This window comes from Colias eurytheme, chromosome 3 (genome assembly GCF_061535395.1).
Source record: "Colias eurytheme isolate Ceu_HAF_F1 chromosome 3, ilColEury1 Martin Lab GWU primary, whole genome shotgun sequence".
NCBI classification, from domain to species: domain Eukaryota; kingdom Metazoa; phylum Arthropoda; class Insecta; order Lepidoptera; family Pieridae; genus Colias; species Colias eurytheme.
In genome coordinates, this window is record NC_142982.1 from 11,822,795 (window position 1) to 11,966,973 (window position 144,179).

The 144,179-nt window shown below is 33.9% G+C and overlaps 1 protein-coding gene across 1 annotated transcript; it reads left to right on the forward strand.

Moving 5' to 3' along the window:
• The first annotated feature begins 21,670 nt into the window (after nt 1-21,670).
• LOC149910001 (neuroligin-4, Y-linked-like) lies at nt 21,671-81,138 on the forward strand. Its single transcript, XM_090120104.1, has 11 exons — nt 21,671-21,875; nt 59,398-59,991; nt 62,885-63,102; nt 64,339-64,488; nt 69,080-69,280; nt 70,493-70,982; nt 71,464-71,548; nt 73,136-73,330; nt 77,441-77,592; nt 77,915-78,033; nt 80,165-81,138. Exons 2-11 carry the CDS (start codon nt 59,477-59,479, stop codon nt 81,055-81,057), a joined length of 3,018 nt encoding a protein of 1,005 aa, XP_089976230.1. The 5' UTR covers nt 21,671-21,875; nt 59,398-59,476; the 3' UTR covers nt 81,058-81,138.
• The last annotated feature ends 63,041 nt before the right edge of the window (nt 81,139-144,179 follow it).

The following is a 144,179-nucleotide window of genomic DNA, read 5'->3' on the forward strand; positions in this document are numbered from 1 at the left end:
AGAAGAAAGTGATATGCTATCTGGCATGAGGTCCAGGATAAAACATGTGTGTTCTGACCGGTCAGTAGGATCGGGGCAGTGTAGGCTGAGGCAGGATGGATGTTATTTTGACAAAAAAAACAAAAAAAATGAAAATGAATTATCGTAGTAATGTAGTGTGAGATATTATGGCGTACGAGGACGCAAGTATGACTGTATCGGAGATAACTTGTGTAAAGTAAAAGTTTGTAACGTGGATTATTGTAACGGTAATGATTTAATTGCAGGAATTGTGCGTGCTATCTGGGTTGCAGTCCACGGTAGTTGAGCCTTCATTTGTGGTGAGCGAGCGTCGTGTCTATGTTATGTGGATGTTGTTGGTGTTCTGTAAGGTCAGTATGGCCGAGCGGTATAGTTGTCTAATCCCGGGATGAAATACCGTAGTGCTGTAAAACAAGAAGGGACGTACGAGGACGTACGATTGTCAGTATGGCCGAGGAGTGGAGAGAGTCGTGAGTTTGGATTTAATATTGTTGTGTAAAAAAAAAGAAAAGGGAAAAAAATAATCCTTAAAAAAAATTATGCAAAAAAAATTATTCAAAAAAAATGATGCAAAAAAATGATGCAAAAAAAATGATGCAAAAAGAATGATGCAAAAAGAATGATGCAAAAAGAATGATGCAAAAAGAATGATGCAAAAAAAATGAGAGCAAAAAGAATGGTGCAAAAAAAAAGAGAGAGCGAGTTATTGAAGGGAGTCCGGTCCAATAATTCGGCTATAGGGATTGCAGATCCGGTCTAGCACGCTATAGGGAAATCTGGTCTAGCGCAGTAAGCTAAAGAGATTTCCGGACTGGCACGCTAGAGGGAAATCTGGAGAGATTTCCGGACTGGCACGCTAGAGGGAAATCTGGAGAGATTTCCGGACTAGCACGGTTGCTGAAGGGCTTGCCGGACCAGCACATTGTTTTAATTGTCTTGTTCCCAGGTGTTCAGAAGTCGCTCGAGGACGAGCGTATGTCAGAATGGCCGTGACGGCGCCACCGTCGAAGCTTTAAAAAATAACGAACGGCGAACCGATAAAAAGCAGCGCGCGCGCACGACTCGGGTCATTCGTTCGCCGACCGTTGCCGAGTGCACATCTATTACGTAGTAGCTTACTATAACTTATTTGTGATATTTGTTTTATTAGTGGTCATAATTGTAATACCAAGTAATTGTATTAGAAATGACTGTATTGTAAAACTGACATGATTTAAAAGAGCAACTATGGAGTTTCTTGCCGGTTCTTCTCTGTAGATACTGCTTTCCGAATCGGTGGTAAATAAAGAAATGTTTGAGTTAGAGGTGTTTCTTTGCTCGATTACCCAACGCAACGCCCACAGCTTGAAAATAGATCCACATTCTACACCTTTCGCCGACATACGTATATATTATTAAGATTAGCTTTAGTTCCTTATAAGAATAAGAAAAAGTAAAGTATTAGTTGCTCCCGGAATACACTTTATTTCCCATTAGAAAACTATGTAGTCAGTTGTAGTAAATGAGTTATGATATAAAATGATTTAAATTTGCTTACAGAAAATATTTTATATTGCACGCCTCTTAAGCGAAGCGTTGAGGTGGGTACTACTGTCACTTCGCGCAAAACATCTGATTTTTCAAACTTAAAATGTCTTTATGTATCATACATTGCACTTGTAAGATAATACATACACACACATATTAAGAAAAAACACTATTTTTAACGTTCATGATATTTTTGATGTCATTTTTGTTATTTAAACTAGTTAAAAAACAGTTTAAAAAAGTTCTGTCTTGGACGTCCGTGTGTCTGTATGTGCGGATCCTTTTTCTTGTTAACACGATAGCGACCGAAATACTTTACTAATCGAGTCTTTTTTTTTCTCTTACGCTTGAGTATGCTCAGGAATAGAACCCTTTCATTTTTCAGGGTCTGATTCGATGTGGTTTAATTGTTATTAAATAAACAAAAATAATAATTAATAAATATTTATTAAAAAAAAATTATGAGGCGTGCACTTTTGGATTTTCCAAATTATTTTAAAATAGTATAGAAATTGGTAGACGAATATTGTTGTAATGTGATACTCATATTTAAAAGCGATTTACCCAGGAACTAATGGTATTAAATTAGAAATATACAATATTAAAATGTAGAGACGTTATTTTTAAAAACTTTAGGTAAATAAGATACGACCAATAAGAAAATTTTTCAAATTAGCTAGCAAAAGCTGCGCTTTGACTCCACGGAACGGACGAAGTCACGGGCACACTGCAATATGCAATCTTAGTCATAAGCTAGAAACAATTATTATGCATTAATTATTAAATTAATAGAAATTGTACAATAAAAATAAATATGATAGCAAAATTATTTTTTTTTATTTAACTTCCCTTACCTACTATGGAGTTTATTGAATAGCAAAACCGAATAAACAAGCATTCATTGTTACCTTTTAATTAATAAAACTATTATTACATTGCGTACATAAAATACATTAAAATTTAAAACCTTTATCCCTATTAACAACAGCAATTCCAAATGACCATAACTTTACAAGTTAAATTGTAGTATAAAATTTTATTGGCACCGATCTTGTTATGGCCACTGGCAATTAGGCATTGTACTAGCACAGAGTAATTGAGCGATAGAGACTGTGAGGAACGTTCTGGAACATTCTAGTGTTTATCGTTTGGCTGAAATGTGTCTGAATATTGTTATACTGTTTTCGATTTTCGTGTCAATTAAAATATACATAAATTGAATTGGAGTGTTGTTATGAAAATGTTATGGCAGCTTTTTAATGAATTGTGGAATCCATGCAATTGATACCGAAAAAAAAGTAAAAACATTACATTCCGTTTGCAGCTTCGCCCACTTTGTAGGAAACTTAACAAATCGTATATTAAAAGCTTCCTCAAGAAACACTCTATCTTTTAAAAAAAATGTCATCAAAATCGACTATGTAGCTGTTGTATGCGTTTTAACTTTTAAGCATTAAGCAGGGACTGACATTATTTAATTTTATTCATCGACTAGCTGTGCCCGCGACTTCGTCCGCGTGGAATAGTGACTGCATAGTAGGTAGTTACTACTTAACTTTTATTGAATAAACACGTACTACCATAAATAATTAAACGAACTGTTAGTAAAATTTATTACTAAACTGAGCTAAAAAATAAAAATAAATACCTAGTTAATTTTCTACGTAAAATTTATTTTAAATTATGTCATATTATTTTTAAGCACCAGGAGGGAAGGGAGCAAATTTATTTTTCTTCCTTCCTTGTATGGATGTTTTTGACAATATATATAACCGTTTCTACGAAAAATATATTTTTTCATTCGTTGATCTCAAAAATAAAAATTCCAATCACCAGAACGACAGGAAATTTTAATAATTTATTTTTAATTGTGTTTTGCACAATTTTGTTAAATTACGACTGGATGAAAATTTTGTTCGTGGTCGTCGTCGTCGTTGGTAAGGTGAACAAATCCTTATCAAAACATCATACGCTTAAGACAATAATTAGTATCGATAGCGGATTCTATTCCTTTGCGTTTTGACGTTTGTCTCAGCGCTCAGATCTTTCCTGTCTCACGCCGTAGTAACTAAACCGTTTAGACCGTGCAATAAAAATTAAATAAAAAAAAAAAACTCAACGCAACGAAGAAAAGTGCATAGAAAAAGGAAAAAATGTTGTGTGGTTTTATGAAACCACGGTAAAAGTGAAACTTAGGCACAAAATTATCGTATTTGTACGATAATGACTCCGAACACTGCTTAATACCTACTCGGCAGCCGACCGTCACGCGACATGCGCTACACAGACCAAAAAGTTTGAGACGATGTAATAAAAGTTTCACTAATTTTACAAACTTCCCGAAGATCTTTAAAAATAAATACCATTTTAAATATTTATAAAAATAAAAAAACAAAGTCATCGGGGCTGCCATACCATCATTATCATATCATATACAATTATATTTTTTTTATAATGGTACTTAATTTTAAAGATCGTCGGGAAGTTTGTAAAATTATTATTTATTCCTTTTCCTTCGTTGCGTTGGGTTTTTCTTTTTAATTTTTAAATTTTTAACTTCGGTTTCTTATTTTCATGTGATATTTTCAAGTGAGCGAGACCTACCTCTACCTCCATATTACATTCCTACATCATATTGATATCTATAAGTTTGTTGCTCCTTGACATCTTTTAAGTTGGGCCGTAACCGTGCACAAATTGTAATGGATCACAGTGGCAAAAGAAGTGGTATCTTTAGGAAAAAAAATTGCCAAGAGCCAGGCCTATGTGGCTTTGAGTAGAGTTCAAAATTTCCAGGGTGTGGCTTTCCTCTCGCTCCCATATCCCCCTCTTCTTTCACAGACTTTCAACCCTTCTCTTTCCACACCTAGTAAATGGCAGAACCGATTTTGATGTAAACCATATTATCTAATTATACCTATATGTACACGTCATATCCTGTCATTTGATGCTCCATTTGGTTTATTTATCTAACCACTGTCACCCCTAAATGTAATAAACGGATGAACCGATTTCGATAAAACACGTTGCTCTTTTATATTTTGATATGCCGCTTGAGTATATTATTTGACCACATTCGATTATTGTTCATTCCCACTTTCACCGCTGTAATCTAATAAATGGATAAACCGAATTGGATAAAAATATAACTAATATTTTTTCCCACATTCCCACTTTTACCTCTATATACCTAGGTATAATAAATGGATGAACCGATTTTGATACACTTTATCTAAGAACCAGCGTCGGAAAATATGCTGCCTAACACGCATCTAATTCGTATTACCTGTTAGCGAGCTACGGTGGCACAAACAGACAAACATAGCGGTCAAACACTTATCACCCATCTTTTTGATGGTTAAAAATGGTTAAAAGGGGTTAAAAATATAATACGACATAATTTAAAGGACATTTTATGTATAAAATTTACCTAGAAGTAAGCATAATTCTAATTTGTTTTCTTCCCCCCCTACTACCTCAGCTTACCCCCCCACCCTTGGGGACTTTCGATATGATCACCTGGACATTTATAAGGAATAATTACTGTAGCGTATAACAGATAACTTACGTTTTATCGTACACTGTATAGTGTACAATAGAATGCCTTTTCAAATGTTCGCCGTGAATACTTAAATGGTCATAACTTTTTTATTTTCAAACCGATTAACATGAAATAAACACTTAATATTAAATAAAGATTACCACAATATATTAGTGAAAACCGCATCTAAATCGGATAAGCCGTTTCTGAGATTAGCGTGCACAAACATACAGACAAACAGACAAAAAAAATATAACTACAGTTTTGGGTTTGAGATCGATTTAATAATTACCCCTGCTATTTTTTGATGTGAAACATCTATAGGCTCACTTGTAAACCGAATTGTTGACGTGGCGACGCTTGCCATGGGTCTTGCGACGACGGGTCGCCACGCTATACACATCTATAGGCTCACTTGTAAACCGAACGATGTTTCACATCTGCCAGGCGTCCCATGACGGCTCACATTTTTTTTACATATTTTCATTGTACAGACATCACTTTTCTAGAATTTTATTATAATATGTATTGAATATTGATTGACCACGCGCAAGGTTACTAATTTCCACTACATCCTCACGCAAATCGTCAATTTTTATGAACATTGAATCTGTAAATAAAAAAAAATCAAAAGATAAGTGTACCTAATTTTAATAAAAAGCTACTAACAAATAAAGTTTTATCAAGAACTAAAGTGACCTTCTTTGGGCGTATAATATAGTCTTGTAAAAGTTATACATGATAAAAATAAAATTTCATCATTTTCTTATTTTGTCATAACTTTAACTAATTAAAAACATGAGTCTAACTATATAATTATAATAAACAATAAATATAAAATCTACAACTTAACTTTTGTGGGAACGCAAGAAGGCGAAAATTAAAAAAAAAGCCGAAGATTTTTAAAAATGTAACCAATGAACACAATCACTGTTATCTACTATTACCCAAAGAGAATACAAATACTACGCCTATTATCTATATAACTGTAACTAACATCAAATAATAAACATCTACCCTCACTTATAAAAATTTAGTATATTCACATGAAATATAAGCGCACCTGAAATTTACTCTGGGAAGATATGAATTATTTATTTAACTTTAAAAAAAAAAACAAACTCACCAACATCATAATATTATTTAAATTATGAATTTCCAAGGAGCGTTAATATTATGTAAATTGATTTAATTTTAATGAAATCTCATAGATGGCGCTGTTTTAAATTTGTCTTTATACTACTAAGATTCATTATACTGTTTCTCTGCCAAAATTACTTAAATGATGTATTTTTTATAGTGTAAAGGTAGACAATAGCATGGCTTACTCAAAAACAACATTTAAACATGAGTCTTTATATTGTACGCTGTCGTAGTACACGGAATACGTAAGAAAAATAAAGGTTCACAGCTCCTCCCCCGAAGGTGATAGCATGATAATATGTATGTAACAGCCTGACCCGACCTGTTAGTAATATTCATGCAAAATTTGAAGTAAATCCGTGCAGTACTTTCTGAGATTAGCCTGGACAAACATACAGACAAACAGACAAACAGACAAACAGACAAACAGACAAAAATTCTAAAAACTATGTTTTTGGCTTCTATATCGATTATAGATCATGGATTATGTATTCTTTTAAAAAAATATTCAATGTACAGTTTTGACTTTCCTACGATTTTATTATATGTATAGATTTTTATATCATGAAGTGTTTTAGCATCAGACTTTCCCTATAGAAGTAATTAAGCTATCAAAATAACACTTATATATTATAAGGATGGTGTAATCTATCTGGATAGTAAAATCCATCAAAACCGGTTCAGCATTTTTGGTGTTTAATATAAAAATACTACACTTTTGTAGAGTAAAAATGTAATTGCTCGTCTTATACTGAAGACTCATTTACATTTAGATTATTGCATTTAGAAGAATGAAAATTCACTTTAAAGTGAAGTTCCTTGAGAAAACCCTTTTTTCAGCTTTACTAAAAAATTTTAAGTAAGGAAATGCTACCTTAGTTTTCAATTTTTATTACATCTATGAATATATCCTCGCAGTTTAATTTTTAAAATGTTCACGATAGTCCAGGATACGAAAATTTTGTTAGTCCTGAAATAAAAGGTTTACAAATTACATATTTCGTCTCCATATGCCTTAAATATAAAATTATGTTAGTATGTTCTGTGGTTCTAGTGTTTGATTTTACGCAAGTATTATACAAATTAAAGATTATAACAGAATTTAAACGCGATTTATTCAGTCTCCTGTGACCACGTTTGCTGCAGTGTGCGAAATATCGGGAAAATAATATAATGAATAAATTGCGTTTAAAATCCGTTTAAATCTTTAATTTCTTATGTTAGAACTAAGGGCGCGTTCCCACTATGTCGTAACGACTAATTTATCGTTCGACGACTGTCGTCTCTACCTGTTCCCATTATAACGATTGTTTGTCGTCAACATTTTTTATCGTTTAGCGAATGTCGTATCTAGCTGTTCCCATTGGATCACGACGACATTTTATCGTTTCCTAGTAGTCGCTTTGTCGTTTACACATCATCAGCAAGTTACAAATCTAATCGCCTCTGCGTTCGCTTGGTGATTACTAGTTCGTTTACTCTCCTGAGTTCAATGGACGTCATAGAGTTGCCGTCCACGATTTTTTTATCGTTTTACGACTGTCGTGCTTGCCGTTCCCACTGTCACGACAAAGTGTCGTCACTGCAAAAACTGTCGTAGACGACAGTAAATTGTGTCGTTCTAAATGTGAACACCTCCATTTAAACATATAAGCCACGACACTTAAAACTACACGATTATCTGTCGTCACGACACGGTGGGAACGCGCCCTTAGAAGTACTGTATTTGAGTTTCACAAAAGCCTACATTTTATACCACAATTTTTCCTTGTTTCTAAAAGAAACCATACTAAAAATGTCCATATTTTTTTTTTAACAAAACCACCTTCTAGACAATGAACTGATATCTACCAACTTTAAAAAAAAATATCAAAATCGGTTTACCGAGTCGAAAGTTCGTACCTAACAAACACAAAAAAACAGTCGAATTAAGAATCTCTTATTTTTATTGTCGGTTGAAAACAAATCCACACCATCTGTTTCACTATAATCTGCGCATCCGAATTCCGTGGTTGACAGCACTTGCGATGCTGATTTACAGCGTCCCATTGTTCACAGTATTTGTGCTGACACGCTGACACTCTGCTGAAACTAATCATTGATCCTGATTCCTGCGACTGACAGATTTGGATGGGCTATATGTGATGTAAAAATAGTGAAGTAATTAAAGGGTAAACAAATTCATTATAGGGACTCTAAGTAATTCGTGTTAATTTGAAATGGATTTCATTTTTTTCTTATAAGTAATTCACGTATGTAGGAGGAAATTTTAAAAACGGTATAAACCCATTTTTTGTATGCTTAAACTTACACTATTTAAACTTTAGATTGCATCAAAATCGTATTCTATTAGATAACTAGCGGTCCGCCCCGGCTTCGCCCGTGGTACATGTTTACGTTTTCTCTACATAAGAACCATCCTCGTACTTCAAGGAATATAAAAAAAAGGAATTATCGAAATCGGTTCAGCCGTTCTCGAGTTATGCGCTTACCAACACATTTTGCGATTCATTTTTATATATAAGAAGATATTATTAATAGACTGGGGTAGAAGCCTTTAAAAATAATGAAAAGATAAAAAAAATCGCAGTCGGATGAAACCCATTAGAAAAGGAGGGGAATATGATAAAAATGTAAGGAAAAATAAATTACGGTCAATCCGAGTTCGGGAAGTGGGAGGGGGGAGCTTTTAAGAGAAAAAAATGGTCTCTCTCGATTTCCGACAAAACTACAAGTCCTACGGAAAAAAGTTCAATGGCAAAGTTGTAGGTAATAAAAGGATCTACAACTTTTGTATTCACAATTTTTTCACATAACCTCAAAATTTAGGTGAAAAATTCAAAAAACCAAGTTTTTGGTTTTTTATTTTTATCTACTTCAAAATTTATTGTTTTTCTACGAAATTTGGTGAAAACTTACTTTATTATGTCCCAAATACACTGTAATTTATTTGATTGAAAATATTTATTTTTTCGCCTTATTTTGAATTAATACCAAAAAAACAACCTAATTTTCAATCGAAAAGTCACCCGTCAAAATATCAGTTTTTTTCAAAAACTTGGGGTGCCTTTTATTCATTGAAATCTCTACTTTCATATGGTGTAAAAAAAAATAAACACCACCATAGTAAATGTTCTCAGGAAATGCATGCAAACAGTGTGATAATGAGCTTTTACTAAATCAGGCACACTTCTCGAACTCTATATCTTCTCTTGTATCTGCTTTTCGGTAATATTTCAAAAGAAAAATAATTATCTGTTCTAAGTTTAATATTTTACAGCATATTCAAAAGCAAAATGATGTCGATATAAACATTTCAGGTAGTTCGAGAAGAAAATTTTTACGGGTGACTTTTCGATTGAAAATTAGGTTGTTTTTTTGGTATTAATTCAAAATAATTCGAAAAAATAAATATTTTCAATCAAATAAATTACAGTGTATTTGGGATATAATAAAGTAAGTTTTCACCAAATTTCGTAGAAAAACAATAAATTTTGAAGTAGATAAAAATAAAAAACCAAAAACTTGGTTTTTTGAATTTTTCACCTAAATTTTGAGGTTATGTGAAAAAATTGTGAATACAAAAGTTGTAGATCCTTTTATTACCTACAACTTTGCCATTGAACTTTTTTCCGTAGGACTTGTAGTTTTGTCGGAAATCGAGAGAGACCATTTTTTTCTCTTAAAAGCTCCCCCCTCCCACTTCCCGAACTCGGATTGACCGTAATTTATTTTTCCTTACATTTTTATCATATTCCCCTCCTTTTCTAATGGGTTTCATCCGACTGCGATTTTTTTTTGTTTCAAAAATTATCTACTCTAGTCTATAATAATTTAATGTAAGAAAAAAATTATAAATTATTAATTTACATTCTTATAATACGCGTTTGTTAGGATAAGTGAAAAGACATTTGTCAAGAATTGAAGCATGTAAAACTACAACTACAAAAAATGTTGTACAATAAAATTCGAATGAATCGTTGTCCCGGGTATTACAGCATTTTAGAATGTAACTACGAAAACTACCAAAATATCTACTTCAATTTCATAAAACAAAACCATCCAAAACGTGAACGGAATCTCACACGATCTTTTTACATTTAAAAAACATCCAATCCACAGCCAATTCGTTGCAGAATGTCGCAAAAATTCCAAAAACATTTACGCCCTTGCCTCTTGCGTGAAGTTTTTCCCAAATTGCCGTTGGTCAGTACGCCAGAATACACCCAAGTGTCGATTGAATTCCCAAAAAGCCTCCAGCTTTTGCGGTCTCATATTTTTCACGGAATCCCGGGTGTGTTTAGTTCTTTGTTTTATTTCTGACAATGCTGTCGGTTGATCGCTGTTATTAAACCGTTGGATGATTTGTTCGTGACCGTATTTTTGGGGTTGTTAAAATTATCCATTACTGCCTATTGCCTATTGTGTACAGTTAAATGAATCTAAGTTCCAGTACTTATTTAATAAATACGAGCGTGAGTTTAGTTGTCTTTATCACACGTCGCAACGGAGTAATTTTATCCTACAATTTAGGTCTGGAGATAGTCTGGAGGCTAAAGACTTAGAGAGGACTGATATATAGGCCACTTTTTACAACGAGCCCTAGGACTATGACTATAGGCTACTTCCCGATTAGAACTTAACTAAGTATATTACGGGCGAAGCCCGAAGGACTTATAACTAAATCCCTACTTCCTCAATAATAATATTGTAAATGCGAAAGTAACTCTGTCTATCTGTCTCTTCTTTACGCCTCAACAACAGAACCGATTTTAATGAAGTTAGGTATGGATATTATAGCTTGAAACATTAGAAAGGAACTATGGTGGGTTCCTTGACTACAAGCGAAGCCGCGAGCATATAGTTAATAAATAAACACGGTTCTAAAGCTCTAAATCAGAAGCGTACCGTCATCATACATCAATTACAGAAAGTTGGAGGCCGCGGAGTGCGAACAGCATCGGAACTTTGGCAATTACATTAGTCAGGATTTTAGTTCACAACGGATGGCTTGCTGTTTCATTGTTCTAGTTATTGTGTTAGTGGCTTTTTTGAATTTGTTTTATTATCTGCAGCTTAGGTTTAGATGGAATCGATTGGTGAGCGATTTATTTTCGTGAACAATAGGATATGTGATGTGATAAAGAGTATATAAATAGAAAATGCATAAAACATTTTAATAACTGCGTTTGTGTGTAAGCAAAAATATAATGTTACGTCAACTACATTATCATAAACAAATCATGGGTGTTTAAATCAACAGAAAAGGAAACTCAAGATAGTAATAATAAACTAAACATCGTACTGTGAAGATTAGCATTAGGTACTTAGAATGTAGAATAGGTAGGTATAGCTGTAAATTTTGTGCATTTTAACTGGTGCCTGGTGGTAATCTTTATTTAATACACCTATCGTTGATTTTATTTATTGAACAATATAATCTATGTTAAAACCTATAATTTCTAGCTAACAAAGTATTTTCCAATTAATTCAGCCCTATTTGATCCGGTCAATATATACCATTATGTATGGCCATCAAACCATTGAATAATGTATCCGCCATATATCTTTGTCTTATCTATGTACAGAGATAGAGACAGATCAGTAAAAATAAGCTGAATTATAATGTATACAGCTAATGAAGTAGTTTATGTTGTTTTGAAATTGCATAATATTTCGGCTTTCGTTTTATTAAGTATTGTTGAATAGCTTTTATAAGAAATCTCACTTGTATCAAAAGCAAAGAACCTACACATTCACATACATTCATTAAAATCTGCCTTGTTGGTAATGAAAATAAATATGTACCTAATTAATTATTGAATTCTATATACTATACTATACCTGTAATAAAAAAGTAGAAGAGATGAATTCTGAACAATTAATTAAAACTAAAAAAATAGATTCAATTTAATCCAAGGCAAAATAATACTATAGTTCTTGCTGGGCGTTTTTTTACAAAATTTTGTAGTGTGAATGTTATTTTGGTTATAGCGCCATCTATGGTATATTTAAGAAAGCGTATAGCGCCAACAGCAAATCTAAACTGTAGAAGTTACTTTACAATCTACTAGATGGCGCTGAAATATAATTCAATACATTAATTGTTACTTGTTTTAGTGCCATCTATGTAATAATAGCTGAACTAAAACAACAATGTTTTTTAATTTGTGAAAATAAATAATTCTAAATATTACCGCCATCTTTGTTATCATAGTTAAAATAAAATAGCAAATGTTTATAATTGAAAATAAATAATTCATTTACTTACTTAATAATTAAATAGAACAATTTTTTTATAAAAATAAAAATTAGGTATGTATATGAAATGACACTTACATACTAGACAGAGAAACCAATTTGCTGAACTTCGTAGACAGAGAAGTGGTTCCTCTGTCTACGCTGAACTTGGATGGGTTTTTGTTTTTATTATTATTATTTAATTTGGTTAATACTTAACATTGACCGTATTTTTCATTTAAACCGATGTTCCTAAAAAGACGAATGTTCTCAATTCGTAAATAGTAATATTTTTATTTTTATTTCAATACAATACAATAATCATTTTATTATTGACCTTTGTTTGAGTTCATGTTTTAAAAAATGTAGGTGGTGTGAGCAGCAGACGGGAAAATCTAGAATTAAGATTCTTAATTAATATTTTCTACGTCTTTGATCTTATTGGCAAAACAACATTTTCAGAATTAATTGTTAAATATTATTTTCTTTGAAAAATATGTTTTTCGACATCACAGTATACGTCTTGTGTTTCGCTTTGTTTTTATTTTTCTATCTACATTCTACCTACACTAATATTATAAAGAGGAAAACTTTGTTTGTTTGTTTGATTGTAATGAATAGGCTCATAAACTACTGGACCGATTTTAAAAATTCTTTCACCATTCGAAAGCTACAATATCCACGAGTCATATAGGCTATAAAACATGTAGGTACCACGGGCGAAGCCAGGGCGGACCGCTAGTCGGTAATAACCGAATTTCATCAAAATAGATGTAAGTAAGTACTTTTCGAATTTACTTAATCTCAAAAAATCCTATATACCATCAAACTTTATCTTCTAAATAAACAATATCGTGACGTAGTGAGAAAAAAACTATTAATCAACAAATTGATACGAAAATTCTCGAATAAATCGAAGTCTAGAACAAACGGGCGTTGAACTGTGTCTAAATGAATTGAAAAGTTCAACTGAATGCGCCCGTTATTGCTTTGTGGTTTTTTAATATTAATTTTGAATTTTGGCGGTCGGAAAATGTATCGGTTTTGTTATTCGTATAACTTTAAAATTATTATTATATTTAATTCTGTGGATGAGGTAATGTTTGCGAGAACTGCAGCGTAAATCTTTACGAAATTTTTGATTTATTTATTTCAAAATCTATAAACAATGCCGTTTATATGATGCGAAATTAGTTGGTGAATTTTTTTTCATAGATAAGTTTACTGTTAAGTTGCTTTTTACGTGTTTGAACATAATTATTTTAAAGTATGCATATCAATTTGTAACTCTAAACTCGAGCATCGGATCAATTGATTTAAAACTCTGTAAACGTACAGTAAAGTTGAAATTAACTATTCATCTTATATTGCAACTTTTTCAAACGCAACGCAAATTGAACTTTATTACTTAGTATTAAAATTCAATTTAGTTGATAAGCAAAGTGCACAGAGTAGCTAACTGACAGAGCGTGATGGGTATTACCGTATGAAAGTTTGTAAAATGATTTATCAGTGTTGGATAGTCTGTGCCTTCGGGAGTTTGGCAGCGAAGTTTTATCTTTATGACTCGAGAAAAATGGATGCACCGACGGAAGATACAGTATCTTTGGATCTGTTCTTATGCCTTTAATCATGTAAATGAGGAATTTAATCACGTTTGGTGTTTATGTAATATAATATATCCCTTTTTATTTTGTACTAGCTTCCGCCCGCGACTCCGTCCGCACGGATGTCGGTCTTCGCGTGGATGGTTTATTTCTCCATTTTGAGTAACTCTGACACTAACATCTTATAAATATCTATTGGACCCAAATACGGCTAGGCCTATAATAATACCCAACGTGTGTTCGCGGTTCTACAGAACGTCTATGGATAAAACTGAAAAATTAAGATTATTTTTTTTCTACGTATTTTTCCAGGATAAAAAGTATCCTATTTTACGCCCAGGATAATAAGGTATAATTATACCAAGTTTCATCGAAATCGAACCGTTAGTTTTCACGTGATGCCTGAACATACAGACAGACAGACAGACAGACAGACAGACAGACAGACAAAAATTTTTTTAATCACATATTTGGGTTTGGTATCGATCCAGTAACACCCCCTGCTATTTATTTTTTCAATATTTTCAATGTACAGAATTGACCCTTCTACAGATTTATTATATGTATAGATTTTTTTAGTAGGCCAATATCGGTGTACTATTTAACAATGATTAATACAGATTTTAAAACTTTAAAATAATTATTTTTATACCTAGACATCTGAGTTCTGACAATATTCTGTATCTTTCACTCAAAAGTTATTTTACATTACAATAAAATGAACAAATGATAAGCGTATCTAAGCCTAAGTAATAACGTTTATTAATATATTATTTAGTAATTCATTTTAGACCCTACATACATATCGGTTCGTAATTAAGACATTTAGCATTCTGTTCGTAGCCTGTGCGACATGAATTTTGAGTGTCTAATAAATCAACAAATATAGAACGAGAAAATGTCCGCAGACTTAGAACTGCCTAGACTAAAACATCAGCAATAAAAGCACGCAATGAACTTAAATGTAATTTCAATCAACCGTAGCTGTGGACAAAAGCATTCCCTAATTATTGCCTTGAACAAAATTTATCGACGTTCCAAGTTAATAAATTTCCATCTACAGGACAGTTAAGACTTCCAGCTGAGGAATTAATGTAAATCGAAATAGACATCGGGGGTTATCATGATGTCTCAAAGCAGTATTTTATCCAGTGTGGGAAAGTGATGGCGCTAGACGACCGATATAGCGCTGTCATTTTTCCACACTGGAAATAATACTGCTTTAAGATATCATGGTACGGGGGCAGTTCAAAAGACAAACTGCAACTCGTCTAAATTACAGCTTGCTGAGTCCAAATCGTGCCATCTAATTTGTCTTTTAGTTAGACTCGTGACTGTGAAGTTTGAATTGTATTTGAGAGCTTGAATTAGCTTTTTAGACTCAGTCCATGACGGAAAGGGTCAGTTTGCAGTTGGTATACCGTTTTTTAAATTATTTGTTAAGATGTTTTAACAAAAATATGCTGTGAAATCATTATACATAATATGTAATGGAGTTCTGTAAGCAAACCTATGAACTATCCTTTTTTCGAACTATTTACATTACCTATTTACCCTGGTACGATTTAACCATTATTCTGGGCTCTAAACATAGCTAAAGGCGTATAAGATAATAATCCGAAACAAAAAACAGATACCCTTGAACAAGCGATACACAATTTCATTGAATTTTAACGCCAATTTGCTTCTAATCCCACAAATTAGGCGCATAAAGGCAAACCGAAGTGCAAAATCTAAAATAGACGTTAATGGTCTGATCGCGTCTTAATCTATGCCAATTAACCTACAAAATTATTAAACACCGATATTTGAAAAACAATTGTATCGCAATCACGATAGGGTTCAAAATAGTGTTGTCACAAATATGCGACATTTGTTGCAACAGTATGATGCGATTTATGAGAATTTCGACCTTGTGCCAACGTCATACGACTGAAAATATATACTGAACGTGACACAGATTAAGCATCGGAGTGCATGCGACTTCGTGAAACAAAATGATGGATATAGAGTTGTTACTGGATAAATCTCCGCAATATTTAACTTTCAAATGAAAGAAATACGATGAACTTAAATAATAAATATCCTTAGTTCTAACATCTGGATTATAAAATCTTATTATTTAGCGTAATGTATTTTTGAAACAATATTTGGTTGGTTACTTAAATTTTTATGGATGTACTTTAAACGTTAATTTACGATTTCATTATTTCATACACGACAAACTAAGGGACTACGGCGACAATCATACTAATATTATAAATGCAAAAGTTTGTGATTTGGTGAGTATGTATTTATTATGGATGTTTCTTGCTCTTTTAGGAAAATAATACTGAACTGATTACAATGAAATTTGGCACACACATAGAGGGTATTTTGGATTAACACATAGGATAGGTTTTATCCCGGACATTCCACAGTAACGGGAACTATGTCTGATTTTTTCTTTGAAAACCGCGGGCGGAAAGCTAGTATAATAAATATAATAATAAAGTCCCGTATCGTTTTTTTATCACTATGCGAGATGCTTTCTGTCATACTGATAATTTTAGTCTTTTGGAATATCATTCAGGATCTCTCCTTTGTAACGCGTCCATATGAAAGACACTGTAGTATAAATAATAATTCCTTCTTGTTCCTTCTAGTTATTTATGTCCAGATATAGAGATTAGGAAACAGTCTCGCAATAGTGTTTAATGTAGATAAGCTTTGAGACAGACTGAATCCGTGCAGTTTGGTTGAAACGATGACAGCTAATATTACGTGATAGTCTCTGTTTAATTATTACTCTGCTTTTTATAGTCTGAATCTATATTTTTTGGAAATGGTATAGACAATTATTAGAAGTATTAAAAAAAGAATTAGCACAGTTTATAAGTATTTTAGTTCAATTGTTAGTTTCAAAACAAAATGGTGTTATAATTCTAAACTTAATTAAAATATTATGTAATCCATGAGTGAAAATAGACACAATTGCATTGATTTTGCAATAGAAAATGAAAATGTTGTTCCTGAAATCAATAATATGTTTTTTTTTTTAATTATTCTTTGGACCTAAGCCTTTCCTTTTCTCGTCAAGTAATCCATCGACTACTGAATTTACAACCTACATTGTCAGTTTGTAATTTCTGGTACCTAACCCCAAATTCAGCGCCAAATAATTTCAGAACCTCCCATCTCCAACACAATGTAAACATCCCGTATTGTGGAAACGTCTGAGCTTAAAATAATTCTACATTTTCACTATTCATATATCTAATACCTTACCCAGGAATGTCTGTCTGAAGGATAACAGCTGCTGTACAAATTTTGAATCTTAATACCAGCATCATAGAATCTAGTTTTCGCTGACATTTGAAACTGTTTGGATATCGCGTGTGTGGTACATGTGAAAAAATGTGATTTATTTTTTCGTAGAGATAAATGGTTATGATCGAAAGGTTATGATCTAGTTTTTTGTTGGTACTATTTTTATTTTTCTAACCTTGAACTGAGATAACCTGCATGATATTTCTTGTACCTATATCTTATCTTAATGTTTAGCACACAAACAACTAAAATATAAGTTTTCAGCAGAACTGAATATTGAATCATAAAATCAGAATTTGATTAGTTTCATAGTGTACCTATACTTAAAAACATAGTAGTTACATCATTATATTATAGAAGAAGATACTACAACGCTAATTTTCATGGAAGAAAATTCTACCTGTCCTACACATACAGACCTTACACTTATAGAAAATAATTGCTATTTGAACTTTAGCTAAATTTAGATCAAATGCTCATGATATTATACTTAATGTAACAGTGATATTTATTCATAACAATACACACAAAGAACAGACCCACGTATCTAGGTTGTAATAATCAATATCGTATACTTAATACAATTGAGAGCCTATTGAAAATGTAACGCTTATGAAAATAGGACATGTTAAAATTCAATCAACCCGCAACAAATTTATAAAGGCTGTTAAAGAAATTCTATACTTCTTTCTGTTCTTGAAAGAAATTCTTAATTAAAAAATGGAACATTCCCCTATCAAACCTATAGAATATTCTAGAAAAATCTATCTGGAACATTCTATCGAGTACCATAAACTGAGTGGATAAAACGCTTTTCTATGTGTTGTATAAAATGGCTTGAAAATTTGAATATATCTTGTCCAATCCATAGAATGTTGAATGGTGCCAGTACCACCATCGCTTACCGCTCACACCATAGTACTATTTCAGGATCGCGTCCGCTTTGTCCCGGCGAGACTTGTATCTTATTGTTGAACTTTGATTTACGCTGGAACTCCAGAGATTATTCTAGCCTTCAATGGGACAAAGGGTGAAAGTAACTTCAATTATCTCTGGTCTTGATTTAATTTGACTGAAATGATTTCACGAGGATAAGTGTTGGAGTGTTCGTTCTTTATCCTGGAAATCCTAGCGTTTCTGTGAAGCTTCTGAAATTAAAAAATATTAGATAGACTATAGATTTAGCATATACATTTGTAGCAATTAGCATAGTACCTATGTATTTACATTGTATTATTCCTAAGTGACGTAGACAATAATTTCTGCCGTTTCAACCCATGACCACACTAAATAATATTTAGTGTGGTATGGTTACTATTATTATAATATGAAGGAACTTTTTATATTCTTAAAAATCTGACACAAACGCATCTACCCTAACCGCGGCCATTATATATTTACAATACGATACAGCACCCACAATGCCTTTCCATTGAAGTATACAATGAAAATGAATCGCCCTATCGCCATTATCCACTGCAAGTAGGTGTCCGCGCTCTCGCCATGGACACTTTATCTTCACTAGTTCTCTATTTGCTGTCTTCTGAGTGAAAAGTTCTATTGTAACGAGTACATGCTTACCGTCTAGTCACTGCAAAGTGTATCGACGTTCGTTCGAATGGTTTATGATTGTGAAGGCTTAGACCATCGCTACGTTCGTCGCTTGCTAGTAATATGCTTTTGATATGAAGAAAAGTTCTATAGTAATGAGTACATGCTTAGTGACCGTCTATGTCATAGTCAATGTTGTATCGATGTTTTGTTGGAGTGGTTTATGATTGTGGCTTGTGTGTCGCTATGTTGCTAGTAGTATTAGGGGTTTGAAGGGAAAAAATGTTTAATCCTCATTTCCAATACTTATAAATGTGCCTTTACTTTTATCTATAAAATATGACCATTTACGAACCATTTTAATTTTTATGTAGGTATATTAGAATTTTACAATCGGAATTTTAGTATCTACGAACAATGTATTTATACATATTATTATGAGTTCAATTAATATAAAATTTGATTAAATTATAATTAGTTTTATCTCAAATTATTTGAGATAAAACTAATTAAAATTTCAAGTAAGAAAATTGTAATAATTAATTTTGTCTCTGTTTCATATTACTCTACATTCAGTGGTTGTAACCTACCTGTTTACTTTTCGGTAAAAATGTATGTAAACGATACCTGATGATGCTGTTTCTAAAACGGTTGTAGATTTTTTTTATTTAAGCCAGTTAATAACAAATATATAACCCTTACTAGAGTGAATGGTGAATGATAAAATAAGAAATTTTACATACATAGGTAGTTTCTACCGATAAAAAATGTACAGTTTATTAAGTACCACAAAGATTGCAAAAAAGTAAATTTTCTTAGAGTGAAAATACAATTCCCCGTAAAATCAGTGCATAAACTCAAAAAATGATCCCCAAATAGATATCGAGTGATAAAATTTGACGTTCAATTTCCTTAAATTAAATAACCAGAGAGAGGAATTTTATGTTAATACCCAGACTTCATTTAGAAGACGGAGGCTAAATCAATAATGGAGTTTTCATATATTTCACGCTGAAAAGGGCAACATTAATTTTTACAAATTCGTCCCGTCCCTTTATCGCCATTCTGTATGCAATTTAATTAAAGATTAGACGAATATTTTGCAGATAAAGTAATTTTTTTTTCCAAAAGGTGAAGGACCTGAAGAATTCTGAGTAAGTATTTAGTATTTAAGTTAGTGTGTTTTATATAAGAATTATTGTGTATTGCTGTCACATTGGGCGTGTCCTGTAATGGCAAGTGATGTTTATAAAAAATGTGTGCGTGTACCTACTAGTGTACACACGTAAGAAGTGAAACTTCTTTATAACCTTATTTTTCAAAAAATAATATACTATAATATGCAACTTTACAGAGATACGTCGAATCAGGCGTGGTAGGGATAAAAAAAAGATGGCGCGTAACGGAAAAATGTCACGCGTAACGAAAAAATGTTACACTAAATTTTTTTCCAACCCCGATAAAGAAGTTTCACTTCAATAAATTAATAAATAAAAATTTTACTTATAAATGTTACTACGAGTAAGTACGGAAAATACCTGTAATAATTTCTTCAAAAAATTTGAAACGAACACCCTTTTCCACCCCATTCAAGCTAAACTGAGTAATAAATTAATAATATTTTTCACTGCGGATTAGTTAATTTTCTCCAAAGGGCCTAATCAAAGTCTTTAAACACTACCGGAGAAGGCAATTCCCGAACAAAATGTGAAAAATGATCCCAATTTACACGGAAAGTAGATCGTTTGAACAACAAAGGTGTCTAATTTTTATTTATAATTGCTGAAGGTGTAGGTACCTAGCGATAAAAAGTAATGAGTGAGGAAATTAACTTATAACTTTAAGGAAGTGAAAATGCTTCGGTTATAATTAGTAAAACAAAGAACGCCTTTTTACAGTCACGTTCGCGAAATACAATTACCGGTATTTACAAGAGGATCTTTCTATCTTTACTCATAAATTACTATTTTTAACATTTTGTAAGTGGTATCAAAAAGTAAATAGTTGTTTTATTCTTATTCATGTGTCATCAAAATAATGGATAATAATTTGTAAATGTTTCAATATTCTTCATTATTTATATTTATTTTCTATTAATAAACTACACAACAAATTAAAAACTAGGCTATCCGGAGTCCCAACAGACAAATTGTCCTGACTCGATGAAAATTGTAACTGTAAAACAATAGACGGTAAGTAAATAATTTTTATGCCCAATTTTCATAATTTCATCAGAGAAAATACATTGGTAAGTATATAATTAATGACATCTTTCTCATTTTAAATGAGTAAAAAATTAAATGACTAAGTAATGGATTAATTACGATAGAAATATACTGACATAAAACTTATACCTACAAATTGTAAACTGTGGCTATCTAAAATAACTATAATATACCTAGGTAGATTAATAAAACTTCTCTGTATCTTTTAATCTCTGACTAAAATAAATAAGCCGTATTAGAATTATTATAGACCTGCTACCTGTGGGTGCTACGAACATGAAACATCACAAGTTTCACAACTACGCTACAAGTACGCTACGTTAAAATGATTTATCATGAAATGCACAACACGCATTAGATTAGTGTGAAAAGCGCCATCTCTTATCAAGGAATGGTATTAACATCGAAGGGAGCAATTCAGTCACCAATAACCCCCACAGTGAAATTAGGTTCATGTTACGTATCGCGAAACGTAACACGTTTATGACTTCAGTCGCGCTCTACCCTCCACCGGGGAAGGTTGTGTCAACGCTTCCGGAACGGCTAATTCCGAAATTGAATTTCGCGTATGAATTTGTAAAAACCGACGCTCACCAACCGCCAACGGTTCGCAAATAACAGTTAAATTAAAAACCAGTGTTCTAGTGATTTTGGTGTTATTTAGTGAAATGATAGCTGTCGGATACTTGACTGAAACAAAATGTTTGCAAGGTAATAATTATGCATTGTGAGAAGAGAGGTCGTTTAGTAAATTGCAAGTATGTTTAACAGTGCCCTTTGAAATCGCTTGTAGACTTTTTGTGAAGGCCTTTTGATCCTATCTAGGAAAGCCTTTGTGAAATTTTAATTAGAAAGTTTGCGGAGTCGACAGCTATTATTGTTTAGAAAGGATTTTTTAATTTTATTTAATTAACGGTAACTAACTACCAGTCTTCTCCGTGAATACTTGAACTTAATTTAATTCTATTCACTTGGTGAGATTGCTAGCTGTTTGATACTGTTTTATCGTAAAACATTCTTGTTAAATTAGGATTTTATGAATATTTCGTTACCTAAGTATTGGATTAGGATCACTTACGATTGAGAGTTGTTTTCAACACTTACATGCCTACCTACTGCAAATACTCATTTATTTATACTGTGCTAGGTATAATTTTGTAGTTAGGCAACGTTTTTGTGTACCTAAATTATAAATAGGTACTAATTATTAATCCTTCAGCAATCAGCTAGGCTCACTGCTCAGTATTTCAAATTATCTTTGCCCTGCTTCTCAGATTATCCTTCACTGTTTGCAAGTAATTTATATATTATTTAAACTAAATCATAATAATCTATTCTATGAAAAGATGTCAACAAGAAAATGTATCAAAAACTGGGTAGGTAGGTAGGTACGTAGGTATTAGATCCTAATTCCAGATGCAGGTATTGAATGAATATGAATGATATTAATTTTCAGCATGAAATCTATACCTATGTATAAATTACATACCTATTTACCTACGTATACATACCTAAATACCCATACTTAAAATTGGATGATGGATCAACGCGTAAACCGTCATGGAGATGAAAATGCCTGCAGTGGGATATCAAAACTAGATAGGTAGGTAGGTACCAATATTCGTATAAATAAACATTATTATTGATTCGATACAATAATGTCGAACCTTTCAGGAATTTGTAGAAACCTTTCAAACAAGTGGAAAAGGTACACAATTGTTACGGTCCAATAATTTGACAATTTAAAAGTGCTTTTGAAAGAACCGAACTGAATAAATGATTGTTTTGGTGGTTTTGAGTTTGAGTTTGTTAGAAAACGGTTAGAAACTCGATACATTTTTAAGTTTATCCCGACAGAAGGTCCTCGGTAGATAATTATTTAGTAAAATGTACATATCAATAAATTCTTAGAGATAAACTACGATAACATGGCGCGCCCCTCCAAATTACTGTTTCAATGTGTGTAGTGAAATACAAATATTTAAATATTATATTATTATAATTTATAATAATAATATAATAATTAAATTATTAATTTTTATTATTATATTATTTATTATGAATTTCACAAATACTTTCAAACGTTTTGAATTTTGGAGGGGCGCGCCATGTTATCGTAGTTTATCTCTACCTATTTGAGTTTTTCGCCTAGGTAGGTACCTACCTAAATCCTAAAAGATAATCTTATTACTTATCTGGTTTTTGCGTGTTTAGTTCTTGCTAGGTAGGAAGGTATATAAACCGTATTGAAGGCTGTATAATTAAAATATTCACTATTTAACACTAGTATCCTTCTATTAATTATATTTTCAATAATTAATAATTATTGTGATACCTGCTCGTCGAAACGAGATAGGTATATAATTAACGTCATTACACAAATAATCGTAATTGTTCTATCAACCATGCATCAATGCTTACAACATTACAATAATATGAAACGCTCTCGTGAAGATTTTACGACGAAAATATATATATATATTAAGTTACCTAAATGTCGACGAATTTTAACATAGACATAGAAACGATGGAAATACCTATACTTATACCGAAATGAACAAATAATTGTCTATATACTTACCTACCTAAAATGTACACAGTTATCATAATATAGTAGGTATATATGTATATTTCCATCTACTAGATATGTCATGTCCTGTTTAAATCCATACTAATATTATAAATGCGAAAGTAACTCTCTGAAAGTCTGTCTGTCTGTTACTCAATCACGCCTAAACTACTGAACCAATTTGCATGAAATTTGGTATGTAGATATTTTGATACCCGAGAAAGGACATAGGCTACCTTTTATTGCGAAATATGTACCACGGGCGAAGCCGGGGCGGACCTCTAGTTAAATATAAATCCATAATACCTACCTAGTATCTAATCTGTGATAATACACAAGTCGTAAATATTTTAAGCTTATATTTCGGAAGTCACAATCTGGACTTTACCTTACAAGAAAAGGGTCGGTTTAATGGTCAGAAAACCAGGGAAATGTATGAAATGTCAACTTATTTTAATCTCAGTCCTCAGGTGAGTTATGGCTCGGCTGCGGTGTTACGTTTGTTTTATGCGAAATATATTTTGCAAGAAAATGATTATTATTTTTTAAATCGTTTGAATTTCTAAATAAATAAACGTAAACTGTATAAATGCATATTCCCACAAATCGTTATTTGATTATTGAAATGTTCCTGAAATTATTGAAACCTTAGCTAAAACCTTAAACAAAAAAAAAAAAACAAAAACATTGCCAGTTTTAAGTGATCGTTCTCAAATTCTAGTTCAATCAATAATCTAGTTTCTTTTGTGACTTCCATCCATTTTAAATTACTGATGTCTGCAATTTCATCGCCGTAAAAATATAAAATTCTTGCGATCTATAGGTATTAGGTACCTATTTAAATATAAAAATAGGCAACTTATTTTAACCAAAATAAAACCTTAACATAAACTATTAGACACTGAAAAAACTTAAAATCTACTCTATCCTTTCGAACAGCAATGATAAAAGTTAAAACCTTCCTTTCCAATGAAGGAACTAACCAACGAAAAATTGTGGACACTTGCAATGCAAGTTTCTACGAGCCATTCAATCCAAAGGTTAAAATTAACTTCTAACTCGGCAGTGTAATGATCCGTTGAATTTCAAACGGGTTAACTCCTTCACTTTGAAGTAAATAGCACTACCTTTGAAATACTCTGTAAATGAAAGCACCTTGAGATTTATAAATTAAAACGCTAATGAATAAAATGCGATTTATTTAACTAGACGTTTTGAAGTCGTCTATGATCGGGTTTTTAAATGGTTTAAAGTTTTCGTTTGTTAAACATATTAATTACTAGCTGTACGCGCGGTTTTACCTGCATTGCTCCTGTTGGTTTTAGCGTGATGACATACAAATAGCGTATAGCCTTTTTTCCCACCGAAGCCCTTGAAAGAATTTTTCAAATCGGACCAGTAGTTCCTGAAATTAGCGTGTTCAAACAAACAAACTCATATAATAATAATGTGTATTACTACTTATATTCGTATTACTGTTATGCTAATAAAATGACAATAGGTTCTCATTATTTATTAGATCAAAATTTGATTGGTTAAAACTTAAATTCTATTTGCTAAAAATAAGGACTCGAATAGACAATTAGTTTCAAACGCAAAAATTAATGACCTGATAATCGTCGAAACATAACGTATAAAACCGATTTGGGTTTAGAAAATATGAAATTAATACTTTTAAAATTTATGAATGTCCTTTTAACATAATGTTTCACGCCTAAAACATTGCCTGTGGTAATGAAAACGAATAAATTTTAATTTATAATTTCGCGGAAAATACGTCGGTATTTATGAGAATTTTTTGACTCGTTCAAAGAAAAAAGTATTACACGATTTTCAGGAAAGGACAATTGAAAAAGTTGGGAAAAATTGTGAATTCGGCAAAACTAAAAGGGTTTTTTGTGTTCAAGAAAGCATAACCAGCTGGATTGGTAAAAATAAAAACTAAGTAAGATTTTTTGTTCTTTTCTTTACAATCTCGTAAAATTTTTTATAACAAGATTTTAAAATAGTGAGGTATTTTTAAGCTCGGAAAAAATCGGGGTGGTTTTAATTTTTGCATGATATCTAATACTATAAACTATAAAGTATTCATATTAAAGAATCGGTGTGAGATTTCTTTACATCGAATAAAGTGTCAGGATCATATTATATAACGTTGATTAATATATGATATAGAGGTATTTTTTGATAGTGTTCTCCACCTCTACGTAAAATATATCTTCAGTAACAAACTACGAAAAAAAAACACAACTAACGATTCAAATAACCCAGTAGACCGCAGATATTAAGGCTAAGGACAGTTCAGTCGGAAGCAAGCCGGAGATGAACAGCTCTACAGACTTAACACTTACAAAGTTACAATGATCAAAGCGGCATAAATATCTAAATACATCTAGAACTTTAGAATACACTTATATTACTATACAATATTATTATAGAATATTGTAAGGGAAAAACTTAACTAAGCGAAATTGAAAATATTTTCAACTGTACAAAAGTTAGATTTTGATGTCACGTATTTGTAACACAGACGGAGTAGGGTAAAGCGTTAGTATGTATGTTAATGTAAGTTTAGTAATATTATAGACTATAGTATAATAATATGTAGTGATATTTATTTTCCAGAAAACTCGTTCACTCTGTTAACATTTGGCATAATATAATCGAAGTAATTCGATCGTTGTAGCGTTTTCTAGACCCATGATATAAGAAGATTATAAACAATTAAACAAATAATAAAGACTTCTAAAAAAATACAACATTTAACCGCGGTTTCAGTCGTAATGTAATTAACAATCGTTCTATACAATTTTCCATCCCCTGTTTGACAGAGAAGCCTAAACAATGAATTCCCATTTACCCTCGTAAAAACAACAAAAAAATATTCAAATTAATTAAAAATAAAAGCATTCATCAAAAAATCACACAGAAATAACTGTAAACATAATAAACCACAATACATTTGCTAGTATCATTATTACGCTTTAAAATTTGCAGTATTTTATTAACAATAAGGCGGTCTTTGTTTTCAATTCATTGTCTGTTATATTTCGCTTCGCAATATTTCAAAAGCGAATAAAATGTAACTACCTACCTACGGAAAAGTTTTCTAATAAATATTACGGGTAATTCCATGCTTTTATCGCTAAAGGGGAAACGAGGATAAAATCAACCCTTCGGACGTAGATGGAATAGATTTTAACATTTGTTTCTGTCATGTTTTATGTTCAACACCATTTTGTTAATACGGCAACATTATTAGTATCCTGTAAAAGATACATGACTTATTAAGGGGAGATATATCTTATATGTGTTTCGATTTTTACCTCCCTATGTGTTTAGGACAATCTGGAAGAATGGTAATAAATTTAATAAGGTTTCAGAAGGGATTTAAATAATACAGTGCTTGAATTTATCTTTGTAATAAGGACGTCGTAGAATAATCAAACATCAAACAATTTGTCAAGAGGAATTTCAGTGAGATAATCGTCACGATAAAAGTATAGTAAATAAAAGATAATAAACATAAGTTCTATCTAATTAAATTGCAAGTGCATTTTCTAATTTAAATACCTAATACTGTTTACAAACATTTGTTCACAGGTAGACCCGAACAAATATAAACCGAACATATTCCATAAGCCGTAGACAAAACATAATCCTACAAAAACAGTGTCATAATCACACCGACCTTTGCACTCCGGTTCATACGTTTGAATGTTCCCCAAAAACTAGGTGAATTGCCTGTAAAGTTGGAAAAAACTTTAAAACGTCTGCACTATCAAGCCACGGTAAGTGTCGTTGACATTTCGCTCACGGCAATTTTCTTCTCGACTTGGGTCGACGGTCGCGATGCTATCAAAACTGATTTGAAACCTAGCTCAGGTCGTTGGCCTTGTCAGTTTTGCTGTGATTATAAAGTGGATACGATACCTTTAGTTTTCTTTCTTTATGAATTAGGTAATATGTAACTAATGAACGAGGTAATATTTTCTTGTGGGAAACCGTATTTCTTCTTCAATGACAAACTTTATGGGTAAAGTTTATCATGTAACTATCATTGAAAGTACTGAAAAAATTCGATAAAAATTCGCTGAATTAAGTAAATGATGTTTTCCTATAGGTACATTTTGTACTACATTTACTAACACATCCAATAATTCCATTAAGGGCTTGGTCTAGTAGTGCAAACAAATGCATCCTGTCATCCTATATGTAAATAATACAAATGTACTAAGGGAAAGTTGCTCCACTTAATTTTTAAAAATTAAATCATTCGTATAATTTAATATTCGTAATAAGTACCAAAAATGACAATTTGAAACAATTTTCGTGAAAATTACACCGGGTGATTTTTTTATCAGTACACAAAATTTGCGAATACTTTCTATTGATATCTTCAACTTCATGTTTATATAACTGATCAACTTTTACAAAGAAATTTGGACGAAATATAAAAAAAAATAAGCTTTCCATACAAAATGCATAACTCTATACATTTTTTTCGACCTAAGTTTCTTAGTGAAAGTTGTTCAGTTTAACTAATAAAACGGATAAACAAATTTTGTATATAATAAAAAAAATGTAATGTTTGTGTTAAAAAATTATAAAATAGAAAAATACGCAAATGAAAACAAAAGATATTTATTTCTGACTAGCTTCCGCCCGCGACTCCGTCCGCGTGGATGTCAGTCTTCGCGTCTTCTACAGATTTATTATATTATGTATAATATATAGATTTATATTTATAAACCTAATAAATCTTTTGCTAGCATTCTGATGCTTTATCGGTTGCACTGGATTTATCTCTTTTTTTTCAATCGCTTGAATGATATAGGATGGGTCCTTGATGGGCATCGAATGCTGAAGTCTCGAATCAATCAATTCTGACAGTAGGCAATTTATATAAAATCTTGATAATGGTCCATCATGTTATTTTGCCTAAACGTTACATACTTTTTTATATATTCTATTTTTAACGAATGATTCACTCCAGTCCAAACAGCAAATAAGCAGACTTCTGCTTCTGCAACGTTTAGTTGTCCCTGAATTTGGAAAAAATAGTCATGATTCTTATCTATGACAAAAGTGTTATTTTTTGCATTGTATTTCAAATATTAATTAATTTTTTTTAACCGCATCTTCCGCATTCATGTCTTTTGCCGGAATTAGACATTTAACTTCTACTAGTCCCATTTTCCCTTTTTGATATGGGAGTGTATAAAGTAAATTTTTTAGATATTTCTCGTTATACTTTTAAAAAGTTATTATTGTCATTTTGCTCATTAGGTAAAGTAATTTCGATATCAGTTTTAAGTTTTTTGATACCTGCAATAATAACGTCATAATCGCCTGCACATACTTATCGATTACACCCTGTATACAATCCACCAACCACATTCATAATGTTTTCCTGTCCTCCTCTCCTTTACGCTGTTCACCGATACATTTTAAATGAGTAAATCTGCTACCACTGAAGGATGTTTCATTGTGATCAGCATATTTTCACCACTGTTGTTGATTATTTGTTTTTCATTTTTAATCAGCAATTGGGAATCATCAGTTTTGTTTTTTGCAGATTGGTGATGTACCCTAACAATACGTCGAAAAGGGAAAGCATCAACGAATTATCGTTTTCGTCCTCTTTTTTTATTCTTCGCGTCTCTGTTACTTCTGTTTGTTTAGTTCTCAACACCCACTGAATTTTCTATGTTATTGTGATCTTCCATTACATCTGAGTTTTGATGATGTGATGATAATCCATTCGTTTTAATATTGGTACTTAGAGTTGGTAGACTAAACTAGAAATGGCGGACTAAATTTGTCAGCGCGTCTGTAAGATCAGAATATAAAACCAACATCCTGTATTTAAGTTACAAAATTAATAATCAAACAACATGCCGCTACGTTGAAAATGACTAGAAGAAAAAATTAAAACACCTCGGATCAATTTTGGAGTAAACAAATCATTTTCCCCGTATGGGGATTTCCCCGGATGAACTTGGGAAGTTCAAGTTCTCAATACAAGTTTATATTATATTTCGTATTTCTCAAACGAAAAATAAACATTTTTGGAACTTCAAAAAAATTATATTATAAGAAAATTTATGAGCTTACTTACTTTAGTTTTAAAGAAATATACATCCCTTTACTGACACCCCGTAAAATAAAGAAATTATTGCCAATCACCTTTGCAATCTATTTGGTTTCATTAACTTTATGTTCGAAGATAATTTTTTTTCTAGTAGTTACACGCGTATTTTTTTCGTTTACTTTCCATATCGAAATCAAATGTTTAAAAATACGAATATTTGCACAAAACTAAGATAAAAATAATCAATTAACAAAAATATTAAATTTAATGAAGTAGAGCAACTTTCACTTCGGTATGAAGGAAAATCGAGCGTAGAGCACACGTCAGAACGCTCCGGCCCAAGGAGCGCGACTAAAGAAATTCGCTAGGATTTTTCCTAATTATTTTAAATATTTTTTTAATATTTAAAGAATTATCAAAATTCAAAAAAAAATATTTTTAAATGATAAATACTCATTGGTCTTCAACCAACTCGAATAAATTAATGGAAAAAATAACTTTTAGCAGTATTTATCAATAGATTTTGTAAGGCAAAAAATGGGAAATTTAATGAATTTATAACGTTCTAATTAAGAAAATCATAAGTTTTTCGCAAATTGTATTCAGCAGTTTTTAATAACGACTATATAAGGATAATAATGCGCTGATCAGATTGTGTAAATTGTAATCGGTTGCAACGTAGTGAGTGCACAAACTTAGCTCGAAATGTCTTTGGGGGAAAGAGACTTATCTTGAAGGCCTGATTAAGGTAACATAAAGTAACTTTACAAATGTGAAAAAATTCACGCGCATTGCGTATATAACACTAATTGATAAACAAGAAAAAAAAAATCAGTTTATCATTTCATTAGCCGGGAAAAAATTGTCAAATAACTTGTTGAAAACGCAATTTTGCTAGACTGCAGCCTTAATCTTCTTATATATAAAAATGAATCGCAAAATGTGTTGGTAAGCGCATAACTCGAGAACGGCTGAACCGATTTCGATAATTCTTTTTTATTATATTCCTTGAAGTACGAGGATGGTTCTTATGTAGAGAAAACGTAAACATGTACCACGGGCGAAGCCGGGGCGGACCGCTAGTTTGTAATAGAATTAAAAACTGAAACCCTATAGGTACATATTATTTAAGCGGCTTTGTGATCAAATGTCACAACGTCGTCATCAAACAAGCGCATATTTCAACTGTATTCATTATTTTAACTTTTTCACAAAAAACAACCAGGAGTTACAGAAGTCCTAACTACCTTCTATTACATTATAACAGTTCTGTTTCAGTTCTTGCTTAGTTTCACAATCTCAGTATTGTGCAAGTTCTGAACTCTATTATGAACTAAGTTCTTAGGAATAAATGTAAATAGGACAGATAAGTTAGGAGAAGTTCTCTAATAGAAATGTGTTAGCTTCAATTGTGTTTGATTGTGTTTTAAATGGTGGCAGTGTTGAAGCTAAACCACTTAGGGCCGATTTTTAAATGCTTGGATAAAACTTATTCGTCGAATAATGTATAAAACTACCATTTTAAAAACGTATTCTAATTGCCCGTATTTGACAGCTTACGTGACATTTTAATATTATCGTGTAATACTTTATTGGACGGATAAGTTTTATCCAAGCATTGAAAAATCGGCACTTAAAGTAAATAAAAGAGAAATGTCCACCTTTCAAGTTATTAAAATTGTTAGAAAAAAGGGATGGCTGATCAAAGGTAAACCAACTGCCCGGAAGAAAAATCGATCAGTAAGACAGATGTGACTTTCTCAGACTAGGAAGAACGAGAGTGGAATACGCTGACCACATATTGACTTAGGAAAATCGATCAGAAAAAACACGTATGTTTTTTTCTGGCGGGGCGCAATAGCATTCGATTCGAGCAACTCGATCACTAAAATAGATCTTACTAGTTTCCGTTGATTGTGGCTTTGTTATAGACTACTAGTCTGTAAAGAAACATGATAAGTGTAATCTATGTCCTTAGAAGCTGTTTTCTTTGAAGTATCTCTCGTGAAAGAGAGATCTTGTTACCTGGTGTTATGTGTACGAAACATATCATTTATCTCCACTATTCTCTTGCATTCCTACGACTAACCTCACTAAATATAGCTACGGAATATTTACATAGAATGAGAATATTTCCCTTTGGCTGTAGTTTCATTTCAGCTACAGCACATAATTAGATATCTCAGTCCAATTGCATGGAAGATGTAGCGTACAGACACGGTTTCTTGAAGTGTATATTTTGTTTTCTAGCGTCTAGCTGCGAATTTGTCTGTAACGTAGAAAAAAAACTTACTTTGTCGTAGTAGATTTTGTAAGATGTGTGAATTAATACAGAGAGGGCAGTCTTAAAATAATAATTTTTCTGGCTGACATTGTTCTCATAAAGAATTTTCCAAAGAATTCTTCAGCACCTGATATGTACAGGTCGAAGACTAGTAACTACTATATCTGAATGTTTAGCTTTTGGATAAATAAGTTTACATAATGGACTAGTTTATCTATCTACCTTCGAGCAAGCCAGTAACAATTAATGCTGCACTATGCAGTTTCAAGGCTTGTACAATCACAAGGTAACGAGATGGACGCCTTGGCAAATTGGAGTGCTTCTACAAACTCATAATATACTTTACAGTACAAGCCGGAGAATGTTTTCCTAATTATTCTGTTTCCTTTATTGTACACTAGCGGTCCGCCCCGGCTTCGCCCGTGGTACATATTTCGCAATAAAAGGTAGCCTATGTTCTTTCTCAGGGTCTAAAGATTATCTGTGCCAAATTTCATCAAAATCGGTCCAGTAGTTTATGCGTGAAAACCATACATACATACATAGATACAAACCTTTCCTCTTTATAATATTAGTATAGATATATCTACGATTTATCAACATACATTTCTTAAGTCTTAGAAGAGCATAGAATTATAGCTTGCTTTCTAGCTAAATACTACGTAAATTATACGTTATACGTAGGTAATAAATTAATAATCAATATATAAAACAGCCTTCAATATTTTCCAAAACCTGAACAAATATAGCATCAAATTTCAAAAGCAATCAACACGCTTATTTTTCTACGCATTACCCGTCTGTAATAATTACTTCTTAATCCAAGACCAAGCCTATCACTTCTGAAAACATAGCCCTTATATTATTACATGAACCGAGTAAATACTTCATTGTTATATAACTTGTTAACTAAATCAACAAGCCATATTGCGAACCCAGTTGAATTGTTTGAATAGTTTTATGTAAACTGCCGTTCGGTATATATAGATAGATATTGAAGTGAAATAGTTTCTAGTTTGTTGACGAAATGGTTTATTGTTACCGTATACGTTGTGACATGTTCTTACTTCTTGTAATTGGGAATGTTAAAAAGTACTAATAGTCTGTTTATTAGTTTCTATTTGTATATTATAAGGTGTAGATAATGAAGAGCGTGTGCCGAGCAAACGTGTCAGAAGTGAAACTTCTTCTCAAGATCCAAAGATACCAAAATCGTCGCCTTATTCCATGACGTGGCGGTATTGCCATGAAGCCTTGAAATTTTACTTCAAACATAAACTTTACTAAGAATAAAATAACATTCCAATAGAATAGATAGGAGGTAAGAAACATGTTGATTTTATTTTGGGATCCAATTATCTTGTTCAATTTAATTAGGGGTTACGTGCACCCTTTAGCAGCCGTTGTTACGGTCTTATATCTATATTTAAACAATATTATTAAATTAGTTACCTATCAGAATATTAACCTTGTTTTACATACAATAATATTATATTGAGACACTTTTCAATTCATTATTGGTGGACTAAAAATTTCTCAACTCAATTATCTTCAAGACAAGTTTGTCCCTTTGTCTGCCAGAGGGCACGCCAGCTGAGGGTTCAGAATGTAATTAACACCCACATTTGAATATATAACTAGTAGATCGTCCCTGTTTCGCACGACGACCTTGCAGAAAAAAAAAAAACACAGGCTATGTTTTTGACGATTGAAGCTTTATATTTGGTAATTACCTATGCTTATAATTATTATCTTATAATGTAATCTATACTAATATTATAAAGCTGAAGAGTTTGTTTGTTTGAACGCGCTAATCTCAGGAACTACTGGTTCGATTTGAAAAATTCTTTCGGTGTAAAGATAGCCCATTTATCGAGGAAGGTTATTGGCTATATATTACGGGTGAAACCGCGGAGCACAGCTAGTATTATATAAGAGCAGTTCTTTATTATTTTCCATAATAAATTATCATTACAAAAGGAAAGGGTACGTTTTTAAAGAAAGATCAGAAGTAGGTCTCAACCCTCACTCCCGAGTCCCCACACGTCATACTGTTACAGATATCATCTTTGTTACTATGTTAGTGTCCTATATCCCTTTAGTATTGTGACCCAGTTCAAAGCAAAGGAGTAACTATAGGAAAATTTGCTCTGTTTCTATAAATCTATCGAAAACCAAAACCTAATTTGGGAACTAGAATCTGTACGCTCGTGTGCTTCAAATAAACACGGTATTTACTGTGGTATTTACTCTACACAAAATACAGCGAGACCAAGAAGCTTATATCTTATACACCAATTATAGTGTATTAGATATATAAGCTTCTTGAGCTAGACCTAGCTGGTTTCTATGTCATTACCAATTCGGTTTTCCTAAAAAGATAGCATGCTATGGCCTTCTCGAACTTTCTTTATAATCACTATACATAGGTAGTAGGTATAAAATAAAGTCTGTCCCTGTGTTTACTTGATCTTAAAAACTATCTTACGGATTTTGAACCAATTTTCAATTGATAAAGTGGTCCCTAAGGAAAATTTTAGTGTACATGATTTGTTACGTTTTAGATAAAGCAGGCGAAGCCGCATGCGAAAAGCCAGTAAAACATAATTATTTCAAATCCAGCATTTATGTTAAAACGAATCAAACAATACATAAATTCAGATTAAAATTATTAAAAGTGTCGACTAGGCAAAAACCTTTCCAAACAATTTATTTCAAACCGTTATATTTTTCAAACGTTTCAAAAATATATAATGAACATAATAAACAGTATACAAATTGCTCCATCGCTTACGATAGTAGGGTAAGCTTTCGAGCAATTAGAGTGAAACCTCAATTTTAGCGGCATGATTGTTTTCAATTAAAAATAACGCAAACAACCTGATTGGCTGGAACCGATGATAAGCGGTTGGAACCGGTTTTTACCGGATTGGAAAAGCGCTTAATAGCATTTTGTACATGATTGTGTTAACTGCGAATTAAGCGTAAATCAGGGATCTCTGTTTTGCGAATGGGGCATTCTTATGTTATTGTGGCTAGTGTGTTTGTGTGTGTAGCAGTGTAGGATGATGAGGTATCTGTGTACGTGTGTATGTATGGGGTGAGTTCTTCTGTGTGCATGTAAATGTTTATCTACGTGTGTATCTAGAGGTTTGTAAGTTTATGTGCGTGTGTGTGTGTGTGTGTGACTAAGTGGTTGTGAATGTGCGTGTGTCCGTCAACATCCATATATCTGTTTTAAGGTTAATATCAAGTGTTTACTTATAGTGCTCATAAGATAGGTTTATTGTATTAAATTATAAAAGTAATCAGTAATTATAATAATTATATCCCTGTATCATTTTGCGGTGCTTACTTAAGCATAGCCAAGTTACAGTTAAGTTGCGTCATATGTCGAATATCTTATAATAAATTCCGTGGAACAGGTGCGAGAAAGGGCCTTATGATTTTCCGGGAAAATTCTTATGAAAATTCAAATAATATCTGATATTATTTTCCTTGTTACCCAATCTTCTGTACTTTATCTGGTGGATTATTCTTTAATTACACTTTCTGTTACAATTCGAAATATATTATGTACTATATGTATATGTACCTATTTTTTTTGTGTTCTATGAATAAACGAGTTATCTATCTATATATCTATCTAAATAATATCGCGTATTTTTTTGTGAAGTGAGTTCGATAATAGATTACCTACTAAATTTTATTTTGATAAAAATCCATGAAGAAAAACAACGTAAATAGGTAAAAAATGTGTACCTATGTCTTATTATGATGTCTGACAGGCTAAACCACTAACAATAATACTTTTTAATCTCGTTACAAAATGTGAATGAAATAAGGGCTAGAAAATTGTATTGTAACCTAACTTATTCATTTATGCATCAATTTAATCTCATTAACAGCTGTATCGATATCATAGGATTTTCATTGACAGACAACTATAATCAGGATTCTTTTAGGGCCGATTTTTCAATGCTTGGTTAAAACTTATCCGTCCAATAAAGTACTTATTACACGATAATATTAAAATGTCACGTAAACTGTCAAATACGGGCAATTAGAATACGTTTATAAAATAGTAGTTTTATACATTATTTGACGAATAAGTTTTATCCAAGCATTGAAAAATCGGCCCTTAATAGAGTAAAAACAGTATTATTAATGGTTAGCAATATTAATTTATTTTCCCATCTCGATAGCTTTCAAACTATAAGCTAACTTCCAACTTTGCCTAATTATCCTAACTGAATATGGCTTCATCAATTTCCCCGCCAATTACTTAATATTGTTACTTTCCCAATTGTTCATCAAGGTCGTTAAATTTGAGTGTTTACGTTGAAAATTGTGATATTAATTTTAATATACATATAACGGTTTTCGTTAACCGCGGGAACACGTCGAGTCTTGGATTTGACTTCAAACGGTTTTCGGCTATCTTTTTGTTTGTTTTGAAGATGAGAGAAACACAATTCTTTTGTTGTTTCTGTTTGTTATGTGATTATTGTGTACATATTATGATTTTTTTATTGTAAGCTTGATTCGAGATGCTTTGATTGACATTGGAAATAGTTATTTTGAAGTTTCTTGATAAAAATAAGAAAAAGACCAAATACCTACGTAGTTAATTTTTTGTCTTTTTGTGCTTAGAAATTATATAGATAGATATTTTGAGTGGATTTTAAAATAAAAATAACTTCAGCTGCTTGCTTGCTTTTGAAGTTATTTTTATTTTAATCCCATAGGTACCACTTAGAGGTCTCGAATGTACTTCCTATTTTCAGACCTACCAAATAAACACAAAAAATCGTAAAAAAATCTATCCGTTTCGTATATGTACCTACCTAGTATGTACCTATATACTATAGGTACACGTACGTTTCGTAGCAAGAGTTTGTTTACAGATGTGACACGACTAGCTAATACAATATATAATAAGTATATATAATATACTTTACGCACATATTTTAATCGAAGCCAACATGAAAGCCAGCTGTTTACGTAATACTCCGCCAAAATTGTCAATTATTATAACAAGCCGCGCAATCCCTGAGAGAATGTCTTTGTCAGACGTCGCTTTTAACAAACAACGTATAGAATAAATAACGCTATATAATATGTTACAGTAAGATTGTAAAAACTGTAAGATTATTAACTCGCGAGGTAAACTATGTAAATTGTGATTCGTAATATTTACTTGCAATTTAAGCGTTATTTTTCGATTGTATAATAACGAATTAATAATTTGTTGTAATACAATCACGGTTCATGAGATACAGCCTGGTGACAGACGGACAGATAGACATCTCAGTAATAGGATCCCGTTTTACCCTTTCCATATGGAACCCTAAAAAGACAGACAGACGACATAAATTGATAGCACGAACGTATGTTTATCAAAGGTTTAATTTAACTAGAGTACAAACTTTGTTTAGTTTGAAAATTAATGGCTTTTCGGGAATTGTTTGTGAACATATTTCACAACATATTTGCGTTATTTGTGTATTAGTTGTTTTAATCAACGAGATTTGATGATGGCTCACTTTTTTAGTTGTTTTAATAGGTAAACATGTTGTTTATTTGTCTTGGTTTATTTAGGAATTTTTATTACTACGTTCAAACATTATATATCTGTCTAAATATGATGATTTTCTTTTAATTTAAATGATACAATATATTCTGCTCTTCATAGTTAATACTTTTTTCAAAATAATATTTTATAGAAGTACTAAAGCATTAATTTTTGTAATGTACAATTTCCATTGTATAAAAAAAACGTGTTAAGTTATGTAATGTAATTTAAGCTACTGAACAAACTTTGCTCAATCTCAATTTGGGATTTCATCCGCCGCTTCAGAACTAACACTTAAAAATAACCACAAAATTTTATTCTAAAACGTAGGTAATCAAATCTGGCCGTCAATCACACCGTTTAATATTAAAAAAAATGATAAGAGATAGTCATGTCAAGTGCACCTGTGGCCTGAATATTAAATCGCAAATAATTTGAGCCGCTTCGGTGACATGGGTAGACGAGGGTACCTTATTGTTTCATGCGTTTGGATGTTTTGAAAACGAATATTTTAATGACAAAACGGTTATTTCTATACGTTTTATGTTTGGATTGTATGTGTGGTTCTGGAGCTTTCAAGCGTGTACGAAATGCTTGTTCGTATATTTTTGACCAGCACGAGGCTTCACTGGCGTGGTGCCTGCGTAAAAGTAGCCTATGTGCTACGTGCTATGAGCTATGTGGTATCTATATACCATTATTATAAAGCTGAAGAGTTTTTTGTTTGGTTGGAAACGCTAATTTTATCGGTTTTACAGGATCTGCTTTGAAAAATTCTTTCAGTGATAGATAGACTATTTAGCGAGGAAGGCTATAAGCTAGCTAGCAGCTGATTTTTCGAGAAAGGGCACCCAGACAGAGTCAGTATAACTATTAGTATATTCTACTACTACGTGGAACTGGCTTATCTTTTTGAATCAAACGTACAATTTTATGTATTAGTAGGATAGTTACCTATGGTAAGATATTTGACATTTGTCTTTTATTATACCTATGGAGGTACAATATTTCTCTTCAAAAAACATGCCAGAAAAAGTCGCCCAGTAACATTTTTGTTTACGATAAAATTCGTCGTCGTAAAGCCTGTTGGTGTTTTATATATGTCACGGATTTCCCATAAATCTTTGATTTTACGCCCTGCCCCGGCCTTCAATAAAAACTTCACGGTTCGATGCTTTTTGCTTTATGATTGTTTAGCTTTTAGCGTGTTTGAGGATTCTGTTAGGACACAGACGAAAAATGGTAAATATTGGTTTATGCTTAACTTGTCTTTTACAATCTACTAAAAATTTAATTGCGATAGAACTTATTTTATTTCTATCTATACTAATATTATAAAGAGGAAAAGTTTGTAAGTATGTATGTATGTATGTATGTATGGTTTTCACGCAAAAACTACTGGACCGATTTCAAAAATTCTTTCACCATTAGAAAGCTGCATCTTTACTGAGCAACATAGGCTATATTGCATTTTCAAAAAAATTAGAGATCCTTACCAAAAATGCAATAATGTAACCCAAGGTGTAAAAAAATCCTCAATAAAACTTCTGTCATCGCGTGCGCTGCGGAATCTATTGAAGATAGAACAAAAAAATGTTCTACTGTATTATAGAATGGATCAATATCTACAAGAAAGTCCGCGATACCATATGTCCATCTTCAGTAGTTATGTTACTACAACAACTTTTTTACGTTTTCAAAGTAAATAGAAGCGCCGACAGTAATCAAACCATGTTATCCATACACATATATTAATCCTTATCCCATTAAATGATGTTTTATTATAGACTGTTTCAATACCAGCAAAATACTTTTTAAATGAAAAGAATTGGATATTCCATTCAAAAGATATAACGAATTTTTAAAAGTGTCAATCTACAGAAAATAGTAGGTATACTGTTCGAGCAGGCCGTAGTGCGGGGGTCACGGAGGAATTCTACCAATATGCGTCTTGTGACTGTGTTCCGTGGGGTTTTGGTCGGTAGGAATCCGACATAACCCCCTCCCCCGGAGGCCGTGGGTATCTATGAAAGATTTCCCCACTAAAACAAAAAAAAAAGGCCGTAGTGCGGGACGGGGTAAAGGTGATTTTCATGTGATTAAAAATTAAACCTATAGTCCGACCTATAGTAGACTTTTCACTGTAACGATATCGCTATCTATGCGGGTGAAACCGCAGGGCATTGCTAGTATATTATATTTAGCATTATTGCACGCCTCATAAGCGAAGCGTTGAGGTGGGTACTACTGTCGCTTCGCGCAAAACATCTGATTTTTCAAACTTAAAATGTCTTTATGTATCATACATTGCACTTGTAAGATAATACATACACACACATATTAAGAAAAAACACTATTTTTAACGTTCATGATATTTTTGATGTCATTTTTGTTATTTAAACTAGTTAAAAAACAGTTTAAAAAAGTTCTGTCTTGGACGTCCGTGTGTCTGTATGTGCGGATCCTTTTTAGGGTTCCGTAGCCAAAATGGCAAAAACGGAACCCTTATAGTTTCGTCATGTCCGTCTGTCCGTCTGTCCGTCTGTCCGTCTGTCACAGCCGATTTACTCGGAAACTATAAGTACTACAGTGATGAAATTTGATGGGAATATGTGTTGTATGAACCGCTACAAAAATATGACACTAAATAGTAAAAAAAAGAATTGGGGGTGGGGCCCCCCATACATGTAACTGAGGGATGAAATTTTTTTTTTCGATGTACATACCCGTGTGGGGTATCAATGGAAAGGTCTTTTAAAATGATATAAAGTTTTCTAAAAAACATTTTTCTTAAAGTGAACGGTTTTTGAGATATCAGCTCTCAAAGTCGTAAAAAGTATGTCCCCCCCCCTCTATTTTTATAACTACGGGGTATAAAATTCTAAAAAAAATAGAGGTGATGCATGCTAATTAACTCTTTCAACGATTTTTGGTTTGATCAAAGTATCTCTTATAGTTTTTGAGATAGGTTGATTTAACTGTAATTTATTATATTTGCTGCTACGGAACCCTTTGTGCGCGAGCCCGACTCGCACTTGGCCGGTTTTTTCTTGTTAACACGATAGCGACCGAAATACTTTACTAATCGAGTCTTTTTTTTTCTCTTACGCTTGAGTATGCTCAGGAATAGAACCCTTTCATTTTTCAGGGTCTGATTCGATGTGGTTTAATTGTTATTAAATAAACAAAAATAATAATTAAAAATATTTATTAAAAAAAAATTATGAGGCGTGCACTTTTGGATTTTCCAAATTATTTTTTATTTATAAATTTATGAAGTTTCTAGCCCATTTATTCGTAATTCGTTTGATAGATGAAAACTTATTAATGTCAATCATAGAAACTCAAAGAAAAGCGATAAATCAATTCATTACATTTATTTGAATTCTTTACAAATAAAGTTCCAAACCACATTAAATGAAAAGTAATTTTTCTTTTATTTTCTAGGTTGGAAGCTAACTATGGATTTTCAGCATTACTTTGGATATTGCGCAGTCAGCATTTGCTTATTAAATTACTAGACGACTTGGCAAGCTCGATGAATTCGAATTCAATTTGAGAGCCGAGATACGCCTAAATCTTTTGTTTCCGTAGAATATGTGCCATAATTGCAAAGGTATTGTTAGAATAGGCAAGTTGTTGTAAAATGTAGGTAATATTAATTATTGGATCTTTAAAGTATTCATTATAAATTATAATATACATTAATATTATTAATTATTTCTAAATCACTTGAAACTTCTGTAAAAAGTTGATCATTTTTTTATCGATTGTGTGCGTGATCTTTGTCGCAGTGTTAGTACAAAATATTGTGTCTGTGTGATTGTAACTGAATTCGTTCACGGGTGAGGATTAAAGCCAACGTTTGGCTCATAATTTTTACGACACACATAAATCTACTAGTTAAATATGGTAATTACATAATGTATAAAAAAAAATAATTAAAATTTTGATTGTTTGTGAAACTATTTTTAAAATCGCTTCTAGGTGTTTATCCGTTACAAATAAAACAAACAATCTAATCATACCTCCTTATAAAATACATATTTCCAATATCTGTACTCTAGCTTTTTAATAGCAAAGATTTATTGAGCTGACGCAGAGCAGTAAAGCCACGGTTAATACTAGATTTGTTCTAGACTTCAGTTGAATCCGTGGGATATAACGGCTTAGTGCAGCGTTGTTAGGTATTCTTTGCGCTTGTTCAATTATTTTTTTTTTATACATTCTTTCTCTCTGATTTGTTGGTGTAATTGAAAGGTTCTGATACGTTTTTCATTAAGTCGATTTAGTAAAGGTTTGAGTAAGGCGAGAAAACAATTGATTTGTATCTACTTTGTTGGTTTTATGTTTAAAACGTCTCATAGAACACCGTAGAAATAAAACTAAAGAAAATATAATATATACCCTTATACCTACCTAAGCATAGCCGATATATTCATAAAATATATTATGTACATAACAGTGTGTCTAATAATGAGATGAACAAATTGAATTTTTGGCATGTATAAGGGGTGGGTTAGGTTATGTTCGCTTTATTTTTAAACTACACTGAAACTTCATCCGTACTACTGAAGGCTAATCGTTGACCTATTGCAATATAAAATGGCCCTGTTGTTTGATACGACAAGCCGTAATTTAATACCACGATTTACACAAATGTACTGCGATATATTTTCAATTATCTAACATTCATCAAATAACATTACCACAACAAAAACACATCTAATCTAATCCAAACCAAGCAACAATTACAAGGTCTGACATAAACTGGAAAACGTATTAGCGCCAAGGTACGTATCGGTCCCTAGGGCCCTTTGCGAATTGCCCAACGTCCGTCCTTCTCGCACTTTAATTATATAATCGTATATCTTCGTTTACCTTTTTTATTGTTCATCTTCATTTAGACGGCTCGAGGGACCTTTGTTTTCTTTTAAATGTGGTCAAAGGTCTCGTTAAATTGTGTTGGCACAGCTGTTTGAAATACGCAATTTGATGAATGTTTTAAAACCATTTGTGAATGGTTGTGAAGTTTGTATGGGTATGAAAATTAAAATTTTTGCGCGTTCTACGATAAGCTCATACCTAATTATGAATGACTTGTACGGTGTACCTATATCAATATGCCTATGCCCTATAATATACAATTACCTACCTAAGTACCTATACCTAAATCATGTTCAACTAGTTTTGTAGATTACGTAATTATTTTTTACTAGGTTCGCCCGCGCAGCCAAAGAAAAACCCGCATAGTTCCCGTTCCCGCGGGATTTCCGGGATCGCGTCATTTTCCCGGGATAAAAAGTAGCCTATGTCCTTTCTCGGGTATCAAAATATCTCCATACCAAATTTCATGAAAATTGGTTCAGTAGTTTAGGCGCGATTGAGTAACACACAGAGAGATAGAGTTACTTTCGCATTTATAATATTAGTATGGATAGTAACAATAAAATAGTTTATAAACATTTCGTTGATAGCATGTCTACTGTATCTACTGAAAAATAAAAAAATGTTAAAACTATAATCAGAAATTTTATAAAGTTATTAATACACAGGGTACCTATTCACTTTGTATGTATGTTTCTGAAATAAAATCCTGCCCATCTAATATATATTATAAAGGCGAAAGTTTGTAAGGATGTATGGATGTATGGATGTATGGATGTTTGTTACTCTTTCACGTAAAAACTACTGAACCGATTACAATGAAATTTAGCTCACGTATAGAGGGTAACTTGGATTAACACATAGGATAGGTTTTATCCCGGAAATCCCACGGGAACGGGAACTATGCGGGTTTTCCTTTGAAACGCGGGCGAAGCCGCGGGCGGAAATCTAGTCTTCCATAAGAATTTCGAAGTATGCATGTAAATCTTTTTCCGTGACTTTAAACAATAAAACCTTATCACAAAGATATCTACTGTGTCATCACCCATGATATCACAATGACCCATCCGGCCATTTGCAGCCCCTTGGGGGGTAACGGGGGATAGATTGCCCACTTCCGTATTTTTTGTTAGGGTTGTCACATTTTTCATTTATTTATTTATTCGGAAAAATAAGGACTACGATTTGAGGTATGTGGTTATTGGAGACGTAATTTAAAGATGTCAATAAAATATGAAATTTAAAAGGTTATTGAAACGATTTTTGATAAAAAAATATTATATTCTTAGATCGTTTAATTTGTGAGCTGTCCAAGTATATTTTGATAATATTAGATTGAACTGTTTATTTTACAATGATGTTAGGTGAATTAAGCTTTATAGTTTATACAGTGCTTAAATTCCATTTGTAAATAATAAACATAAAATCTCATCTACCATTAATTACTATAAGTATATCTAAAAAAAACCTATACAGTATACAGATATACTAAAACCAATGCAACTCAAATCTCAATCCACATTCCATCCCTCTCTTTCAAATAAAACAGAGACATGGCAATGTATCGAGTGACAACCCTACAAGTTACCCTTTCGAGTTTCACTTAACCGTTTCAAATTGTGGGGCTTTTTTCAGCTTACTTTCAATTTTCGGGCGATGACAAAACGTTTTGGTTGTGACGTTCGCGTTGTGTAAACAATGCAATGAAATAAATTTGGAAGAAATTGTTTAAATTATTAAAGTCTGGATACATAATGAATCTATTAAAAAAACCGCATCAAAATCCGTTGCGTAGTTTTAAAGATTTAAGCATACATAGGGACATAGGGACAGAGAAAGCGACTTTGTTTTATACTATGTAGTGATTAGTATACGTTTTACGTTAGGTACGTTTCTAGTTAACCCACATCTATTCTGTTAGCCTAATAGCCTCTGCAATAATGTCCCTTTAAATATTTAACCAAAAGAATAAAACAACCCATCACTCTTCCACTTTATCCTTTTTCCCTGAAATTTTAATTCACCGGCAATAAGTGGTAAAGTTAAATTCATCGTAGAAACTTCCCAACTTTGTAGTTTTAGTTCTCTTTGCATTTTTTTTTTCACTTTATTGTGCTTTCTTTTATTTTTGTTCTTGTAAACTTGGGAGCTGGGTAAATTGTATTTCACGGATATGAAACGGGGAATTCTTTCCAATGTTTTTGTAGGGATAAATTCTTTTGTTACGTTCTTAGTAAATTTATGGGGAGGAATAAATTATCTATTGATATATTTTTTCCGACTTGGTAATAAGATCTTGATACTTCAATAAATATAGTGAGACAAATCGTTCTTGATTCATTGAGAAACAAAAGAAAACAAACTAATTTTTCTCGTCGGTTTTAAGCAAGTATTAAATACATTTTGTCAAATGTCAAACACGTCGTTTATTGGATCTAATCAAGATCTAATCTGTATACAATTTAACGTTGTAATACAAAAATTGCATTGTACACCGCACCATATTTAATTTAACGGGGAATAACATCCTGCTACCAGAATCTTGTATGGTATGATATTATTATTACATAGATATTATTATTACAACTAGCTTACCGCCCGCGGCTTCGCCCGCTTTGTCTAAAACCTAATAATTATATACTAAAACCTTCTTCTTGAATCACTATCTTTTAAAAAAAACCGCATCAAAATCCGTTGCGTAGTTTTAAAGATTTAAGCATACAAAAGGACATAGGGAAATAGGGACAGAAAAAGCGACTTTGTTTTATACTATGTAGTGATGATAAAACATCGCGTTTGACATGCATGCTTATATTCCTTCTTCAACATAATCAAACATAATATATTCCACTCTAGTAGCAGCAGTAGGTGATTGAACCCATTCCAATCTGCTTCTTAGAAAATATTTTTTTCAAAAACGGATACCGCATTCAATATCGGAACGCAGTTACGATCTCAGCGCAAAGCCGCCATTTGCATACAAATACAATTTTTGCTCAACAGTTTGGAGTTGGAGCTTGAATTTTAGTTTTCATGCATACATCTCGGCTGTTATTTATATTTTTGAGTTATGGCTTCGTTTTAAAACCGCTTATGTACATGGGAGTATGATTTATTGCAACTTTATGTTAATGTTATATATTTTTTAAGTTTCTGCCTATCTAGATTAGTTGTCTAGTGATGTAAGATCTATAGATAGAGAAATAATTATTATTAAATAGTGGTGCTAAACGTCTTGAACGGCCCGACCAATTCGGCTATTTTTAACGCTTTTGCAACACAAGAAAGGTTCTTATAAGTAAAGAAAACACGAAAAAGGGCCATAGGGTAGAAGACATAAATTTTTGTTATGATAGTCTATGCCTACGTGAATAGGCGCTTAATAAAACACAAGGTCACCAAAAAATCAAATCTATTTCTATTCTATTGAACAATACTGAAATATTAACTACAATGAACAATACAAAGGTACAATGCTTCCATTATTCGTACTTACATTTAATTAAATTGAAAACAATAGATTCCAAATGGTTATAAATCTAAGACGTTTCTCATTTGGCCTGAAAACCGTCCAAAGGTGGCAGGTAGGTTTAAGGTATTTGTAGCTATCAGCCTTTGAGAGGAATGTAGAGTGTAGGTATTAACTAAAATGTCCAGGACTAATTCGACGAATGATCATTGTTATATAGCTTTTATATAATACTGTGTGCCGCGCGGTTTCACCCGCATTACTCCGCTCCTGTTGGTCTTAGCGTGATGATATATAGCCTATAGCCTTCCTCGATAAATGGGTTATATAACACTGAAAGAATTTTTCAATGGGACCAGTAGTTCCTGAGATTAGTGCGTTCAAACAAACAAACGAACTCTTCAGCCTTTAGTTGAAAATTAGGTATTTCATATCAAGTCGAAATATTTATTCGAACGCGATTTCGATCTCTAGAAATCTTCGTCAAATCGATAAGATAGACCGCGCAAAATTATAATTAAGAACGTAAGGTTCTCGTGTTATTTTTATCATACAAAAATAGCATAATATCACGCTACCCTTGAATTTATTCTTCACAGCAATAACTTTTACTAGCACATTTTGGCACAACACCCATACGAATGATTGTGTAAATAAAAATGTTATTCGTTGGTCCTGTAGCGTGAAATTTAAACATTTATTCAATTGAGAAACGTTCTTGACAAATTATGCAACTAGCCTTTTGCCTGTGGCTTTGCTTGCTCGAATTTCCATCCATGAAAAATTAAAATCTAAGGGGCTATAATCTAGGGCCACACTTCTGATTTTGTTTGTTACAAAATTTATATCTATAGCTGTGATTACATAAATGTAAAACTTTGTTGAAATTTTTCTAATATTTGTCACTTTTTTATATATGCTTGATTCACATAGGTATATATTATTTCACATATCATTATTAAGTTAATAATATAAGTATATTATTTATATTATTGTGATAGGTATCACAATTCACAATAACTGAAAGGACCTATAAGATAAAAAAATGAATAAACTCAAACATTTATTCCATACCTAGATAGACTTCGTATAAAAGCGCTTTTGAATCGTAACAATTAGCATTACCATTTAATAAAAAATTAATTAATAAAATTGTATTAACAGTTATTAATTTTACAACGTTTTGCATTAATTTGAATGCACGTACCTTACATAAAATTAAAGTTAGAGTGTGCATTATGCAATCGTGGCACATTAAATACATTCCTACGACTTTGGAAGTTTCAGATTTTAGACTAATTTGTATTCTCAGAGAATTAATAATTATATGGAATAATATAACGTATATTACTACAGATTACTAAGAAGTTACTACGTAACTATTACTTTGAAATCTTAATCAGTTGTTTTTACTCTTTAACACGCTTTTATTAACTTCGCTTGTATGGCTTTATGTAATCGACTTAAGACTTGATTTTGATCCACTTTAAACGTACAGATTAAATACTTATTAAGAATGAGTGTTTATGCAATAATTTCATGAGTTTAAGCGTCATCATCATCATCATTAACAGCCTATGTTTGTCCACTGCTGGACATAGGCCTCAGTCATGGCACGCCATTGAGCCCAGTCATTCGCTCGTTGACGCCAGTTATGCCCAGCAACCCTGCGGATGTCGTCACTCCACCTTGTAGCAGGGCGTCCTACCCTACGTTTGCCGAGCCGCGGTCTCCACTCTAGTACATGTGTGCGGTGTGCCCCAGCGGTTGTCCGTTCTGCGGCACATATGACCGGCCCACTGCCACTTCAGCATGCTAATCCGTTGAGCTATGTCGGTAACTTTCGTTCTCTGGCGAATTACTTCGTTCCGGACTTGGTTTAAGCGTATTCTTTTTAATTTGTTCATTATTATTAGATTATGACTTACACTATAATATAACTATATTATTATTTTTTACAATAAGTATTTATCCAGTCTCATTCTATTTCATAAAACTAATCCTATCCAAAGGTTGCCTGGCAGAGATCACTTGCAAGCGATAAGGCCGCCTATTTAACATGTTGTATCTTATATGTTTTTCTTTTCTTTTGTGTGCGTGTGTTTTAAATAAAGAATGTTGTATTGTATTGTATTGTATTTAATTAAGAAATATTGTTCTTATGCAATAGATCATAATACAAAAATTCATAACAATTTTCATACTTATGTTATGTACAAAAACTTAGAACAACCGTTCAACTTGTAAACTAATATCGTAACTTGGGAATATTGTAAGTTGAAGTTGCTTTCTTTATTGAGAAAGTACGATTTTTCTAGAAACAAATTGAATGTTCTGACGCGTTATAAATTTTATTATAATGTTTGTTTTCAATTTTCCAACTGTATTATCGGAAGTTTGCGTTTGCTGTTGCTTTACGCAAAAACTGCTAAACCGATTTGCATGTCATTTCTTGTGTTTTGAAATGAAATTAGAATCGAAAAATGATATCACTACCTATACGTATTACGCTGTCGCTAAAACATTAATTTCCAATGACACAAATCCTTATATTATAATAATTATATACTTACATTTTATATTTTTGCAGGAAAATAGCAAAGCTAAGAGAAAAAGTTATTTTATCCATCATAGATAGACTTTAATTGTAATTTATGCATACGCTCAAACACTGAAAACTATTGAACGAAAAATACCACGCAAAACGTTATGGAGCCACACATTCATTATTTGCTTAACAATTATAACCCTTTATATTTATTTATTTAACACTTTATTGTGCAATAAACCAGATACATAAATTAACAATAAACAAAAGCACAAAGGGCGGCCTTATCACTATGCAGTGATTTCTGCCAGGCAACCACGGGGGAAGGCAGAGAAGCGAGATAATAAATTGAGAAACGGAAAAAATAAACAATTATTAGATTAAGTAGAAGTAATTACATAATACAATAAAATGCTGCTTTATAATAATGATCCAAATTATCAATTAATTAATTAATTAAAATTAATATAAAACCAAAAGTAATTTACGTAATGATGTAAAGGAGAGTTAATGACGTTAGTTAACGACAGCGATCCGAATGTCTGGCTCCACACCAAATACCATTGGACCCCATCCAGACCTTGTAATTAAGTAAATTTCACTTTGAAAATTACGTTTCCTAACAAGCCTTTGTAATGGCGTTTTTAATTGTATGATTCCGGTCGCAATTATTAATTTTTCTTGTCTTGTTGAATAAGTTTATTTTATTCACAATTATAATTCATTTCCTACTAATCTTATATATAAAATTCTCGTGTCACAATGTTAGTCTGCATACTCCTCCGAAACGGGTGGACCGATTCTCATGAAATTTTCTGTGCATATCGGGTAAGTCTGAGAATCGGCCAACATCTATTTTTCATATGTACCACGGGCGAAGCCGGGGCGGACCGCTAGTAATATTATAAATACGAAATTTTGTGAGGATGTGTATGTATGTGTTTGTTACTCTTTCACGCAAATTCTACTGAACTAATTACAATGAAATTAAGCACACATAGAAGGTAACTTGGATTAACTTGGATTAATAAGCGTTGGTAAATATGTTTTAGGTACTCTGATACTATGTTTCTATATGAAATTTAATAGATTAAAACTGGTACAAGCGAGTGAGGGAACAGTCCCCTATAGTTTCTCTTTAGTTAAATTAACACAATAATTAATCGTCCTTTCGAACAATTTAACATACGAAAACAGTAAAATGATCGTGATAATGACATGATAATGATCGAGATTGTAATAATCTCCGCTATAAATATTTTCCGTTAAAACCAACCCTGAATTTCTCTATACAAATGTCACATTATTTTTACAAAAATCAAAACTGTATCTCATTTGTCGTTTAGCGCTCGAGAGAGACGGACGTGCGGTGCCCCAGAGAAATAAACATCGGAAATAAATTCGAAGCTACATTAAAAATAAACGCAACGTATTTCACTTTCGTGTTTTCCCGAAGGGCGTGCCCTGTAAGTTCTGGCTTGAACGAGGCAATAGGGATTTGTAAACGTTGGAATGTTCAGATTTTTTACTGTACTCTGCTGATAAACTGTTGAAAGGTTGGCTTTTTATTGACTGTTCATTTTGTTCACTTCAAACGCATGAATAATATATTTAAAAGGTTTTAGTTCTATAGAGATGGAAAAAGCAAGTTTTTCTATAGATAGCCTATGTTTTATTCTAGTTCAAAAGCTTCCAAGTATTCAATACAAAACCTGTTTTGTAGCTATTGCGAAAGATGAACAAACATTTATACATCCTCATAAATTTTCAACTTAATAATATTAGTAAGATTTATACAAACTTCCCCTTCATGTATAATGTATTAACATATCTTCCTTTCTGAACATGTATTCTTGTAAAGCCGGAGAAGGCATATTATAAGCCCTTAAGAAGATCAGTGAAACATTAAGATCAGTGCTTTGATACCACCACCATCATAATGGGCTTACAAGTTACAAGCAAATTTAGTATTGAAAAAAAGCGCCTGAAAACTGACAGAATAAACAAAATTTTAATGGGGCCAACCGAAAGGCAACCAATAAATAATAATAAAAAAAAGACGGGTTGCACTCCGGGAGTGCCGGCAGAAGTGAAAACTTGATTATTAACGTTGAGCATGTTTGATATTTTGGAATGGTATCCGTCTTACGCTTTGTCGATCAGGTCACGTGTCCTGACGCGAATTTAAGATTTTATACCCATTACAGAAAAAGTGCTCAACGCCGCTAAAGAAGTTTTCACTTCAAAACCCTATTTACAGTTGAAGTAACAAACTAAACAAATACAGTATAATAGAACCACCTTCTTTTTTGAAGTCGGTTGATGAAGTAAATAATTCAACAAAAGGCCTATAGAAGGGGGAAAAAGAAATATGACTGTCAGAAATTAATGCGCGCTCTTATTAAACTATATTCAAATAAGTATTGATTTGGTGGCACTGCCAAAATCTTGGCAAAGAGCATTAGCTTATTACATATAGATGCGTCATAGGACATTACGGCACCGGGTTTTGTTTCACGAATTTCATAGAAATTCTGCAACACGACATTCGAATACTAATAACGTAAATACAGGGAATTTCAAAGGCTAGCTGTATCCTATTTGAATGTCCTGAATGATATTGTCACTGAAAATTTCTTGTGTTAAAATTAAGAGTAGACACATTTGAGAAAGGAAAGTACTTTAATAAACTTTAATGAGAATTTGAGTCATTTTTGACTAGACTATTATAGTAGATACAAGAATGTTAGAGACCTATTTATAATAGAGTAGATATTCATAGATTTAAAGTTTGATAGCATTAACTTGGGTAAATTAATATTAGACTCATAATCTGTACGTTGTTCTGTAAATCATAGAATAGTTAATTCTAAATTAAATTTCAACATTATATTCCGTTTTAAGTACACTACGTATAAAACCACACTCCCTTATGAAGAACTAAATTGAAAATATAGCAAAACCACACAGCTAGTTCACAACAAAAATAAAGAAACAATACTTCCATTTCATTGCACTCATCTACATTAAATTATTCTCATTAAGAATTCTTCTAGGAGTATAATTTGCAATGTAAAGTACGGGCTACATTTGTCCCATTGAAAATAGTTTTAAGGCGATAAAAATGCAATTCAAGATAAGATTAAAGGAAGTCTAGAACCTTCTATATTTTAATATGCAATGAACCGTTTCTTTTCTCTTGGATACGCAAGTTTTACGCTATAGATAATAAAAATTATATTTTATTCTAACTTCTTAATCTCTACGAATTGATATATTATAAATAAATAATTATAAAAGAGCTGAGCACACGTGTCAGAAGTGAAACTTCTTTGGCAAGATTCAAAGATACCAAAATCGTCGCCTTATCCTATGATATGACGGTATTGCCATGACACGACCTTGAAATTTTACCCTCAACGCGCCTTAAAGAAGATTCACTTCAAAACAATCTGTTTTTAAGTCACATACAGACACTTATAATATATGATTTATCTGTTTTGTGTATATTTTCTTCCGCACACTCCAATTTGTGGTCTGTCCCAAGAATTACTTGAAAAATTCCGAAAGGTTGAAAACTTCGGGATGCCTCATCATAACTTTTAAAATGGCGGAAAACTCAAACGAAAGATATGAAAGTTAGTGTGGAGTGTCGTTAAAGCACTTATTTATTCGAGATTTATCGTTTGTATAAAAATATACTATACAAGTTAATGCAAAGAAGCGAATGAAATAATTTGAGCAAATAGCAAAATATCAACGGCACAAATAATTTTCTTACATTATTTTAATTTTTTTTTAATTGTCACTCTGTGCTGATATCTTCGTGTCCGTGTAGTTGTAAATGGAAGACACAGGCTCCTGAAAAACAGTTTTTACTATCTCAGGAGCCTGGAGTCACTTTGATTAATTGTAAAATTATTTTTTAAAAATAAATGATTTATTTATTTATTTAAATTTGGTCCAACTATTATAGAATTTTGACTCAAATGTGTAAAAGTTTTTATTTTGCTTTAAATATTTCTTCATTTGTTTAAATGAAACTTTAATTTAGCATTTTAGAAGATTTTATAAAGGAATAAAAATTATATAAAGTATCTATCGATAACTTTTAAAAGCTCATTACGATTCGAAACTTCTTTAAAATGTGTGTTCATAATATTACCTACTATTGTACCTTCTAATTTTAACAATTTACCATTATGCTACGACAAATGATTCGACTCTGCCTTCATTTAGTCCCAAATATTTGAGGTACAGGCTATATAGATTCTGTCAAGATAGCTTGTATTATGCATACTAATTAGGGAGCGTGATAAGGGATTCATAATTGATGAGATAGAGGTCAGTTTGGTGAAAAATTGGAGGGTGTTTTAGGTTATGAGTGTTATACAGTGCTTGTTATGTATGGAACATTATGGTGTGCAGTTTTTGTTGTTTTATTAAGTTTTGATGATTTAAAAGAGCAACTATGGAGTTTCTTGCCGGTTCTTCTCCATAGATACTGCTTTCCGAATGGGTGGTAAATGTGCTTCTCGAAGAAGTCTAATTGAATAAATAAATGTTTGAGTTTGAGTATGAATAGTTTGAAGTTTGAAGCTTAAAGCGTTTGAAACGATATCTACTATTGGATACTAGCTTACCCCCCGCGGCTTCGCCCGCTTTGTCTAATACCTAATAAATGATATCCTAAAACCTTCCTCTTGAATCATTTCTATCTATTAAAAAAACCGCATCAAAATCCGTTGCGTAGTTTTTTTAGCATACAAAGGGATATAGGGACAGAAAAAGCGACTTTATTTTATACTATGTAGTGATTTACAAACCTTGCTACACATTCTCGCATATTATTGGCGGAACCGCTTGAATGAGTTTATGATTGCATCAATGTAAATTATATCATCTAAGAATTAATATTATGTTATGTTAAATAAGTAAATAAATAACCCCTAATGCGTATAATACATATTTACACATAATAATATTGATATGATTACAATTCTAATCACTCGGCAGCGTTCTCTATAAGTACCTAGAAAAGCGAAATACAGATTATTGAATAATGATTTAAAACCTTCACTGAAGATATTTTTAAAGATATGATGTAACTGTCTCATAATTCACCGTGTTAAAAACTAACACATTCATTACACATAATTTCTAGAAAAATATTCGTCTACTCGGAAAACGAAAGAAATATTATAATTTAATTTCAATAGAAGCTCCATGATAACTGTAGAGAACTCATTAATATGGATAACGTAATGTGCATACGGATCAATAACTAGAGATTTAATTCGATCATACATTGCTCACTACATACCATACTTCATACGTACCATCGTCGAGATTCCTTACACCCCCAGCAATGTATTCACTCCAAGATTTTCTCATACATAAAGATCGGAAAAAACAGCTGTTAGGTTACAGAGGACAAATGGAATTTCCTGTTTCATATTATTGCGTGTTTAACCTCGCATATTGCTCTTTCTTTTCTCTTTGGTTAGAGCGAGACGGATAGACAATTTTCTGAACAATTCAGTATATGGCGAGAATTTACTATTCATTATACAGAAAGCTTGGCGTAAAATGAAAAGAAATATGATGAAATATGTAGCTATTTATAGTGTTCTAGCTTTCAAAGGCATTTAATCTATTTGCGTATTAAATTATTGTTTTGGATATGACTTAAGTGATTTTTCTTCTAAATTAGAATGTTATGAAGACTTGCACGTTATTTTATCAAACATTCCCAAAACAATGGAAGATTATTAATGATAATGAATAATTAACATATTTTTTGTTGTGTTTAGCAAGTGGCAGTTTAATTTACGCTATACATAAAGTATCTAACTAACCATAGAGATGTTGTATTGTTTTAAAAATAATGATTTCGATCTCCCCTTTGACTAAAGGAAGGGTATATAAGGTATATAATATCATCACGCTAAGACCAATAGGAGCGGTTAAAACCGCGTCGCACAGCTAGTAAGTACTACATACATACCTACTATATAGCTGCATACTATATATATGTATGTTAGTTAACTAATAAATTTATGAGTATGTACATTATACAGTTGAGATCCATAGATTACAAGTTCTCTATTATCTTCCAAGTAATTTGCATATTTACTTACTCAAATTATAATTCATCTCCAATAATATAATGATGAATCTTTGATGAATTGAATAGATACCGCAGCGTGATAAATTGATTACAATATATTCTGCAAATTAATTAATATTATAATCTGTAATTACACTTAATGATAAATTGTTTTAATCTGGATCATATTGTGTACAATATTTTGTATCGTTTTATAAGTGTTTTGTTTGATATACATATGAAAAATTTTAAGTGAAACTTCTTTATCGGGGTTGTAAAAAATTTAGTGTTACATTTTTTCGTTACGCATGACATTTTTCCGTTACGCGCCATCTTTTTCTTATCCCTACCACGCGTGATTTGACATTTCTGTAGTTGCATATAGTAAATTATTTTTTGAAAAATAAGGTCATAAAGAAGTTTCACTTCTTACGTGTGTACACTAGTACCTACACGCACACATTTTCTTTTATAAATCTACAGTCACATGATATTTTTGTATGACATCCTAACATATCCATGTATCTTTTACAATTAAATAAAAATAAACGAACCGTATGTACCAAAAACTAAGATGATTTTTGGAAATTGATTATTTTCTCGGCCCGATCGGGCCGCTCAATGGGTTAAAAATTTAATATTGATAAATTGAAGACCTTAAACTCGATAATTTTCGTTACGTTAAATACGTTTATAGTTTTTCTTGCCTAAATAAATAAATTATTAATAGATCAATAGACATTTTATAAAACTGTATTAAAACATCTCGTTGAGTCGATTCAAGGAGATTCAATCACACAAAATAATATTGATCTAAACATTGCTTACAACTCATAAATACCCTCATTTCTACTAACATGAAAGCTACTGCTATGAAGTATGACGGTAAAAGAAAGGCCTGCCCCCATAGTCAAGTGGCTTTCTGTTAGCGTAGCGTTCAATAGAATAGACTACGAATGTATGAGATTGACGTAAGCTGTAGATACGTTTATCTAAAGCTTACGTCAATCTCATACATTCGTAGTCTATTCTATTGAACGCTACGCTAATAGAAAGCCACTTGACTAGGGGGGCTGCATTGTATGCCAACGAAATTCTTTATTGAATGAAAAGGTATTCTATTGAGGAACAAAGTCAAACGCGCAGGGAAATTTCGAAAGCGTTTACGGAGTTTTCAAACATAGTGTACATTTTAACGTATACTTGTTCGCTAGTTCGAAACTATTTCATACTGGATAGTTGGAGGGCCAGGTTAAATATAGGTCGACGGCTTTTTAACGGATTTTAAACTTGATTAATCTATACTATACTACTATTAATAAAGCTGATGAGTTTGTTTGTTTGGACGCGCTAATCTCAGGAACTACTGGTCCGATTTGAAAAATTCTTTCGGTGTTAGATAGGCCATTTATCGAGGAAGGTTATAGGCTATATATCATCACGCTAAGACCAACAGGAGTGGAGCACTACGGTAAAACAGCAGCTAGTTCGTTATATTCATAACCCGACGACGTTTTGCACATTTTATAGCGAGCGTCTCCCCGTGATGTATTCTTATACATGTAAAATCAAACACAAGAAAATATAAGATCAGTTATTGTTATTTATACTCAAATAATAAGTGATTTCGGGTTTCTTAACAGATACATAATTATAACTATTAGTTAAATTTACTTGATAAACTCAATAATTTTCATCGTACGAAAAATATATCATTTTTCTTCACGGGATCAAATGACTTACTAGAGATGAAACTTTTATGCCTCTCGCATAGTAATAAATTTAATTTATCTCATACTAGCTGTGCCACGCGGTTTTACCCGCACTGCTCCGCTCCTGTTAGTCTTAGCGTGATGATATATAGCCTATAGCCTTCTTCGATAAATGGGCTATCTAACACCGAAATAATGTTTCAAATCGGACCAGTAGTTCCCGAGATTAGCGCGTTCAAACAAACAAACTCTTCGGCTTAACAATGTTAGTATAGATTATATTAGATTTAAATAAATCGATAAAAACACGCATATAAAAACTGGCATTTCAATCTGACTATTAAACAGCAAATTGTTGCTAAACGTATCCCTGTATTTAAACGTTTCATAGTGCTCTCTAAAAATTGGGTCGAAAATTCATGACGCTTTTAACACGCTTCTAAAGTACACTCTATTTCAGTCGTTAAAATAAAAACGGTGATGTACAGATATAAATACGGATAAAGTTTTATGGTATTTCCCTTTTGTTGGCTTGTATGGAATATGGGTAGGTTCTATACCCAATAATCAATATGTTGTTCAGGGCTTAAAGAAATCCATGCGATTCTTATAGTTATAGAAAGAAAAAACCGGCTAATTGCGAGTCGGACTCGCGCACGATTTTCATTTGTGAAGATTTCAGCTTTCTAGCTATCACGGTTTATGAGGTACAGCCTACAGACAGACAACGACAACGCACAACGAGGTCCCGTTTTACCGTTTCGGTACGGAACCCTAAAAAGTTATTTTATCATATTATTGTCTTGTGTTTCATTTTAGGCTAGTAGTAATAGGTACCTATGTATTTTAGTAAGCGTTGTAAAGTGATCAATACGTCACGTGTTGCTAAGCGTAAATCGTGAAATCGGCTCGACCAATTCAGATGATTGTTTTTAACATTTTTGTCAAAGCAAAACGAAAGTAACTATTATGGAGATAAAAACGTAAAAGGGGCAGGGCAGAATAAAGCCTGCCGAAGCAGGTAGTACCTACACAAACATTTTTAAAAGTGGTTAAACGGTCCTATTATCATCCTTTTATTGAACACAAACTAATACTTTAAACTGTGTGTGTCACAAAGGATTTGGTACGAAGATAGGTTTTACCCTGGATTAGCGCAGGCTACTTTTTATCCCGGATTAAAGCATTCCCAAGTGATGTTAATGAATGACACCGCACGTAGCTGTTAGTGAAATTTTTATCCCGGTATTTATTCAGTGTTTACTTTTCAAAGAGTATTTTAATGCTTGCATTTATATAGTACTTAAAGAATCGTCAGATTTGATTCGTAGAGGTTTATTTATCGAAGTCACTACATAGTATAAAACAAAGTCGCTTTCTCTGTCCCCTATGTCCCTTTGTATGCTTAAAAGTTAAATCTTTAAAACTACGCATCGGATTTTGTGGTTTTTTTAATATATAGAGTGATTCAAGAGGAAGGTTTTAGTGTATAATTTATTAGGTTTTAGACAAAGCGGGTGAAGCCGCGGGCTGATAGCTAGTACAATATAAATTCGGATTATTATTAAAAGGCAAGCTATCAAACTCAAACTACCTACACATTAATCTATTAAATACGGTTTTGAGAGCTTTTAATAAAGTCTTATTTACATCATGTTATATCAAAGCCCATTTGAGTAGAAAACTTTTAATCCCATGTAAAGATTTGATCGTAATTTTTGCAAAATATGTTCAACAGGTCGTAAAATATTAAGGGTATAAAATATAGACTATTGTTAGCATTTCATTGTTATCAAACGTCGAATTTACCTTTTTAAGGGCTTGAATCTGATAGATCTTGAAATCCTTTCATTGTGATCCCACTTTAGGCTGGGCTCGTTAGATTGAAAAGGTTATCTAAAAATGTATTTCATCGAAGGTATACGGGATTTGTTATAAAACGATATTTATGTAACATGCATAGATGGCCATAGAAATTGCGACAACAATTTAGGCTAATGTTTTCAGTTTAAATTTGCAGTAGTGGTTTCACTTTTATTCATGTTTTGATAATTTTATTACATCCAGCAATGTTTGCAACATTGGTCTTTATTGTGGAACTTTGTTTAGTTTTGGCATAAACCTGAAATTATTTTTTTATTATAATTTCTGGTTCTTTCTAAATATGTATGCAATTCAACTCTAGTTAAATCAGTTCGAATATGACATTATATTAAAATCGTTCTACTTTTTCGGCTAAAACAAACCTAAGAAATTAGTTCGAAAGAGCACTATTTAATACTAATAAATACATTCAAAATTCTCCTAGTGCAAAAGCATAGAAATCTAAATAACAAGACACATAGAAGTGCTATAATGTCATAATTCGTATGAAAACCGCTGTCGCCAAAATCAACACATTCAAACCGAAAGCTAAACAGTACACACAAGTAAACTATGCCTTTTATTGGACAGCTTGATTTTAGTGAAAACTAACTTAACTATTAAATTAAGCTTTTGAATATGTATCCTAACGCACGAATTTACGGTTTATTTTAGAATAACATCCCTAAGTATATGAGACTTTTTGCTCCAATACGAACAAACGTGATAATAAGAATGGTCGACTGTGTCATTCATTGTTATTTCGATTACTATGGTGACACTCGTAATACTTGTAAATATTCTATAATTTTAAGGAAAAACGGCATTATTTCTAAAAAAAAATATTTTCCGATGAAATATTATTCCTTTATAAGTATAATTACAACTTGTGGAAGAATTTCCGCAATGGGAATTGCTGAAACACACCATGTATACACTCATACGTCTCCAGAGCAACTGAACAGTGACGAATGCACTGGTGATGTGAAAATCACCTAAGTGGCGACAAGGTCACGCACGCTTACGACTTCTAGTGTCTTGTTATTTAGATTTCTATGTGCAAAAGTAATATAGCTATAGCGTACACAAACCAATAACACTGAACATATTGCATTTATTCCAGATGGCGAGAAGGCGAGCTGAATCGAATCGATGACCATTGTAGCGGTAAATCAAAAATAAAAATAAAAACATGACGAAATATGTTTCCACCCCGTTGCTTCCATATAGCGCGGAGTGAGGCCGATGCAATGCGTCAGTATGATTGTAGAACGCGCGCCAAACGAAAAACTAAAGCTATACTCAATTCGTATTACCTCATTCTTCTATTTCTTATCCAATCAGTCAACTCGAACACAACAAACATGAACCGTCATAGCGACGAACAGAACGACGCACCGAACGAAGACTATGATCAGGACACGGAGAGTTTTAAAGTCAATTTCGATAACCCATATTATAATAGTGAAGATTTCCTCAAATTCTATGGACACGAGAATTCGTATAGCAATTACGGGGACTATAAGCGATATTACTTGAATCCATCTAATCCTATACCAAAGACGAAGGTTAAATTTAAGATTAGCAGTAGGATAGTTCAAACGAAGTATGGGAAGCTACAGGGCATCGTGTTGGCAATGGACGAACATAGATTTCTGAGTCCGCTAGAAGTGTTCCTAGGCGTACCTTACGCTACTCCTCCTGTGGGATCTAATAGGTAAGATTTTTTTTTATTTTTTATAATAAAATCTTTTATGTATCCGATATATTATATTTTTATGATGATGTAATAATTAAATCTCTGTATGCTCTGAAGTTTTAACAGCTTAACCGGCCTGGTTTCTCCTATTACTGATATTATTCCCGATTTGTTCGATACTTTTAGAAGTAAATTGCCATAAGTACAATTTTATTAGAACATGACTGAATGTGAAGCTTTTAATATTATATATTTAATTGCTTTTATTGACTCTGATTCATTTAATACCTTTTGACATATATTTTCATACATTATTTGCCATTTATCTGATAGATAAGCTAAATATAACATATCCAGAAGCTGTAAAACGGCTCTAACATTGCTATTATTAGGTTGATCGATCTAGTACTACCTGGATGATATATTACCTAATACATTTAACAAAACACTATCCGGTTACGGGACAGCTTTGAATCAATCTAGATGATATTCCACTCCGGAAAACAGACCTTTACGAGATAATGTGTAAAGCTTACAGAGTAAAACACAATATACGAATAATATTCGCCAAAAAAGGCTTTGCGCTTTTCCTGGGAACTATCGTAAAAATGTATGCAATTTAACTGCTTGTAATGAATATGATTATTGAATATCAGAGTTAATCAATTTAGAATCAAATTTAACTGTTTCTGCGAAACGGACAACAAATGCGTTTAAAAACATTTTTTTTGGCAATCATTGCATGCGCCTTCCTGCGAACCAGCATTAAATGCAATGCAATTTATCTGCTTTCTGGTTATTAAATATCAGAGTTAGTTGAAATCAAATTAAACTGATTTACTTGTTGTATGTTTGTTTGCTTATTTAACGTTAATTTTACTAGTAGCTTTAAACTAAATTCAGGAGAAACGTATGAACTATTGCATTTCGATTCCATATTGTGATTAACGGGAACGTTTCAGGCTAAGCTTTCACCAGCCACTAAAAGCATTTGATCATTTCGCAGAATTTCAACTTTATTGCCTCTGATTTTGATAGTGCAATAATAAGATTGCCTTTGCTTCAATTGAACTAAAACTGAATTGAGTAAAAATACTATATACAACTATATAAATAATAATAAAATTCCTCTGTCTCTCTTTCCCTTAGGTCTTTCCCTATATTATATAGCCTTAGACTCTAAACAATACGTAACGTATATTATATTCCCAAGCAATAAAGTTTTAGACAAATCGGCTGAAGCCACGGGCGTCAACTAGTTCCAAATAATAATAGGTCACGCAGCAATTCTCCCTAAAAATATTCGGCGCACAATTTCCATTCAAATATGGCGGATACGCGGGAAATGCCATTTTGACAGTCCTTATTTAATGGCGGCTTCACATTAACGCAGTGAATTCGAGGTATAAGGAGGTTTTTCCATCAATAATATGCGAGAATGTGTAGCGAGGAATATGTTTGTATGGAACCAATTTTAGTGATTTGTAAGCAGATTGTAAAATTAAAATATAGCGCATATAACGCTCGGCGCATTGTTGAATGACTAGCGCGTTAATTATATGACGACAGTTGCTAATAATTTACTTTGTCCACAAGGTTGCAAGTCGAGCGCGAACAGGCGCGAACGTGCGCGAACAACAACGCGAAAATCTTAACGTTCACGCCTGTTCACGGAACTTCACAGCACAAATGTGGAGCCGCCATAAGAATTTAATGGTGCGCTGTAAAAATTGCAAGGGACGCGAAACAACGGACGGTTAATTGAGCCATTTAAAAGCGATGCGTCAAAATTTTATAGCTGTCAACGTTAGTGACGGTGACGTAATGGCGTCTAGAAATTTCGCTTTTTTTGATTTGTTATAGAATAAAGACATTGTGATTAAATGTGTGAAGATAGATTAAGAAAATATAATATTAAAAAGAAGATTTTTTTTAGGAATGGAAAAATTCTTGCCGCGTCATTCGCCGTTCGAGGCGACGCAAAAGACGCGGCTTCGAATCCTCCTCGCGATCGATTTTTTTTCCATTCTGTAAAAATAATTCATTTATAAGCCTTTTGAATGCTATAAAACTCAATTCCTACTTATCTTAAACATGCAATTTTCATTCATGTTTTCGTTATTTTATGACATGATCTTGACTTTGACATAAAACGGCCCTTAATAATTGTTGTTCAGTATGTCATAAATTATTAAAAACGACATAAAAGCAGATTGGCATTGACACAGATTTAATGGGCTCATAAACTAGATTCTGCGCCAAATAAATTACATTGAGGACGTGATGTCTGTGTAAGTGGCCATAGTCTGAAAAGTTTTTTACTTTAACATTTCGTGACTTGAAATCAAACTATGAGAAAGTTACAATTTTAAAATTAGTTTATAAATTACTAGCGATCCGCCCCGGCTTCGCCCGTGGTACATATTTCGCAATAAAAGGTAGCCTATGTTCTTTCTCAGGGTCTAAAGATTGTCTGTGCCAAATTTCATCAAAATCGGTCCAGTATACTTTATGAGCCTATTCATTACAATCAAACAAACAAACAAAGTTTTCCTCTTTATAATATTAGTGTAGATATCGTTATCTATACTATAAGATATTTTCTAGATAGGTACCTACTAATTTATAAAACGATTCCTTACGTACTTGAAAAAGTAAAGAGAAATAAATAACAACATTGTCTTCTTATAGTAATAATACCAACAAAAAAATATAAGACGTGGGTCGTAAGGGTTTTAAATGCATGCTGAATGTTTTGATAACTTTAAGTTGTATTATTTACTTTAAATAGTGACGCAGGAGGATAAGGAACTTTCCTTTTATTGTCCCAAAATTACCTCCTTTTATACGCCAACTTTCTTACAAGTTACAACCTTATACATTCGAAAATTATACTACTAAAATATTACAGGTTCAGTCCAACACGGACTCCATCACCCTGGGAAGGTGTAAGAGTATCAGACAGACCAGGCCCCGCGTGTCCACAGAAGATCCCAGACCTGAATGATGAGAGGATCTTTCTAGAGAAAATGCCCAAAGGAAGATTAGAATATATCAAAAGACTGATACCGTATCTTAAGAATCAAAGCGAGGACTGCCTGTATTTGAATATATTTGCACCGTTACAAAGTAAGTTTTATAAGCTGTAGTATAATGTAGTATTAAAAGATTCTCCTCTCATTTGATTACTTAATTTTGTTAGATAGATTTCATTTTTAAAATTGACCATTAGGATTAATTAATAAAGGTACAAGTTTCAATTTAAATAGATTTTGCTCGGTTCGATTTCGGGTTCTGGTAAAAAATGCTTTCACTCTTTTCAAAAGCAATAAAATTTCCTCTGATTAAATTTTCTAATACAAACTCAAATTATACCCTTACAGTATTAATAGTACCTACTATCCTTCGAGGTAGCATAACAAAATAAGAATAATAAAGTTTTGGTATACGCTAACGGCTAAAGTTTAATAGTTCTTTTTGCATCATTGGCTGAAAGCGTATATCAAGAACTACTAGTTCGAATTAAAAAAAAATCTGTTTATGTTAAATAGGCCTTGGTTATGCTAAAGTAGCGGTGTCAGTGATGCGATTTAAACCTTTTAAAATATGTGAGTGAAAAGTATATATTTATGTATATAGGTCAGAAATATGACGAATTAAATTAAAACATTATATATTCGAGGTATGTTTAATTAATATTTTATACGTAAAGGTCGTTCATAAAATATTAAATATGCCTCCGGTAAAAAGAATTCAGTAGCTTTTAAATATGAATGAACTCCACTGACCGTTACTGCGTCTATTTAGAAAAACTCTTTGAAATTAATGATGTCATATTATATAATGTGGTTGACTTTATAATCAACAAATTTCAAAGTTCTATAGATTTAAAAATATTATGTATAAAAACGTCTATTATATATTCGACTTTTCAAGCCACGCAATTAAGTATAATAAATAAATTGACTTTTTTTCAATTGACTATTTTATCCGAATCTTATGTAGACATATACCTTTAACCAAATACAGATAGCTGCTAATAAGTGCAATATTTAAACCGCTACTCCATAGTTTGCAATCAATTTTAATGTAATTGAGCATTGCTATCAATAATGATCTTCTACATATAATAAATGCACACTTCACTAAAGATTTCGTTAAATGACATTCATAGAAATTATAAGCGATGCTTTTTGACTCTAGGCACAGACTCTACACATAGACAATACAAATTTGTCAACGCGAGAAAAGTACTATAAGTATCTCTATATGTCTATATCTCTATAGGCAATAACATTTCATGTTATTGCCTTATACTGAGGTCACTAACCCTGCATCTAAATACTAACACAATATTTCTTACAGTGGACGAAACGAAGATAGCGCTACCGGTCGTAGTGTACATTCACGGAGAAAGTTATTCGTGGAGTTCCAGCAATCCTTACGATGGAGCCGTGCTGGCCAGCTATACAGACCTCGTGGTGGTCACTCTCAACTTCAGATTGGGGGTCCTTGGTAAGTGGTCATTTCTTTAAATAAATGAAGCACAGCTATAAATGCTATTAGTCTAATGATTCAATTATATTAGTCTATTTAACACAAGCGAAAGCTTATTATGGGATCAGATCGTGCCGTGTGTGAAAATTGTCCTGAAATATCTATTTATTTATTTTATTTATTTATTGTGTGGATGGGTGTTTGTCGTTAGTAATGTAAGGTTTTGAACTATGTGTGATTGTATTTCATTTATTTTGTCAATATTCCATCTATCTATCAACCTAAAAACTACTGAAATTATGTTACTAGATTAATTTGAGAATATGTAGCGATCAATATGTAACAATATGTATTTCCACAAGTATAACTAAAAAATTGTAAATAATTTGGAAAATCCAAAAGTGCACGCCTCATAATTTTTTTTAATAATTATTTATTAATTATTATTTTTGTTTATTTAATAACAATTAAACCACATCGAATCAGACCCTGAAAAATGAAAGGGTTCTATTCCTGAGCATACTCAAGCGTAAGAGAAAAAAAAAGACTCGATTAGTAAAGTATTTCGGTCGCTATCGTGTTAACAAGAAAAAGGATCCGCACATACAGACACACGGACGTCCAAGACAGAACTTTTTTAAACTGTTTTTTAACTAGTTTAAATAACAAAAATGACATCAAAAATATCATTAATGTTAAAAATAGTGTTTTTTCTTAATATGTGTGTGTATGTATTATCTTACAAGTGCAATGTATGATACATAAAGACATTTTAAGTTTGAAAAATCAGATGTTTTGCGCGAAGTGACAGTAGTACCCACCTCAACGCTTCGCTTATGAGGCGTGCAATTACACAGTATAATATAGTGTTAGAATTCTTAATTTATGTCTTTCAAGACGTAACCATGAACTCAAAAAATATCAAACAACAATAATCTCTATACCCAAAGTTAACACATTAAACCATAAGAACATCGATCAACACTAAACCGATTTAAGAACATCTAAAGGTAATTTAACGGAAATTCTTCTCATTTACGATAAATCGTGCTAGATAGCTTCACCCTAAATTCGTTCAATAAGTTCCTCACGTTCTAGCCGACCTAAATATATCTGAAATAAAACCGGCCAAGTGCGAGTCGGACTCGCGCACGAAGGGTTCCGTACTATGGGTTCATGGGTTGTATTTGTTGTTATAGCGGCAAAGGAAATACATAAATTGAAAATTTCAGCTTTCTTGCTATCACGGTTTATGAGATACAGCCTGGAGACAGACAGACGACGAAGTCTCAGTAATAGGGTCCCGTTTTACCCTTCGGTACGGAACCCTAATAAACGGATCGAAACATGTGGAAACTGCTGTATAATCATTTGCTTGAATATACCGATAAAATCTTTCTTAGAAAAGTCAGTTCTAGGCAATTAAGTCTTATAGAAGTTCCAGTCAATTTAAATAATCATTTTCTTTTGGGTACTATATAGGATACATAAATTTGGGTTTTGAAGCTTTTGTTATATTCTTCCTGATTCAACGGGAATATTTATATCTGTAGGAAAATGTTGATAGGTAAAATAATAATAAAACCGGCCAAGTGCGAGTCGGGCTCGCGCACAAAGGGTTCCGTAGCAGCAAATATAATAAATTACAGTTAAATCAACCTATCTCAAAAACTATAAGAGATACTTTGATCAAACCAAAAATCGTTGAAAGAGTTAATTAGCATGCATCACCTCTATTTTTTTTAGAATTTTATACCCCGTAGTTATAAAAATAGAGGGGGGGGGACATACTTTTTACGACTTTGAGAGCTGATATCTCAAAAACCGTTCACTTTAAGAAAAATGTTTTTTAGAAAACTTTATATCATTTTAAAAGACCTTTCCATTGATACCCCACACGGGTATGTACATCGAAAAAAAAAATTTCATCCCTCAGTTACATGTATGGGGGGCCCCACCCCCAATTCTTTTTTTTACTATTTAGTGTCATATTTTTGTAGCGGTTCATACAACACATATTCCCATCAAATTTCATCACTGTAGTACTTATAGTTTCCGAGTAAATCGGCTGTGACAGACGGACAGACGGACAGACGGACAGACGGACATGACGAAACTATAAGGGTTCCGTTTTTGCCATTTTGGCTACGGAACCCTAAAAAAGACGTGTGGCACTCGGGGACTGCCGCGTTAAAGCTATTGCATGCTATGCCTTCAAGCCACACCTCCGCGCCCGTCCCCGTGGGGAGCGTGAGGTATTTCGTTACGCAATTTCTGGATTCGGTCCCCGCGCTCAAGGCCCGCGATAGAAGCTATGTAATAGCTTAAAAAGCACAAATCGACATAATATATAAAAAAACGCTATTAAAATTATATAAAAAGTAATAGCAATACATTATAAATAAATCATTTTAACATTAACTGTAAAGTAAGAAAAGTTGCTACACATTATTTCATTAGGTAGGTACCTATTAACTTTAACATTTATATTTTATTTTATGTTGGGACAAAGCAATAGCCACGATATCAATGAAATTTTAAACACCCAGTGAAATATGCCTCATATGGAATTTATAATATGGAAATGCCAACATATAGGTTTTATATTATAAAGGTCATATAGAAGACCGGTCTAAAGATAGGACGCGTGACCTAATTTCTATGAATGTGCTGACTTGCAGGTTTTACAAGATTGGTCTTTCCTATAATTATTATCATTTTATCTGCACGTTTATATATATTAACCCGAGACCATCACATCATTTTCGAAAAGTTGGTTAAATGAAACTTGTTTTATATAGTTAGCTCAAGAATCGCTGAACTGATTTTAATAATTTTTCGTTATTGTATTTGTTTCTGTTTGGATTTCGATGATAAGTGTTAATTATTATTGAAAATTTAAAAAAAAATAATCCAGGTTAAGATAAATCAACAAAAAATAAATCCTGTTGTATGAAATAAAATTTCCAACTCTTTTATATACAAAAAGATAATTAAAGTGAAACTTTTATTACGCATCATCATCGCGGCTGCCGAGTAGGTATACCTACTCGGCAGCCGACCGTCACGCGACATGCGCTACACAAAGCAGTGTTCGGAACCGTTCGAACAGTTTCACTTTTACCGTGGTTTCATAAAACCACACAACATTTTTTTATTAAAATTGTTATTTTTCATAACGCTTTTTTATTACAAATAATTAGACTTATCTTTCTGTCCTATAAGTTTTCCTGTTATATCCCATCTTTCATTATCTCGTATAGTTTATTATCGTGGATCCTCACGTTAGAAAAGTTACCTATCTGATGAAACCGAAGTCACGCATCTTAGGTTATGTTCTCGAAGCTTATGAAAGCGGGAAATTTAATATATTCGCCTTATATTTTTCAAAATGGTGACATGATTAAAGATAATATTTTGTAACCTTTGTGTCTTAAATACTGGTTAAGAAATAAGCAATAGCAATTTTATTTATTTAAGCAATTTATGCACCAGTGTCGAGCTTTCTTACTAAAAGTGCTTTACTTAGTATTTCATGAGCTATCAGTAAACACCGGGTATCTTGTGTTTGATTTTATGCAATCGGATTGAGCCGACGGTCCGTCTGCACTTCGGAATAAATGAAATAACAAATAAAAGACATTTAAAAGAGCAACTATGGAGTTTCTTGCCGATTCTTCTCCATAGATACTGCTTTCCGAATCGGTGGTAAATGTAAAAATTCTTATGTAATAACGATTCGAAAGTGCAACTAAATAGTAGTCTAATTGAATAAATGAATGTTTGAGTTTGAGTTTGAGTTTAAAATCAGCAATTAACTTCCAAAATCTTTTCCGCTGTCGCTTCCGCTCACCCACAATCGCCAGCCTATCCCAAGTCGCGATTGTCGAAGGATCGATAGATCCAACGTAATACTCAAAGTAGACTGGGAATCCTGCCAACTTAACTGATCCCGCAAATCGCGTATTATAACGAAACCTTTGCGAAGATAAATCTAGCTGAAAGGTTTTGTGAGTAAAAGGAATTTTCTTTTGACTGTCGCCCGAGCTCCAGCGGCATTGAAATCAGGGTCTTATGGCACAATCCCCTATTACTGTGAAGAATTGATTCAAATATGCTTATAAGATTGCCTCGTAGTTCCATCGCATTTCTATAAACGTTGAGTAAATGGTTCGTATCGAGAACTAATTTGGCATTTGTAGCCAATTTGCTAGGTTGGTCTTACGTATTTTCCCTGTGAAATTATTGGGAAGGAATTCTTTAATATTTTTGACATTACTTGCGGTTTATTTGTTTCCATAGGGAATTTCCTAGCTAAAATCTGCTCGATATTAGCTTACATAGACAGATAGATTACCTTTATTATAATGCATATCATATACAGTGTTTAAACCACTCATTTTTTATAACCATTTAAAAATAATAAGCAGAGTCTCCAATCTAAAATCATTCCATCACACAAATAAAGACAGATTTGTTTCCATAATTTATAGCGTATATTATATGGATATATACAATGAAAAGCACATGTCTATTACCATTTACGAATAAATAAACAATAAAGAAACATACAAATCTGCAATGGATACTCATTCTATCCTTATTACAGGGTTCCTAAACGCAAATCCAGCTCCACACCTAAAAGCTAGAGTGGCGAATTATGGCCTAATGGACCAGATAGCAGCATTACACTGGGTGCAGCAGAACATCGCTCTATTTGGAGGAGACCCAGCGAACATCACCCTAATGGGTCACGGGTCAGGGGCGGCGTGTATCAATTTTCTGATGATATCGCCTACTGTTATGCCAGGTTAGTTTTGAATGTATGTGTTCTTAATCATGTTTTTGGCACATGTACTTTAATGCTCATGTGGATGAAATTATATAGATACACTTTTAATAACTTTTGCTTTTATAAGGTAAATATTTGAATATGAATATTTTTTGTGGCTCCTGTAAGTATAACGTGGGATTGCTATGTTTAATTTAAAATGTACAACAAGTATTTTTTTTGGAATTAAAATGTAAGGATCTTTAAAAGACATATTACAATAAGTTACAACTTGTTCGTGTGTTTTTAGGGTTCCGTAGCCAAAATGGCAAAAACGGAACCCTTATAGTTTCGTCATGTCCGTCTGTCCGTCTGTCCGTCTGTCCGTCTGTCACAGCCGATTTACTCGGAAACTATAAGTACTACAGTGATGAAATTTGATGGGAATATGTGTTGTATGAACCGCTACAAAAATATGACACTAAATAGTAAAAAAAAGAATTGGGGGTGGGGCCCCCCATACATGTAACTGAGGGATGAAATTTTTTTTTTCGATGTACATACCCGTGTGGGGTATCAATGGAAAGGTCTTTTAAAATGATATAAAGTTTTCTAAAAAACATTTTTCTTAAAGTGAACGGTTTTTGAGATATCAGCTCTCAAAGTCGTAAAAAGTATGTCCCCCCCCTCTATTTTTATAACTACGGGGTATAAAATTCTAAAAAAAATAGAGGTGATGCATGCTAATTAACTCTTTCAACGATTTTTGGTTTGATCAAAGTATCTCTTATAGTTTTTGAGATAGGTTGATTTAACTGTAATTTATTATATTTGCTGCTACGGAACCCTTTGTGCGCGAGCCCGACTCGCACTTGGCCGGTTTTATTTTAATGGTCACATAAATTATAAAAATTTTGTCCCTATCTGCACTGTTAATAATTCATTCAAAATAAAATAAAAGTTTAAAAAAATGTTTTTAAAATTACACTTCCGTGTCTCCTCGCGTCATTAACATACTTTTATACTTCACTTTACGCTTCTCAACTTTGAAAACAAAGCCGCAGGCTTGCTTATACGACAACTTTCTAACAAACAAGGAAAAATTGAAAATTATTTAGTCCTTCGAGTTTCATACAATACGTTTAAGCGCTTTAGAAATTCTGCAATTCGCTTCATTCAGCGTCATTGTAGATACCTGTCGATAACAGGGACGCATTCATATGCCAAGTTCTAATTACAGTCTATTTGCAGGTTTATTTCATAGAGCGATACTTTTATCTGGCTCAGCGCTCAGTTCTTGGGCTATTGTGGACGACCCTGTATATTATTCGTTGAAGCTAGCGAAGCACATGAACTGCACAATACCTGAAGACCTTGCTAAAGACCACGAAGTGATTGTCGACTGTCTCCGAGATGCTACAATAGACGAATTGCTATCCATGGACATATCAGCGCCGAATTTCCTCACCGCCTTTGGCCCTTCTGTAGACGGAGTGGTCATAAAAACAGACTTTGCCAAGGATTTCCTTACAGTTCATGGTTCCGGAGACTTTCCCAGTTTTGGTCCTTTAAACAATATGATTCCAAATGTCCATACAAAAAGGAGTGACAGTGGTAGAAGATTGTTCCAGAACAAATATGACTTGCTGTTTGGTGTTGTGACTTGTGAAGCGCTCTGGAAGTTTTCGGCGAATGATATCCAGAATGGCATCGAGCCAGAACGTCGGGATCGGATGTTGAGGTTTGTTTTTCATTTATGACCTCACCTTGTTGTGCCAAATGGAGATGTATTTTCCTGAAGCAATCACTGTTTGGATTTCGTTGCTTTTGTATTTTGTGCAATTGCAAATTGAGTTTAGCCTATTATTACGTAATATTTTAAAGCTTAACCTGTAATTAACGATTAAATGAATTGTGACCTGTAAATTTGTAACAAGTAAAATATTTCTTCTTTAATTGTTGAATCTTACTACGTCTGTTCTGTATATCTACGTTTTGCTAAATGTATTGTGCAGATTGATGATTGAATTATTAGTATTATTGAAGACACCATAATATACGCTATTTAACCTGTATTATGCAGTATAATATAATGTTTGTTTTAACATTAATATAGACACCTTATGACTTAGATTAAAACTTATAACTATACTTATAATAACCCTCCATGAACCTTTTCTATAAAAGACGCTTACACCAACTAATAAAGAATTCAATTTCAGGACATACGTCAGAAACTCATACACATATCACTTGAGCGAGATCTTCTACACCATTGTAAACGAATACACCGACTGGGAGAAAACGGTAGAGTATTGAAATTGATATTTTTGGTTTTATGGCATTCAAATGCTTTATAAATATAAATTTATAAAGAACTAGCTTTCCGCCCGCGGCTTCGCCCGCGTTTTAAAAGAAAAAACCCGCTTAGTTCCCGTTCCCGTGGGATTTCCGGCATAAAATCTATCCTATGTGTTAATCCAATTTACCCTCTATATGTGTGCTAATTTTCATTGTAATCGGTTTAGTAGTTTTTTTGTGAAAGAGTAACAAACATACACATACACATCCATCCTCACAAACTTTCGCATTTATAATATTAGTAGGATAGAAAAAATTCGGGACTCGAACCCGCATCCTTTCACGCCAATCCGGGGCGGATGCTTGACCAACTCAGCCTTCGTACGGTAGAGTATTGTTTATTATTCAAATTGCCAAAGTATAAGTAACTGGGTTCGGAAATGTCCGAGAATATTAAGTGCTTTTATCTATTATACCATTAAGTGCGTCGAAAATTGAACCGTATTTTCAAGGAGTAAAGTTGAAATTCAATTGCGAATCGTGATCTCAAGGGGGCTTCGGGGTTCCGAACACTTTTATTGTTAATCTGGTTATTTCATACTATATCAATATTTGAATTACAATAAGTGGTTCCTTGTAATATCAGAGGACAGAATTATAGTACCAATATAGGAATTAATTCTTAGAGTACCGGCTTCGGAAGTACTTTTAACGTAAAATTATTAGGGATTACCTAGTTCTATTAAGCCTGTTGAAAGCCAAAATAAATGAGAATACGCGGTTATTAATAAATTTTAATACTTATCAAAATATTATATTGAAAAAATTAGGCGTAACTGAAATGCCTATTGCCTAGTTCTAGCGTATATTATTTGTATGTAATACGTGGTAATACGTTGACCAAAAATTCATTACGTACCAATGCTTATTACAAATCTACAATTTCATATTACTATTACAATAACATGTGTGAGTTTTACACACGTACACGAAACATTATCACATACATTTATCATTTTCCTGTCAAAAGCAAGACCTATAATACTCACGCACACATGCACCATACGTATGTACACAAACCTGAATAAGTACACATATTAATATAACTCATACAAATCCCACACGATGACACATTCGTGCCCATATATTTCATCCCTATTCCGTTGCTACAAATAAAAAACCACTATTAATAACTCCTAATACCTGCTCAGCTCGACCAATTTTCTTCCACGGCCGGGCCATAAAAATAAACGGGTTTGCCCTGATCAAATATAATCTTCTCGTATTCTTAAATTTCTACGCGTTTTGCTGAAACATTTCTCTATTCGAAACTAGGCTTTGTTATTTTGTTGTACAAAAAGGTTATGGGCCAATCAATGTATGGGCTCGGATCGGAATCGAAATAGGTTTGTATTAGCTTATTTCTGCAGAATAAAGTCTAGAAAAAACGGATACGGGTATTTACTGTAAAATACTTTTTATTCAGTTTTTTCAGTTCAATACTATGAAAATAATAATTTTAAATTTTATGCTATAAAATAAAAACTACAATATCTAATCGAACGAAGTTTTCTAACATCTTTTCTCTTCCAGAACCCAATAAACACACGCGACGCCACGGTATCAGCTATATCCGACGCACAATACGTGGCCCCGCTGGTCCAGAGCGGGGACCTCCTCAGTGGAGGTCCGAAAGCCACGACCAGCGATGAAGATGGACCTGGTCGTGCGACGAGGACCTTCTTCTATGTGTTTGACTATCAGACTAAGGATGGATATTATCCTCAAGTGAGTATAAATCTATACTAATATTATAAGGCTAAGAGATTGTTTGTTTGAACGCGCTAATCTCGGGAACAATTGGCCCGATTTGAAAAATTATTTCATTGTTAGATAGCCCATTTATCGAGGAAGGCTATAGGGTATGTAAAAATTATTAAAAACAAACGTCTAAACGCAATAATATAAAAGCACTTTTGAATGTGATCATTTCCACAATTCTACATTGACGAGTTAATAACTTTCCTAGTTTTTAGTCCTACTCTAATAAATAAAAATAAAACTCTAATCTAAATTGTATCCTAAATTATAATTTCATAAAAACAATAAATATATTACACGCACCTATATCGCAAAGAATAAAATCCTCCTCCTCTTTTTTTAAGTCGGTTAAAAACAGATTAAACCATATTTTAAAACGAATATATTAAAACGAACAAAATATCTCAAGATATAATAAAAGTGCTATCAACCGACGAACACTTATAAATTTAAATGCCCAATAAAAATATAAACCCAGTTTCAAAGTTAATTAATCTGCTCTGTAACAACAGATTTAACTGTTTTATTTAGATATAGCACAGCTCTGGACTCATTTTGATATTCTAATTTAATTGTCCCAAATGTAAGGAAAGTTTCAAGGACTTAATATTCATGAGGAATTAATTCGAGATATATTTTTGGTTAATTATTCAACTGCTAGATATAATAAGCTATTAGATATGACAATGTGTAGATGTCGTAGTATCTGGTTAAAACTGCTATTTAATTGAATGACTAGCGGGTTCATTGAATGACGACATTCAATTGAATGATTAAAGGACAACTCGTCAAGTTGTTTAATGTAACGTTGTTATAATGTAATCTGCATTCTGAAATTTTTCTCACCAAGATTGGTATACATTTTATTAATTGTCTCGAATGAGAATCGAACACAGATCTAATTTGACATTAACTAAATAACAACGATTTTAAGCTACCTATGTAATTAAAATATAAGCCACAATTGCTCTTAACAAACAAACTGTCAAAATTTATACACAAAACGGAACCTTAAAAATACATTTTAAAAACAAACATTTTGTACCCTTTTTGCCGCTCAAAATAAATTTTCCTTCGCATGTTTTTACACTGTTTGTATGTTTATATGTTGGGTTACCATAAAATAAACGTTGCTCATTTGTTTTCGTATAAAAACAACGGTGAAGGCTCAAACATATAATATTGTGGATTGGCCATTTCTGAGGGTTATTCCCATGGAAAATAAGTATCAAGTTGGGTATATCTTTTTCGTAAGCTTTCCTTATTGTTACGTGCGTAAAAATGATTCACTAATGTTCTACACTCGTAAAGTAAGGGCAGTACGTAAAGGTGAAAGTAAAAATAGAGGAGAAAGAAATAGTGGAGACTATACAGAATCCTCTTCTCTTTCAGAGAAATAATATAAATAAAGCTATACTTTTATAGGAACTACTGGTCCGATTTGAACAATTCTTTCGGTGTTAGATAGCCCATTCATCGAGGAAGGCTATAGGCTATATTATATCATCACGCTAAGACCAACAGGAGCGGAGCCACGCGGGTGAAACTGCGGAGTGCAGCTAGTGTTTAACACACATAAAATTCGATCGAATATTATAAAATAGTACTAGATCATTGTATTATATTTTTTAATCATCTTAATAATATTAAAATGGCACTCATTTCATTCCATAACTAACCGTAAAAGTTACACTGCATTTTCCTACATTGTATTGTGGCTGTTAAAACTAATTCTGAAGCTCTAACAATTCACGATTAATTTTACCCTCAGTTTTGCTTTAATTATTACGTTTTAAACATTGTGGTTAGAACAATGGAGTCTATATTTTAATATTTAATATAATTTTAGTCTGACACATTTATTATTATGAATTATATTTACATTTTAAAGTACTTTTGAATCAATACTAATTACGTAATTATAGTTTATAGGATAATAATGATTTATTTTGCTAAAAACTATTTCTAGTTGAAATATTTTCGATAACTATTCCAATTTATGTATTTCAGATATTTCCAATAAGATAACCATTAAAATTCAATCACATGAAATGGATCGTTTTACATTATAAAACATATTAATCTCAAATTTAATAAATTTATTGCAGTATCCAATTAAATTTACCGCTATTAACAAACAGATTATAAATTATTATTCACAAATTATCACTCGTTTGTTAATCTATGGGTAATAATAATAATAATACGGGCATTTCTCCGCAACTCGACGTCAAGCGCCTATTTTGCGTGAGAGAGGGAGGTGGGGGAAACCAGCTAAAATTGAAACCACCCGAGCTCCTCCATGAAGCCAAGCAGCTTGTGAGGGCTGCCAAAGGCTTCGGGGAGGGACTATATAATCTATGGGTATGAAATATGTAGAATAAAAATCTATGTGTGCCGAGCACACGTGTCAGAAGTGAAACTTCATTGACAAGATTAAAGGAAAACAAAATCGTCGCGTTACTCCATGACGTGACGGTATTGCCATGACGAAAATTCCTATCAAGTCCTTGAAATTTTACTCTCAACGCACCTAAAGAAGTTTCACTTCAAAAATAATTATAGAATACAAACTCTAAATAGAAATTAAAATCCACACCAACTCATAATTTGCGATAAATAAGCAATATTAATTAAACCAAAATTAATCTTTAATATTGACGTTGCTTTTGAACTTCGGTTTCCCGCCATCTTTGAATGGTTTTAATTCGAATCCGTATTGACGGCCAGCGATGTGAATAAAAAAATATAAAACGATGACATTCGCAATTCAAATTTAAAAATTAATTAGATCAACGACCGAGGTCACATGTAAAGAAAATTGCGTTCAGAAATTGCTATATAAATGTAATACGGTACACGTTCTGAAATTCATTCAATGCTTATATAAAATAAATGTGACCCAGCAAAGGCTTTTGCGTGATAAATTGAAGTTTGTAGCTTTCAGTAGTGTATGGTGACACGTATTTCGTTTACTTTTACATTTTAAAAGTGACTTTGAGTTCTGTTGTAAGAAACCTTTGCACGTTATCACTGAATTGGACTTTTTGTGTGAACATTTTTGTAAGCTGAATGCTTATTTATGTAGATTTGAAATTTCTCAAATTGTATTGAAGAAACAATATAATTTATAAAATTTATATTTTGTACGGAAAATGTTTTTTAGTTTTTCATAAGTTAACATTTTTATGAAATTGCCTTTAATTCAATAATCACGTGAAGCAGCCAGAAGTTTTTTTAGAAGAATTAGTTTTATTTTTGTTCGCGAAGACCCGTATAAATCATAAAAGAAAAGTAAAATAAACTAACGGATGAAATTTTGTTTTTAGGGCGTAGTTATGGAGTTTTTTTACTTCTTTTTCCTTAAAATACTTTTTTCCTCCTGGGCAAAGTTTATATTATTTTCTAATAATATAATAGCATCTATATCATCACTACATAGTATAAAACAAAGTCGCTTTCTCTGTCCCTATGTCCCTTTGTATGCTTAAATCTTTAAAACTACGCAACGGATTTTGATGCGGTTTTTTTAATAGATAGAGTGATTCAAGAGGAAGGTTTTAGTATATAAATTATTAGGTTTAAGACAAAGCGGGCGAAGCCGCGGGCGGTAAGCTAGTAGTAATCATATTAAATGAAGTATATTTATTATGTAAATAGTATTGAAGAGATTCCTTTGACTATAGAAATGAAAGGAATAGTATTGGTATTTGAGTCAATATTCTGTTTCTATTTAGTTATATTACTAGCTGTATTAACTTTGATGTAGGTACTATGTATGTTGAATATAGCGATACAAATAATGTAATGATGAAAGTCGTGTTTGTGTGTGTGTTTGTGTGTGATAAATGTAATTTGAAAGAAATTTAAGCGTGAAGAAAATAGCTTATTTTTACTAAATTTTTGCATAATTCAAAGATCCCAAAGTAGTCGCCATACTCCATGACGTATCACGCATCAGGTATTGCCATGATGCAACCTTGAAATTTTACTCTGAACGCGCCTAAAGAAATTTCACTTCTAAAATAAAAAAAAATATTTATTTTTTGAATTACTAATGAGTTTTTTTTTGTACAGAGAATGGGCGCGGTCCACGGTGAAGAGTTGCCATACATATTCGGCGCACCACTCGTCCAGGGCTTCGGCCATTTTCCACAAAACTACACGAAGTCGGAGGTCGCTCTAGCGGAGTCCATGATGCTGTATGTCGCTAGTTTTGCTAAGACTGGGTAAGTGTTTGAAGTTTTTTATAAATAACTAATTATAATATTGCAGTCGTTATTGATATTTTGCAATGGATTACCAGGGAAAGGAAAAGTCAATTCATAAATAAGCAAATTTGAATTTTTTTTATTTATAAAGGTACTTAATTTATTCAATATGGTCTGAAAAAAAAGCTCAAAGGTAGTTAAATCACTCTATCTAAACTTTTATTCGAAATATCCTACTTACATATTTAAATTTCCATATTACTATGTAGCTTTAAATAAATTTTACCTGCTAGCTTACCCATGCTTTCACTTTTCATATTAATATAATTATTTTTCCTAGAAATCCCAATGACAACACGCGGCAAGAAGCTCTCCTACCAGCTTCCAGAGAGAGGAACAAATTCCGAGGCATCGTGTGGGAAGAATATGATTCTACGCACCAAAAATATCTGGAAATAGGTAAGGAATTATAGGTCTAGAAAAAAAATATTTATTTTAGCCCCATCGTCCATGTATGCGCTCGTCAATTGACTATTATGATTATGAAATGGATTTTCGTCAATTGACTATTATTGAATTTTGCAAGACGAATGCATGCATCTTGCATAGAAACAATCAAAACACAACGCGCAACGCGCCGTTGCCGCTCCGAACGGTGAACGCATGAAAAGTGGCTGACGCAACGTTGCCGCTCCGCACATTGCACGCATGACGAGCGCCTGCCGCGACGTTGCCGCTCCGCAAGAAACACGCACGGCGAGCGGCTGACGCGACGTTGCCGCTCTGTGGACGTTTGCTTCTACGCAAATGCAAGTATTCGTCTTGCAATCGTCAACGGACAAAAGCTTCCACATGACAAATGTATACGTGGACAATAGATCTTAGTGCATTAGTATGTGAACAAACACCAGTGCACTCTCTTCCATTACTCTACATTGCAGTACAATTAGGCAGAGTTACTTATAAGCGATACAATGGAATTTTAACACTACTGCCATGACATAAGGTGTTAATTGTAATGTATGTTCTATAAAACTCGCGCTCGGTAATTTTTTACGACCTTTTGATAGGCAATTTTGAGTCAAAATGTTTATAGTTTTTCTACAACAATGACTTAGCTGACTCAACTTGCCCTGTGTTTGTAACTCTCCATTGCAAAATTCTTAAATTTCTACAATATTTTTATACAACATAATGTAGGAAATAGGGAAACTCTTTCAATTTATAGCGTGATCACGGAAAAAGGTATTGGTGACCCGCTGCGTTGTTCAATTTAATAAATTGTTTACAAGTTTTAATAGGACGTGGGTTAGTGTACGTAGAATAAATAAAAAAATAAACTATTGGTTGTGCTTAGGCAATTTTTTGTAAAAGTGGTACCTATAATAAATTGATATTAATTTTTATTAAGATCTGAATAAAAAAAAAATGACGTAAAGAGATGAAAGCCATAAAAATGTTATCAATAAATGGTTGAATATATTTATATACTTTTATAAATTTGTAAAGAAGGTTATAAGTCACTTATAATTAAGAAAAAATTGAAGCCAAAAATTTCTCAATATATTACAAATTAATTGGATTAACTCCGAATTATGAGAATTCATTAAGATGATGCAATAGGGTTCCCTTCGTAATGGGCGGAATTATCTTAAGACCTTATTAACGAGTCTTTTAGGATGTTACGTTTAATGGTATAATATTTCTGCGTGAAATTCGCAGTAAAATATAATGTTACAATATGATTTGCACTTAAAGTACTAATAATTAATGCTTGCGCCTTGGGGAGGCCTTTGCCCTGCATTGGGAATACAATACAATTAATGTTTACTTTGTTTTAAATGAATAATATTTAAACCAGTAATTTTACATACCTACTAGGAAAAAAATGCACATGCACTCCATACTATTTAATGTACAAACCCCATTTCCAAATATATTTTATTACTCCACCATGACTAACCAATATAACTGCCAACGGTTTCCAATTAGAAATTCCGATGATCAAAATTCCAACATTTTAAATTAAGCCGCGAACAAAAAAGCTACCAACAAATTAGGTACGACTCGACACCACTAGGATATAGGTCAGCGCGTCTGAAAGCTTTAGATCGTACTTGAATTGAGCGTGCCGGGTCATAAATGAAACATCTATTTCTTTGCCTTTAGAAAACTAGAAGGTTCTAGATGCTATCTGAGTTAGGTCTATTGTTATTGAGCTGATTACGATGAAGTTAGTAATTATTTTTAGTCTTCGAAATGAAATAAATTTATTTGTCCAATTTATGTTTTACAATTAATGTACCCATACCACCCTATGGTGCCTATAATTCAGCAGAAGAATTTGATGTAATAATAATGTAATGAAGAATAATATTTTATATACGTGGGCAATGGTATTAAATTAATTACAGCGACTAATTCGTATTATTATCATGGTCTAATAAAAAATTAAGTAATTTTATTATCTCTTCCGATTTACTAAAAAGATCCCTAGTGAGTTTCCGCTCTCTCATTAACATGATTAAGATTCCCAAGCTTTTATATCTTGAAATTATTTCGCATTTATAAGTATATTTTGTTATCACAGGTGTCAAACCCCGTCTCAAGAATCATTACCGAGCGCACCAGCTTTCAGTATGGCTCCGCTTGGTCCCTGAACTGCATCGAGCTGGTATGGAAGACGTTGCAACACGACACAATCTCTTCAGAAACCACAACGACCAGGAACTGTATGAAGGCATTGTTAGACCAGATCCCTTAGCACGTACAGACAATGAGGTACGACGAAATGGTTCCACGTATTCCGATACAGCATTGACAACTGTAGACACAATTCTAGCGACTTGCGTTACTATAGTACCAAGCGGAAGAGATCTACAAACTTACAATAACAGTGATAATACCCTAGCAAGTTTAGAAGCAGCAGGATATGCCGCCTACTCCACGGCATTAAGCGTCACAATAGCAATCGGCTGTTCCCTCCTAATCCTCAACGTTTTAATATTCGCCGGCGTATATTACCAAAGGGATAAGTCGAGGTCGAGGGGAAAACAGCAACGCTTCAACGAAAAACACTTCGAAACAATATCCGGAAAGCACTCGCATTATCATATCGATCCGACCCTAGCGCCGAGTTTGGTCGTGGACGTTGAACGGCAGAATAGGAAGAAAATGGATCAGAGCCTATCTAATTTGAACTTTAAAGGGCCGTTAGATGGCAAATCGCCCAGTCCGACCTTGAGTATTGATAACATGATGTTGCCCAGTAAATTGGGAAGTAGGAATAGTAGTTTTCGACTGCCGAATACGTATCAGGGGTATGCGACTTTGCCGAAAAATATAGGGCATAATGGGGAGAGGCTTTTCGGTAATGGCTCTGGGTCTCCAAGGGAAGAGAGAGTACCTCATGCTACTTTAAGGCGGGGTAAAATGCATCCTCAGAACTTACCACAAGCCGCCATTGATGAGATGAGGGTATGACAGAGTACCTGTACATAGAGGCAGTGTATAACATTGCGGGAGATGTGGAATATGTAAATAATAAAAGTGTTTATTAATCTGTATTATGATGAATAAAGTATGATAATTATGTTGTGTTTTATTGTTCTGAATTTGAGATTGTTTTGATTAATATCTAATTATTTTAATAGTATGTTGGAATTATTAAATCACAAGTTTAATTATTCGTATGAACGATTTTTTTTAATACAATTGCATTACAATAAAATATTTACATGTACGTATAAATGGTGTATATTGGAGAAACCCTTCCATACTTCAGAAAAACCGATCAATCTTAGTAAAAATGTCCGGTTTCTATTTCAATCATATGGATCATTAGCCTTGTTCGAGAGGCGACTTTATCCGTGCCGGAATATATTTGGCTATCTATTACAACTAAACCCAACAGGGTAATTATTCAAGAAACAAAATATACACAAACAAACATTAGTGTCTACAACAGTGACATTTTTCACGCTACCCTACTCACAACCTCTTAACACATTAAGTTATAGGGAAAAACTGGTTTCAAATACAAATATAATATCTATGCTAGAAGTTTTTTAGACTCATAATCGTATAAATTGTACACTTGAACAACAATTTTGATAATACGGGTCAAAATCCATACTAATATTATAAATGCGAAAGTAACTGTCTGTCTGTCTGTTACTCAATCACGCCTAAACTACTGAACCAATTTACATGAAACTTGGTATGGATATATTTTGATACCTGAGAAAGGACATAGGCTACTTTTTATTGCGAAATATGTACCACGGGCGAAGCCGGGGCGGACCGCTAGTTACCTATATGCTATTTTATTTAGTTCCATTGTTATCAAATTTTCATAACATTTCTTACGTAGTAACTATTGTAGAGTGAAGACTAGGGCTAAATTTAAATAACTTTTTTATGCAAGTATTTAAATGTAATATACCCTAGTTGATTGAATAGCTGAATTTTATTCAGGCCGTAAATTGCCTTGACTCTTAATTACACAAAGACTGATTAAGCTAGTTGGCTTGCGGAATAAAATATACAGAATCAGTAAATGAATTAACAACACTATATATTTTAAGAAAGCTTAACAGTACATCCTACACCAATAAAACGAAAATTTCCTTGTTCAACGAAGTTGCAACATAAAAGTGAAGTCCGTCCCCTAATGAAGTAAGGGGCAGATGCATACATAATATTATGTTTCACTAATCGATTTTCTTTAGGGACAAGTAGGAGATAAGTTTTGTGTGTCCTGCCAGACCGAGACATTTTTTTCTTCGGCTTCACCGGGAATCGAACCCCTCGGTTCTAAGCTCACTCGTCAACCACTGTACCAAGGAGGCGGTCAAGAAATTAATAACAGTATACACCAATAAAACGAAAATTCATTATATAATTAAGTAATTTTCAATGAAATTGCAACATGCATCTCATTACCATGTAAATGAAAATGGCGGCCGTATAACGGCTGGTAAGAACAGCATAGAGGTTACGCTTAGAACGCCTTGCGGCCACTTGCGGCCGACTATAAACCAGCTCGTAAAGCTACTGTTCAAATCTGACAGCATACGTAACATGTAGTGATGGGAAGTATCGATAGATTTTATCGATAAACTAGTATAACTAATTACTTGTATAAAAGGATAATTTATAATATTATTTTAAGACTAGCTGTGCCCGCGACTTCGTCCGCGTGGAATAGTGACTGCATAGTAGTTACTACTTAACACACAATTATTGAGTAAACACGTCTTGAAACACGTACTACCATAAACAACTAAATTATAAGTACTTACAGATTATTTTACAGTTAAGAAATAAAAAAAATAATAACACAAAATAACTGTTAGTAAAATTAAAACTAAACTGAGCTATAAAACTTTGTTACAGAAGAGTTCAAAATTTCCAGGGTGTGGCTATCCTCTCGCTCCCATGTCCCCCTCTTCTTTCACAGCCTTTCAACCCTTCCCTTTCCATCCCTAGTAAATGGCAGAACCGATTTTGATGTAAATAATATTATCTAATTGTACCTATATGTACACGTCATATCCTATCGTTTGATGCTCCATTTGGTTTATTTATCTATCCACTGTCGTCTGTCACCCCTAAAGTGCCCTATATGTAATAAACGGATGAACCGATTTCGATAAAACATTACTAATTGTAATTCACCCGTTATGCACATTCATTTGATATATCACTTAGGTAGGTACTATCACAATATTTGACAACATTCGTTTCTTTCATTCCCACTTATACCTATACAGTAAAGTAAAAAAAGTAGTCAAATTTTACCAAAATCGGTTCATCCATTTATTTGATATAGGTATAAAAGTGGTAGATAATAAAAAAAGTGAATTTTGACTCAAGTGACATATGAAATGAAAGGGGAAATGCTCGGAAAATCCCCGGAAAATGCCTGGGAAATTCCCGGAAAATGTCTGGAAAATCCCGGAAAATAACCGGAAAATGCCAGGGAAATGTCTGGAAAATATCCGGAAAATGCGTGGAAATGTCCGGAAAAAGCCTGGAAAATGTCCGGAAAATGCTCGGAAAATCCCCGGAAAATATCCGGAAAATGCGTGAAAATGTCCGGAAAAAGCGTGGAAAATGCCACTTCAAATTTGCGAAGTAATTAAAGCAGAAAACCAAAAAAGAAAAAGAAAGCTAAAATCTTTCATATTAAATGTACATACGGGATATTCATATTTCATACTTAATGTATGGGAGGGTTTAAAGATAATTTTTTAGATATTTCTCGATTTATTTTTAAAAATTTATTACGGCCATTTTACTCATTAGGTTAAGTACTTTCGATATCAGTTTAAAGTTTTTTGTTATCTGTAATACTTACGGAAAAATCGCCTGTGCACACTTAACCATTACACCCTGTATATAGGTATAGTAAATGGATGAACCGATTTTGATTAAATATGTCTAATTATACTTTACACGTCATGCCCTTTCATTTCATATGTCACTTGAGTCAAAATTCACTTTTTTTATTATCTACCACTTTTATACCTATATCAAATAAATGGATGAACCGATTTTGGTAAAATTTGACTTATTTTTACTGATAGGTCGTTCACTTTCATTTAATTTATCACTAAAGTATATTCGACAACTTTAGTTATTTTCATTCCCACTTTTACCCCTATATACCTAGTTACAATAAATGGATGATCCGATTTTGAAACAGTTTATTTAAGAACCAGCGTCGGAAAATATGCTGCCTAACAAAAAACATCATCTAATTCGGATTACCTGCTAGCGAGCTACGGTGGCACAAACACACACACACACAGCGGTCAAACACTTATGACCCATATTTTTGCATCGGGGGCTAAAAATATAATATAATACGACATAATTTAAAGGACATTTTATGTATAAAATTTACCTAGAAATAAGTATAATTTTAATTTAACCCCCCCCCCTACTACCTCAGCTTACCCCCCCACCCTTGGGGACTTTCGATATGATCACTTGGACATAACTGTAGCGTATAACAGATAACTTACGTTTTATCGTACACTGTATGTGTACCATAGAATGCCTTAGCAAATGTTCGCCGTGAGTACTTAAATGGTCATAACTTTTTTATTTATGAACCGATTGACATGAAATAAACACTAAATGTTAAATGAAGATTACAACAATATATTAGTGAAAACCGCATCGAAATCGGATAAGCCGTTTCTGAGATTAGCGTGTTCAAACATACAGACAAACAGACAAACAGACAAAAAATTTTTTAACTACAGTTTTGGGTTTGGGATCGATTTAATAATAACCCCTGCTAATTTTTTTTTACATGTTTTCATTGTACAGACACCACTTTTCTAGAATTTTATTATATGTATTGATGATATATTTATAGATACTTCACCAAAGATACACTTTAACGCTAGAAAAGCAGAAAGACATAAAAATCTGCAAAAGAACTATGCACTTAAACGCTATAAACATGTTTGTTATCGCTTCACGGAGTAAACAGTGTATGATAGCATCTAAACATATGTAATCACCACTATAACAATATAAGAGCAGTAAAAACTTGAGAAAGTTGCAACACAAAAACTTGTAACTTCTTATTCACGTTACAGCGAGCTTTAACAACCCATAAATCCTTTATCGCACCATAAAATTGTTGACGTATTTACGACGTGTCTATCGATAAAAGCGCGCGACACTATTTTTTGTTGACAGCTAGTTTCATAGTAATAATCGGTGAATTATCTATTTAGTTTAAGTTTAATAATATGCATTTGTACTTTATGCTATTTCAGAAATAGTATTGATAAAGTTTTACATTGTGTTCAGAACTTCAGAGTTAACGTCTATGTGAGAAAAGTTATATTTACATCTCACTGCATAACATATTTGATGTTCTATAGTTATAATAGATCTTTGTTATTGGAAAGTTATCTAATCATTTTTCACGGTAAAACTTATAAGATTTGGATTATTTTAGTTAGCTCTTTCATTTCCTATTTACAACTTAAATAAACAATAGTCATGGTTTTTATTATTTAAGGTTTTTGTTGCGTAAAAAAAGTTTAACTTATTTTCAATGTAACCTTCATCTCAGTCCAGTGGTCCGAGAGTATTCAACAACCCTTTGGAAACACGTACACACACAATCACAATAGGTAAACAAATACACAAAAACGCAGATAGATATATTTTCATTATTAATAAATAGAGCCGATGACAGCTGAGGCAGAAGCTTCTCGAATGGAAACAGGACGATTCCTCCAACTAATGGACGGACGACCAGATCAAGATGACGGGAAGCCGCTGGTGATCTGCCATTCTGGAAATCTTTGGGAGAGGCCTATGAACAGCAGTGGCTGAGACGACGATTCTTAAATAGAGTGATTATTGTATATCACTACATAGTATAAAACAAAGTCGCTTTCCCTGTCCCTATGTCCCTATGTCCCTATGTCCCTTTGTACGCTTAAATCTTTGAAACTACGCAACGGATTTTGATGCGGTTTTTTTTAATAGATAGAGTGATTCAAGAGGAAGGTTTATATGTATAATAACATCCATTAAATAGTGGAGAAGTACTGTTATTTTTGAGGTTTCTAATGTGATGTCGTAAATAATTACATTTTTTCCGCTTACATTGCAAACGCAGGCTGAACCCTACGAGTTTTATCAAAATAATGTACTAAGTATTGTACACATTGAAAAGGTCAACAGAAAAGTCCGCGATGGTATATGTCTATCTCTTATGGATAACCCACAATAACTTTTTTTGTCATTTACTTTTTGCGACAAATAATGGCTAATTTTCAATGCGATTTTAACCAATACAGCATTAATCCTTAACAAATTAAATACCTTGAATACATTGTTCATTTAATATAGATCTATATGGCCCTTTACACTGTATGATTTAAGTGAATATTTTCGAAGATATTACAGATTTAAAAATTGCGGGACGTAGCGTTTGCGGCGGTACCGGCCGGCCGCCCGGCTATCTATTTTATACCCGTGCGAAGCCGGAGCGGGTCGCTATGTTTTTATATACAACGTTCACAGTTTTTCTGTAGTGTATTTAGTATCAGCATTGCACCCGTGCGAAGCCGGGGCGGGTCGCTAGTTGTATTATAATTTGTTTTGTATTTCAACGTACAATATTGTTAACTGATTAAGAAATTAAAATAATATAGAACCTTACAATTTATATATTTATAGAGAAAGTTGGTGAATCAAACTTTTGTTGTCTTCGAAAAATTGTCACAAAGAAAGTATAAAAACATCGATATCGATACAACGCACATCACTACGCCGTTACATGTATCGACCATCTTCATATCACAATCCCTACTCAGAGATTAAGTGACATCAAGGGTCCGCCTAATAAATTGAGTCGCTTCAGATCGCAAATAAAGGACCGGAATTACAATTTACAAGATAATATTGCTATATTAAGATCTGTTACGTTGTGTTTCAGGCGTATTTAATTGACTACAATCGAAGTCTACAAGGAAATTATAGCAGTAGAAAACTATAATATTCCTGAGATGGTTATGTTTGTTGCTCTTAAATAACATGTGAATTTATTGTCTGTGTGCCGGTGGGAGAAAAAAGTTATGAAAGAACATCGATTAAAGTTAATTGTTCATCACTACATAGTATTTAAAACAAAGTCGCTCAGGAAGGTCTAAGAAATAAGTATATAATTTATTTGATTTTAGACAAAGTGGGCGAAGCCGCAGGCGGAAAGCTAGTAAATAATATTTGATAAAAAATATGTTTCCTCTACTATAACAATATAATATTATGTAGTTCGATTTTCTGTAATGTGGGCACGGGTCAGCTAGAGCTTAATTTATTTATTTATTTATTTTAATTTGGCACACCAACAATAAATACATTTGACAATGATAAAATTAACATTATTAATTAATTAATATTATGTAGGTACTTATCAATGAAAGGTGTACACTGTACACAGCATTTACAATAATAGATAGTTCTCGAAATTATATAGAATTATTTATGAATTTTATTTTAATTAATGTTATCTATAATTAAGTATTTTTACAATTATTATTAATCAAGCAATTAATAATTTTATTTAGAAAAGAAAGAAGAAAGAAGAAAAGAAAAGACATTTATTTCTAGATAAAGGTACACACACAAGAAGAAAACACAAAATAGAAGAAAAAAGAAAGTACGATACATTTACAAACATTATACATTATACATACATTATATACATTTACAAATTAGACATAAATTAGACGCCATGTTGTTGAGAATCTGGTACTGTGTGTGCACTGCATATCCAGAAAAGGGTCTTGACTCAGCTTTCTGCCATAATCGCAGCAAGCTGCGACTACAGCGCTGGTATTCTGTCAAGACCGAATGGAGGGTGTGCTTTCGACTTTCCACTGATTTGCTACAGAAAAATAATATAAATAATAAATAGATAACTAATACAAATAATAGATATTAATAAATAAATAAATATGAATATGAATTTAAATGATAAGAGATGCGGTGTTGATTGGTTGATTGGTGCTTTAAATACTATGCAGTAACTACTGTTCTGCCAGAAGTAGATGCTTTAACTTTTGTTTAAAAGTGATTTTGGATCGAAGTTGACGCAGAGGCGGCGGTATATTATTCCAGCATTTTGTGGCACAGTATTTAAAGCAACCACGAAAAGCCATGCTATGATGCTTCGGTACTGAGAGTACATCAACATTAGATCTTAAAGGATTCCGACTTGTGTCCTTACGCCAGACAAGCTTCTCAAATAGATACAATGGGCGTTTAGTTTTCACAAGATCAAACAGGAAGCATGCCATGAAGAGCTTGTGTCTATTCCTCATGTTAAGCATCTTTGAAGAGTTAAGAAAAGGTGTTATGTGGGACCTGGCAGGAATATTAAAGCAGAATCTGGCACAGGCGTTCTGAACTCTTTGCAAAAGCCTCCGTGACCGTTCCAGTAGACAAGACCCGAATACGTTAATGCAGTAATTGAGTCTAGAAAGGACAAGGGACTCGCACAACACAATTTGGAGATCCGTATTAATAAAGGGACGCAACTTATACATTACTTTTAGACGATAGAAGCACCCTTTAACAATCTCAAGAATATGGCTTTCGAATTTGAGATTACTGTCAAAGATCACTCCCAAATTACGAGCCTCTTCCACTTCTTGAATCGGGAAGCCATCAATGGATATTGACAAATTCAGATTTTTTGCTTTGTGAACCTGCCCCTTTGTCCCGATAATCATATATTTGGACTTGACGGGGTTTAATAGCAGAGAGTTGTTAGATGCCCAGGTTGCAATACGACTCAAATCCGCTGTGAAACCTTAAAATTTAAAATTTAATATGTTTGTTTCCATTAGAATGAATTCAGTATTGCTAGATGTATATGGATACAAGAACAGAGAAACCAGAAGAACCTACAGGCGAACTTCGACGTTTAAAATAACGATAAAGCCTATAGTTTCTGAAGTGCGAATTGATGTTACATTTTGTATGTTAAACGGATATATTAAACTAGCTGCTCCCCGCGGTTTTACCCCCGTGGCTCCGCTCCTGTTGGTCGTAGCGTGATGATATATTATAGCCTATAACCTTCCTCGATAAATGAGCTTTCTAACACCGAAAGAATTTTTTTAAATCGGACCAGTAGTTCCCGAGATTAGCGCGTTCAAACAAACAAACTCTTCAGCTTTATAATATTAGTATAGATATCGACAATCATTTGAAAAGTCCCTAAATGGAATTGGGGATCTCGATAGAATCCTATCTTTGATAGGAAGGGTTAACGATATGATTTTTTATAAGGTATAATACCTATGTGAAAATGTAAAACTTTTGGGCATTGTAGAATTAATGAGTTCAGCTATTGCGTAGTGATCCAACGTACTCAGAAATTGAAACTTTAATATAAGACTAATTACAATTGCTACCTATTTAGTTTAAGATTTCTTTCTATGGCAGAGCAAGCAAAGGAGCAAATAGTCCACCTTATCTTATGTGGCTATTAATAGTAGCAACACTGGAGATATCACACACACACACACACACACACACACGCTTGTCGCAAATACCAGGGCTTTATCATATTACCACTTCCTAGAAACTCTCAGTTCAATCTTTTCTTGAAACTCCCAATGTAGTTATTGTTTAGAAACACTATACATTAGTGATTAGGTGATATCTACGTCTATCCAAAGCTTCATCGTGGAAGGAAGTAATGTTAGGTACACTACCTTAATCTATACATATAGTATACTGGCTGCGCTCCGCGGTTTCACCCGCGTGCCTCCGCTTCTGTTGGTCTTAGCGTGATCAATTATATAGCCTTCCTCGATAAATGGGCTATCCAACACCGAAATAATTTTTCAAATCGGACCAGAATTTCCGAAGATTTGCGCGATCAAACAAACAAAAAAAAACTATCCTACAAAACTAATTGTATGAAGACGGTGGTTTAAAATGTTTTTACTAATTCTATAAGATAACTACGAATACTACGTTTTGTTAATTATAAAAATAATTGCCTATTCAATTGTTAACTAGACACAAAAAGACATATATTTTAATAACGTTAATTATAAATCAAAACTCTAACCTCAATATTTCGGAATAAAAATTGAATAACATCGTTATCCCCGCATTTTCCTTATTTAATTATTCATTCAAGTTTCCGTTACAAGTCGAGATTTTTTGAATAATGTAAGAAATTATGGGACAGATTATGTATTCTCAAAATTTGAATATTTTCCCAGTAGAATTATTCTAACGGGAATAATTCAATATGGCCTCTATCGAAAATAATCTAACTAATAATAAAAATTAAAAACCCAGTCTTGGCTTTTTTTGAAAGATTAATTCATATTAAATTCACTTATTACATTGTTAAGGAAACGCAATAAATCTTATTTGATGGTAAATAAGCTTCGTAAGCTTTGGTGTTTTCTAAGGAAATCGACCTATATTTTTTTCTATATCAAAGTTAAATTCAAATTTTTAAATTCAATCTGTCTAAGAACACACAACACAAATTATTATATCTACAATCTATCCTTTATATGTACACACACTTACACACACACCTTAGTGTTGTTAATGTTTGTGAATTTTCAGGATGCCAGATTTAAAACTTTAAACCTAAAAAAAAATAATAGAACCTACACTTTTCTCTAAAATTAAAGCTACATTTTCACATCTATGACCGTTTCCTGTGAATTAAACACAATACCAAAACACAATCAAGGTCATAAACAAGGGAAGTTAATTTAGTCAATACACCCTAATTTAATCTTTTACATTGGCGGGCATCCAGAGCCAAACAGCACTTTTATTATCTAGAGAGATCTCCGTAAATTTCAGCGATCCCACTTGAGATGAATAAACATTTCCAAAGAAAACACTTAGATACGTTTTGGCTATCGAAACCTTACTAATACTGTATCACTACATAGTATAAAACAAAGTCGCTTTCTCTGTCCCTATATCCCTATGTATGCTAAAATCTTTAAAACTACGCAACGGATTTTGATGCGATGTGTTTGTGAATTGAATTTGAATTTGAATTTGAATTTGAATTTGAATTTGAATTTGAATTTGAATTTGAATTTGAATTTGAATTTGAGAGTTTGGTTTGGGTTTGTGTTTGTGTTCGTGTTCGTGTTTGAGTTTGAGTTTGAGTTTGAGACTGTGTTTGAGTTTGAGACTGTGTTTGTGTTCGTGTTCGTGTTCGTGTTCATGTTCGTGTTCGTGTTCGTGTTCGTGTTCGTGTTCATGTTCGTGTTTGTGAATTGAATTTGAATTTGAATTTGAATTTGAGAGTTTGGTTTTTGTTTATGTTCGTGTTCGTGTTCGTGTTCGTGTTCGTGTTCGTGTTCGTGTTCGTGTTCGTGTTCGTGTTCGTGTTCGTGTTCGTGTTCGTGTTCGTGTTCGTGTTCGTGTTCGTGTTCGTGTTCGTGTTCGTGTTCGTGTTCGTGTTCGTGTTCGTGTTCGTGTTCGTGTTCGTGTTCGTGTTCGTGTTCGTGTTCGTGTTCGTGTTCGTGTTCGTGTTCGTGAATTGAATTTGAATTTGAATTTGAATTTGAATTTGAATTTGAATTTGAATTTGAATTTGAATTTGAATTTGAATTTGAATTTGAATTTGAATTTGAATTTGAATTTAAATTTGAATTTGAATTTGAATTTGAGAGTTTGGTTTGTGTTCGTGTTCGTGTTCGTGTTCGTGTTCGTGTTCGTGTGTGTTCGTGTTCGTGTTCGTGTTCGTGTTCGTGTTCGTGTTCGTTGTTCGTTGTTCGTTGTGCGTTGTGCGTTGTTCGTTGTTCGTTGTTCGTTGTTCGTTGTTCGTTGTTCGTTGTTCGTTGTTCGTTGTTCGTTGTTCGTTGTTCGTTGTTCGTGTTCGTGTTCGTGTTCGTGTTCGTGTTCGTGTTCGTGTTCGTGTTCGTGTTCGTGTTCGTGTTCGTGTTCGTGTTTGTGAATTGAATTTAAATTTGAATTTGAATTTGAGTTTGAGACTGTGTTCGTGTTCGTGTTCGTGTTCGTGTTCGTGTTCGTGTTCGTGTTCGTGTTCGTGTTCGTGTTCGTGTTCGTGTTCGTGTTCGTGTTCGTGTTCGTGTTCGTGTTCGTGTTCGTGTTCGTGTTCGTGTTCGTGTTCGTGTTCGTGTTCGTGTTCGTGTTCGTGTTCGTGTTCGTGTTCGTGTTCGTGTTCGTGTTCGTGTTCGTGTTCGTGTTCGTGTTCGTTGTTCGTTGTTCGTTGTTCGTTGTTCGTTGTTCGTTGTTCGTTGTTCGTTGTTCGTTGTTCGTTGTTCGTTGTTCGTTGTTCGTTGTTCGTTGTTCGTTGTTCGTTGTTCGTTGTTCGTTGTTCGTTGTTCGTTGTTCGTTGTTCGTTGTTCGTTGTTCGTTGTTCGTTGTTCGTTGTTCGTTGTTCGTTGTTCGTTGTTCGTTGTTCGTTGTTCGTTGTTCGTTGTTCGTTGTTCGTTGTTCGTTGTTCGTTGTTCGTTGTTCGTTGTTCGTTGTTCGTTGTTCGTTGTTCGTTGTTCGTTGTTCGTTGTTCGTTGTGCGTTGTGCGTTGTGCGTTGTTCGTTGTTCGTTGTTCGTTGTTCGTTGTTCGTTGTTCGTTGTTCGTTGTTCGTTGTTCGTTGTTCGTTGTTCGTTGTTCGTGTTCGTGTTCGTGTTCGTGTTCGTGTTCGTGTTCGTGTTCGTGTTCGTGTTCGTGTTCGTGTTCGTGTTCGTGTTCGTGTTCGTGTTCGTGTTCGTGTTCGTGTTCGTGTTCGTGTTCGTGTTCGTGTTCGTGAATTGAATTTGAATTTGAATGTGAATGTGAATGTGAATGTGAATGTGAATGTGAATGTGAATGTGAATGTGAATGTGAATGTGAATGTGAATGTGAATGTGAATGTGAATGTGAATGTGAATGTGAATGTGAATGTGAATGTGAATGTGAATGTGAATGTGAATGTGAATGTGAATGTGAATGTGAATGTGAATGTGAATGTGAATGTGAATGTGAATGTGAATGTGAATGTGAATGTGAATGTGAATGTGAATGTGAATGTGAATGTGAATGTGAATGTGAATGTGAATGTGAATGTGAATGTGAATGTGAATGTGAATGTGAATGTGAATGTGAATGTGAATGTGAATGTGAATGTGAATGTGAATGAGAATGTGAATGTGAATGTGAATGTGAATGTGAATGTGAATGTGAATGTGAATGTGAATGTGAATGTGAATGTGAATGTGAATGTGAATGTGAATGTGAATGTGAATGTGAATGTGAATGTGAATGTGAATGTGAATGTGAATGTGAATGTGAATGTGAATGTGAATGTGAATGTGAATGTGAATGTGAATTTGGTTTTTGTTTATGTTCGTGTTCGTGTTCGTGTTCGTGTTCGTGTTCGTGTTCGTGTTCGTGTTCGTGTTCGTGTTCGTGTTCGTGTTCGTGTTCGTGTTCGTGTTCGTGTTCGTGTTCGTGTTCGTGTTCGTGTTCGTGTTCGTGTTCGTGTTCGTGTTCGTGTTCGTGTTCGTGTTCGTGTTCGTGTTCGTGTTCGTGTTCGTGTTCGTGTTCGTGTTCGTGTTCGTGTTCGTGTTCGTGTTCGTGTTCGTGTTCGTGTTCGTGTTCGTGTTCGTGTTCGTGTTCGTGTTCGTGTTCGTGTTCGTGTTCGTGTTCGTGTTCGTGTTCGTGTTCGTGTTCGTGTTCGTGTTCGTGTTCGTGTTCGTGAATTGAATTTGAATTTGAATGTGAATGTGAATGTGAATGTGAATGTGAATGTGAATGTGAATGTGAATGTGAATGTGAATGTGAATGTGAATGTGAATGTGAATGTGAATGTGAATGTGAATGTGAATGTGAATGTGAATGTGAATGTGAATGTGAATGTGAATGTGAATGTGAATGTGAATGTGAATGTGAATGTGAATGTGAATGTGAATGTGAATGTGAATGTGAATGTGAATGTGAATGTGAATGTGAATGTGAATGTGAATGTGAATGTGAATGTGAATGTGAATGTGAATGTGAATGTGAATGTGAATGTGAATGTGAATGTGAATGTGAATGTGAATGTGAATGTGAATGTGAATGTGAATGTGAATGTGAATGTGAATGTGAATGTGAATGTGAATGTGAATGTGAATGTGAATGTGAATTTGGTTTTTGTTTATGTTCGTGTTCGTGTTCGTGTTCGTGTTCGTGTTCGTGTTCGTGTTCGTGTTCGTGTTCGTGTTCGTGTTCGTGTTCGTGTTCGTGTTCGTGTTCGTGTTCGTGTTCGTGTTCGTGTTCGTGTTCGTGTTCGTGTTCGTGTTCGTGTTCGTGTTCGTGTTCGTGTTCGTGTTCGTGTTCGTGTTCGTGTTCGTGTTCGTTGTTCGTTGTTCGTTGTTCGTTGTTCGTTGTTCGTTGTTCGTTGTTCGTTGTTCGTTGTTCGTTGTTCGTTGTTCGTTGTTCGTTGTTCGTTGTTCGTTGTTCGTTGTTCGTTGTTCGTTGTTCGTTGTTCGTTGTGCGTTGTGCGTTGTGCGTTGTTCGTTGTGCGTTGTTCGTTGTGCGTTGTTCGTTGTTCGTTGTTCGTTGTTCGTTGTTCGTTGTTCGTTGTTCGTTGTTCGTTGTTCGTTGTTCGTTGTTCGTTGTTCGTTGTTCGTTGTTCGTTGTTCGTTGTTCGTTGTTCGTTGTTCGTTGTTCGTTGTTCGTTGTTCGTTGTTCGTTGTTCGTTGTTCGTTGTTCGTTGTTCGTTGTTCGTTGTTCGTTGTTCGTTGTTCGTTGTTCGTTGTTCGTTGTTCGTTGTTCGTTGTTCGTTGTTCGTTGTTCGTTGTTCGTTGTTCGTTGTTCGTTGTTCGTGTTCGTTGATCGTTGTTCGTTGTTCGTTGTTCGTTGTTCGTTGTTCGTTGTTCGTTGTGCGTTGTGCGTTGTGCGTTGTTCGTTGTGCGTTGTTCGTTGTTCGTTGTTCGTTGTTCGTTGTTCGTTGTTCGTTGTTCGTTGTTCGTTGTTCGTTGTTCGTTGTTCGTTGTTCGTTGTTCGTTGTTCGTTGTTCGTTGTTCGTTGTTCGTTGTTCGTTGTTCGTTGTTCGTTGTTCGTTGTTCGTTGTTCGTTGTTCGTTGTTCGTTGTTCGTTGTTCGTTGTTCGTTGTTCGTTGTTCGTTGTTCGTTGTTCGTTGTTCGTTGTTCGTTGTTCGTTGTTTGTTGTTCGTTGTTCGTTGTTCGTTGTTCGTGTTCGTTGATCGTTGTTCGTTGTTCGTTGTTCGTTGTTCGTTGTTCGTTGTTCGTTGTTCGTTGTTCGTTGTTCGTTGTTCGTTGTTCGTTGTTCGTTGTTCGTTGTTCGTTGTTCGTTGTTCGTTGTTCGTTGTTCGTTGTTCGTTGTTCGTTGTTCGTTGTTCGTTGTTCGTTGTGCGTTGTGCGTTGTGCGTTGTTCGTTGTTCGTTGTTCGTTGTTCGTTGTTCGTTGTTCGTTGTTCGTTGTTCGTTGTTCGTTGTTCGTTGTTCGTTGTTCGTTGTTCGTTGTTCGTTGTTCGTTGTTCGTTGTTCGTTGTTCGTTGTTCGTTGTTCGTTGTTCGTTGTTCGTTGTTCGTTGTTCGTTGTTCGTTGTTCGTTGTTCGTTGTTCGTTGTTCGTTGTTCGTTGTTCGTTGTTCGTTGTTCGTTGTTCGTTGTTCGTTGTTCGTTGTTCGTTGTTCGTTGTTCGTTGTTCGTTGTTCGTGTTCGTTGATCGTTGTTCGTTGTTCGTTGTTCGTTGTTCGTTGTTCGTTGTTCGTTGTTCGTTGTTCGTTGTTCGTTGTTCGTTGTTCGTTGTTCGTTGTTCGTTGTTCGTTGTTCGTTGTTCGTTGTTCGTTGTTCGTTGTTCGTTGTTCGTTGTTCGTTGTTCGTTGTTCGTTGTTCGTTGTTCGTTGTTCGTTGTTCGTTGTGCGTTGTGCGTTGTGCGTTGTTCGTTGTTCGTTGTTCGTTGTTCGTTGTTCGTTGTTCGTTGTTCGTTGTTCGTTGTTCGTTGTTCGTTGTTCGTTGTTCGTTGTTCGTGTTCGTGTTCGTGTTCGTGTTCGTGTTCGTGTTCGTGTTCGTGTTCGTGTTCGTGTTCGTGTTCGTGTTCGTGTTCGTGTTCGTGTTCGTGTTCGTGTTCGTGTTCGTGTTCGTGTTCGTGTTCGTGTTCGTGTTCGTGTTCGTGTTCGTGTTCGTGTTCGTGTTCGTGTTCGTGTTCGTGTTCGTGTTCGTGTTCGTGTTCGTGTTCGTGTTCGTGTTCGTGTTCGTGTTCGTGTTCGTGAATTGAATTTGAATGTGAATGTGAATGTGAATGTGAATGTGAATGTGAATGTGAATGTGAATGTGAATGTGAATGTGAATGTGAATGTGAATGTGAATGTGAATGTGAATGTGAATGTGAATGTGAATGTGAATGTGAATGTGAATGTGAATGTGAATGTGAATGTGAATGTGAATGTGAATGTGAATGTGAATGTGAATGTGAATGTGAATGTGAATGTGAATGTGAATGTGAATGTGAATGTGAATGTGAATGTGAATGTGAATTTGGTTTTTGTTTATGTTCGTGTTCGTGTTCGTGTTCGTGTTCGTGTTCGTGTTCGTGTTCGTGTTCGTGTTCGTGTTCGTGTTCGTGTTCGTGTTCGTGTTCGTGTTCGTGTTCGTGTTCGTGTTCGTGTTCGTGTTCGTGTTCGTGTTCGTGTTCGTGTTCGTGTTCGTGTTCGTGTTCGTGTTCGTGTTCGTGTTCGTGAATTGAATTTGAATTTGAATTTGAATTTGAATTTGAATTTGAATTTGAATTTGAATTTGAATTTGAATTTGAATTTGAATTTGAATTTGAATTTGAATTTGAATTTGAATTTGAATTTGAATTTGAATTTGAATTTGAATTTGAATTTGAATGTGAATGTGAATGTGAATGTGAATGTGAATGTGAATGTGAATGTGAATGTGAATGTGAATGTGAATGTGAATGTGAATGTGAATGTGAATGTGAATGTGAATGTGAATGTGAATGTGAATGTGAATGTGAATGTGAATTTGGTTTTTGTTTATGTTCGTGTTCGTGTTCGTGTTCGTGTTCGTGTTCGTGTTCGTGTTCGTGTTCGTGTTCGTGTTCGTGTTCGTGTTCGTGTTCGTGTTCGTGTTCGTGTTCGTGTTCGTGTTCGTGTTCGTGTTCGTGTTCGTGTTCGTGTTCGTGTTCGTGTTCGTGTTCGTGTTCGTGTTCGTGTTCGTGTTCGTGAATTGAATTTGAATTTGAATTTGAATTTGAATTTGAATTTGAATTTGAATTTGAATTTGAATTTGAATTTGAATTTGAATTTGAATTTGAATTTGAATTTGAATTTGAATTTGAATTTGAATTTGAATTTGAATTTGAATTTGAATTTGAATTTGAATTTGAATTTGAATTTGAATTTGAATTTGAATTTAAATTTGAATTTGAATTTGAATTTGAGAGTTTGGTTTGTGTTCGTGTTCGTGTTCGTGTTCGTGTTCGTGTTCGTGTGTGTTCGTGTTCGTGTTCGTGTTCGTGTTCGTGTTCGTGTTCGTGTTCGTGTTCGTGTTCGTGTTCGTGTTCGTGTTCGTGTTCGTGTTCGTGTTCGTGTTCGTGTTCGTGTTCGTGTTCGTGTTCGTGTTCGTGTTCGTGTTCGTGTTCGTGTTCGTGTTCGTGTTCGTGTTCGTGTTCGTGTTCGTGTTCGTGTTCGTGTTCGTGTTCGTGTTCGTGTTCGTGTTCGTGTTCGTTGTTCGTTGTTCGTTGTTCGTTGTTCGTTGTTCGTTGTTCGTTGTTCGTTGTTCGTTGTTCGTTGTTCGTTGTTCGTTGTTCGTTGTTCGTTGTTCGTTGTTCGTTGTTCGTTGTTCGTTGTTCGTTGTTCGTTGTTCGTTGTTCGTTGTTCGTTGTTCGTTGTTCGTTGTTCGTTGTTCGTTGTTCGTTGTTCGTTGTTCGTTGTTCGTTGTTCGTTGTTCGTTGTTCGTTGTTCGTTGTTCGTGTTCGTTGTTCGTTGTTCGTTGTTCGTTGTTCGTTGTTCGTTGTTCGTTGTTCGTTGTTCGTTGTTCGTTGTTCGTTGTTCGTTGTTCGTTGTTCGTTGTTCGTTGTTCGTTGTTCGTTGTTCGTTGTTCGTTGTTCGTTGTTCGTTGTTCGTTGTTCGTTGTTCGTTGTTCGTTGTGCGTTGTGCGTTGTGCGTTGTGCGTTGTGCGTTGTGCGTTGTTCGTTGTTCGTTGTTCGTTGTTCGTTGTTCGTTGTTCGTTGTTCGTTGTTCGTTGTTCGTTGTTCGTGTTCGTGTTCGTGTTCGTGTTCGTGTTCGTGTTCGTGTTCTTGTTCGTGTTCGTTGTTCGTTGTTCGTTGTTCGTTGTTCGTTGTTCGTTGTTCGTTGTTCGTTGTTCGTTGTTCGTTGTTCGTTGTTCGTTGTTCGTTGTTCGTTGTTCGTTGTTCGTTGTTCGTTGTTCGTTGTTCGTTGTTCGTTGTTCGTTGTTCGTTGTTCGTTGTTCGTTGTTCGTTGTTCGTTGTTCGTTGTTCGTTGTTCGTTGTGCGTTGTGCGTTGTTCGTTGTTCGTTGTTCGTTGTTCGTTGTTCGTTGTTCGTTGTTCGTTGTTCGTTGTTCGTTGTTCGTTGTTCGTGTTCGTGTTCGTGTTCGTGTTCGTGTTCGTGTTCGTGTTCGTGTTCGTGTTCGTGTTCGTGTTCGTGTTCGTGTTTGTGAATTGAATTTAAATTTGAATTTGAATTTGAGTTTGAGACTGTGTTCGTGTTCGTGTTCGTGTTCGTGTTCGTGTTCGTGTTCGTGTTCGTGTTCGTGTTCGTGTTCGTGTTCGTGTTCGTGTTCGTGTTCGTGTTCGTGTTCGTGTTCGTGTTCGTGTTCGTGTTCGTGTTCGTGTTCGTGTTCGTGTTCGTGTTCGTGTTCGTGTTCGTGTTCGTGTTCGTGTTCGTGTTCGTGTTCGTGTTCGTGTTCGTGTTCGTGTTCGTGTTCGTGTTCGTGTTCGTGTTCGTGTTCGTGTTCGTGTTCGTGTTCGTGAATTGAATTTGAATTTGAATGTGAATGTGAATGTGAATGTGAATGTGAATGTGAATGTGAATGTGAATGTGAATGTGAATGTGAATGTGAATGTGAATGTGAATGTGAATGTGAATGTGAATGTGAATGTGAATGTGAATGTGAATGTGAATGTGAATGTGAATGTGAATGTGAATGTGAATGTGAATGTGAATGTGAATGTGAATGTGAATGTGAATGTGAATGTGAATGTGAATGTGAATGTGAATGTGAATGTGAATGTGAATGTGAATGTGAATGTGAATGTGAATGTGAATGTGAATGTGAATGTGAATGTGAATGTGAATGTGAATGTGAATGTGAATGTGAATGTGAATGTGAATGTGAATGAGAATGTGAATGTGAATGTGAATGTGAATGTGAATGTGAATGTGAATGTGAATGTGAATGTGAATGTGAATGTGAATGTGAATGTGAATGTGAATGTGAATGTGAATGTGAATGTGAATGTGAATGTGAATGTGAATGTGAATGTGAATGTGAATGTGAATGTGAATTTGGTTTTTGTTTATGTTCGTGTTCGTGTTCGTGTTCGTGTTCGTGTTCGTGTTCGTGTTCGTGTTCGTGTTCGTGTTCGTGTTCGTGTTCGTGTTCGTGTTCGTGTTCGTGTTCGTGTTCGTGTTCGTGTTCGTGTTCGTGTTCGTGTTCGTGTTCGTGTTCGTGTTCGTGTTCGTGAATTGAATTTGAATGTGAATGTGAATGTGAATGTGAATGTGAATGTGAATGTGAATGTGAATGTGAATGTGAATGTGAATGTGAATGTGAATGTGAATGTGAATGTGAATGTGAATGTGAATGTGAATGTGAATGTGAATGTGAATGTGAATGTGAATGTGAATGTGAATGTGAATGTGAATGTGAATGTGAATGTGAATGTGAATGTGAATGTGAATGTGAATGTGAATGTGAATGTGAATGTGAATGTGAATGTGAATGTGAATGTGAATGTGAATGTGAATGTGAATGTGAATGTGAATGTGAATGTGAATGTGAATGTGAATGTGAATGTGAATGTGAATGTGAATGTGAATGTGAATGTGAATGTGAATGTGAATGTGAATGTGAATGTGAATGTGAATGTGAATGTGAATGTGAATGTGAATGTGAATGTGAATGTGAATGTGAATGTGAATGTGAATGTGAATGTGAATGTGAATGTGAATGTGAATGTGAATGTGAATGTGAATGTGAATGTGAATGTGAATGTGAATGTGAATGTGAATGTGAATGTGAATGTGAATGTGAATGTGAATGTGAATGTGAATGTGAATGTGAATGTGAATGTGAATTTGGTTTTTGTTTATGTTCGTGTTCGTGTTCGTGTTCGTGTTCGTGTTCGTGTTCGTGTTCGTGTTCGTGTTCGTGTTCGTGTTCGTGTTCGTGTTCGTGTTCGTGTTCGTGTTCGTGTTCGTGTTCGTGTTCGTGTTCGTGTTCGTGTTCGTGTTCGTGTTCGTGTTCGTGTTCGTGTTCGTGTTCGTGTTCGTGTTCGTGTTCGTGTTCGTGTTCGTGTTCGTGTTCGTGTTCGTGTTCGTGTTCGTGTTCGTGTTCGTGTTCGTGAATTGAATTTGAATTTGAATTTGAATTTGAATTTGAATTTGAATTTGAATTTGAATTTGAATTTGAATTTGAATTTGAATTTGAATTTGAATTTGAATTTGAATTTGAATTTGAATTTGAATTTGAATTTGAATTTGAATTTGAATTTGAATTTGAATTTGAATTTGAATTTGAATTTAAATTTGAATTTGAATTTGAATTTGAGAGTTTGGTTTGTGTTCGTGTTCGTGTTCGTGTTCGTGTTCGTGTTCGTGTTCGTGTTCGTGTTCGTGTTCGTGTTCGTGTTCGTGTTCGTGTTCGTGTTCGTGTTCGTGTTCGTGTTCGTGTTCGTGTTCGTGTTCGTGTTCGTGTTCGTGTTCGTGTTCGTGTTCGTGTTCGTGTTCGTGTTCGTGTTCGTGTTCGTGTTCGTGTTCGTGTTCGTGTTCGTGTTCGTGTTCGTGTTCGTGTTCGTGTTCGTGTTCGTGTTCGTGTTCGTGTTCGTGTTCGTGTTCGTGTTCGTGTTCGTGTTCGTGTTCGTGTTCGTGTTCGTGTTCGTGTTCGTTGTTCGTTGTTCGTTGTTCGTTGTTCGTTGTTCGTTGTTCGTTGTTCGTTGTTCGTTGTTCGTTGTTCGTTGTTCGTTGTTCGTGTTCGTGTTCGTGTTCGTGTTCGTGTTCGTGTTCGTGTTCGTGTTCGTGTTCGTGTTCGTTGTTCGTTGTTCGTTGTTCGTTGTTCGTTGTTCGTTGTTCGTTGTTCGTTGTTCGTTGTTCGTTGTTCGTTGTTCGTTGTTCGTTGTTCGTTGTTCGTTGTTCGTTGTTCGTTGTTCGTTGTTCGTTGTTCGTTGTTCGTTGTTCGTTGTTCGTTGTTCGTTGTTCGTTGTTCGTTGTTCGTTGTTCGTTGTGCGTTGTGCGTTGTGCGTTGTTCGTTGTTCGTTGTTCGTTGTTCGTTGTTCGTTGTTCGTTGTTCGTTGTTCGTTGTTCGTTGTTCGTTGTTCGTTGTTCGTTGTTCGTTGTTCGTTGTTCGTTGTTCGTTGTTCGTTGTTCGTTGTTCGTTGTTCGTTGTTCGTTGTTCGTTGTTCGTTGTTCGTTGTTCGTTGTTCGTTGTTCGTTGTTCGTTGTTCGTTGTTCGTTGTTCGTTGTTCGTTGTTCGTTGTTCGTTGTTCGTTGTTCGTTGTTCGTTGTTCGTTGTTCGTTGTTCGTTGTTCGTTGTTCGTTGTTCGTTGTTCGTTGTTCGTTGTTCGTTGTTCGTTGTTCGTTGTTCGTTGTTCGTTGTTCGTTGTTCGTTGTTCGTTGTTCGTTGTTCGTTGTTCGTTGTTCGTTGTTCGTTGTTCGTTGTTCGTTGTTCGTTGTTCGTTGTTCGTTGTTCGTTGTTCGTTGTTCGTTGTTCGTTGTTCGTTGTTCGTTGTTCGTTGTGCGTTGTGCGTTGTGCGTTGTGCGTTGTGCGTTGTGCGTTGTTCGTTGTTCGTTGTTCGTTGTTCGTTGTTCGTTGTTCGTTGTTCGTTGTTCGTGTTCGTGTTCGTGTTCGTGTTCGTGTTCGTGTTCGTGTTCGTGTTCGTGTTCTTGTTCGTGTTCGTTGTTCGTTGTTCGTTGTTCGTTGTTCGTTGTTCGTTGTTCGTTGTTCGTTGTGCGTTGTGCGTTGTGCGTTGTGCGTTGTGCGTTGTGCGTTGTTCGTTGTTCGTTGTTCGTTGTTCGTTGTTCGTTGTTCGTTGTTCGTTGTTCGTTGTTCGTGTTCGTGTTCGTGTTCGTGTTCGTGTTCGTGTTCGTGTTCGTGTTCGTGTTCGTGTTTGTGAATTGAATTTAAATTTGAATTTGAATTTGAGTTTGAGACTGTGTTCGTGTTCGTGTTCGTGTTCGTGTTCGTGTTCGTGTTCGTGTTCGTGTTCGTGTTCGTGTTCGTGTTCGTGTTCGTGTTCGTGTTCGTGTTCGTGTTCGTGTTCGTGTTCGTGTTCGTGTTCGTGTTCGTGTTCGTGTTCGTGTTCGTGTTCGTGTTCGTGTTCGTGTTCGTGTTCGTTGTTCGTTGTTCGTTGTTCGTTGTTCGTTGTTCGTTGTTCGTTGTTCGTTGTTCGTTGTTCGTTGTTCGTTGTTCGTTGTTCGTTGTTCGTTGTTCGTTGTTCGTTGTTCGTTGTTCGTTGTTCGTTGTTCGTTGTTCGTTGTTCGTTGTTCGTTGTTCGTTGTTCGTTGTTCGTTGTTCGTTGTTCGTTGTTCGTTGTTCGTTGTTCGTTGTTCGTTGTTCGTTGTTCGTTGTTCGTTGTTCGTTGTTCGTTGTTCGTTGTTCGTTGTTCGTTGTTCGTTGTGCGTTGTGCGTTGTGCGTTGTTCGTTGTGCGTTGTTCGTTGTTCGTTGTTCGTTGTTCGTTGTTCGTTGTTCGTTGTTCGTTGTTCGTTGTTCGTTGTTCGTTGTTCGTGTTCGTGTTCGTGTTCGTGTTCGTGTTCGTGTTCGTGTTCGTGTTCGTGTTCGTGTTCGTGTTCGTGTTCGTGTTCGTGTTCGTGTTCGTGTTCGTGTTCGTCGTTCGTCGTTCGCCGGCCAACGATAAGTTGCCAAAATCGGGCCCCGTCCTGAACGTGTTAATAGAGTGATTGAAGAGGAAGGTTTATATAGTTTTAAACACAGCGGGCCAAGCCGCGGGCGGAATACTTGTACAAAATTAAAGTGCAAACCAATTATTTATTTTAATTATTAATGTTTTAATATAGTTACTAACTTGTTTTGAATAACATATATATTAATAGTAGTAATAGTAAAAATAAGTAAAAGTGAAAACCTCAGACTAAATATCAAAGTAAAAGTAAACTATAAACAGGAAAAATTCCAGCACAAATCGTGTCACAGTGTATTCGGTCCAAATGCATCATAAGACGTTAGTTTCCACGTGAGAAGTCACCAGGGCCGGCTGTATCGAACATTTAATGTTAGCGCATTTATATATTACTAGCTTTCCGCCCGCGGCTTCGCCCGCTCAGTCAAAGAAAAACCCGCATAGTTCCCGTTCCCGTGGGATTTCCGGGATTGCGTCATTTTCCCGGGATAAAAAGTAGCCTATGTCCTTTCTCGGGTATCAAAATATCTCCATACCAATTTTCATGAAAATTGGTTCAGTAGTTTAAGCGTGATTGAGTAACAGACAGACAGACAGAGTTACTTTCGCATTTATAATATTAGTATGGATGCATAATAATTGATTGAAATGATATTGATAGAAACATAATATAATTCACTAGTTCCACTTTATTTATATTTTTACACGCTTTATATTAGCTTCACCTGTATGTTTGTATGTTTGTAACCGACTTCTTTGGGCGCGATTTTGACCAACTTTAAACGGCCAGATTTCGTTCAAACTTTGTAGATTTATTTAGGACCGATGACAATACACTAATTTGATAAAATAAATAATAGTTAAAAAAAAAATAAAAAACACGCGTTTTATAAAAAACCGAACTAAAACCGTGTTTTTTAGTTTTTTTTAAACTATTATTATTATTACAATAAACTAGTATATTGTAATACTAATTGTGTGTTTCTATTACTATAAAATGCAGCTTTCCATCAAGAAGTAACAATACAAAGTATAAACGAAATTATTATTTGTTTGGGTGTGTGTGTGTGTGTGTAATAATTGTGTATCAATTTTATTTTTTAGTATATATCATGATTATCGGTATCTTAGCTAGATGTTATTTAATAGGCAATTTTAAAGAATATATAAAAATCCTAAATTAGATGTCATTTGTTAATAGTTCAAGACAGATTATGAAGCTTTAGGTCAAAATAATGCACCAATAAGTGCGGGTGGTAGATGCTACATGTCATTAAATATAGAAATCTTGGACATTCCGGTTTTCGTACGACGTTTTTTTTATAGCAGTTGTTATTAGACAATGTAGAGCTAAAATTATAAGAACAATTTAAACATACACTCTTCTGAATTAGGACCAAGCTTCTGGAATGAAATTAAAAACCACTGTCACACACCATTAATTTGCTTTTTTTAGCTGTTTTCTTACACGTCGTCACTTTGTCGCCCCTTGCCATCTGGCGCCTCGAGTGACTGTACCTCAAAGCCGGCACTGTCATCACCACATCGTAAGCAGAATTATTCTGCTACAACGCGCCTCAAGCCTTTAAATCTTTGCCTGCCCTGCGGATATAATTTACCATACATAAACATGTAGAAGCCGTTTCTATAGTGTATGTGTTTCTATATTGTATTAAATAATACGATATTGGTCTTTAACGATTGTACGTTTAAGTGACTGGCTCGTCAAATGTATATTATAACTAGATATAGGTACATACTATAAAATAGAGTCGCTAACCTCTGTGTATCTGTCCTCTATGTATGTTGAGATCTTTAAAAGTGCGCAACAGATTTTAATACGCTTTTTGAATAGATGGAGTGGTTCAAGAGGAAGGCTCTTGGTATTATTTTAAGTTTAGACAATGAGGGTGAAGCCGCGGGTGGAAAGCTATTAGCTCAGAAACCACCTAACTGATTCGTAAAAATATTTCATTTGTAATACGTACTAAAAAATAATGTAAACACATTATTTCTTTGTTATTTTGATAATTACACATTTTATAAATTTATAAGTAACTAAGTACATTATACTGGTATTTATAAGTATTATAACGCTTTTCCTTATATTGAATGTGCTTTGTTGGTAAAGCGATAACAAAAGCGACTAGACAACTAGAGTTCCTGTGTTCCAATACCAAACATTATAAAATTCCTCAGTACCAGAGCGGAGTTGGTATTTCGATTGTAACTGAAAATGGATGCTATTACTATGCACCTATAGACGCTTTGGATATAGAAGTAATATGTGTCGCAGCGAATTGGTTGAATCAGTAGTTTAATAAATAGTCTAGGTTTTTATAAAACGGCGCGTTAAATTAACTTTTCTAAAATGATAATATGCTTTTTAGACTAGAGTAGATAATTTTTGAAACAAAAAAAAAATCGCAGTCGGATGAAACCCATTGGAAAAGGAGGGGAATATGATAAAAATAAAAGGAAAAATAAATTACGGTCAATCCGAGTTCGGGAAGTGAGAGGGGGGAGCTTTTAAGAGAAAAAAATGGTCTCTCTCGATTTCCGACAAAACTACAAGTCCTACGGAAAAAAATTCAATGGCAAAGTTGTAGGTAATAAAATGATCTACAACTTTTGTATTCACAATTTTTTCACATAACCTCAAAATTTAGGTGAAAAATTCAAAAAACCAAGTTTTTGGTTTTTTATTTTTATCTACTTCAAAATTTATTGTTTTTCTACGAAATTTGGTGAAAACTTAGTTTATTATGTCTCAAATACACTGTAATTTATTTGATTGAAAATATTTATTTTTTCGCCTTATTTTGAATTAATACCAAAAAAACAACCTAATTTTCAATCGAAAAGTCACCCGTCAAAATATCAGCTTTTTTCAAAAACTTGGGGTGCCTTTTATTTATTGAAATCTCTACTTTCATGTGGTATAAAAAAAATAAGCACCACCATAGTAAATGTTCTCAGGAAATGCATACAAACAGTGTGAAAATTAGCTTTTACTAAATCAGGCACACTTCTCGAACTACCTGAAATGTTTTTATCGACATCATTTTGCTTTTGAATATGCTGTAAAATATTAAACTTAGAACAGATAATTATTTTTCTTTTGAAATATTACCGAAAAGCCGATACAAGAGAAGATATAGAGTTCGAGAAGTGTGCCTGATTTAGTAAAAGCTCATTATCACACTGTTTGTATGCATTTCCTGAGAACATTTACTATAGTGGTGTTTATTTTTTTACACCATATGAAAGTAGAGATTTCAATGAATAAAAGGCACCCCCAGTTTTTGAAAAAAACTGATATTTTGACGGGTGACTTTTCGATTTGAAATTAGGTTGTTTTTTTGGTATTAATTCAAAATAAGGCGAAAAAATAAATATTTTCAATCAAATAAATTACAGTGAATTTGGGACATAATAAAGTAAGTTTCCACCAAATTTCGTAGAAAAACAATAAATTTTGAAGTAGATAAACATAAAAGACCAAAAACTTGGTTTTTTGAATTTTTCACCAAAATTTTGAGGTTATGTGAAAAAATTGTAAATACAAAAGTTGTAGAACTTTTAATCACCTACAACTTTGCCATTGAACTTTTTTCTGTAGGACTTGTAGTTTTGTCGGAAATCGAGAGAAACCATTTTTTCTCTTAAAAGCTCCCCCCTCCCACTTCCCGAACTCGGATTGACCGTAATTTATTTTTCCTTTTATTTTCATCATGTTCCCCTCCTTTTCTAATGGGTTTCATCCGACTGCGATTTTTTTTATCTTTTCATTATTTTTAAAGGCTTCTACCCCAGTCTATTTGCTATAATAAACAACAAAACGGTTGGATCACATCCAGTTAAGTACCTAAATAAATGGTTTAATAAAGAGGCCTTTGTGAAAAACTTTAACTTTAACTTCCATATTTTCATGTTAAGTGTTACAACTAGTCACAGAAAATTTAAATATTACAAAAATATAAAAAATATGGAGTAACTAAAATGTTATTATTATTCCATTTTATTTAAATCTATTTTTATGCTCCTGCTTACAAATAACATTTCCGTTTGACAAAGGTTTCCAGATGGAAACTGCAATACAATTAAAAAGCCATTTTGTCATCCTTTTCTTTTCTTATATTGCTAAAAGACATAATTTTTCAAGGAAATAAGCTCGCAGACTTCTAGACAGGGTCACTAATGTATAAGTAGACGTTGATACAGATTTATATTGCTTTGGATTCTCCCATCTGGTGTATTTCTGTTTACCACAATTGGATTAACGTTTGTTTTCTTTTATTATAAGTACTAAAATATCTGGTAAAAATAAATACTAAAAAAGAAAATTTTGTATAGGATTTAAATTAGCATATCTATTTCTCTGATGTTTATCCTATGTTACTTGAGTATGTTACATTCACCCTCCTTAGCAACTATCTATAATAAACTGTAAAATAAAGGAGTGATATGTAAATTAATGCTAAAATTAGAATATTATTTCCTAACCTTTTAACCTAAAAAAATCTTGTCTCAAATGAAAGCAGCTTGTAGTATTTAAACCAAACTTTTTTTCTATTAAATTAAAATTTATCCATTAAATAAAAAACATAATAAAATATCAAAATAAATAGAATAACGTTCAACACAACATCCAGAAGTGTACTATTATAATATGTTACAGTCAAAATTAATTTTCAGTCCAAAGTGGTTTTGACCGGCGATGAGTTTTGACTAGGTATAAGTTATAACTAATCCTTTATTCAATGACACTCCTTAAAACAATATACTCGAGTATTTAATATACTCATGTAAATACTAAATAGTAACCACAAGTTGAACAACCTCCAAATAAAAGCACAATATGCTACACTCGCTAATAATGGACTTGCCTACTTAACCCACTTTCCAAATTACATTGTGATGATACGCGCAAATTGGGCTGGTTTACCAAAATATAATATTGTTTTAATCAATTGAAAAGTTGGTCAGACATTTTTGTAGAGATAAAATTATTTATTGCTTTTTATACCTAAAAAACTTGCTTTTTAAACCTCTTCGGTTTTGCTGATAAACCGTGTTCCTGCAGAACTATAAAACTAATATGCTGTTTTGGACAGAAAATTGGCGTCTATAATACAGAATACACCTAACCTAACACACCATATCCTTTTAAACCCGCGGCCGCGTAAAGACGCTACGTTTCCTGCTTCGCTTCGCTCGCGTGCAGTTCATTATTTCGCTACAGTTTCATCATTTCATCTTTAACCGTTATTAAAAGAAAAAGAATTGTGTGTTTCACGCTATTTGATATGACAATAACGTTGAATAGAGTGATATTTATATTTAATTTGACATGAAAATAACTTTAACTATAGTTGTAATAAAAGTTATATTCCTTTAAAACTTACGCCGTCAATAATTTATTCTCTTTATAATTAAATGTCCTGTTAATTATTCCTTTTAACGTTAATATATTCAGTGGTTTTCGCTCAAACAAAGCTCATTATAGTTAAGATCAAACTCCACCGCACGAGTTTCAGTTAGAAACCAATCCAAGAACTAAATCATAACTTATACCTAGATATTATTATATTCAAGACAGAACGTTTTGAATTATTATTTAGCCTCGATAACTTTGATTAGGCTAGATCAATTGTGATCTGTTGATAGATGAATCTATACTTACTAGTATTATAAAGCTGAAGAGTTTGTTTGTTTGAACGCGCTAATCTCGGGAAGTACTGGTCCGATTTGAAAAATTATTTCGGTGTTAGATACTTAGATAGCCCATTTATCGAGGAAGGCTATATAATCTCGCTAAGACCAACAGGAGCGGAACACTGCGGGTAAAACCGCGGAGCACAGCTAGTAGGTACATTAATAAATAAAAAATTGACGAACTGTTCAAAATCCATCCTCCTCCTTTTTTGACAGCGGTTAAGTACATCTTTTATAGAAATAACAAGGAAAGTTCGAGCAGAAAAGGAAAACAGTACAAAAAATTCATAACAGAACCATACAAAAGTTATCAAAGGTAATTAGAAATAATTATAACGAACGTGTTCATTGTTGAAATAAACGTAGTTTTAATTAAAGCTTAGATTTGATATTAAAATTCATTTTTAATGTACACTGCGCGTTGTATTAACTTTGTGTTGCACTTTCTCGTTTGCGGGCAGACATGGTTTTAAAATTATTTTTAATGACGTACATTTTACTCGAATTGTTAATGTATCCATTAAAGTGTAGCTTTTAACGTTTTTCCCGTTTGTCTGTATGAATTTAAAGTTCTACGTACGTTCTAAAGTTTGAAACATTTATATTATAAAAATTAAATATAATTGTATAGGGACTACTTACCGTAATAAAATAATTTTTATTAAAATTTCGCAATCCAGAAGCACTAACTTGCGTTTTAAATTAAGCTGTATTGATCAGCTAAAGAGCAGCAAAAGAGCTTTGCAAAAGCTGCTATATGAGACGTATCTACATTAGTTTCCATAGACACTAGAAATATCAAGGTATCAGATGTTCTAACGTACAAAAGAATCTAAACATAACACTTCCAACCTTTTACATTTGTAGACTTTTCCGTAGATCGTTACCTGATACATACTTAAAGTTAGCTTTTATCCGACTGCTTTACACGTCCCTAAATAACCAGATCGACCATATACTAATGAGTCTCACGTCCAATCCAGAGTTAGCGCTTCTGACTCACGTTTCCAGAACGATCCATAGCAGTCAATAATCTCCCAAAGGTACATGGAACTAATTTTTCAAATCAATATATTAATGGGCAGTGTTCGAGGATTGGACTCGAAAAATGATACCCGTAAGCTTTGAGACGGGACGTTATTTGTTCATAGTTAGCTAAGGATCGGTTCTTAGCTTATAGGATACAGATTGCAGTAATACGTGGTAATACATAGAAGACAACTAACTTTCCACCCGTGGCTTTACCCTCTTCGTCTAAAACCTAATTAATTATATACTAAAACCTTCCTCTTAAATCACTCTATCTATTAAAAAATCATAGCATCATAGTCCATTGCGTAGTTTATAAGATTTAAGCATACATAGGGACAGAGAAAGCGACTTTGTTGTTACTATTTTTACTGTTTTTGGTTTTATACTACTTATGTAATGATGTGTCCTGTGATTAGTAAAGGAGTAGTATATAATATGTTTGTGTTTGTGTTTGTGTATGTTCACATTCACATTCACATTCACATTGTTCGTTGTTCGTTGTTCGTTGTTCGTTGTTCGTTGTTCGTTGTTCGTTGTTCGTTGTTCGTTGTTCGTTGTTCGTTGTTCGTTGTTCGTTGTTCGTTGTTCGTTGTTCGTTGTTCGTTGTTCGTTGTTCGTTGTTCGTGTTCGTGTTCGTGTTCGTGTTCGTGTTCGTGTTCGTGTTCGTGTTCGTGTTCGTGTTCGTGTTCGTGTTCGTGTTCGTGTTCGTGTTCGTGTTCGTGTTCGTGTTCGTGTTCGTGTTCGTGTTCGTGTTCGTGTTCGTGTTCGTGTTCGTGTTCGTGTTCGTGTTCGTGTTCGTGTTCGTGTTCGTGTTCGTGTTCGTGTTCGTGTTCGTGTTCGTGTTCGTGTTCGTGTTCGTGTTCGTGTTCGTGTTCGTGTTCGTGTTCGTGTTCGTTGTTCGTTGTTCGTTTTCATGTTCGTGTTTGTGTTTGTGTTTGTGTATGTTCACATTCACATTAACATTCACATTCACATTCACATTCACATTCACATTCACATTCACATTCACATTCACATTCACATTCACATTCACATTCACATTCACATAACACATTCACATTCACATTCACATTCACATTCACATTCACATTCACATTCACATTCACATTCACATTCACATTCACATTCACATTCACATTCACATTGTTCGTTGTTCGTTGTTCGTTGTTCGTTGTTCGTTGTTCGTTGTTCGTTGTTCGTTGTTCGTTGTTCGTTGTTCGTTGTTCGTTGTTCGTTGTTCGTTGTTCGTTGTTCGTTGTTCGTGTTCGTGTTCGTGTTCGTGTTCGTGTTCGTGTTCGTGTTCGTGTTCGTGCTCGTGCTCGTGTTCGTCTCCGTGTTCGTGTTCGTGTTCGTGTTTGAGTTTGAGTTTAAGACTGTGTTCGTCTCCGTGTTCGTGTTTGTGTTCGTGTTCGTGTTCGTGTTCGTGTTCGTGTTCGTGTTCGTGTTCGTGTTCGTGTTCGTGATCGTGTTCGTGTTCGTGTTCGTGTTCGTGTTCGTGTTCGTGTTCGTTGTTCGTTGTTCGTTTTCATGTTCGTGTTTGTGTTTGTGTATGTTCACATTCACATTCACATTTACATTCACATTCACATTCACATTCACATTCACATTCACATTCACATTCACATTCACATTCACATTCACATTCACATTCACATTCACATTCACATTCACATTCACATTCACATTCACATTCACATTCACATTCACATTCACATTCACATTCACATTCACATTCACATTCACATTCACATTCACATTCACATTCACATTCACATTCACATTCACATTCACATTCACATTCACATTCACATTCACATTCACATTCACATTCACATTCACATTCACATTCACATTCACATCCACATCCACATTCACATTCACATTCACATTCACATTCACATTCACATTCACATTCACATTCACGTTGTTCGTTGTTCGTTGTTCGTTGTTCGTTGTTCGTTGTTCGTTGTTCGTTGTTCGTTGTTCGTTGTTCGTTGTCCGTTGTCCGTTGTCCGTTGTCCGTTGTCCGTTGTCCGTTGTCCGTTGTCCGTTGTCCGTTGTCCGTTGTCCGTTGTCCGTTGTCCGTTGTCCGTTGTCCGTTGTCCGTTGTCCGTTGTCCGTTGTCCGTTGTCCGTTGTCCGTTGTCCGTTGTCCGTTGTCCGTTGTCCGTTGTCCGTTGTCCGTTGTCCGTTGTCCGTTGTCCGTTGTCCGTTGTCCGTTGTCCGTTGTCCGTTGTCCGTTGTCCGTTGTCCGTTGTCCGTTGTCCGTTGTCCGTTGTCCGTTGTCCGTTGTCCGTTGTCCGTTGTCCGTTGTCCGTTGTCCGTTGTCCGTTGTCCGTTGTCCGTTGTCCGTTGTCCGTTGTCCGTTGTCCGTTGTCCGTTGTCCGTTGTCCGTTGTCCGTTGTCCGTTGTCCGTTGTCCGTTGTCCGTTGTCCGTTGTCCGTTGTCCGTTGTCCGTTGTCCGTTGTCCGTTGTCCGTTGTTCGTGTTCGTGTTCGTGTTCGTGTTCGTGTTCGTGTTCGTTGTTCGTTGTTCGTTGTTCGTTTTCATGTTCGTGTTTGTGTTTGTGTATGTTCACATTCACATTCACATTCACATTCACATTCACATTCACATTCACATTCACATTCACATTCACATTCACATTCACATTGTTCGTTGTTCGTTGTTCGTTGTTCGTTGTTCGTTGTTCGTTGTTCGTTGTTCGTTGTTCGTTGTTCGTTGTTCGTTGTTCGTTGTTCGTTGTTCGTTGTTCGTTGTTCGTTGTTCGTTGTTCGTTGTTCGTTGTTCGTTGTTCGTTGTTCGTTGTTCGTTGTTCGTTGTTCGTTGTTCGTTGTTCGTTGTTCGTTGTTCGTTGTTCGTTGTTCGTTGTTCGTTGTTCGTTGTTCGTTGTTCGTTGTTCGTTGTTCGTTGTTCGTTGTTCGTGTTCGTGTTCGTGTTCGTGTTCGTGTTCGTGTTCGTGTTCGTGTTCGTGTTCGTGTTCGTGTTCGTTTTCGTGTTCGTCTCCGTGTTCGTGTTCGTGTTCGTGTTCGTGTTCGTGTTCGTGTTCGTGTTCGTGTTCGTGTTCGTGTTCGTGTTCGTGTTCGTGTTCGTGTTCGTGTTCGTGTTCGTGTTCGTGTTCGTGTTCGTTGTTCGTTGTTCGTTGTTCGTTGTTCGTTGTTCGTTGTTCGTTGTTCGTTGTTCGTTGTTCGTTGTTCGTTGTTCGTTGTTCGTTGTTCGTTGTTCGTTGTTCGTTGTTCGTTGTTCGTTGTTCGTTGTTCGTTGTTCGTTGTTCGTTGTTCGTTGTTCGTTGTTCGTTGTTCGTTGTTCGTTGTTCGTTGTTCGTTGTTCGTTGTTCGTTGTTCGTTGTTCGTTGTTCGTTGTTCGTTGTTCGTTGTTCGTTGTTCGTTGTTCGTTGTTCGTTGTTCGTTGTTCGTTGTTCGTTGTTCGTTGTTCGTTGTTCGTTGTTCGTTGTTCGTTGTTCGTTGTTCGTTGTTCGTTGTTCGTTGTTCGTTGTTCGTTGTTCGTTGTTCGTTGTTCGTTGTTCGTTGTTCGTTGTTCGTTGTTCGTTGTTCGTTGTTCGTTGTTCGTTGTTCGTTGTTCGTTGTTCGTTGTTCGTTGTTCGTTGTTCGTTGTTCGTTGTTCGTTGTTCGTTGTTCGTTGTTCGTTGTTCGTTGTTCGTTGTTCGTTGTTCGTTGTTCGTTGTTCGTTGTTCGTTGTTCGTGTTCGTGTTCGTGTTCGTGTTCGTGTTCGTGTTCGTGTTCGTGTTCGTGTTCGTTGTTCGTTGTTCATGTTCGTGTTCGTGTTCGTGTTCGTGTTCGTGTTCGTGTTCGTGTTCGTGTTCGTGTTCGTTTCACTTTTTACCGTAAAAATTCATTTTTATTAAAATTTGACCAGCGAGAAGCACTATCTTGCGTATTAAATTAAGCTGTATGGATCAGCTAAAGAACAGCAAAATATCCAAGCAAAAGCTGCTATATCATTATTGTAAAACATAAATGGATAAATTTTATTTCAATATATTTCATTTCATTTCATCAGAAGTACCTACATTTGTTTCCGTAGACACTAGAAATATCAAGGTATTAGCTGTTATTATGTACAAAAGTATCTATACATAATACTTATAACATAAGTAGACATTTCTTACGCAGACCGTTACCTGATACATACTTAAACTTAGCTTTTATCCGACTGCTTTACACGTCCCTAAATAACCAGATCGACCATATACTAATGAGTCTCACGTCCAATCCAGAGTTAGCACTTCTGACTCACGTTTCCAGAACCATCCATAGCCGTCAATAATCTCCCAAAGGTACATGGAACTAATTTTTCGAAGCAATATATTAATGGGCAGTGTTCGAGGAATGGACTCGATAAATGATACCCGTTAAGCTTTAAGACGGGACGTTATTTGTTCATAGTTAGCTAAGGATCGGTACTTAGCTTATAGGATACAGATTGCAGTAATACTTAGTAGTCTATTGTGTCTTGTGATTATAAATTTAGAATAGAAAAAATTCGATCACTAGGCGGGACTCGAACCTGCATCCTTTCACGCTAATCTGGGGCGGATGCTTGACCAACTCAGCCACTCATGACCCGCCAGAGCGATCGAATTTATTCTATTCTTTCAGTTTTATGTGTCTTTAGACACACCGCGCGCCATCTTGTCATTATCATGTCTTGTGATTAGTAAAGAAATTTGGGACTTGAGTATGGCTAGAATTTTTTTTTTTTAAAGATAGAATTAGGAGTGTGGCTACGAGGTTTGCAAACTCAAACTCAAATCATTTATTGCATACAAAAATTTGCAACCTTGCGCAGATATTGCAATACAATAGATCATTATCATACACATTTACATTATACAATAATTTTAAACAAAATTATAAAAATGTATGGAATTATATAATATATAAGTAAAAATAAAACATCTAAAAATACCATGTTTAACGTAAATAAAGAATTATGAATTATGAATTATCTTAAAGTAACTTGGTTTTAGTTTCGTAGCACGGACGAATTCTACCATGCCCGTGGCCCCGTCGTTGATGCGGCTTGACGGAACACAGTGGGGTTTTGGTGGGTAGGAATCCGATATAACCCACGGCCCCTTCCCCGGAGGCCGTGGGTTTCTATGCAAGATATTCCCACTTTAAAAAAAAAAGACGGCCGGCAGAAGTGAAAACTTGATTATTAACGTTGAGCATGTTTGATATCCATCCATCTTACGCTTTTTCGATCAGGTCACGTGTCCTGACGCGAGTTTAAGATTTTATACCCAACGCCGCTAAAGAAGTTTTCACTTCAAAAAAAGAAAGGATTAGTTAGTTTAAAATGGAAAGTACCAATATATAATTCGATTAATTAAGCAAGTGTTTCATTTAAGTATCTATATATCTGTTATTTTCATAATTAACTCGGAGAATAAAAGGACCGTCAAATCATTAAATCTAAGATTAAAATCTACATTTTTTTTCTCGAAAACAAATTTAACTTGATTCGATTATGATAAGAGGAATTGATCGAAAATTGAGAATATATAGTATATGTTCCTCGCAGATTTTTTTTTTATTTTAACACCGATAAATTCACAAATGTATAAATCATTATCACTAATCTGCTGAAAAATTAAAATATAATTAGTTGCCTTTGTGTCTAAAATGTCTAAAATATACAATTACAGTCAGTTACAATATCTTATTACATCTATTCATATTACAATGAAATTTTCTTGATGGAAGATGATTTTATAGAATTATAACTAATTGCTATAGGTATGTCCTACCTTTATAAAAAATCAGTCATTTTACAATTACAAACAGTCATTTCAATTCTATCCAGTCGTACAGAATATAAATCAATTACAATTTATATTATTTTAGCATTAAATGCGTTGATGTGTGAAATTCAATTATTTGATATGCTCAAAATTGTATGTACAATTAATACCATTAGCGAACACAATTCATGGCGATTTATGTGAAATTGATAATTAATTTAATTAAAATTAATAATTAATAAATGAATTACTTAAGTATGTCTGTCTTATTACACATCACGAAATAACTAAAATAAGACGGTATTAAATGAATTTATATCGATCAGAAAAAGTTTAAAAAATAACATACTCACTTAAAATCTTTTCGCAAACATTTATCCAAAAATTTCGCATCCTATTTGTGAACATTCAACCAAAAAGTTCCAAAACACTGCATAATCAGAACTAAAAGGTATTACATGACATGTAACATGTAATCGTCCAGCTAATCGTCTGGATACGTGTAACACGTCGCAGCACCTACGTCGGACCGTACCTGTCAAACTTTAACTTACCTATGAATTATACATGAGCGTGGTGCAGGTGTTGAGTGGTGAGCGATTAGTTTGTTTCTTTCTCTTTATGCCTTATCTCTTATATATAAAATTCTCGTGTCACAATTAGTCTGCATACTCCTCCGAAACGGGTGGACCGATTCTCATGAAATTTTCTGTGCATATCGGGTAAGTCTGAGAATCGGCCAACATCTATTTTTCATATGTACCACGGGCGAAGCCGGGGCGGACCGCTAGTCTTATATATAAAATTCTCGTGTCACAATGTTAGTCTGCATACTCCTCCGAAACGGGTGGACCGATTCTCATGAAATTTTCTGTGCATATCGGGTAAGTCTGAGAATCGGCCAACATCTATTTTTCATATGTACCACGGGCGAAGCCGGGGCGGACCGCTAGTAAGACTATAATAGTGATTTGTATATTTGCATATGCTTGTAAATATCATGGCATAGATATGCTATATACATTTGAATACTATTATGTATTACATTATGTTAATTACTAATCAAACAGTTTTTGGGTCTAAATTCAACTACCGTTCTATTTCATCGCACCTTGAGCTTTGCAAGCCTTCCTCTCTTTTAGGATATTTGCTAAATATTAGCGTACATGTAAAATTTTTAATGAACACATTTAAACATGCATTCTCTCTCATTGCACAGGCGTTAGCAAAAACATTCAACAATACTCTTAATCGACATTACTAAACGCATTATGTAGCACTATAGACGCAATAGCACTTTATTGTTGAGGATTTTGTATATGCTTGAATTGAGCCATGGACACACGTTCACTGGCCCCATTTCAAACCGCTACAACGCATCACTTCAACTATAATAAGGTCTCATTTGCATTTTATTACGGCTTAATTCTCAACACTTGTTTTTGAGGATCGTCGTTGTCTACACGAGATTTTCCAGAGCCACGTTAACGACCTACGTGGAAGAAATAAATTAGAGAACACGGTAAGGAAAGAGTGCTTTTAAAAATCTTTTTGAAGCGGTCAAGTCTTCAGCCAAAGCCGAGCTTTTACATCGAGACATTAAGAAACGACTAGCTGATTTAATGCTAAGCAGAATAGTCATGGTAATGGATATGTAGGTATACTATTTCGTTCTCGTTCTCCATCTGAAAGAAATCCGACTTCATTCATAAATTCACTTGATACATATCTGAATTCACTACACCCCTCCAAAAACATTATTTTAACTGGCGATATAAATATTAACATAATTGAAGGACATAGCGATAAATTTTCAGAAACTTATATGGACATGTTGGCCTCGCACAACTTATTACCTGGACATAAATATGATACAAGGATAAATAGCTGTCTGGACCATGTTTTCACTAACTTTTCTTCTGCTAATGTTAAGTTAATAGTTGCAGTATTAGACACAACGATAACTGACCATAAAATGATTTTAATAAGTATATTTCATAAAATAATAATAAAAAAAAGGAATTTCACTAAAACAGTTACTAACTTTTCAGAAGCGGTTTCTGACCTAAAAAAAACTGATCTTACATATTTAAATAATATAAACGATCCTAACATTTTATGTAGTAGCTTAGTTGATTTAATAACAAAATGTCTAAATAAATTTACAAAAACCTACAAAATTTCATCCAACAAACGAATTCTAAAGCCCTGGATTACTCCAGGTGTTTTAAAATGTATTAATAACAGAAATAAACTACAAAATAAAGCTCGGCTAGACCAGAATAATAATATTTTGCAAATTACATATCGACGATATCGCAATTTTTGCAATAACTTAATTAAAAAATTAAAAAAACAATATGAAAGAACGTTACTCAATAAATCTAAAGATGATAACAAGACCTTGTGGAAATGCATAAAAAATCTAACTAATATAAATAAACAAAAATCAATTAATTCTGAACTATTAAATATAAAAACCACTCCATTACAATCTGCAAATTACATTAATAAACATTTTAACAACATAGGAATAGACTTGGCTCAAAAAATAAAAAGTGACCCAATTTTAGAAAAAGAATACATTGCTTCACTTCCCTCCCAAATAAACTCGATAGGTATTATTGTACCGAATATAAATGAGATAGAAACTATCATAAATAATCTTAAGTCTGATTCTGCGGCCGGTTGGGATAACATTCCTACACATTTCCTTAAACTAGCTAAAAGCTACCTTTTACCTAGCATTACTCATCTTGCTGTATTGTGCTTCCACCACGGAATCTTCCCGTTTGAACTGAAGCGCTCTATTATTGTTCCCATATATAAAAGTGGAGACAGAGACGACATTAACAATTACAGGCCGATCTCGGTCCTGACAGCACTATCAAAAATAATGGAAAAATTAATAAATTCACGATTATCAAGTTTTATAAACAAATACAACCTTCTCTCTAATTCACAATTTGGCTTTCGAAGAGGAATCAGTACTGAAGACGCTATCTCCAGCCTTACAAATAATATAACAGAGCAATTAGATGCAAAGCGCAAAGTTTTATGCATATTCTTGGATTTAAAAAAAGCTTTCGATACCGTCTCTGTCTCCACTCTTCTAGAAAAGTTAAATAAAATGGGCGTTAGGGGTACTTTTCATTCATTAATAACGGATTACCTCTATAACAGAACTCAAAGGGTAAAGCTGAACAATGACATCATAAGTGATGATGAAAATTGTTCCAACTTCGGCGTACCCCAAGGAAGCGTCCTTGGACCCACATTATTTTTAGCATATATTAACGACTTAACAAATATTAAAATTAAAAACGGAAAAATTTTTTCATATGCCGACGATACCGCTATTTTCATCCACGGCTCTAACTGGATCGAAGTATTTAATCTAGCAAATTCTGCGTTATTTAAGATATCGAACTGGTTAAATATGAATCTGCTCACACTTAACACGTCAAAAACACATTACATTACATTTTCAATAAGAGACAATATGCAACCAGATCCTAATTTAACATTAACTCTTCACCACTGCACCGATTATAAATCTTGCTCATCAAATTGCCCCCCTCTTAAACGAGTAAATACAATCAAATACTTAGGTATCATCTTGGACAAAAATTTAAGTTGGCAACCGCAAATAAATCTTGTCACTGTACGCGCCAGAAAACTAATTGGGGTCTTTATAAAATTACGTGATATTGCAGATAAGGAACTAATTATGTACATATATAGAACGTTAGTCGAATCTCTTTTACTTTACTGCATTACGATTTGGGGTGGCACTTTTAAATCAAAATTCATTAGTATTGAACGGGCACAAAGATCTATTATTAAAATTGCGCTATTTAAGAAAAAGAGATATAGAACCGATACCCTATATAAAGAAGCAAATGTCCTTATGGTAAGAAAACTATATATTCAGCAATGTATACTTAAAACTCATAAAAACATAAAAGTCGACCCAAACATTCTAAAAAAAAGAATACCATTCTCCGTTCTACCACAAATAAATAATAAAACACTATTTGCCTCCAGACAATTTTATTCGCAATCAATTAAATTATATAACAAAGTGAATAGAACTCTAAATATATACACAATGTCCTTTGCAGACTGTAAAAAAACAGTGCATAAATGGCTCAAAACTATCACTTATGATGATGCGGAAGATTTGCTATTGTAAAAAAATAAAAAATAAAATTGACATGATTTTGTTTATATAAATTATTCTATTTTATTTATATATATGTATATATATATGTATTTTATTTATATATATGTATGTATATTGTATATATCTTAATATAAAATATTCTGATTTTATTTATTGTATTTATTTACTTATTACTTATATAATATATTTATACATTTATTATTACTTAGTACCATATAAATTAAATAATTTTTGTGTTGTATTGTTAGCATGTAGCTATATTTCAGTAAGGAAGAGGGAACTTCCCTACTACAGGTCTATATGACTTAAAAGGGAAGTTCCAAATGATTGTGACCACACCACCATGCTGAACAATAAATAAATTGTTTAATTGTTGTTTAAATTGTTTAATTGTTTAACTATAACGGCGTGAAGCATGAGGTCATATTATCCTGTTTATGGTTTACATTAACTTCACAGTTTCTCTCAGTTCTTAAGTTACCAAAGAACGTCTCGGTGAACCGATTTTGATGATTTTAAAGTGAAACTTTTATTAATCGTCTCAAACTTTTTGGTCTGTGTAGCGCATGTCGCGTGTATCGCGGCTGCCGAGTAGGTATACCTACTCGGCAGCCGACCGTCACGCGACATGCGCTACACAAAGCAGTGTTCGGAACCGTTCGAACAGTTTCACTTTTACCGTGGTTTCATAAAACCACACAACATTTTTTATCCTGTTTATGATTTACATTAACTTCACAGTTTCTCTCAGTTCTTTAGTTACCAAAGAACGTCTCAGTGAACCGATTTTGATATTTTTTTTTTTATTTGAAAGCTTGTGCCTTCGGTTGATTACATTTAATTCTTTGTAAAAGCGAGAAGACAAAAGACCATACAATTACATTTAATTTCCAAATTTCACAACACATTATTTAATTTAATTTGATTCATGTTGTATAAGCAAGGCCGGGGTGATTCAGTAGTGAAACACAGCAACGTAGTTTACGCCATAATACCATAAAAATAAAGTTTTCATAATGTACCGTTAGCAAGAAAGGAGCAAAATTAATAACATCCTTAAGGCGCCTACAAAATTACCTTCTAGCGAGGTTTACCAAAACCTAGCGTGTAAATAACCTTTTTACTTGTTCTCAGATTTTTTACAGATTTATTTTTCTAGAAATAGTGTCTCAGTTTCGTGAACCATTTTTAAATATTTTACTTTAATACTTTAATAGAAAGGGTAAATTATTATCAAAACTAATATTCTAAAGAGGAAATAGTTGTGTATAATTTATGTATGTTTGTAATGTTTTCACACACAACTGATTTGAAATCTACATTTTTCCTGAATCACTTAGGCCGGCAGACGGAGTTGGGACGAGCGACTAGCCGACTAGTATTCTATATAGATGGAGGTTCGTGTGTGGCCTTATTAATTAAAGCTTCCTACTATCACCTACTATTGCTAGGAATCATTATTAATATAGGATTCAGCCACATAATTTAAAATTGGTTATTTAGACTACAAGCCCGCATAGGACAAAAATATGGGTCAAATGAACCACCAGGGGACATATCTAGAACGATAGCAGAGCAAAAAATAATAAGATTCATCACTATGCCGTCACTTGTAAGCTGTCCAACTGAGTGCAGATGAGAATTGAAAAGTACAGGTAGACTCGGTAAATTTTGGTCATATATTTTTGTACGGCATTCTTAACCATCGATAGATCCATTAAAAATAATAAGAAACCGCTCAGTGCCGTACAAAAATGGTGGTCCACCAAGTCGGAATTTTTATTTAATTTCCGAGAGTTACCGGGGGTAAATTTGGCCATTTGACCATGTACGGCATCTGTGTCATACTATTGCTATACTGCTTTTAATCCATTATTCCGCAACGCCGTACAAAAATCATGGGGACAAGGGGAAAAAATCGAGAGTTGTAATCCCCTCTCTTTCCCCACTCCAGGGGGTCATTTGACACAACACGAAATAAATTTATTTTTAAAGTATTTTATGCATAGATAATATTTTTTCATGTGCCGTACATTTTCGTTGGTTCAAAGGGGAAAAACTGAAAAAGAAAAAAATCCATATAACGAAATGTTTGCTTTATATTTTTATAATAAAATATAAATAATATACATTAATATTAAGAAGCTCGAGGTGGTTAATTATCACCTTGGAAAGTCGGAGTCAGGTGGAATGGACTCCGTTAAATTGATGAACTAATAAAAAAGCGAAAAGATGTGAATTATATGCAATCAGTCCATGAATACAGGTAAAGTCACAAGCAAATGCTAGTAATATATACATATTCAAAATGTACAAGTAAAGCGCTTTCAAATGATACCAAACACTGCATATTTGTCTTAACTTTATTTTTTTACTCTGTATGTTTTGTCCGCTAGAGGGCGCCACATTAGATTTTGTGAAACCCCATATAGCCTTTAGCTAGCTGGTCGCTGGTTATCCAGTGAACAATTCAGACGCTTCTAATGATATGTCATTTGTCGAATTCTGATAAGTAGTTTAGAAGTTACGAGGGAATAGATGAACATACATACATGACCTGTAAACAACCATAACCCTCCTTTTGCTTTGCCGTAGTTGGGTAAAAATATGTTAATGCCGTACTGTATCAAATGGCCATAAAGCACCCTTAAAATTGTAGCTTTCGTCGCTTTCATCAGCCTAAAAGATGTGGTCTGCACAAAAATGTACGGCATCGTTTTTTCCTAATTTATCTATGTTAATACTATTTAAAACAACGGATAAAGTGTAGAAAACTATTATATTTCATTAATCTACGATGTTTAAACTTTAACAAAATTTCTGGTTTTGCATTTCTCTATAACTTTTTTTAGAACGGTTTCTTTTGAACGGCAATACTATACAACAATTGAATTTTACAATATCATGTTAAAAAAAAAGTTCCCGTACAGGGTCAAATGACCTTACAGCTCTTTATATTAAGAATTCGATGAAATTAAGATGATTATTGGTATACATTTAAAAGAACAATTATTTTTTGACGGCATTGCTTTTAATAGTACTTTTGAGTGCTAGATAATGTTTTGGAACCGAAGCCGTACTTAGTCAAATGACCCCCTGGAGTGGGGAAAGAGAGGGGATTGCAACTCTCGATTTTTTCCCCTTGTCCCCATGATTTTTGTACGGCGTTGCGGAATAATGGATTAAAAGCAGTATAGCAATAGTATGACACAGATGCCGTACATGGTCAAATGACCAAATTTACCCCCGGTAACTCTCGGAAATTAAATAAAAATTCCGACTTGGTGGACCACCATTTTTGTACGGCACTGAGCGGTTTCTTATTATTTTTAATGGATCTATCGATGGTTAAGAATGCCGTACAAAAATATATGACCAAAATTTACCGAGTCTACCTGTACTTTTCAATTCTCATCTGCACTCAGTTGGACAGCTTACAAGTGACGGCATAGTGATGAATCTTATTATTTTTTGCTCTGCTATCGTTCTAGATATGTCCCCTGGTGGTTCATTTGACCCATATTTTTGTCCTATGCGGGCTTGTAGTCTAATTGTCTTCAAAACTTAAAGAAGTTGTATGAGTTGGACGTTTAATTTCGTATTTCCTACGTTATAGTAGGGGAGCCCAAGAGGGGATTTTGGGATTTACTCGAGCGCGTCAGATTACTATAAGGGACGGTACCTTAGCTATTCATTAGTACCTCTAGTCAATATGAGCAGTTATGGTTGGTGGGTGCGCTCAGGGGCCCCGCTGGAAAATTTGAATAATCCATAATTCCCTAAGGTTGAGCTCGAATCGTCAGATTAGCGAAATGGGGACTTCTTATATTGTAATTAACCCCCCCATATATTAATCTGACGCGCTCGAATAATATTACTTTAATTTTTTACCCTTTCTTCATAGCGATTAAATCGCCACTTAAATCGTCAGATTAACGTATACTTTTTTTCAGTGACGTCCTGGAGCATGCAAAATATCAATATCTAACGCACTTGAGTATTTCCAAGCCAATTTTTTTCTTTTTTAAATTAAAAAAAATCAAAAAACCCTTCCCCACCGCTAAAAGTGAAAACATTATAGGACCTTTTTTTCTCGCTATGGTCTAATCTACCAATTCTAATAGGTTCCCGTGACGCTCGAGTAAATCCACATTTAGCATGCGTGGGTTTTGTTTGTATGAAATCAAGCTGAAAGTAATATATAGAATTTTTGCTTGCTTCATATATTTTTATAATATGTAATTAATTGTCAGTTCATACCTATACTAATGTAGAATAAAGAAATATTCCAATTAATAAGTTTTACAGCTTCCAATCAAATTAATATATTATCACACTTTTTATACGATTTACACAAATATTTCTTAAAAACAAACACCCATTATCGCCTGCAATTCTAAGATACATACTGCATTTCGTTATAACAGAGTAAGCAAAGTAGGCCGAATCAACAAGAATTGACGATTCCATCAGGGTTGCTGCAGTGCTCAATTATTCAGATATTTCTGGCGTTTGATAACCCTAATTTTATGAGTTTATTCTGTATTTTTATTTACATAATATAGCTGACCCGATAAAGTAGTAAAAACATTTTATTTACATACATAAAAACAACATTTATTATTTATAGATTTACTTTTTGCAGACGGCTCAGTCGCAAAGTACTTACCTATATTAAAAGACTTCCTACTAATCTATAATGAAATCTATTTTTGTGGTTATTTTCATCTTGATTAGATTAGTCGTTTTTAGAGTAAGGTAATAGATATCTATAATGAAAAACTAAACGTATAAAGCTTAAAGTTTATTTAATATGGGACTTATGTTCATATAAATTAATAATAAATTACAATACATACATAAAACATATATTATACATAATATTCGCAGTTTATGCAAGGAAAAGGAAATTATAACATACTAGCTTTATGCCCGCGGCTTCGCCTGCGTTTTCAAAGAAAAACACGCGTATTTCCCGTTCCCGTGGGATTTCCGGGATAAAACCTATCCTATGAGTTAATCCAAGTTACCCTATAAATGTGTGCTAAATTTCATTGTAATCGGTTCAGAATTATTTTGCGTGAAAGAGTAACAAACACACACACATCCTCACAAACTTCCGCATTTATAATATTAGTAAGATTTTCACATAAAACAAATATCAACGCTGAAATTGATATCTGATTTATTTCATTTAAAAACAAGTTTCTTCGAATCCATACTAATATTATAAATGCGAAAGTAACTCTGTCTGTCTGTCTGTTACTCAATCACGCCTAAACTACTGAACCAATTTGCATGAAATTTGGTATGGAGATATTTTGATACCCGAGAAAGGACATAGGCTACTTTTTATCCCGGGAAAATGACGCAATCCCGGAAATCCCACGGGAACGGTAACTACGCGGGTTTTTCTTTGGCTGCGGGGGCGAAGCCGCGGGCGGAAAGCTAGTAAAATATAATATCTAACAGATATAAATTTAACAAATAATCCTTTCTCAGAAATCCTTGATTTTGAACACTTTTCTAAGAACTATATAATCAAGGAGCAATGAATTACTTAAGATACAAAATTCCTGTTTAAAGTAAATCGAGACGTAATAATTCACTATCCGAAATTTTTTAACTATATCTCAATTAGAAATCTTAATAAATTAAAATTATTTTAAAGGATTTAAAACGATAATTAAATAAGGAAAAATTGTGAGACATTCCATTTTTTACGTTAAATTAAATTAATTGTGTTTTAAAAGAAAATAAAATACACAAAATATCTTTTATACCTATAGAATTTGCTAAAACGTTTCAAAAAACAAGTAAATTGATAAATCGTCTAATTTAATGTAAGATATTATAATATCAATAAATACTAAATAACAATTAATTATAATAAAAACATTTCCCATAGAAGTATACGTAAATATCTTTTATCGATCACCATATTTTAATCACTTCGATACATCTAGGTACCTACCACATTTATATGCAAAATATTAACATATTATTAAATATTCTTTAGAACTAGACACCCCTGGATCAGCTGTTTACGCTAACTAGGTCAGCTTCGCGAGTTAGGTAAATTCATAAACTTTATAATACAGCAAATATGGTAAAAATACAATAGTTTCCGTTCAATTTAGAAGTTAAAATTTTCCATTAAAAATTTCTTTAGCAAAATAGATTTAATACACGATTTATTTACACTAATAATTAAAAGAAGAAGGTTTGATTTAGTTTGTTTGTAATAGATTAACTTAAGAACTACTTAACCCATTTTGAAAATTACTTCTTCAGTAAAAAGCTACATTATTTCAAAGTGATATAGACTATATATTATTTCTGCTTTTAGCCCGGGTCAATAGAGCCGAATACCTATATATAGTATTATCCAATAGGACGCCTGACCACTCGGCCACATGCAAGGCGTCGTCCCGGTAAGGCAGAAGACGCGGGTTCGAATCCCACCTTATGATCGAATTTTTTATTTATATTCTCTAAAAATTTAGATGCTTAAGCACTGCAAACTTCCTCGAAGACATTTTTACTTATATAAAGCACGTTAAATTGCTACAAATATTTATCTCGATGCCCTGATTTCTGTTACGTGAATGCAAAAATGAACTTCAGCACGTCGATTCCTATCTCGGTTGAAGTTTGTGGGAATTAGGTCGAACGTCCCCAGTGTAGGCTAGTCTATTCATGATGATCGTAGCTCTGCTTTTGCTTGTTGTTTTCCTGGTTATAATTATTGTCTTCACAAATCTAATATATATTATAAAGGCGAAAGTTTGTATGGATGTATGGATGTATAGATGTTTGTTACTCTTTAACGTAAAAACTACTGAACCGATTACAATGAAATTTAGCACACATATAGCGGGTAACTTAGATTAACACATAGGATAGTTTTTATCCCGGAAATCCCACGGGAACGGGAACTATGCGGGTTTTCCTTTGCAAACGCGGGCGAAGCCGCGGGCGGTAAGCTAGTTAGTTAATATGACCAGGTATGTATTTTTCGATCACCAAGCAGATGTTAGTAGGTGGTTTTTAGAAGTGTTCTACAGTTCCAAAAAGTTATAATGATGTACAAATACTCTCTATGGACGGCAAAGACGTGGGTTTCCTTTCTCCAATTTTCATCCTATTTTGTTAGTAGTTTCCAAACTAAAAAGGGTAACTTTTAGGGCTTGTTAGTAATAGACACATTTAATAGCCCCTCTTTTCACAAGTAGAAGTGACCTTTATTTCCTTTTTAATGTTAAAGTGTCTTGACTTTGTATCGTGCTGTATAATATGCCGATGTAAACACATTTATCTGATACAGAGAGCACGTATAGCTAGCTATTCAGCGCTTTGTCATCAATAATGGACGTCATACATGGACATAGATTAGTTAAAACGGTAAAACTGCCTTTTTAGAGCACAATGAATTATTGTATTGCGCTCTTTTTTCAATGACAGAGCTTTACAATGAGTAGGTATAAACTTAGTTACGTTATATTATGGTTATATTCAGGACTAGCTGTGCCGCGCGGTTTCACACGCATTGCTCCGCTCCTGTTGGTCTTAGTTTGATGATATATAGCCCTATAACCCTATAACCTTCCTCGATAAATGGGCTATCTAACACCGAAAGAATTTTTCAAATCGGACCAGAGTAGTTCCTGAGATTAGCGCGTTCAAACAAACAAACAAACAAACTCTTCAGATTTATAATATTAGTATCTATAGATTAGCCTTACATCCTGGGGTTTTAACCACAAAGTTTTCGTTCCTGCGAGATTTCTTAGATGCAAAGTATTCTTTTTTTTTCTGCCTCAAACTATCTTTGATTCAAATTGCATCAATATCGACAATCAAAAGAAAGACGGAGTTAATTTCGCGTTTTAAACATTAATAGAGATTCGAAAATGCTTTCAATTTGCTAATAGTCTGTACATTTACGTCTTTACAAATTTGCTTAATTACCATCGGGATTAGTTGCTAGGCAAACGTCAAATTATGCTCCCAGCTTCAAAGGATCGATCATCATTTGCTGATTCTCTCTCTGAATGATTTATTACTGACGAAATAGGAATTTGAATACGAACAGATTGTGATTTATTCGTTTTCAAAAATATGAATTCACAAGTTAGAGATTTGATTTCAAATTTTAGATTTGATATTAATTTTTATGAAACATGCACACCGTTTGCGATTTTAATTGGACGCTGGACAGATAAATATATTTGCTTTATCGAAAAAAAATATATTCGACTGCGTATTTTATTTATTTGAACTTTTATAAAGTTTTATCAATTTGTATAGAGAGCAGTCACCAAAAATATTTTTAACGTGTGTTCAAAATTATGACGTGTTTTTATTTAACAAGTTTAATGCTTATTTAGAAAGTTTCACCAATTTATTTAGAGAAAAGCACTCACCAAAAATAAAACCGTGCTTTTTTAAGAGATAACAATCAAGTAAGTTTTTTATTATACTATAATCTGTCGATAACACGTTTAAAATCTTATGAGATAGCGTTACGAACTAAACAACCAAATTTCTCTTATACTCTTATCTCCTTTAACTGAAAACAGTTAAAGGTCTAAGGCCGCACACGTTACATCCAGGGAGCCTACAAGCCTATGTTATATTTACGAGAACAACGCACAAAGACATGTCAAACGAAGCCGACAAGACAGTATCAGATTGTCTTCTATCAAATAGGAATAGTAGACCGGGAGATACTGACACAAAATTTCGAGTCATTTGTAACAGGATGGCGGTTCTACAGGGGTCTTAGTACGCAATGACAAAAAGAAAAATGATGGTGTGAACGCTGGTACCGGTGGGTTAGTCGCGTGGGCGTTAGTCGAACTCGTCGGAAAAATAGCGAAAGTCAAACGATTTGTAACACAAAAATTTTAGAATTTACCGATAGCCCATAAAAAAGAAGTAGGCGGTAGTGTCATGCCATACTTTTCCGGTATGACTTACAGCCCGCCATACCGACGCGAATATGTTGATTTAAAAAAAACAATTATTCAACCATTTGTACCAAGCTAACTTTTGCACAGGTAACCATCGTCGTGCAGCCATTTACGAAAATCGCCATGCCATACTTTTCGGACGATTCCAAATGGTCGCCATACCGCCGAAAATCTGCAAAATTTTTTTATTTCGCCTATCTTTTTGTAACAGTATTGCATTTGGCTTCTTGGAGAGTATTTGATAAAATGTGACCATTATTATATTTGCCATACTTCTAGTAGGGGGAAAAAGTGCTGTCATACTTGAAAAATAAATTTATTATTAATTTATATAAGTGAAGATTTCCAACACCTAGATCTTTGAAATTTTGTATTTATATTCGTTGATCCTCAAATTTACAGGAAAAATAAGTGCCATACTGTTACAAATCGTTTGACTTTTGCTATTTTCCGACGAGTTCGACTAACGCCCACGCGACTAAGCCGCCGGTACCAGCGTTCACACCATCATTTTTCTTTTTGTCATTGCGTACTAAGAACCCTGTAGAACCGCCATCCTGTTACAAATGACTCGAAATTTTGTGTCAGTATCTCCCGGTCTATAGTGTTTAAGACATGTTTTGATGTTCTATTGAGTTGATTATGTATTAAATTAATTAGTTTCATTAACCTTTTATTCTAGTTTTAATAAAGTAACTTACTATTCAATAAATCTCTACACGTAGTATAAAACAAAGTCCCTATGTATGCTTAAATCTTTAAAACTACGCAACGGATTTCGAAGTGTTTTTTTAATAGATAGAGTAATGCAAGAAAGGTTTTAGTATATTATTTGACAAGGACAGTCTGTTTATATTACCTATATCATTAAAATTAATTAATAAGAAATTATTTGCATTCACAATTTGAATGAATAAAACGCTCTTCTAAACTATCGAAAACTCGCAATCTACACGAAAAGTCATAACACTAAATAAGAATACACTCTACGTCTAAAATATACTTCAACATGCAAGTATATAACTATTACACGACCAAATAAAATGTGAGTGTTGAAGCAATTTTACTGACTACGGAATATGAATATCATACAAAGTGAAGTTAAAATATTTGATAAAGTACGGAGATATCCAATAATTTCAAACGAAACGTTTTTGTACTTATTGTTACGGTTATACCTTTTTATTATGTGTCTTTTGTTATTACGTATTCTTGTTAGGCTTTTGAATTTAGTTGGGTTTTGATGTTCTTGTACTGGATTAAGTTAGAATAAAAGAGGAATTAATATCCTACTAATATTATAAATGCGAAAGTTTGTGAGGATGTGTGTGTGTGTTTGTTACTCTTTCACGCAAATACTACTGAACCGATTACAATGAAATTTAGCACACATATAGAGGGTAACTTGGATTAACACATAGGTTTTATCTCGGAAATCCCACGGGAGCGGGAACTATGCTGGTTTTTTTAAACGTGAGCGAAGCCGCGGGCGGAAAGCTAGTAAATTTATATTTGTGTTTGTATTAATGTCTTGGTTAAATTATTCGTAATAATAGCTATTGTTTAGACATAGTAAACATTTTGTGGGTGCATTTAACTTGCATACGTAGATATTAGAGATGTTGTAGGCACTTGTAGGTTATGTATGTTCGTCCATACAATTTCATTTTACCTATTCAGGTACTATTCGTCGTTACGTCATATACCTATTTAGGTACTATTCGTCGTTTCAGCGCATTTATTATTATGTAATTATTGTAAAAATAACTGTTAGAAACAGTTATAAATAAATTCATGAATTTAAACTTTTTCTTTCATGTCTTTTCCATTTAACAATTGCTTATTCGTTTAAAATAGAGAGGAAGGAAAGGTTGACGGTCTATTTTAAGAATTCATTTAATCGTGTCGGAAATATCTAATTTCATGACATTATTCTGAGCTTTTCTTTAACGATTGGTGTTAAAATAACTGACCTATTTTATTGTGTCTCGATAAAAGATCATTGTTTTAGAATAAAACCTTTTCATAGGACCGTTTGTTTTGAGAAAATGTTCTTTGAATATGTTTTGTTCAAACCGTTTTTTAACACGCTTTTAAAAAAAACACTTGTAGGTTTTACTAGCTGCTCCACGCGGTTTCACCCGCGTGGCTCCACTCCTGTTGGTCGTAGCGTGATGATATATAGCCTATAACCTTCCTCGATAAATGGGCTACCTAACACTGAAAGAATTTTTCAAATCGGACCAGTAGTTCCTGAGATTACCGCGTTCAAACAAACAAACAAACTCTTCAGCTTTATAATATTAGTATAGATAAAGATCCAACGTATAGATAAAGATCCAACTGGAAATTATATAGCTATTCAAGATAAGAAAGCCTATTCATAATGGTAAGTTATAATGCGTGTATATGAGTGTATGTGCGTAGTAATCAGGCGTGTGTTAAATATTATGAAACAGTGGGTAAGTGAATTTACAGTAAATAAAGAGATAATTTCCTGGACGAAATAGTAAAGAAAGAATGATGAATATAGTATAGAAATATACAGGGTGTCCCAAAAAGTAGTGATGAACGGAAGCTGGGAGGTAGAGGACCTAGAGGGCTATCCGAATCACCCCCATGTGTGTTATGCGATTTTTCGTATTTTCGGAGTTATGACTCTTTTTTCAATTTTTCACCTATCGCCGAGTACGATGATATTTTCACTCATGGTGACATCAATTATTGCGGAAGATGCTTGATTTTTTTTTGTGTGCTACGCTGAAAGATAGGCCAATTCAGTATGGTAATATTTACTATCGTTAGATCTTTGAATGGAATAAAAATAAAACCGGCCAAGTGCGAGTCGGGCTCGCGCACAAAGGGTTCCGTAGCAGCAAATATAATAAATTACAGTTAAATCAACCTATCTCAAAAACTATAAGAGATACTTTGATCAAACCAAAAATCGTTGAAAGAGTTAATTAGCATGCATCACCTCTATTTTTTTTAGAATTTTATACCCCGTAGTTATAAAAATAGAGGGGGGGGGACATACTTTTTACGACTTTGAGAGCTGATATCTCAAAAACCGTTCACTTTAAGAAAAATGTTTTTTAGAAAACTTTATATCATTTTAAAAGACCTTTCCATTGATACCCCACACGGGTATGTACATCGAAAAAAAAAATTTCATCCCTCAGTTACATGTATGGGGGGCCCCACCCCCAATTCTTTTTTTTACTATTTAGTGTCATATTTTTGTAGCGGTTCATACAACACATATTCCCATCAAATTTCATCACTGTAGTACTTATAGTTTCCGAGTAAATCGGCTGTGACAGACGGACAGACGGACAGACGGACAGACGGACATGACGAAACTATAAGGGTTCCGTTTTTGCCATTTTGGCTACGGAACCCTAAAAAAGGATGAAATGCCAAGAAAGGTAAAATTTCCCGGTATGTTCACCACTTCAAGGGCCCGTAAAAAAATAAAATCACATAAAAATGTTTTCCGTTTGGCTTTTAAAAACTTGCTCTATCTATCAGGTAGCTACCCTGAAAATTTCATTTTATTATTCAGAAGGCTTCAATCGAAAAATTGAAATCTAAATGTGGTAAGTGCAAAAATTTTATTAACATGATGATCATTAAAACCAATAAATTGGTGTTTAATTACCAGAATTTTTTAAAATGACCCCGCTGTTGCTCAGTGCAAGTGCGACATCACCGTAAAAAGTTGTCTTTTAAATGTCTGAATGCCCTTTTATCATTTTTAATGGTTTCTTCTGCTACTATGAATTTCCGGGTTATTTCGTCCAAATTGTAGCAGTCTCTCGTCTTTGTAGTATCCCCACGGAAAAAAATCAATATGGTTTATGTCCGGAGACCGTTCAGGCCAGGCTAAAGGGTAAAGATACCCTGAAAGATGGATTGGTCGTTGCAGCCTGCGCATGCGCCGGTGACGCTTGCCTTAAAACCTGGCCTCCACGGTCCCTCGACCTAAACCCAATTGATTTGTTTCAATGGGGATACTAAATAGACCTCGGCTACTTGAGAGAATGTCACAATTTGGACGAAATAGCCCGGAAATTCATAGTAGCAGAAGAAACCATTTAAAATTATAAAAGGGCATAAAGACATTTAATAGACAACTTTTTACGGTGATGTCGCACTTGCATTGAGCAACAGCGGGGTTATTTTAAAAAAAATTATGGTAACTAAACACCTATTTATTGGTTTTAATGATCATCATGTTAATAAAATTTTTGCACTTACCACATTTAGATTTCAATTTTTCGATTGAAGCCTTCTGAATAATAAAATGAAATTTTCAGGGTAGCTACCTGATAGATAGAGCAAGTTTTTAAAAGCCAAACGGAAAACTTTTCTTATGTGATTTTATTTTTTTATGGGCCCTTGAAGTTGTGAACATATTGGGTAATTTTATCTTTCTTGGCATTTAGTTCTTTTTTTTATTCCATTCGAAGATCTAACGATAGTAAGTGTTACCATACTGAATTGGCCTATCTTTCAGCTTAGCACACAAAAAAAATCAAGCATCTAGCGCAATAGTTGACGTCACCATGAGTGAAAATATCATCGTACTCGGCGATAGGTGAAAAATTGAAAAAAGAGTCATAACTCCGAAACTACGAAAAATCGCATAACACACATGGGGGTGATTCGGATAGTCCTCTAGGTCCTCTACCTTCTGGCTTCAGTTCATCCATACTTCTTGGGACACCCTGTATATCTATTGTAGTAGACCACTACAACCTAGAAGTTTAACACACCATTTTTTAAAGATCTAGATCACGTGTTTTAATAATAATCACTCCATATTAAACAAAGTCACTTCTTGTCTGTTTGTTGTCCCTATTTATGCTTTGATATTTAAAAGTACACAACAGATTTGATTAAAAGTTTTTAAATAGATAGAATCATTCACGAGGGAGAGTTTAGTATATAATTTGTTAAATTTTATACAAAGTAGGCGAAGCCGCGGGCGAAAAGCTTAAACAAAAGAAACAACATTGACCTCAGAAAATAAATAGGCACGATTCGCGATGAAAGCCAAAAGCCTTAGCTTCATAAATTGCACCACAATTGTGACCAAAACACTGTTTAATTCAGTCTATCTTCAAACTTAAGTGGCCTCTGCGGAAAAGGCTTTGCTGGATGCATTGTCTTTAAAGTTAATAGAAGTCGCACTTTAATTGCAATGTTTTGTTGATATCGCTTTAAACTTAAATCGAAGTGGGTGTTTGAAAACAATAGTTCTATTTGTTTAAAATATAATTAGTTATGTTCTATTATCTAAATTATAGACGATATGAAAATTTGAATTATGTATACTGTATACTAGCTATGCCCCGCGGTTTTACCCGCATTGGTCTTAGCGTGATGATAATATAGCCTATAGCCTTCCTCGATAAATGGGCTATCTCACACTGAAATAATTTTCAAAACAGACCAGTAGTTCCTGAGATAAGCGCATTCAAACAAACTCTTTAGCTTTATAATATTAGTATAATAGATTGCAAGAGAAAACTGATTTCTGAAAAATATCTTCAACGATGCAGCCGTTCTGGAGATAATCTGAAACAAATAGACAAAAAACGATAAATAAAAACCTTATATTTTAGTTTTTTCAAAAACTATTACTTTTTATAGCTTACATCGTAAAATTTGGTTAATAGATATACCGACAAGCTGCTATTTGTTATCAACCGACTATCCGAATTGGCTATCTACAAATACAGACAAATACACAGTACATTTGTAAAACGCTGAATCTATTTTTACCTTTTATTTTAACAAAATTTATTATTGTTAGAGACTATTGAAAACTAAGTTTTTTTATCGAACACAGGGTCAATTCACAATATGTAGTTGAAAACTTATAAATTTCTTTAAATTTTAGTATCATGCCAATTTTCATCAAAATCGACTCAATCACTTTTATTGCTAAACCGCAACAAATAAATTAAACATATAATATACTCACATATTATGACTTCCCACTACAGATCCTTCTTTCCGTTGACACAGATTAAATAACTCGTGGGTAGGTTATGTTATCTGTGACATGTAACATGACAGAGATATATCGCAAGTAACACGGCTACAATGTGGGAACAAGTTTAAATACCACGGCGGACGATACATGGGAGCTTTCGCATCAATTTGTCGACATTAGGTTGGGGGTACAATGAGTTCTTGTTGGTGTATGTGCACGTGCGTGAATTTTGATACAACATCAACAAGGAAAATGTGTGTGAATTTCAATTATACCGTTAATAGATAGATTAAGACATAATTTTAAATCAACTGTTAAATATTGTGACTAGGCTGAAGATAACAAAGAAGATAAGCATAAAATAATATGTATGACGTATAATGATAATATGAGCCATTCTATAAGCGGTAATTTTTACACAATTTTCACACCATTAAATTAGCAATAGATCACGTGGAACGGCTTGTGCTCTACGCCAAACATTTTTCTGTTTAAATAAACTAAACAATAAATCATATTATTGTAAATCACAATAATGTAGCAAATAATATAAAGAGCACGATACGATTCACATGACCTATGTATTATTTAATGATGAGAATAATAATAAGAATGTGGGTACCTACACATAACATAAAAAGTGCTTATAAATTTCCTTTACCGATTCTCGCTGTCTACTACGTTACGAATGCTAAAATTATGAATTACTTCCACTGTACCAATCAAACAATGCCTTTTAACACATACGTATTTACATAACTACTAAACATATATAAAACAATGTACCAAGTGTACCTAACACCTATAATGAGTGTTTTGGCCGCAAGCCAGATCTTACCGACCTCATATTAGCAGTCCCCGTACCAAGAGCTTAACCGCTGCTTCTAATTCATATATGAATATTAATAACAACATATATTTATCTGTATAGTGTTTTCTTAATTATTTCGGCAAGTCGAGTTAAGTTCTAAAATGAATTATGTTTCTAGTGAATTATGCCTTGAGATAATATTAGATTTCTAGAGGTTTCAACGCTTCATTTTCGTCTTGTAGGGTAGGATTTATTTTATTTGACCCATTTTTGTCTGGTTGGTACTGTTGTTAAAGTATGATTAACCTGGGTTATGTCATAAAAATGTATAGATCTGGTAGGAAACAGAAGGCAGGTCACCTTCTTGTTCGTAAAGATTTTCAGAAAATTGAACAGCCCCCCTAGACAAGTGGCTTTCTATTAGCGTAAAGTTCAATAGAATAGATTATGAATGTATGAGATTGACGTTTGATTACGACGACGACGACGATTGATTACGTCAATCTCATACATTCATATTCTATTCTATTAAACTTTACGCTAATAGAAAGCCACTTGTCTAGCCCCACAGGTATACCTACATATAATGCGTTAGCCCCATACTATCTATTTTCTAACCTTACCTATACCCTACAAGGAGATACGGAATTTTAATTATAGAGACTGTGTGGTAAGGCCAGTTTCTTTTTTATCAATACATCTTAATACTATTATAAAGGCGAAAGTTTGTAAGTATGGATGTATGGATGTATGGATGTTTGTTACTCTTTCACGTAAAAAGTACTGAACCAATTACAATGAAATTTAGCACACATATAGAGGGTAACTTGGATTAACACATAGGATAGGTTTTATCCCGGAAATCCCACGGGAACGGGAACTATGCGGGTTTTCCTTTGAAAACGCGGGCGAAGCCGCGGGCGGAAATCTAGTAGACAATAATACTATTAAACATTTTCAATTACACTTAAAATCCTCGTTTCAAATTGTAAACATTTTTGGGTACAACACCGCAGTTCTAACTATGATCTTATACATCGAAAACTTCCCTGGAAACTACTGTTGGGATAACCCAATTACAAACTGTAGTTACGTTACGACATACAATTTGCGTACCTGTATATGTCTTTGTTGTACATGTAGGTACCTATTCCGCAGCTATTAGCATTAAAGGCAAAAATATCTACCACATTACTAAAACCTTACCTAAACTAGGTTTGGTCTTTAAGCTTCTTTATAATGCACTAGCTGTGCCGCGCGGTTTCACCCGCATTGCTCGCTCCTGTTGGTTTTATCGTGATGATATAGCCTATAGCCTTCCTCGATAAATGGGCTATCTAACACCTAAAGAACTTTTCAAATCGGACCAGTAGTTCCCGAGATTAGCGCGTTCAAACAAACAAACTCTTCGGCTTTATAATATTAGTAATGATTAAGATATCTACTATAGTTCAAAAGGCAATCTTTTTGGCCTATTGAACTATCTTAGCAGGAAATGGCATTGCATTATAAAGAAGCCCTAATATGCAATTTATACTAATTCATTTTATTAAAAGAACAATACTTTGAAATTCAGTTTATCATTTACGTAGAGCTTCCATCTATCATTTACTTCAGAGCTTCCATCTTCTATTCGATTGTACATTTCCAAGATTAATAAAATATATTTATATTCTTGTGAAGATACTGCATTATCGAGCTTCTTGTGAATTCTGTTTAGATACCGTTTGTAAATTATCGGAGAATGCAATTGCTTCTAGCGATATTTATCATTGATAGAAAAGATATTGGTATTTTTTAAATGAAACTTCTGCATGTTGAGAGCAAATTTATTTTATAACACCGTCACGTCATGGAATAAGGCGACGATTTTCGTATCTTTGAATCTTGCCAAAGAACTTTCACTTCTGACACGTATGCTCGGCACTCGATTTTTCTTATCAAGACTGTTTTATATTCGTATGAAACGATAAGTCAGATCAAGGCCTTGTCTATACTAATATTATAAAGAGGAAAAGTTTGTAAGTATGTATGTATGTATGTATGTATGTATGTATGGTTTTCACGCAAAAACTACTGGACCGATTTCAAAAATTCTTTCACCATTTGAAAGCTGCATCTTTACTGAGCAACATAGGCTATATTGCATTTTCAAAAAAATTAGAGATCCTTACCAAAAATGCAATAATGTAACCCAAGGTGTAAAAAAATCCTCAATAAAACTTCTGTCATCGCGTGCGCTGCGGAATCTATTGAAGATAGAACAAAAAAATGTTCTACGGTATTATAGAATGGATCAATATCTACAAGAAAGTCCGCGATACCATATGTCCATCTTCAGTAGTTATGTTACTACCAGAGGCGGCTCGTGACAAAATTTTATGGGTGTTCACTTGAAATAAAACACTGAAAATACATGGTGTAAAGCAGTACATTTATCAAAAAAATTACTTATAAAGGAAATACATACGTCTTTCTTTTTGGTGTGCAAAAATATCTATAACTTAAAGCGACAAGACATTCGTAAATGTCTGTTGTTGCTTTCATCACAACCACACAACCATGGTGTTTTCACATAATATTGTTCGGATTTAAACACACGCGTATATGTTTTCGTTTTTGTCGTACATTTTTGCGAAAGGTCAAGTTCAGGCCGTGGCAGTCCCTGCTTTCAATTCAAGCCGAATTTGTAACGTTTTATCACACTTTTTAATGAACGCCACATTATAATTATTGTTCATTTTAACACTCACAAGTAATACTGATAACTACAGGCTATTTCAACACGTATTTTATAATTTTAATTAGAAAATTGCATGAATCGCGCGCGAGCATTGAAGTTGACTCGAGTGTTTGTTTATATTAATAGAAGTGGTAACTGGCAACGTCGCGCCGCGCCGCGCGCGCTATCGCTGTCCTGCCGGGCGGTAAAAACGAACCGGCAACGTTTGCGGGTGCGCCGCTCCGAATTTTGCTACTTTTCCATAGAAAATCTTTTGTTTCACGCGCAGGGCTTTGGCAAAACCCTCTCTTTCACTCCTATTGGATTTCGTATTAGGAAATGTACTAAATCTTTTTTCATTGGATCGCAATCGTGAGCGCACCGCTTCGCGCGTTACATTAATACAGTAGGTTATTATACAGGTGTATGGGATGATGGAATGATGGATATATTCATTGGTATTAACAGTAGTTTTAAAGATTACGATTGATTTTAAATAGTAATAATTAATGTTAATAATTAAATTAAGGAGTATGATTTTATTATAATTATTTATGGGAGTTCACTGCACCAGCGCTCCTTAGGGCGAGCCGCCTCTGGTTACTACAACAACTTTTTTACGTTTTCAAAGTAAATAGAAGCGCCGACAGTAATCAAACCATGTTATCCATACACATATATTAATCCTTATCCCATTAAATGATGTTTTATTGTAGACTGTTTCAATACCAGCAAAATACTTTTTAAATGAAAAGAATTGGATATTCCATTCAAAAGATATAACGAATTTTTAAAAGTGTCAATCTACAGAAAATAGTAGGTATACTGTTCGAGCAGGCCGTAGTGCGGGGGTCACGGAGGAATTCTACCAATATGCGTCTTGACGGAACACAGTGGGGTTTTGGTCGGTAGGAATCCGACATAACCCCCTCCCCCGGAGGCCGTGGGTATCTATGAAAGATTTCCCCACTAAAACAAAAAAAAAGGCCGTAGTGCGGGACGGGGTAAAGGTGATTTTCATGTGATTAAAAATTAAACCTATAGTCCGACCTATAGTAGACTTTTCACTGTAACGATATCGCTATCTATGCGGGTGAAACCGCAGGGCATTGCTAGTCTTAACTAAAGTCGAACCCATATCAAATGGCTTTGTATCGATGTAAATAGGATGCCCTTATTTGTATAGCATGTTTGTATTGTGTGAAAAGCGTTCCTTAAATAGTATTCCTATAATTATTGGAAATGTCTCATCCATTACAACTAAGCCCTCTCATAGATCAAGTACACTTACTAAAAATAGCTCATAGTTTCATCAATTAAGCTGTCCTACAAAATAAAAGGATTTCTGTGAACCTCAAGTGCCAGCCAGCAAGGCCAAGGGGTTATAATGACATTATAGCAGTATTTTTTCCAGTGTAGGAAAGTGATGGCGCTATTCGAACTATATAGCGCTGTCATTTTTCCACACTGGCAGTAATACTGCTATAAGACATCATGGGGTTAAATAAACAAAGAGGACGAACCAAATTGGCTCATATATCACGTAGAAGTCACTAAACTCCAATAATTCGATAAAAATATCCCAATACACTAGCAGAATTAACACGTCACAAGAGATATATAGACCGTATCAACGAAAGTTCGTTGAACAGGTCATAATGAATTTATTACTTTCCCGAATCGATGCCAATTTATTTTTCTTTCGCGTCAGCGTGTTTTTTTAGTCCGATTTCCAACTGTTATTTAAGTTAAGGGGAGTTTGATTTGCACTTTGTGCTTATTGCTCGTGAAATATTATAGCCTTTTTTACTTTCTAAACTTTCCTCGGCTTGAACGGTCTTTTTCTTTTTTATTATTTCAAAATGTTGGAACGCCTTGTTATTATAATCTTATAAGCAAGCAGATGTATAGGGTGATGATGATTTTAAAATATAATGTTTATTTTGTACTAGTGGTCCGACCCGGCTTCGCCCGTGGTACATATTTCGCAATAAAAGGTAGCCTATGTCCTTTCTTGGGTATCAAAATATCTCCATACCAAATTTCATGCAAATTGGTTTAGTATTTTAGGCGTGATTGAGTAACAGACAGACAGACAGAGTTACTTTCGCATTTATAATATTAGTATGGATTGTGAATTAAGGGTTATCCACCAAAAATCAATACAATCAACATTCCATCCAACTAATTGATACATCTATTTTCTTTGAAAAAGGTTTCTATCAAATATTATGCATCGATTCTTAAACTTAAAACCACCTATTGCACATTATTTTAATTCGATATCCTCTCTCCTCACAATTCTTATTACCTTACTTTCTTTTATATCAATAAAGTACCTTTTAAACCATTTTCTCGGTTTTGATAACACTATTTATTGACACATAAATATTTCGAGTCTATAATCGAAAACGTTATTGGATCGAAGGCAAAGTTATTCCTCACAATTGGCCCGAATCGTTATTCAACCGTGCGCTTAGCGCGCAAATTCGAATTGAGTTTTATCCGAATATATCTCAATACATCAGTGTCCGCTCCCCCTTAACGCTGAAACGAGCCTTTAGTATGTACGACACGTAAGGGAAATATCGTGAGCGAACCGGCATGTCCAAGAAAAAAAAGTCTACGACATACATCTGCCTCGCACTTGACCAGCGTGGTCGTGTATCTCTGTGGATACACGACAAAATATTAAAAAATTCATGAGTTACATGCTAAAAGCTAATTCCGGTCCCGGCTACTCAGAAATTTATATTACTAATTAATTTTGAGTACTAAATAGTTTAAATAATGGATTGTATAAATAAATGTTTTCCCGTATACGATAAATCGTGTAGGATGGTATAAAAGTATCGAATCGTCATTGCAGCATATCTACAAAGAGGTCGGAACCGACGTGACCGGAATCGTGACCGCCACCACAATTAAACCTTCTGATTGGGAATATTGTCAAAAGAATATTCCATTTCTTACTTTTGGCGGGAGTTCTTTGACGAGTGTGACGTCATAAAGTGGCCATTTTGTTCCCGTCTTTTCATTTATTGGAAACTGGTATTGTTTGTTTTCTTGGTGGTCTGAAATAAGATTTCAATTATTAGAAGATAGGTTAACAATGGGTTAAAATTAATAATGTGTTTTTTAAAATTGTAAAGACGGATTTTATAGTTTATTTGGAAAAGTTTAAGTAAAATATGATATTAGTATTATGATTGGATCAGTGCATTCAACTGAGTATCACTATATTTACAAAAGTGTGTTATTTATGTACCTAGGTATGTGTGTGTATTTTTTTTGCTTTTCATACCTATTAAACAGACGAATTTTCTTGTTATAATTATTATGTTCATTATTTAGCCTCCACTTGACATTAACCCACATTTCAACGCCCGAATGGGGCGTAAAACACCAAGAAATAGACGCATAAAATATAACTGCCATAATAGTTTCAATTGCACATTTTTACGAACACCATTCGAGGCCAAGGATATCCCAACCATTCGGCAATTTAACGTTCAACCCTATAAAATTTATGTTGTCATAATCCAAGATATATTCGACACTGGATCGTATAATTGATAGCTTCAGATATTAACGTTTCGACCCTTCACAATTCGTCATAAACTGGACGTACCCAGCACGATGTCTTTAAGCAGTATTATTTCCAGTGTCAGAAAGTGACAGAGCTATATAGGTTGTCTAGCGCCATCACTTTCCCACCCTGGGAATAATACTGCTATAAGACGTAGCTCCCCAGGGCTTGGCAAATTTGTGCTGGCGAAGCGTTTTTAGGCTCATTAGGATTGATATCTGGGCTATTTATCAGGCCTCGTTGAGGTCTTGTGTAGGTTATCAATTTTTTCATGTTTTAGTGGTGGTTTTGAATTAGTGAAGGATTTGATTTATGAAAAATTAATCCTAAAAAAATCAGTTCTTCTTTCAGTGGAAATTTCATAATCACGTTCTTGACGAGATAATAAAAAATGTCGATATTACATTAATTATTTGCCGCCACACATATTTTTATTAGGTCCCACCAGAAATCGAACCTAGAACCCATTTGTTCTACGCTCACACATTAACCAATGTACCAGGGAGGCAGAAAGATGAGGAGGTCAAGACTGTACCGAGAAGGAGAAGGAGGTCAACATAAGTTTTAAATGCCATTACAAAATATATTAGCACAATACTCCCCTAAGTACCTTCAGGTAGAGGTCGTTATTTCCCAAACTAAAGTTCAACTCCGTGTAGACGTGTTATGAACTTATAAAGTGTAACAGAGTGTTACTTGCTATTCCTCGCTACTTGCTTCTATCTCTCGTATATACTGACTGTGCTTTGCGATATCCCTGTCTTATACATTTATAAAGAAACTAGCTGCTCCGCGCGGTTTCACCCCCGTGGCTCCACTCCTGTTGGTCGTAGCGTGATGATATATAGCCTATAACCTTCCTCGATAAATGGGCTATCTAACACCGAAAGAATTTTTAAATTGGAGCAGTAGTTCCCAAGATTAGCGCGTTCAAACAAACAAACAAACTCATCAGCTTTATAATATTAGTATAGATTAGTTGCATGGTAACTAGATAAAAAAAAATTGATCATTATCTAATCTCATCCATATACTATAACGTACAGAATTAATAAATAACTTGGTGTGTTTATTCTTGAATAAAGTACTGATTTTGATGTATATGTACTGTTAAAGACAATCACAATCAATTATTAGTTTTGAGATATTCCCGTCCAATCAATCAACATAATCCAATACTTAATTGCATTTCAAGTTTTTAAATTGCAATAGATAGACATATGATTATATTGATTGCCAAAAACATATTAGTTAAAATATTATAGCAATTCAAATAAAAATGCATTTTGCAGACCATTTAAATTAGTTTATAGATATCACTAATAGTACGTAAACACACTACAATTTAAGTTCCCCATATCCCCTATTGCAAGCAAAACTTTTAATGGTCTTTCATATTTTCCAGCTATTAAATAACACACTAATTTGAACTCTATCGCTCATAAATAAATAATAATATCCTTTATCATTGGGCCCGGAGTCTGAATAATTAAAATAGTTCAATGTTCCGATGGTCGACAAGTGTAATTGATATTGTGCATTTATTGAAACTAATGGAGGTTATTGACCTTTCAGGTACCTAGTATCTATACTAATATTATAAAGCTGAAGAGTTTGTTTGTTTGAACGCGCTAATCTCAAGAACTACTAGTCCGATTTGAAAAATTATTTCGGTGTTAGATGGCCCATTTATCGAGGAAGGTTACAGGCTATATCGTCACCCTAAGACCAATAAGAGCAATGCGGGTGAAACCGCGGGGCACAGCTAGTACCTAACTAAATAAATTCTTCTTCTTCTTTTAAGCCTTAATTCACCCATAGTCGGGTATATAGGCCTCCTCATGTTTTTTCCACTGTTTGCGGGCGAAGCCGGGGCGTACCGCTAGTCCATACTAATATTATAAATGCGAAAGTAACTCTGTCTGTCTGTCTGTTACTTAATCACGCCTAAACTACTGAACCAATTTTCATGAAATTTGGTATGGAGATATTTTGATAGCCGAGAAAGGATATAGGCTACTTTTTATCCCAGGAAAATGACGCAATCCCGGAAATCCCACGGGAACGGGAACTATGCGGGATTTTCTTTGCCTGCGCAGGCGAAGCCGCGGGCGGAAACCTAGTTTCTAATAGTAATCAATCTACACTATTAAATTATTAAAGGTTTATCATTTTATACACACATTCATAGAACAGGAAGCTCTATT

What these genes read in the sequence shown, in the direction of transcription:
- LOC149910001 (XM_090120104.1), top strand. Translation starts at nt 59,477, where the DNA reads ATGTTTCCACCCCGTTGCTTCCATATAGCGCGGAGTGAGGCCGATGCA. An exon ending in CCTCCTGTGGGATCTAATAG is followed by an intron (nt 59,992 to 62,884) that starts GTAAGATTTTTT and finishes AAAATATTACAG; the next exon opens with GTTCAGTCCAACACGGACTC. An exon ending in AGGATGGATATTATCCTCAA is followed by an intron (nt 73,331 to 77,440) that starts GTGAGTATAAAT and finishes TTTTTTGTACAG; the next exon opens with AGAATGGGCGCGGTCCACGG.